This window comes from Procambarus clarkii, chromosome 21, assembly GCF_040958095.1.
Source record: "Procambarus clarkii isolate CNS0578487 chromosome 21, FALCON_Pclarkii_2.0, whole genome shotgun sequence".
NCBI classification, from domain to species: Eukaryota; Metazoa; Arthropoda; class Malacostraca; order Decapoda; family Cambaridae; genus Procambarus; species Procambarus clarkii.
In genome coordinates, this window is record NC_091170.1 from 45,285,384 (window position 1) to 45,429,562 (window position 144,179).

At 42.3% G+C, this 144,179-nt stretch overlaps 1 protein-coding gene across 1 annotated transcript; it reads right to left on the reverse strand.

The window, feature by feature from the left end:
- Nucleotides 1–11,475: 11,475 nt before the first annotated feature.
- LOC123760681 (uncharacterized) lies at nt 11,476–93,701 on the reverse strand. Its single transcript, XM_069328752.1, has 4 exons — nt 93,273–93,701; nt 91,186–91,338; nt 55,760–56,080; nt 11,476–12,060 (listed from the first exon to the last, which is right to left on the reverse strand). Exons 1-4 carry the CDS (start codon nt 93,699–93,701, stop codon nt 11,476–11,478), a joined length of 1,488 nt encoding a protein of 495 aa, XP_069184853.1.
- Nucleotides 93,702–144,179: the final 50,478 nt, after the last annotated feature.

Consider the following 144,179-nt stretch of genomic DNA (forward strand, 5'->3'; position numbering starts at 1 on the left):
GGATCCTCTGCAGCTCCTCCAGGCTGCTACCATGAAGTTTCCTTGAGCAACTACGGTGCTTCACCCTTCTGCTAGGTTCCTCCACAGCTCTCTTGGCTGCTACACCATGAAGTTTCCTCGAGCAACTATGGTGCTTCTCCACCTCTACAGAAGCACGTGACACTCCTCTACACTGCTTCTCACAGCTCGAGGTCCTCGCCTCCACTACCTTGGAGTCTCATCAACTACTTCATCTGTGCTGGCTTCGAAGTTCTCAGCAACTTCTTCCCCAAAGACAAACCTGCAACCCATCGACACTCCAATAAAATGTTTCCCCTTTAACACATAAATATAATCACACAATATGTTTGCCTCAAACCTCTATCTGTCCTCTACATGCAGTGAGAGTGGACTCCCCCGTTTTGGGCGGGTCCATACTCCACCTCGCCCTGCGGCGGTCCTCACTCACGCTGGGAGGGTCCTTCGCCGTCAGGAGCCGGGCTCCCTCAGTTGCCTGCCAGCGCTCAGAGGGGACGGACGTCGCTCCGTGTTCCTCCCTCTCCACTCTCTTATTTTAGGCTTTCTGCCTCATCAAAACATGTCTGACTTATAAATAAACATCGCTACTGTTGCTGGGCACACGACCAACTACAAGCAATCACTATGAACTGGCTTAAATCTTGCTTACCACAGATTGTCTAGTCGAGGGCGCTATCCCTCTGACAAAGCTTGGTCAGGGCGCTTCCACGGCCCACAATAATGCCTCTGGGCGGTTTAATAAACACTTCTCATCGCCCGGGACTTGAGACCACACGTTCCCAGCTCGATTCCACAGCTGGTACGTCTGCACACTTCTCTTCTCTTCGAGATATATCACTAGGGGTTCCCTTCTCACGGGAGCTCTACGGAGCGCGGCTTTCCCCCTGCGATGTCTGGCCTCAAGTGAGGTCAAAGCCCCTCCAGAAGCGAGCCTCACGCCTCCAGCAAAACGTCCACATCTCCTAGCCAGTCATTTATCTGTTTTCTTCTTCACTGCCCATAATCTCAAATTGTTTATCATATCCAACCAGCTATTTTACATATGTGTTATCACCTCAATATTTGCTAGACCTTCTAATCAGGTCAGGCTTGATGAATAACTCTCAAGGAGGGAGACTCGTTTCTCCTGCAGGTTGAGATCATAACACCCCTCTGTTAAATAGCCTGTCTTTATCTACCCTATCAATTCCTTGAGAATCATGAATGTGGTGATCATGTCCCCCCTAACTCTTCTGTCTTCCAACGAAGTGAGGTTTAATTCCCGTAGTCTCTCCTCGTAGCTCATTCCTCTCAGCTTGGGTACTAGTCTGGTGGCAAACCTTTGAACCTTTTCCAATTTAGTCTTATGCTTGATTAGATATGGACTCCATGCAGGGGTTGCATACTCCAGAATTGGCCTGACATATGTGGTATACAAAGTTCTGAATGATTCCTTGCACAAGTTTCTGAATGCCGTTCTTATGTTGGCCAGCCTGGCATATGCCGCTGATGTTATCCTCTTGATATGGGTTGCAGGGGACAGGTCTGGCGTAATGTCAACCCCCAAGTCTTTTTCTCTCTCTGACTCTTAAAGAACTTCATCTCCCAGATGATACCTAGTATCTGGCCTCCTGCCGTCTACCCCTATCTTCATTACATTGCATTTGCTTGGGTTAAACTCTAACAACCATTTGTTCGACCATTCCTTCAGCTTGTCTAGGTCTTCTTAAAGCCTCAAGCGGTCCTCCTCTGTCTTAATCCTTTTCATAATTTAGGCATCGTCAGAAAACATTGAGAGAAATTAATCTATACCCTCCTGGAGATCATTTACATATATCAGAAACAAGGTAGGACCGAGTACAGAGCCCTGTGGGACTCCACTGGTGACTTCACGTCAATCTGAGGTCTCACCCCTCACCGTAACTCTCTGCTTCCTATTGCTTAGGTACTCCCTTATCCACTGGAGCACCTTACCAGCTACACCTGCCTGTCTCTCCAGCTTATGTACCAGCCTCTTATGCGATACTGTGTCAAAGGCTTTCCGACAATCCAAGAAAATGCAGTCCGCCCAGCCTTCTCTTTCTTGCTTGATCTTTGTCACCTGGTCGTAGAATTCTGTTCAGCTAGTAAGGCAAGATTTACCCTCCCTGAACCCATGTTGGCGATTTGTCACGAAGTCCCTTCTCTCCAGATGTGTTGCTAGATTTTTTCTCACTATCTTCTCCATCAGCTTGCATGGTATACAAGCCAAGGACACTGGCCTGTAGTTCAGTGCCTGTTGCCTGTCGCTCTTTTTGTATATTGGGACCACATTCGCCATCTTCCATATTTCTGGTAGGTCACCCATCTCCAGTGACCTACTATACACTATGGAGAATGGCAAGCAAAGTGCCTCTGCACACTCTTTCAGTACCGATGGTGAGATCTAGTCTGGACCAACAGCCTTTCTAACATCCAAATCTAGCAGGTGTCTCTTGACCTCCTCTCTCGTAATTTCGAACCCTTCCAAGGCCTCCTATTTTACTTCCCTTTTTCCTAGCACAGTGACGTTACCTTCTTCTCTTGTGAAGACCTCCTGGAAACTCTTGTTGAGTTCTTCACACACCTCTTTGTCATTCTCTGTATAACTGTCTTCGCCTGTTCTAAGTTTCATTACCTGTTCTTACACTGTTGTTTTCCTCCTGATGTGACTGTGGAGTAGCTTTGGTTCGGTCTTGGCTTTGTTTGCTATATCATTTTCTTCTGGTATCTTCTGGTATTCTGGTTCTCTGGTATCTCTCTCTGCTTTCTGGTGTTCTGTTATTCCGGAAGTTCCTCCACGCCCTTTTGTTCAGTCCCTTTGCTTCCATACATGCCCTATTATATCATGGATTCTTCTTTAGCTTCTCGGATTTTTCCCTTTGGGCCGGGATGAACCTGTTTACTGCCTCCTGACACTTTTGGGTGACATAGTCCATCATATCTTGTACAGACTTAGCTCTGAAATCTGTGTCCCAAGGTATTTCCCTTAGGAAACGTCTCATCTCCTCATAGTTCCCCTTTCGGTATGCCAGCCTTTTGTTTCCTAGTTCTTTTTTGGGGGAGATAATTCCTAGCTCTACCAGATACTCAAATTTCAATACACTGTGGTCACTCATTCCGAAGGGTGCTTCCATCCTAACCTCTCATTTAGGGTAAATGATCGAGCATGGCTGGTTCATCTTCTCCTCTCATTCTTGTTGGTTGCTTGATGTGCTGGCTTAGGAGGTGTCTTGTTGCCACGTCCAGCAGCTTAGCTCTCCATGTTTCTGGTCCTCCATGCGGATCTCTGTTCCTTCAATCTATCTTCGCATGGTTGAAGTCTCCCATGATTAGTAGTCCAGTTCCATTCCTGCTAGCAACAGAAGCTGCTCTCTCTATTATGTTAATGGTGACCATGCTGTTTTTATCATATTTCTGTCTGGGTCTTCTGTCATCTGGTGGTGGATTATATATGACTATGATTATAAATTTTTGTCCTCCAGTTGTTATGGTACCTGTTATGTAATCACTGAAACCTTCGCAGCCCTGAATAACCATCTCCTCAAAATCGCAGCCTTTTCTTACCAGCAGAGCTACACCACCACCTCTTCCTTCTCTCTCTTTCCTCATAACATAATAGCCCTGTGGGAATACTGCATTTGTTATGGTTTTCATTAGCTTTGTTTCTGTGAGTGCTATTATGTCTGGGTTTTCTTCTAGTACCCATTCTCCAAGCTCATTTGCTTTATTTGTAATTCCATCTATGTTAGTGAACATTGCCTTGAGGCTCACTTTCTTCTGTCCCTTCTTAAATCACCTCCTTGGTGAGTGTTCTGCTGGTGAGGAAAGCTGTTCCGTGGGTGGGAGGAATTTGTGAGGTGGATAACAGGGTCTCAGAGTATACTGGAGTGAGAGGTAGGTGGTCAAGTGAAGAGGGGGGGGGGGGACATTAAGGGTATGGGATGAAGGGGGAGGGAGGACAGGAAGGAAAAGGTTGGAGGGGGAACATGGCCGGAGCAGGGGAGGGGTAGAAGAGTGGGAATGTTTTTTTTTTATTATTATTATTTTCTACCACAGACGTGGTCACACATTTACAATGCTAATCAGCATATATACATTTTCTTCTGTCCTCCATGGACAGGGTTATAGATGTGCTAAACATATAGTTCAGGGGTTTATTCAACAATCAACCACAGAAGGTGATTCGGTGCTTTAAAAATGCTAAGCTAACCTACATACGTTTTTACATAGATACACAGATTTACGTATGCCCTACATAAAGTGTTTGATGTGTCTTTTACATAGTGTCATTAATGTGCATTTTCAAAGGTGAAATGTAATTTCACCCCTGGGAATGGGGTGTGGGGGAGGGAGATTTAGCTGAGCATTTGAGTGGGGGTAGGGAGAGTTTGGGGTAGGGGGTTTTCTATGCAGAGGAGGGTGGTGGGGTTGCCCTCCCCTCTGGTGTTACTGGGTGGCTGGTTGTGGGTTCCCTCCCCTCACTCCGGGATGTTATGTTGGAAGCTGTGATTTCCTGGTTTTCCCCTCTCGCTCTGCGCTTCTTCCTTGCTTCTGTCACCTTGGCTCTCTCCTCCTTCATCATGTCCCTCTGAAGGAATACTTTTTTTAATTCTCCCACATATTGCAGTTGGCTCTTCCTTGTTACAATCATCTCCTTTGTGTTCTCGTTTGCAAACACTATCTTTAACACACGGTATCAGTCTTTGTTGTACCAGCCTAGCCTGAAAACCTTCTCAATTTTATGCTCAGCCCCTTCCATGTCTAGTGCCTTCAGTATTTCATTCACTGCAGCATTGTCCTTATCGTTCCACTCTGCCCTATTGGAGTCTTCCAGCTCTTTAATACCCACAGCTTCCACTGATCTTTTTCTTTCCAGCAGCTGGCTAGTGGAGTGTGCCGCTTCCTGTGAGGTGACTGCTTTCATGGCCACCTCCATCATTGTGGACAGTATACTTCAGAGTTATTTCTTTTTAGCATTTCTGCAAATGTTGCTTTTATATTGGCATTCTCTTCCAGTATACTATTTCCACCTTCTCCCCGGATGATTATCTGAGTCTCAGCATCAACACTGTTCCGTTTGAGGATTCTAATCTACTCCTTTGCGGCTGTCAGCTCTCTTTTCAGGTTGCTTATTTCATTCTTCATTTCCTGCATCATTCCCTGCATTTCACTCTTAATATCCTACAAAAACTGGGCAAGCATTTCCTTCATTTCATCCCCTTGACTTTTCCCTGTTCCCCTTTTACCTCTGGCTATCATGCTTGCTTCTGTTCCTGTTATGCTGTGATAGGATTTGCAGGAGGAGGGCAAGTGGTGTGCGTGTGTGTAAGAGAGAGAGAGAGAGAGATAACGAGAGAGAGAGAGAGAGAGAGAGAGATTATGAGAGAGAGAGATAATGAGAGAGAGAGAGAGAGAGAGAGAGAGAGAGAGAGAGAGAGAGAGAGAGAGAGAGAGAGAGAGAGAGAGAGAGAGAGAGAGAGAGAGAGAGAGAGATAACGAGAGAGAGTGGGTGGGAGAGTGGGGTGAGAGAGTGGGGTGAGAGAATGGGGGTGAGAGAGAGGGGTAGTGGCGCCTTTGTCACAGAAGATTTTCGCCGATTTTCCATTAACATTTCCATCCACCACCTCAAGGGTCCAAGCTAGTGGATCCTTTCCAATGTTGGGATGTTCCTTACCACTTGAGCTCACACCTGCTATGTAACCTGGTTTCGGTTTTACCTTGCAATCAGTTGCACGATGACCTGGCTTACCACAGGTGTAGCACTTGTGCACATGCTTGTTGGAGGAGTTTCCCTGCTCCCCCGACACACCAGTCTTATGCTTAGCTCCCCTCGCCAGTACCTGTAGCATGATGCTTCTCGTGCAGCTTCACCCCTTTCACCTGTCTCCTGGCCCCAGCCCACAGATCAGCTTGTTTCGCCATAGACAGATTTGACACAACTTCCTGCTCTTTGAGTTTGACGCACAGAGACGATTCGCATGCTTCTAAAAATTGTTCACGAATCATCAGTTGATAGAACTCCATGCTCCCAGGAGCAGTCTCCATGAGTTTACAGTAACGGTTTAGACTCGATTCTAACCTCTGTACCATTAGCACATATGTCTCCCCTTTTTGCAATTGAGCCCTACGGAAATTCTCTAACATCCGGTCTGCAGTGATGCCAAAACCGTTCAGCAACGCTGTTGTCAATGCCTCGTAATCTCCGCGCTGGTGCGGACCCAGACTGTGGTAGATAGTTAGTGCCCTACCCTTTAACAACGCACTAAGAGCGAGTGCGCACTTTGATCTTTCCCACCCGCAATCAGCGGCGTGACCTTCGTAATGCTTGATGTATGCATCCATCGAGTCGCCTCTTTCATCAAAGTTAGCTAGTTTGGGTAGTTTGACAGTCTTACCTTGTTCAACGTTAGTCTCTGTTGAACGACCACTTGTCTGGTCATCCTGCCTCGCTTGTACCTGCATTAGAGCTATGCGTTCAGTACTCTCTCTGTTCTGCTGATCAGTCCAGAGTTTATTTTCTCTGTTCTGCTGATCAGTCCAGCGTTTCATAGCTTGCTCTGCTACATTATTCCCTTCGAATTTTAACTCCCTAACCTGGTTCCGGTATTCCTCTAAGGTGAATAATTGCGAGCCTGTAATACCAACTCTTTGAGCTGGCGTCGTCCACAAGGACCTTTTGGGCAGAGATTCTTCCCCGTAGAATCCCCCCAATGAAGTATTTAAGGGGCTAGATTCCCGCATGACTCCGTTTTCTCTCGCAGCATGCGTGATTCTAGTGACATCATTCTCAGTGATATCACCCACAGGGGTCTCCACCTCCAGGTTGTCTCTCACTGAGGTCTCTCCCACTGCGTTATCTCTCACCGGGGTCTCACCACCGATAGCCTCATCTAGTATGATGAGACTCGTGCACACCACATCAGCACTACCCTGCATGTGTGCTTGTAGCATCACATCTTCCGTGGCCCTCAAGTGCTGCTCCCCTTGTTCCCTGCACTCTTGCTCAGTAAGAGTGTCGTAGTCCTCGGGTCTACGAGCAGTCAAGGCCAAGCGAAGATACAGGTAGCACTGTTTGTACTCTACACACTCAGACATACTGGTTGTGTGTGTACCTAACAGAACGTTAAACGTCCTCTGAATACTGCTCGTCACTTTTGAATTTTCAGGGAAAATTTAAGTGCGAAATTTTACTGTACAACCTAGCTCATAAGTTCCAACTACGCCAATCACGTTGGGCGCCAGATGTGGGGGTTTTCTATTTTGCTTTCCCGACTTCAATGCGTACGTCGCCAATGTACATGTGGCAGACACTTCACGAAACTGTCGGAATCAGCAGAGAAAATACGAGAGCAACCGTACAGGGCCTGGGAGCAAGGTCGAGTTAGAGTCCTTGAGGGTCACTTCACAGACTAGCCTCACCTTGTCGTGGTCCACGTCGATCGTTAGAATCTCCTCAATGATTTAACACTTTAAGGGACTCCTAGGGTCATCATCATATTTATAGTTTAGTGAATAATAGGAAACTCGGTGTTGGAGACACCTGGAGCTGAAGGCTTGAGTAAATAGTTGGCAGTATTCAGAAGTGGTTCAACGGAAACACTGCATATAGCTTAACAGTAGTTTATTTACTAACGTAACCACTAATACAAAGGGTGCTTGATTTACTTTAGATTGGCGTCAGAAAGGCTATGGTTGCATTAGCAAGACTCTTGACGTCTGGCTAATCGATTCGGATCCACTCATGGAGAACCACCTAACTTAACACAATTGACAGCCAATCATTAACACGGCAAACCTAACTGCCGGTGTGCAAAGGGATCACAAGAATTTCAACTGGAGACTCAGGTAATGATGGGCAATGAATCTCAATGGCACTGTCAATGGGACAGGCAATAACATGCACAATAATAATATCACACAATAACTAAATGTGTGGTGTATGTGAAGCTCACATTCACAGACGAATGTAATGTCATGATAATACACAGATAAACACACACTGTTGGGTGTCTAGGTCTCCACCTATACCTGTGTCAGGTATAAGAAGGTGAGAACTGTGGTTGATCCCTCAGATCAACACAGACAGACACAATATAACAATGACAAGATCTTGTACTTACAGGTAGGCTACCTCTCTTATTCACTCACTCACTCACTCAGGCACATTTATGCAAGAACTCGTAGGTGGCCTGACAGCTAGGCGCTCGTTCTGACGTGAGACCATTGGCGACAGGCTTTCCCACAAACTGTACTTGACACGGAGGGTACTCGCAGGAGGGTGCACTGTATGTCTAACAGACACACGCGCACACTTGATGGCACTGGCGGTGAGTAAGGTGGTGACGTCACATAGTACCGTGAGGCAGAGCAGGTGGCGGCTTTAGGCTACCCACACACTCTGGACCGAGTGGCGGATGGCGGCTGAATATATGATACCATGCAGGTACACTGTGGTAAAAGTCACACACAGATTACTTAGGCAGCGGCACTCCTTAGTTCACTCTAGGTCACTCACAACGATCTCAACTTGTCACCAGTCCTGGGTTACCTGATACCAGTCTGTTTCGCTCTGGTGATTTGTCACTAGACTTCTAAACAACATAGTCATGATCACGATTCCGGGCGAGTGTTGGTATATCGAAAAGACGCTGAGTTTTAACTTGACGATGAGGAATGGACGGTGTTCAGTCCATTGGCCGATAGACAGAACAGGACACGTCCTCTGGCTATGAACTCCCTCACGAGAATACCCTTGCAAGAGAATGCCCGGGGCTCCTCGTGGGGCACAAACACAAGGGGTTACAATTGACCAATGGCGTTTCAGCAAAAGAGCGGGAACCAGTCATATTGATCGTTCCATGATCAGTAGCAGAGGTGACGTCATGAACACATCACGACCACGTCACAGTTGTTATTCTCCATCGCGCCGGTTGAGGCTGACCCCAGAGGTCAGATCTGTCGCCTCGCTGGCGTCTCCTCTCTCTCTCACGCCTGGCACCTCCTATGTACTCACTGACCTTGTTGCAAGTATGCTTAACTTCCCCGTATCTAATTCACCCTTTGACATACGGCAGCCTCCGTATTATAAACGTGTTCCTGGTTAAGTGGGCATCCTGGAGATACCCAACATGACAGTTTACTATCCAGAGTTAACAGAGATAGGGCTTGTGCACGAGATCGGTGCACTGTGCACTGCAATGAGCCATTCAAGTCAGCTGTGGGATAATCTTGAGAGATCATCCTCTCACAGTCACTCATATTAAAATGATGAGACTACATGATGTATATACAGATGAAAGCATACAGCACTTCCTTCCTCCCTGGCAAATAGTACCTTTTGACATCCTGACGCCTGCATACCCCACCAAGAAATTAATCACAAACAACCCGCATGCTCAGCTTGCTGCTAAATTAAGCACCATAAAACGCATTCACAATATACAAACTGAAAACAACATGACAAAGACCATATACACTGACGGATCACTCATTACAGCTACAGTGAGGGCAGGAAGTGCTGTTACTGCTCATCAACCCGATGGAAACACAGTTCAAAGTAATAAAAGAGTTAGTAACTGGGCATGTCTCCGAAGCCAGACATAGATATATAGGCATACTTAATAATGGGGTAAATATCAAATGTTGTGTATTGCTTCTCATATTAACCTACAGGAACATGGCAAAGTTGACGCGATTGCTGAGGTTGCAATAAATAACGACAGTGTTGAACAGAATCTTGAGTTATTCAATAGGTCCCCTAAAAATGTTATTAGACGAGAACTCTTGGATGAATTTGAAGAAAGCAGAACAGTGCAAATTGGAAATACCAGGTCCATTGTTCATCACAATGAAATGTGTGACAAGTTAAAATGTGTATGGGGCAAGTAACAACATCAGCAGACTAACAGACGTTGTCACAGCTCGAATACCACTCGGCTACAGGTGTCTCTGGCAGTTGGCTTGTATAGGGATCAAGATGTAGTAAAGTGCAAAGTGTGTGGGCAAAAACAGGGAAACACACTTGAACATTATATCTTAGACTGTAATAAAATTGAGCCATGCAGAGATAAATCTAAACTCACGCTGTATGAAATGGCAAACCATCTTATTATTAAGAATAAAATAACTGAAATCCTTGCACTGTATCCATATTTCGCTTCCAGTAGATAAACGACATATGAGATTTAGAAGTAAGTAGTGACACACATAAATGACAATAGCATGATACATCAAATGAACAAATACACAAGGGCCGTGACGAGTGTTCCAGTCTACATCCGAGAGGATCGCAGACGATTAAGGCAGCGTCTGGGATCCTCTCTGCGAACCTCTCTCGGACGTAGGTTCGAACCCTCATCACTGCCATCGTGGATTTGTTCAAGTAGTGTATTGTACAGACTAAAAATAACAAACAGCAGTTCCCCTATGACCTTGTAATATCTCCATGGCTCAAACAATTATGTATTAGCGATAAGACCTACAATTAATGTATAATGATTGACTGTAAATATATAGCTATTGAAATAGAACATTCTTTGTAACCAGCTGACATTATAATTATAAGGTTTGAAGGATAGATGAAATTGTTAATGTAATAAACTCCGTTGAGGTCTGATAAAGACCTTTTATGCTCTCTGTAATCCTTTTTTACGCTACACAGGATACTGCTAGGTGAACAGTTGGATTAGGTGAAAGGAAATATGTCAAACTATTTCTGTCCTGCACGGGATTCGAACCCGAAATTCTCGATTGTGCGTTGAGAACGAACCTGACTGTACTACCGGAACACACATTAAGAAGAAACATTAAGAAAAAACATTAAAACAATCAATAAGAGAAAACATTAAGAGCTATATTAAGAGTAAACATTAATAGTAAACATTATGAATAAACATTATGAGTAAACATTAAGAGTAAACGTTAAGAGTAAACATTACGAAGAAACAATAAGCAAGGTTTTGGTCCTCTAGTTGGTTAGGAAGGCAGGAAATTCTCCTAAGGTTTCAAAACGTCATAAAAACCATTAATTTAAAGTTTCCTCTCCTAACCTAACCTAGTAAACCAGAGGCCCCAAAACAGAAAACAGGACAGTACGTCAATTTCCTGAGCTGATTTAATTTTCTATTATGACCATTTTTGGCCTTAGTGCGCATACAAGCGAAATGTGACGTAATTAGTAAGAGGACGGGTTGAGCAGAGAATTATTTGAGTAACAAAAAACTAACTTGACAATATTGAGTTTTATAACCAATCTACAGAATACTGTACAGACAGTACAGATAGAGGTATATATACTATATATATAGTATACTATATATAGTTTTGACACATTTCATAATAGCTTGCATTAGTACTTTCCATTTAGTCTGTGGCAGGTTTATCGAATTGGGCATTTCAAAAGATGAATGGGTAACTCTATTATTATTATTATTATTATTATTATTATTATTATTATTATTATTTTGGAATTAATGTAGCTGGATCACGCAAAGAATATTTTTTATGATAGTTTACGATCTCTTTCCACCAGACCGAGCGAGGGGCAAATTTCTCAAACCACACCACCTGGTGTCCGAGGACTCCCTTGTCTACTTCTGCACCACCGTAATAATCTTGGAAACCCAGCTGCTCTATGCCGGCCTGTCTGGCCAGAAGGCCGGTGATGTAGGCGTCGTCCACCCACAGGAATGGGACGACTTTGGAGGCCTCTAGAAGTCGTGGGATAAGGTTGGTCTGCAAGAACCAGGCACCACCAGAGCAGTAAAGTGGATAATCCTGGGATGGGTACTCTTTGTACCTCACTTTCCAGCGACCTTCTCTCAGAGCTGGTCCGTACATGTGACTACATATAAACTGTTTTTCGTTGACGTCGTCGAGCTCCTGAAGGGCCCTGTAGTAGAGGAAGATATCGATGTGAGTGTCGTCGTCAGCGTGAAGGGTCCAGGGAACGTGAGAGCAGTGCTTATTGATCCAGTAGAGGCTGGCCAGACCCTTGTAGGACAACAAGCGGTAGTGATCACCGTAGTCACCCTGTAAACCATAGAGTCACGTGAGAAAAGTGTAATGCATCAAATGAACAAATCCACAAGGTCCGTGATGAGGATTCCAACCTACGTCCGAGAACATCCCAGACGCTGCCTTAATCGATTGAGCTACGACATGGTCAAAAGAGTTGAAACCAGAATTTCATTTCAAAACCCTATTTAGATCAACTTGAAGTGATTGTGAGTCTTCTTCCGTGTTAATTTCACTCCCGATTTTTGTATCATCGGCAAATTTGCAAATGTTGCTACTCAAACCTGAATCTATATCATTTATATATATTATAAACAACAGAGGTCCCAATACAGAGCCTTGAGGCACTCCACTTACAACATTTTCCCACTCTGACTTAACCCCATTTATACTAACTCTGTTTCCTTTGGTATAGCCATGCCCTAATCCATCTTAATATAGCACCCCCAATACCATGAGCCTCTATCTTTTTAATCAGTCTTTCATGTGGCACTGTATCAAAAGCTTTGCTAAAGTCAAGGTACACAACATCGCAAACCTTACCACTATCAATTGCCTCAACTATGCTGAAATAAAAAGATAGAGTCACAGTGAGAGGTTGTGTTAGCTGGAGCTCCGATTCTAATAACATTATTCTTGCAATAATGGAAGGATTAGTAAAAGATTTGGTGAGTCTGGTTGGAGCTCTGAGATCAGAGATGGATTCCCTGCGGGAGGAGGTACGACGGCTACGACTTCGGGAGGAAACGAAGGAGGAGGCCAGTATTGACGGGACCTCATTAAGGAGGACTGACGGGACCAGTATTAAGAAGACCTCGTCTTGGCAAGTTGTGAAAGACAGGGGTCTTAAGAAGACCTTGGCAAAACCGACAACTAATAGCCTACACCTAAGGACTTTTAACGCATTTGACGTATTAGAGGACGAGTGCTGTGTTGAACCTGTTCAACGAGGTGGCAAAGACAAAGTAACGAAGAGCATCGAAGCGCAGGTCCCTCAAACTGCTCGAAAGGAAAAGGTAGAATCGAAGCGAATTTTGGTTGGGGAGATTCCCAGGTGAGGTATTTAGACAGAACGTTTTGTGCCAGAGATAGGGGGAACAGATTAAGGGTTTGCTATCCGGGAGCTGGAATTAGTGATATTGTTGGAAACATGAATGATATTATGACAGGAAATGGAAACAAACCCATTATTTGTATTAGTGCAGGGGGTAATGATGTTGGACGAGTTAGGAGTGAGGAACTAATACAGAGATTCAGGACAGCCATTGAATTAGTTAGGAGCAAGGGAGGAATCCCGATCATATGTGGCATTCTTCCAAGAAAGGGAGTAGGAAATGAATGGATATCGAGGGCACTTGGTGTCAATTGCCGGCTGGAAAGATATTGCAAATCAAATGCAATATCTTTCATAGACAACTGGGAACACTTCTATGGAAGAAATGAAATGTATGCTCGTGATGGGGTGCATCTATCGAGAGCTGGGGTTGTTGCTGTTGCGAACTCGTTGGAAGAAGTGGTTAGAGGTGTTTGTTTGGGTTTAAACTGTTAGTAGATAGAGGTATGGGAATTGATTTGGAAGAAGGAGGTAATAAAAGTTTGTGTTTGTGGGAGAAAGGAATTGGCAAAATGATCAGGGAAAGAGAAGGGCCTCAAAATAACAATTCACTTAGGATATATTACACTAACAGTAGAAGTCTAAGAAATAAAATTAACGAATTAAATGCCCTTGTCTGAACAGAAAAAATAGATATTATTGCACTTACCGAAACGTGGATGAATGTAGAAAATAGAGAACTATTAGCTGAATATCAAATAAATGGATTTAAACTATTTCACACAGATAGATATATTAGACGAGGAGGGGGAGTAGCCATATATGTTAGGGACAATTTGAAATGTAGTCTCAAAGAGGGAATCAAAACTGAGCCACACACAGAAACTATTTGGATAGAATTATACGAAAAAGCAAATAATATTATAATAGGAGTTATATATAGGCCACCAAATTTAGACAGAATGGAAGCAAAGCATCTATGGGATGAAATATCTAGGGCATCTAGATCTAACAGTATTTACGTCATGGGTGACTTTAATTTTAGTGGAATAAACAGGTTGAACAAAACAGGGAATAGTGAAGCAGAAGATTTTCTAGAATTAATTGACGATTGCTTTCTTACGCAACACATTAAGGAACCAACACGGGAAAATAAAATTTTAGATTTAGTGTTAACTAACAGGGAAACACAAATTAATGACATCGAAATAGGGAGTGAGCTAGGGAACAGTGATCACAAAGAAATCAGATTTAGCATAGAATGGAATAGACCTGTAGGAGAAAATTCTGTTAAAGTGCCAGATTTTCGAAAAGCTGATTTTAATAGCCTTAGAAATTTTTTGGGTCAAATTGATTGGAAAGTCTTGGGTATGGGGTGGGGGCCGGTCTTGGAGCGTGACATGAACCCAGCGATAGGTGACGTAAATGGGGATTTCGATGTGGATTCAATATATAACTTATTTAAGAATATTCTAAACAAAGCACAGGAACGTAGTATACCATACAAATTGAATAGATCGAATACCAATGACTCAAAGTGGATAACAAAGAATTTGAAGAACCTTATAGGTAAAAAGAGAGCTTGGTACAAAAGGATTAAAAATGGGGAGGTCACTTTAGAACAGGAATTCGTACAACTGGTTAGAAATGTTAAAAAAGAGATAAGGAAAGCAAAAAGAAACTATGAAGTTCGCATAGCAGGGCAAGCAAAGACAAATCCTAAAGGGTTTTTTCAGTTATATCGTACTAAGACTAGGGAAAGGATAGGTCCATTAAAAACTGAGACAGGTCAAATAACAGATAGTGATGAAGAGATGAGTAGTATTTTTAATAAATATTTTGTATCTGTATTTACTAAAGAGGAACTTAACAATATGCCTTCAGCGGAAGAAGTCTATGTGGGTGGGGACGAGGACAGGTTGACGAGTTTAACAGTTACCAGGGAAGATGTTCTTAAACAAATAGTAAAACTCAAACCAAACAAATCCCCAGGGCCGGATGAAGTGTTTGCCAGGGTGCTTAAAGAATGCAAAGAGGAGCTTTGTGACCCACTGTCAACCATATTTAATAAATCAATAGAGTCAGGCAGAGTGCCTGAGTTTTGGAAAGTTGCTAATGTGATACCAGTTTTTAAGAAAGGAGATAGATCACTTGCGTCTAACTATCGACCAATTAGCCTAACGTCTATTGTGGGAAAGTTACTCGAATCTATAATAGCAAATAAAATTCATCTTCATCTTGAAAAACATAAATTAATAATTGAGTCGCAATATGGTTTTATAAATGGCCGTTCATGTTTAACAAATTTGTTATCTTTTTATTCTAGCATTGTTGAGGCAGTTGATAGTGGTAAGGATTGCGATGTTGTGTACCTTGACTTTAGCAAAGCTTTTGATACTGTGCCACATGAAAGACTGATTAAAAAGTTAGAGTCTCATGGTATTGGGGGTGCTATATTAAGCTGGATTAGGGCATGGCTATACCAAAGGAAACAGAGAGTTAGTATAAATGGAGTCAAGTCAGAGTGGGAAAATGTTGTAAGTGGAGTGCCTCAAGGCTCGGTACTGGCACCTCTGTTGTTTATAATATATATAAATGATTTAGATTCAGGTTTGAGTAGCAACATTTGCAAATTTGCCGATGATACGAAAATCGATAGGGAAATTAATTCGGAGGAGGACTCACTATCACTTCAAGTTGATCTAGATAGGGTTTTGAAATGGTCGAAGGATTGGCAGATGCAGTTTAATGCTGATAAATGTAAAGTTCTGAGGTTAGGTAATGATGATAGGGTTACAAGATACAAGCTAGATGGTGTTGAGATTGCGAAGTCGAATTGCGAAAGGGATCTGGGAGTTATGATTAGTAAGAATTTAAAACAAAAGGATCAATGCATAAATGTTCGTAATAAGGCAAATCGGACACTTGGATTTATTAATCACAGCGTTAGTAACAAGACACCTGGTGTGGTTCTCAAGCTATATCTTGCTCTAGTTAGGCCCCATTTTGATTATGCAGTTCAGTTTTGGTCGCCATATTATAGAATGGATATAAATTCACTTGAACGTGTCCAGCGTAGGATGACTAAGTTAATTCCCCAAATTAGAAATCTTTCATATGAAGAAAGATTAACAAAGCTTAAGTTGCATTCACTGGAAAGGCGAAGAGTTAGGGGTGACAAGATAGAGGTTTACAAGTGGGTGAATGGACATAACAAAGGGGATATTAATAGGGTATTAAAAGTATCAACACAAGACAGAACACGAAACACGAAACACGAAACACGAAACACGATCTCAATGTTGAGATCTAACAGTATTTATGTCATGGGTGACTTTAATTTTAGCGGAATAAACTGGTTGAACAAAACAGGGAATAGTGAAGCAGAAGATTTTCTAGAATTAATTGACGATTGCTTTCTTACGCAACACATTAAGGAACCAACACGGGAAAATAATATTTTAGATTTAGTGTTAACTAACAGGGAAACGCAAATTAATGACATCGAAATAGGGAGTGAGCTAGGGAGCAGTGATCACAAAGAAATCAGATTTAGCATAGAATGGAATAGACCAGTAGGAGAAAATTCTGTTAAAGTGCCAGATTTTCGAAAAGCTGATTTTAATAGCCTAAGAAATTTTTTGGGTCAAATTGATTGGAAAGGCTTGGGTATGGGGTGTGGGCCGGTCTTGGAGCGAGACATGAACCCAGCGATAGGTGACTTAAATGGGGATTTCGATGTGGATTCAATATATAACTTATTTAAGAATATTCTAAACAAAGCACAGGAACGTAGTATACCATACAAATTGAATAGATCGTATACTAATGACCCAAAGTGGATAACAAAGAATTTGAAGAACCTTATAGGTAAAAAGAGAGCTTGGTACAAAAGGATTAAAAATGGAGAGGTCACTTTAGAACAGGAATTCGTACAACTGGTTAGAAATGTTAAAAAAGAGATAAGGAAAGCAAAAAGAAACTATGAAGTTCGCATAGCAGGGCAAGCAAAGACAAATCCTAAAGGGTTTTTTCAGTTATATCGTACTAAGACTAGGGAAAGGATAGGTCCATTAAAAACTGAGACAGGTCGAAAGACAGGGGCCTTAAGAAGACTTTGATAAAGCCGCCTTCAAACGCCATAGCAACTTCAAATTCATTTGACGTTTTGGAGGACGAGTGCTGTGGAGAGACTGTGGATCGCGCAAAAGGGAAAGCAACGAAGAGAAAGGAAGCGCAGGCCCCTCAGAAAGTAAAGGAAGTACCTAAGCAAACATTAGTTGTGGGAGATTCCCAGATAAGGTATTTGGATAGAACGTTTTGTGCTAGAGATAGGGGGAACAGGTTAAGGGTTTGCTATCCCGGAGCTGGCATTGGTGATATTATAAACAACATGAATGATATTATGGCTGGTAATGGGAACAATCCCATTATTTGCATTAGCGTGGGAGGAAATGATGTTGGTCGAGTCAGGAGTGAGGAACTGATTCAGAGGTATAAAACAGCCATAGAGTTAGTTAGGAGCAAGGGAGGAATCCCGATCATATGTGGCATTCTTCCAAGAAAGGGAGTGGGAAATGAATGGATATCGAGGGCACTTGGTGTCAATTGCCGGCTGGAAAGATATTGCAAATCAAATGCAATATCTTTCATAGACAACTGGGAACACTTCTATGGAAGAAATGAAATGTATGCTCGTGATGGGGTGCATCTATCGAGAGCTGGGGTTGTTGCTGTTGCGAACTCGCTAGAAGAAGTGGTTAGAGGTGTTTGTTTGGGTTTAAACTGTTAGTAGATAGAGGTATGGGAATTGATTTGGAGGAAGGAGGTAATAAAAGTATGTGTTTGTGGGAGAAAGGAATTGGCAAAACGATCAGGGAAAGAGAAGGTCCGCAAAATAACAATTCACTTAGGGTATATTACACTAACAGTAGAAGTCTAAGAAATAAAATTAACGAATTAAATGCTCTTGTCTGCACAGAAAAAATAGATATTATTGCACTTACCGAAACGTGGATGAATGTAGAAAATAGAGAACTATTAGCTGAATATCAAATATATGGATTTAAACTATTTCACACAGATAGATATATTAGACGAGGAGGTGGAGTAGCCATATATGTTAGGGACAATTTGAAATGTAGTCTCAAAGAGGGAATCAAAACAGAGCCACACACAGAAACTATTTGGATTGAATTAAACGAAAAAGCTAATAATATTATAATAGGAGTAATATATAGGCCACCAAATTTAGACAGAATGGAAGCAAAGCATCTATGGGATGAAATATCTAGAGCATCTAGATCTAACAGTATTTATGTCATGGGTGACTTTAATTTTAGCGGAATAAACTGGTTGAACAAAACAGGGAATAGTGAAGCAGAAGATTTTCTAGAATTAATTGACGATTGCTTTCTTACGCAACACATTAAGGAACCAACACGGGAAAATAATATTTTAGATTTAGTGTTAACTAACAGGGAAACGCAAATTAATGACATCGAAATAGGGAGTGAGCTAGGGAGCAGTGATCACAAAGAAATCAGATTTAGCATAGAATGGAATAGACCAGTAGGAGAAAATTCTGTTAAAGTGCCAGATTTTCGAAAAGCTGATTTTAATAGCCTAAGAAATTTTTTGGGTCAAATTGATTGGAAAGGCTTGGGTATGGGGTGTGGGCCGGTCTTGGAGCGAGACATGAACCCAGCGATAGGTGACTTAAATGGGGATTTCGATGTGGATTCAATATATAACTTATTTAAGAATATTCTAAACAAAGCACAGGAACGTAGTATACCATACAAATTGAATAGATCGTATACTAATGACCCAAAGTGGATAACAAAGAATTTGAAGAACCTTATAGGTAAAAAGAGAGCTTGGTACAAAAGGATTAAAAATGGGGAGGTCACTTTAGAACAGGAATTCGTACAACTGGTTAGAAATGTTAAAAAAGAGATAAGGAAAGCAAAAAGAAACTATGAAGTTCGCATAGCAGGGCAAGCAAAGACAAATCCTAAAGGGTTTTTTCAGTTATATCGTACTAAGACTATCGTATTAATAGGGTATTAAAAGTATCAACACAAGACAGAACACGAAACAATGGGTATAAATTGGATAAGTTTAGATTTAGGAAAGACTTGGGTAAATACTGGTTCAGTAACAGGGTTGTTGATTTGTGGAACCAATTGCCGCGTAACATTGTGGAGGTGGGGTCCCTCGATTGTTTCAAGCATGTGTTGGACATGTATATGAGTGGGATTGGGTGGTTATAAATAGGAGCTGCCTCGTATGGGCCAATAGGCCTTCTGCAGTTGCCTTTGTTCTTATGTTCTTATGTTCTTAAGACTAGGGAAAGGATAGGTCCATTAAAAACTGAGACAGGTCAAATAACAGATAGTGATGAAGAGATGAGTAGTATTTTTAATAAATATTTTGTATCTGTATTTACTAAAGAGGAACTTAACAATATGCCTTCAGCCGAACAAGTCTATGTGGGTGGGGACGAGGACATGTTGACGAGTTTAGCAGTTACCAGGGAGGATGTTCTTAAACAAATAGTAAAACTCAAACCAAACAAATCCCCAGGGCCAGATGAAGTGTTTGCTAGGGTGCTTAAAGAATGCAAAGAGGAGCTTTGTGACCCACTGTCAACCATATTTAATAAGAACATAAGAACATAAGAACAAAGGTAACTGCAGAAGGCCTATTGGCCCATACGAGGCAGCTCCTATTCTATAACCACCCAATCCCACTCATATACTTGTCCAACCCGTGCTTGAAACAATCGAGGGACCCCACCTCCACAATGTTATGCGGCAATTGGTTCCACAAATCTACAACCCTGTTACTGAACCAGTATTTACCCAAGTCTTTCCTAAATCTAAACTTATCCAATTTATACCCATTGTTTCGTGTTCTGTCCTGTGTTGATACTTTTAATACCCTATTAATATCCCCCTTGTTATGTCCATTCACCCACTTATAAACCTCTATCATGTCGCCCCTAACTCTTCGCCTTTCCAGTGAATGCAACTTAAGCTTTGTTAATCTTTCTTCATATGAAAGATTTCTAATTTGGGGAATTAACTTAGTCATCCTACGCTGGACACGTTCAAGTGAATTTATATCCATTCTATAATATGGCGACCAAAACTGAACTGCATAATCTAAATGGGGCCTAACTAGAGCAAGATATAGCTTGAGAACCACACCAGGTGTCTTGTTACTAACGCTGCGATTAATAAATCCAAGTGTCCGATTTGCCTTATTACGAACATTTATGCATTGATCCTTTTGTTTTAAATTCTTACTAATCATAACTCCCAGATCCCTTCCGCAATCCGACTTCGCAATCACAACACCATCTAGCTCGTATCTTGTAACTCTATCATCATTACCTAACCTCAGAACTTTACATTTATCAGCATTAAACTGCATCTGCCAATCCTTTGACCATTTCAAAACCCTATCTAGATCAACTTGAAGTGATAGTGAGTCCTCCTCCGAATTAATTTCCCTACCGATTTTCGTATCATCGGCAAATTTGCAAATGTTGCTACTCAAACCTGAATCTAAATCATTTATATATATTATAAACAACAGAGGTCCCAGGACAGAACCTTGAGGCACTCCACTTACAACATTTTCCCACTCTGACTTGATTCCATTTATACTAACTCTCTGTTTCCTTTGGTATAGCCATGCCCTAATCCAGCTTAATATAGCACCCCCAATACCATGAGACTCTATTTTTTTAATCAGTCTTTCATGTGGCACTGTATCAAAAGCTTTGCTAAAGTCAAGGTATACAACATCGCAATCCTTACCACTATCAACTGCCTCAACAATGCTAGAATAAAAAGATAACAAATTTGTTAAACATGAACGGCCATTTATAAAACCATGTTGCGACTCAATTATTAATTTATGTTTTTCAAGATGAAGACGAATTTTATTTGCTATTATAGATTCGAGTAACTTTCCCACAATAGACGTTAGGCTAATTGGTCGATAGTTAGACGCAAGTGATCTATCTCCTTTCTTAAAAACTGGTATCACATTAGCAACTTTCCAAAACTCTGGCACTCTGCCTGACTCTATTGATTTATTAAATATGGTTGACAGTGGGTCACAAAGCTCCTCTTTGCATTCTTTAAGCACCCTAGCAAACACTTCATCCGGCCCTGGGGATTTGTTTGGTTTGAGTTTTACTATTTGTTTAAGAACATCCTCCCTGGTAACTGCTAAACTCGTCAACCTGTCCTCGTCCCCACCCACATAGACTTGTTCGGCTGAAGGCATATTGTTAAGTTCCTCTTTAGTAAATACAGATACAAAATATTTATTAAAAATACTACTCATCTCTTCATCACTATCTGTTATTTGACCTGTCTCAGTTTTTAATGGACCTATCCTTTCCCTAGTCTTAGTACGATATAACTGAAAAAAACCTTTAGGATTTGTCTTTGCTTGCCCTGCTATGCGAACTTCATAGTTTCTTTTTGCTTTCCTTATCTCTTTTTTAACATTTCTAACCAGTTGTACGAATTCCTGTTCTAAAGTGACCTCCCCATTTTTAATCCTTTTGTACCAAGCTCTCTTTTTACCTATAAGGTTCTTCAAATTCTTTGTTATCCACTTTGGGTCATTAGTATACGATCTATTCAATTTGTATGGTATACTACGTTCCTGTGCTTTGTTTAGAATATTCTTAAATAAGTTATATATTGAATAGAATTAATAAATCAATAGAGTCAGGCAGAGTGCCAGAGTTTTGGAAAGTTGCTAATGTGATACCAGTTTTTAAGAAAGGAGATAGATCACTTGCGTCTAACTATCGACCAATTAGCCTAACGTCTATTGTGGGAAAGTTACTCGAATCTATAATAGCAAATAAAATTCGTCTTCATCTTGAAAAACATAAATTAATAATTGAGTCGCAACATGGTTTTATAAATGGCCGTTCATGTTTAACAAATTTGTTATCTTTTTATTCTAGCATTGTTGAGGCAGTTGATAGTGGTAAGGATTGCGATGTTGTATACCTTGACTTTAGCAAAGCTTTTGATACAGTGCCACATGAAAGACTGATTAAAAAAATAGAGTCTCATGGTATTGGGGGTGCTATATTAAGCTGGATTAGGGCATGGCTATACCAAAGGAAACAGAGAGTTAGTTTAAATGGAATCAAGTCAGAGTGGGAAAATGTTGTAAGTGGAGTGCCTCAAGGCTCTGTCCTGGGACCTCTGTTGTTTATAATATATATAAATGATTTAGATTCAGGTTTGAGTAGCAACATTTGCAAATTTGCCGATGATACGAAAATCGGTAGGGAAATTAATTCGGAGGAGGACTCACTATCACTTCAAGTTGATCTAGATAGGGGTTTGAAATGGTCAAAGGATTGGCAGATGCAGTTTAATGCTGATAAATGTAAAGTTCTGAGGTTAGGTAATGATGATAGAGTTACAAGATACGAGCTAGATGGTGTTGTGATTGCGAAGTCGGATTGCGAAAGGGATCTGGGAGTTATGATTAGTAAGAATTTAAAACAAAAGGATCAATGCATAAATGTTCGTAATAAGGCAAATCGGACACTTGGATTTATTAATCGCAGCGTTAGTAACAAGACACCTGGTGTGGTTCTCAAGCTATATCTTGCTCTAGTTAGGCCCCATTTAGATTATGCAGTTCAGTTTTGGTCGCCATATTATAGAATGGATATAAATTCACTTGAACGTGTCCAGCGTAGGATGACTAAGTTAATTCCCCAAATTAGAAATCTTTCATATGAAGAAAGATTAACAAAGCTTAAGTTGCATTCACTGGAAAGGCGAAGAGTTAGGGGCGACATGATAGAGGTTTACAAGTGGGTGAATGGACATAACAAGGGGGATATTAATAGGGTATTAAAAGTATCAACACAGGACAGAACACGAAACAATGGGTATAAATTGGATAAGTTTAGATTTAGGAAAGACTTGGGTAAATACTGGTTCAGTAACAGGGTTGTAGATTTGTGGAACCAATTGCCGCGTAACGTGGTGGAGGTGGGGTCCCTCGATTGTTTCAAGCGCGGGTTGGACAAGTATATGAGTGGGATTGGGTGGTTATAGAATAGGAGCTGCCTCGTATGGGCCAATAGGCCTTCTGCAGTTACCGTTGTTCTTATGTTCTTATGTTCTTAGGTCAAATAACAGATAGTGATGAAGAGATGAGTAGTATTTTTAATAAATATTTTGTATCTGTATTTACTAAAGAGGAACTTAACAATATGCCTTCAGCCGAACAAGTCTATGTGGGTGGGGACGAGGACAGGTTGACGAGTTTAGCAGTTACCAGGGAGGATGTTCTTAAACAAATAGTAAAACTCAAACCAAACAAATCCCCAGGGCCGGATGAAGTGTTTGCTAGGGTGCTTAAAGAATGCAAAGAGGAGCTTTGTGACCCACTGTCAACCATATTTAATAAATCAATAGAGTCAGGCAGAGTGCCAGAGTTTTGGAAAGTTGCTAATGTGATACCAGTTTTTAAGAAAGGAGATAGATCACTTGCGTCTAACTATCGACCAATTAGCCTAACGTCTATTGTGGGAAAGTTACTCGAATCTATAATAGCAAATAAAATTCGTCTTCATCTTGAAAAACATAAATTAATAATTGAGTCGCAACATGGTTTTATAAATGGCCGTTCATGTTTAACAAATTTGTTATCTTTTTATTCTAGCATTGTTGAGGCAGTTGATAGTGGTAAGGATTGCGATGTTGTATACCTTGACTTTAGCAAAGCTTTTGATACAGTGCCACATGAAAGACTGATTAAAAAAATAGAGTCTCATGGTATTGGGGGTGCTATATTAAGCTGGATTAGGGCATGGCTATACCAAAGGAAACAGAGAGTTAGTATAAATGGAATCAAGTCAGAGTGGGAAAATGTTGTAAGTGGAGTGCCTCAAGGCTCTGTCCTGGGACCTCTGTTGTTTATAATATATATAAATGATTTAGATTCAGGTTTGAGTAGCAACATTTGCAAATTTGCCGATGATACGAAAATCGGTAGGGAAATTAATTCGGAGGAGGACTCACTATCACTTCAAGTTGATCTAGATAGGGTTTTGAAATGGTCAAAGGATTGGCAGATGCAGTTTAATGCTGATAAATGTAAAGTTCTGAGGTTAGGTAATAAGAACATAAGAACATAAGAACAAAGGTAACTGCAGAAGGCCTATTGGCCCATACGAGGCAGCTCCTATTCTATAACCACCCAATCCCACTCACACACCCGCCCAACCCGCGCCCGAAACAATCGAGGGACCCCACCTCCACCACTCTACGCGGCAATTGGCTCCACAAATCCACAACCCCGCCACCGAACCAGTACCCACCCAAGTCCCTCCCAAACCCAAACCCATCCAATCTACACCCACCGCCTCGTGCTCCGTCCCGTGTTGATACTTCCAATACCCCACCAATATCCCCCCTGTTATGTCCATTCACCCACCCGTAAACCTCCACCATGTCGCCCCCAACTCTTCGCCTTTCCAGTGAATGCAACTCAAGCTTTGTTAATCTTTCCCCACATGAAAGATCTCTAATTTGGGGAACCAACCCAGCCATCCCACGCTGGACACGTTCAAGCGAATTCACATCCACTCCACAACATGGCGACCAAAACCGAACTGCACAATCTAAATGGGGCCTAACTAGAGCAAGATATAGCTTGAGAACCACACCAGGTGTCTTGTTACTAACGCTGCGATTAATAAATCCAAGTGTCCGATTTGCCTTATTACGAACATTTATGCATTGATCCTTTTGTTTTAAATTCTTACTAATCATAACTCCCAGATCCCTTTCGCAATCCGACTTCGCAACCACAACACCATCTAGCTCGTATCTTGTAACTCTATCATCATTACCTAACCTTAGAACTTTACATTTATCAGCATTAAACTGCATCTGCCAATCCTTTGACCATTTCAAAACCCTATCTAGATCAACTTGAAGTGATCTAGATAGGGTTAATGATGATAGAGTTACAAGATACGAGCTAGATGGTGTTGTGATTGCGAAGTCGGATTGCGAAAGGGATCTGGGAGTTATGATTAGTAAGAATTTAAAACAAAAGGATCAATGCATAAATGTTCGTAATAAGGCAAATCGGACACTTGGATTTATTAATCGCAGCGTTAGTAACAAGACACCTGGTGTGGTTCTCAAGCTATATCTTGCTCTAGTTAGGCCCCATTTAGATTATGCAGTTCAGTTTTGGTCGCCATATTATAGAATGGATATAAATTCACTTACATAAGAACATAAGAACAAAGGTAACTGCAGAAGGCCTATTGCCCATACGAGGCAGCTCCTATTCTATAACCACCCAATCCCACTCATATACTTGTCCAACCCGTGCTTGAAACAATCGAGGGACCCCACCTCCACAATGTTACGCGGCAATTGGTTCCACAAATCAACAACCCTGTTACTGAACCAGTATTTACCCAAGTCTTTCCTAAATCTAAACTTATCCAATTTATATCCATTGTTTCGTGTTCTGTCCTGTGTTGATACTTTTAATACCCTATTAATATCCCCCCGGTTATGTCCATTCATCCACTTGTAAACCTCTATCATGTCACCCCTAACTCTTCGCCTTTCCAGTGAATGCAACTTAAGCTTTGTTAATCTTTCTTCATATGAAAGATTTCTAATTTGGGGAATTAACTTAGTCATCCTACGCTGGACACGTTCAAGTGAATTTATATCCATTCTATAATATGGCGACCAAAACTGAACTGCATAATCTAAATGGGGCCTAACTAGAGCAAGATATAGCTTGAGAACCACACCAGGTGTCTTGTTACTAACGCTGCGATTAATAAATCCAAGTGTCCGATTTGCCTTATTACGAACATTTATGCATTAATCCTTTTGTTTTAAATTCTTACTAATCATAACTCCCAGATCCCTTTCGCAATCCGACTTCGCAATCACAACACCATCTAGCTCGTATCTTGTAACTCTATCATCATTACCTAACCTCAGAACTTTACATTTATCAGCATTAAACTGCATCTGCCAATCCTTTGACCATTTCAAAACCCTATCTAGATCAACTTGAAGTGATAGTGAGTCCTCCTCCGAATTAATTTCCCTACCGATTTTCGTATCTTCGGCAAATTTGCAAATGTTGCTACTCAAACCTGAATCTAAATCATTTATATATATTATAAACAACAGAGGTCCCAGGACAGAGCCTTGAGGCACTCCACTTACAACATTTTCCCACTCTGACTTGATTCCATTTATACTAACTCTCTGTTTCCTTTGGTATAGCCATGCCCTAATCCAGCTTAATATAGCACCCCCAATACCATGAGACTCTATTTTTTTAATCAGTCTTTCATGTGGCACTGTATCAAAAGCTTTGCTAAAGTCAAGGTATACAACATCGCAATCCTTACCACTATCAACTGCCTCAACAATGCTAGAATAAAAAGATAACAAATTTGTTAAACATGAACGGCCATTTATAAAACCATGTTGCGACTCAATTATTAATTTATGTTTTTCAAGATGAAGACGAATTTTATTTGCTATTATAGATTCGAGTAACTTTCCAACAATAGACGTTAGGCTAATTGGTCGATAGTTAGACGCAAGTGATCTATCTCCTTTCTTAAAAACTGGTATCACATTAGCAACTTTCCAAAACTCTGGCACTCTGCCTGACTCTATTGATTTATTAAATATGGTTGACAGTGGGTCACAAAGCTCCTCTTTGCATTCTTTAAGCACCCTAGCAAACACTTCATCCGGCCCTGGGGATTTGTTTGGTTTGAGTTTTACTATTTGTTTAAGAACATCCTCCCTGGTAACTGCTAAACTCGTCAACCTGTCCTCGTCCCCACCCACATAGACTTGTTCGGCTGAAGGCATATTGTTAAGTTCCTCTTTAGTAAATACAGATACAAAATATTTATTAAAAATACTACTCATCTCTTCATCACTATCTGTTATTTGACCTGTCTCAGTTTTTAATGGACCTATCCTTTCCCTAGTCTTAGTACGATATAACTGAAAAAACCCTTTAGGATTTGTCTTTGCTTGCCCTGCTATGCGAACTTCATAGTTTCTTTTTGCTTTCCTTATCTCTTTTTTAACATTTCTAACCAGTTGTACGAATTCCTGTTCTAAAGTGACCTCCCCATTTTTAATCCTTTTGTACCAAGCTCTCTTTTTACCTATAAGGTTCTTCAAATTCTTTGTTATCCACTTTGGGTCATTAGTATACGATCTATTCAATTTGTATGGTATACTACGTTCCTGTGCTTTGTTTAGAATATTCTTAAATAAGTTATATATTGAATCCACATCGAAATCCCCATTTAAGTCACCTATCGCTGGGTTCATGTCTCGCTCCAAGACCGGCCCACACCCCATACCCAAGCCTTTCCAATCAATTTGACCCAAAAAATTTCTTAGGCTATTAAAATCAGCTTTTCGAAAATCTGGCACTTTAACAGAATTTTCTCCTACTGGTCTATTCCATTCTATGCTAAATCTGATTTCTTTGTGATCACTGCTCCCTAGCTCACTCCCTATTTCGATGTCATTAATTTGCGTTTCCCTGTTAGTTAACACTAAATCTAAAATATTATTTCCCGTGTTGGTTCCTTAATGTGTTGCGTAAGAAAGCAATCGTCAATTAATTCTAGAAAATCTTCTGCTTCACTATTCCCTGTTTTGTTCAACCAGTTTATTCCGCTAAAATTAAAGTCACCCATGACATAAATACTGTTAGATCTAGATGCTCTAGATATTTCATCCCATAGATGCTTTGCTTCCATTCTGTCTAAATTTGGTGGCCTATATATTACTCCTATTATAATATTATTAGCTTTTTTGTTTAATTCAATCCAAATAGTTTCTGTGTGTGGCTCTGTTTTGATTCCCTCTTTGAGACTACATTTCAAATTGTCCCTAACATATATGGCTACTCCACCTCCTCGTCTAATATATCTATCTGTGTGAAATAGTTTAAATCCATATATTTGATATTCAGCTAATAGTTCTCTATTTTCTACATTCATCCACGTTTCGGTAAGTGCAATAATATCTATTTTTTCTGTGCAGACAAGAGCATTTAATTCGTTAATTTTATTTCTTAGACTTCTACTGTTAGTGTAATATACCCTAAGTGAATTGTTATTTTGCGGACCTTCTCTTTCCCTGATCGTTTTGCCAATTCCTTTCTCCCACAAACACATACTTTTATTACCTCCTTCCTCCAAATCAATTCCCATACCTCTATCTACTAGCAGTTTAAACCCAAACAAACACCTCTAACCACTTCTTCTAGCGAGTTCGCAACAGCAACAACCCCAGCTCTCGATAGATGCACCCCATCACGAGCATACATTTCATTTCTTCCATAGAAGTGTTCCCAGTTGTCTATGAAAGATATTGCATTTGATTTGCAATATCTTTCCAGCCGGCAATTGACACCAAGTGCCCTCGATATCCATTCATTTCCCACTCCCTTTCTTGGAAGAATGCCACATATGATCGGGATTCCTCCCTTGCTCCTAACTAACTCTATGGCTGTTTTATACCTCTGAATCAGTTCCTCACTCCTGACTCGACCAACATCATTTTCTCCCACGCTAATGCAAATAATGGGATTGTTCCCATTACCAGCCATAATATCATTCATGTTGTTTATAATATCACCAATGCCAGCTCCGGGATAGCAAACCCTTAACCTGTTCCCCCTATCTCTAGCACAAAACGTTCTATCCAAATACCTTATCTGGGAATCTCCCACAACTAATGTTTGCTTAGGTACTTCCTTTACTTTCTGAGGGGCCTGCGCTTCCTTTCTCTTCGTTGCTTTCCCTTTTGCGCGATCCACAGTCTCTCCACAGCACTCGTCCTCCAAAACGTCAAATGAATTTGAAGTTGCTATGGCGTTTGAAGGCGGCTTTATCAAAGTCTTCTTAAGAACATAAGAACATAAGAACAAAGGTAACTGCAGAAGGCCTATTGGCCCATACGAGGCAGCTCCTATTCTATAACCACCCAATCCCACTCATATACTTGTCCAACCCGTGCTTGAAACAATCGAGGGACCCCACCTCCACAATGTTACGCGGCAATTGGTTCCACAAATCAACAACCCTGTTACTGAACCAGTATTTACCCAAGTCTTTCCTAAATCTAAACTTATCCAATTTATATCCATTGTTTCGTGTTCTGTCCTGTGTTGATACTTTTAATACCCTATTAATATCCCCCCGGTTATGTCCATTCATCCACTTGTAAACCTCTATCATGTCACCCCTAACTCTTCGCCTTTCCAGTGAATGCAACTTAAGCTTTGTTAATCTTTCTTCATATGAAAGATTTCTAATTTGGGGAATTAACTTAGTCATCCTACGCTGGACACGTTCAAGTGAATTTATATCCATTCTATAATATGGCGACCAAAACTGAACTGCATAATCTAAATGGGGCCTAACTAGAGCAAGATATAGCTTGAGAACCACACCAGGTGTCTTGTTACTAACGCTGCGATTAATAAATCCAAGTGTCCGATTTGCCTTATTACGAACATTTATGCATTGATCCTTTTGTTTTAAATTCTTACTAATCATAACTCCCAGATCCCTTTCGCAATCCGACTTCGCAATCACAACACCATCTAGCTCGTATCTTGTAACTCTATCATCATTACCTAACCTCAGAACTTTACATTTATCAGCATTAAACTGCATCTGCCAATCCTTTGACCATTTCAAAACCCTATCTAGATCAACTTGAAGTGATAGTGAGTCCTCCTCCGAATTAATTTCCCTACCGATTTTCGTATCATCGGCAAATTTGCAAATGTTGCTACTCAAACCTGAATCTAAATCATTTATATATATTATAAACAACAGAGGTCCCAGGACAGAGCCTTGAGGCACTCCACTTACAACATTTTCCCACTCTGACTTGATTCCATTTATACTAACTCTCTGTTTCCTTTGGCATAGCCATGCCCTAATCCAGCTTAATATAGCACCCCCAATACCATGAGACTCTATTTTTTTAATCAGTCTTTCATGTGGCACTGTATCAAAAGCTTTGCTAAAGTCAAGGTATACAACATCGCAATCCTTACCACTATCAACTGCCTCAACAATGCTAGAATAAAAAGATAACAAATTTGTTAAACATGAACGGCCATTTATAAAACCATGTTGCGACTCAATTATTAATTTATGTTTTTCAAGATGAAGACGAATTTTATTTGCTATTATAGATTCGAGTAACTTTCCCACAATAGACGTTAGGCTAATTGGTCGATAGTTAGACGCAAGTGATCTATCTCCTTTCTTAAAAACTGGTATCACATTAGCAACTTTCCAAAACTCTGGCACTCTGCCTGACTCTATTGATTTATTAAATATGGTTGACAGTGGGTCACAAAGCTCCTCTTTGCATTCTTTAAGCACCCTAGCAAACACTTCATCCGGCCCTGGGGATTTGTTTGGTTTGAGTTTTACTATTTGTTTAAGAACATCCTCCCTGGTAACTGCTAAACTCGTCAACCTGTCCTCGTCCCCACCCACATAGACTTGTTCGGCTGAAGGCATATTGTTAAGTTCCTCTTTAGTAAATACAGATACAAAATATTTATTAAAAATACTACTCATCTCTTCATCACTATCTGTTATTTGACCTGTCTCAGTTTTTAATGGACCTATCCTTTCCCTAGTCTTAGTACGATATAACTGAAAAAACCCTTTAGGATTTGTCTTTGCTTGCCCTGCTATGCGAACTTCATAGTTTCTTTTTGCTTTCCTTATCTCTTTTTTAACATTTCTAACCAGTTGTACGAATTCCTGTTCTAAAGTGACCTCCCCATTTTTAATCCTTTTGTACCAAGCTCTCTTTTTACCTATAAGGTTCTTCAAATTCTTTGTTATCCACTTTGGGTCATTAGTATACGATCTATTCAATTTGTATGGTATACTACGTTCCTGTGCTTTGTTTAGAATATTCTTAAATAAGTTATATATTGAATCCACATCGAAATCCCCATTTAAGTCACCTATCGCTGGGTTCATGTCTCGCTCCAAGACCGGCCCACACCCCATACCCAAGCCTTTCCAATCAATTTGACCCAAAAAATTTCTTAGGCTATTAAAATCAGCTTTTCGAAAATCTGGCACTTTAACAGAATTTTCTCCTACTGGTCTATTCCATTCTATGCTAAATCTGATTTCTTTGTGATCACTGCTCCCTAGCTCACTCCCTATTTCGATGTCATTATTTGCGTTTCCCTGTTAGTTAACACTAAATCTAAAATATTATTTTCCCGTGTTGGTTCCTTAATGTGTTGCGTAAGAAAGCAATCGTCAATTAATTCTAGAAAATCTTCTGCTTCACTATTCCCTGTTTTGTTCAACCAGTTTATTCCGCTAAAATTAAAGTCACCCATGACATAAATACTGTTAGATCTAGATGCTCTAGATATTTCATCCCATAATGAAATATCTAGCTCGTATCTTGTAATCACCATCTAGCTCGTATCTTGTAACTCTATCATCATTACCTAGCCTAAGAACTTTACATTTATCAGCATTAAACTGCATCTGCCAATCCTTTGACCATTTCAAAACCCTATCTAGATCAACTTGAAGTGATAGTGAGTCCTCCTCCGAATTAATTTCCCTATCGATTTTCGTATCATCGGCAAATTTGCAAATGTTGCTACTCAAACCTGAATCTAAATCATTTATATATATTATAAACAACAGAGGTGCCAGTACCGAGCCTTGAGGCACTCCACTTACAACATTTTCCCACTCTGACTTGACTCCATTTATACTAACTCTCTGTTTCCTTTGGTATAGCCATGCCCTAATCCAGATTAATATAGCACCTGCAATACCATGAGCCTCTATCTTTTTAATCAGTCTTTCATGTGGCACTGTATCAAAAGCTTTGCTAAAGTCAAGGTACACAACATCACAATCCTTACCACTATCAACTGCCTCAACTATGCTAGAATAAAAAGATAAATTTGTTAAACATGAACGGCCATTTATAAAACCATGTTGCGACTCAATTATTAATTTATGTTTTTCAAGATGGAGACGAATTTTATTTGCAATTATAGCCCCCTCCCCGCTCAGCTCGTTGTTGCCGTGTGGGGGCTTAGTGGGCGGCTGCCGGAGTGTGATGCTCCTTGGGACAGTCCTCTGTCCTTTTCTAGCCTTGTGCTCCTGCTGCCGTCCTCTCCAATTCTGCTGGGCACCTTTTCCTTTTCCTTCTGTTTCGTTTCTCTCCCCCCCCCTCTTCTCCTATCTGCTTGCCGTTTCCTGCTGACCTTTTGCTTGTTCTAGTTCTTCCCTTGGACTTCTTCTATTTTGACGCCCGGGTGCTTGAGGAGGCATACTCTTGCACCCGTAGAACTATAGTACCCGACGTCGAGAGCGAGGGGAACCTTTTATTGTCAATCCCCCTTTCGTCACTGAACCCGATCTCGACGGACTGTCGGTTTCTTAAGGTGGCGTTTGTGGGGCGTATACTCACGACGCACCCCTAGGAGGCCCCGGCAAGATCGGTGATAGCTTCTTGTTGGGTGTCCTGCCTCTAATTGTGGCTCCATGGTGGGTGTGGGGGCACATTCGTGAATGAATTTTTCTTTTCGTAATGATGATGACCCCTGTTTCGGCTGTTTCTGGTTTACCTTCTCAGGCTCGTGGGGTGGGCGACCAAGCCCCCGAGTCAGTCCGTGTTGGAAGACCGGGTTCTGTAGCCTCCGCTGCATTGGGCCCCGACCTTGCTCCTCCTTTGGCCTTTCTGACTCCTTCCCCTGGCTCCCCTCCCTCCTCTGTGGTTGGGTCGAGCCCCTAGACCCCAGTGGTGACTACCTCGTCCCCTGGCGCGGCTCCTTCTCTAGTTGTAACTACTGCGCCTTTTAACCCCTCTCTCTCTGGGGGTTCTCACCGTCGTCCTCGTCACGGCCGCCCTCACTCGATTCCTTCCAGTTCTGCTACCTATCAAGCCTTGTTTGGTCCCGCTTCGTGGGCCAAATATTTTGATCTCCTCCCTCTTGATTCTGCGCCTCCTGACGATTTCTCCCTCCATCGACATCTCGTTGATTCCGTGGATGCCTCCATTACTTTCAACCCCACTCGTCTCGGTACACGTGTCGTTTCTGCTCCTTCTCAGGATGCTGCTTCCCGCTTGGCTGCCTTATCCTGCCTTCACGAGACCCCTGTTCGGGTCTCGAAGAACGCTCAGTTGAATGCCAGTGTTGGCACTATTCTGCTCCCGTCCCATGTTGCGACCGGTGTTCGGGACCTGCGCGACTGCCACGACGATATTCGACATATCCTTGCTGCCCAGGGCCATTCTATTCTCCAGGTGGACACGTTTACTCGTCCCCCTCGTGGTAGTCGCCGTCAACCCCTCCGGGTTGTGAAGATTACCTTTGATGGTAGGACCCTTCCACCCTCTGTCATTCTTGCTGGTGCCAGGTGCTCTGTCCAGGAGTACATTCCTTCTCCTCGGCTCTGCAACAAGTGCTGGAGGTTTGGGCATGGGGCCCTCCGCTGCTCCGGGACTGTCTCTCTCTGTCCTTTGTGTGGTGGCGAAGGTCACTCTAAGTCGGAGTGCACTTCTCCCTAGGCTCGTTGCCTCAACTGCGGTGAGGCCCATCCTACCTTCTCCCGTGCGTGTGACCATTACAAGCTTGAGGCAGCCGTCCTCAACTTGAAGCACCGGGAGCGTTTATCTTTTCCTGAGGCGAGACGCCAGGTTCTCCGGCTCCCGCCTTATGCTAATATCTCTTATGCTCGCGTGTTGCGCTCTTCCTCTCCTCGTCCTTCCCGTCTTCCTCAGACTCACAACCGTTTCCGGGCCTTGGACCCTGATACGCACACTGCCCCCTCCTCTGTTCCTTTGGGTTCTCTCCCGAAGGATCCACCTCCTGGTCCTCTGTCTGGGGTTCCCCTTCTTTCTACCCGGTCTGTCGTGTCTCCTGTGTCTTCTTCCTCGTCTCCCTCCGTTCCTCCTTCCCATCCTCCGTCTCTTGACTCTCTCCGCCGCCTGTCGGTGCGGGCTGATGTCCATCGCTCTCCAAACGGCCGTCATGTGTGCTCTCGTTCAGCTTCTCCTGTTGAGACGCTAGAATCCGTTGCCCAGTACGTGTTTGCTGGGACACCTGTCTCTTTACGTCAGAAGCGTAAACCTGGCTTCTCTCCTTCCTCCTCCCCGGCGGGTAAGAAGGTTTCGCTTTCTTCCTCGGCCCTACTTCTGCCTCTCTCGCTCTTTCCCCTCCCATTTCGGTGGTTGCGCCCCCTGTTCCTGCTATGGAGGTTTCTTTAGCCCCCGCTTCCCTCTCGGTTGCTGCCCATGCTGAGGTACGCTCCCCTCTTTCTACCCCTCCTCTTCCTGCTGCTGTCCTTGACTGCTCCTCTCCATTGTCTCCTCCTCTTCCTCCTCCTCCTCCTCTTCCTCCTTCTCCTCCGCCTCCTCTCCGTTGTCTCCTCCTCCGCCTCCTCTCCGTTGTCTCCTCCTCCTCCTCCTCCTCCTCCGGACTCCGCCCGCCCACCTCTGATCTGTTCTCCCGTTTCCTTCCCTCCGTCTTTGCTCAGTTTACCCATGCCCCCTAACCCTGACTTTGCTGACCCTGATATTCTTTAACATGCTCTGTTGCTCTTTCACCTTTGTTTCTTCCTTGTTCTCTGTTTTTGTCCTTTCTCTTCTCATCGTTGTCCATTCTTCAATGGAACGTTCGAGGTTATTACGCCAATTTCCTCGAACTCCAACTTCTGATTTCGCGGTTTTCGCCCCTTTGTGTCTGTCTCCAGGAGCCGATGCTTGGTGCTCGTCCTGGTCATTTTCGTGGCTATTCCTTTCTCTCCCCCCCCCCAGCCGTTGCTGGGGCTTCTAATTCTTCTGCTCTTTTGATTCATGCTGATGTTCCCTTTGTTCCTTTACTTTTTCCTTCACCTCTGCATTGTTCTGCTGCTCGTATCTTTGTGGGGAAATGGTACACAGTTTGTTCCATTTATCTCCCCCTGAGTGTCCCGCTTTCTCTTCCTGATTTGAAACACCTCCTAGACTCCTTGCCGGAGCCTGTGCTCCTGCTGGGTGACTTCAATTGTCGTCATTCTCTTTGGGGTGACGTTCTGACGAATACCCGGGGTCGCCTTCTTGAGCCGTTTCTCCTCTCTTCTTCCCTGTCTCTTCTGAATTCTGGTGAACCCACTCATTTGGACTCTCGGACTCGCACCCTTTCTTGTCTTGATCTTTCTCTCTGCTCTTCTTCTCTTTACTTAGATTTCACATGGCAGGTTCTTGATGACCTCCATGGAAGTGATCATTTCCCCATCCTTGTTTCCTTTTTCTCTTTTCGACCTTCCCTCTCTTTCCCTAGGTGGCAGTTTGCTAAGGCGGACTGGACCCTATTTACCCTCAGTGCTACTCTCTCTGACCTCTCCCTTCTGCCTCTCTCTCGCGCTCTCCTCCTTTTTCATGACACTGTCTTCAACGCTGCCCTCCGCTCTATCCCTCGCTCTTCCTCTCGCTGTCCACGGAAGTGCGTTCCCTGGTGGAATGCGGACTGTGCTTGGGCTGTCCACTGTAAGCATGCAGCCTGGAAGAGGCACCGCCGTAGGCAGACGACCGATTCTTGTCTTTTCTTTCGGAAAGCGAGTGCGGTGGCCCGTAGGGCCATCCGTACGGCTAAACGTGAATGTTGGGCATCTTGTGTCTCAACAATTACGTCCGAAACTCCTCTGGCCCAGATCTGGAAGCGTATCCACAAGATAGCGGGTAAATTCGTTCCCGATGTTTCACCGGTCCTTCACCTCCATGATACTCTTGTGGCGGACCCGTTACAGGTCGCTTCCGTACTGGGTTCCCACTTTTCTTGTGTTAGCTCTGGTCTTCATCTTCCCCAATCTTTTCTTCTTCGTAAACCTGTCCTTGAGTCTCGTCCTTTAGATTTCTGCACTCGTCTTCAACTTCCCTATAATGATCCCTTCTCTCTCTCTCTGAACTTCGTTCTGCTCTGGCTCTCTGCGGTTCTACGGCGGCGGGCTCCGATGGTATTCATTATGAGATGCTTCGCCATCTCCCTCCGTGCACGTCTCAGTATTTTCTTAGTCTGTATAATTGGATCTGGGAGTCGTTGTCAGTCCCTGAGGACTGGCTCGATGCCGTTGTCCTTCCTGTTCGCAAACCGGGGTCTGGTACTTCCCCTAAGGACTTTCGCCCTATTGCTCTAACAAGTTGTGTCTGCAAACTCTTTGAACGTATGGTTAACGTTCGTCTGATGTGGTTCCTGGAACACCATCACCTCCTCTCTCCTTCTCAATTTGGTTTCCGCAAGTGCCGCAGCACAACAGATGTCCTGGTGAACTTGGAGGTCTATATTCGTACAGCTTTTGCTACGAAGACTTCCGTTGTTGCCGTCCTTTTTGACCTGGAAAAGGCTTACGACACCACTTGGCGTTATCATATTCTATCTCAACTTCATTCTTTTGGCCTTTGTGGTCATCTCCCTCTCTTTCTCCGCAGCTTCCTCTCTCGTCGTTCCTTTCGGGTGCGCCTTGATACCGCGCTCTCTGCCTCTTTTCAGCAATACGAAGGTGTGCCCCAGGGTAGTGTTCTGAGCACTACTCTTTTTCTGGTTGCCCTCAATGGTCTTCTTTCCTCTCTTCCTTCTGGTGTCTTCTCCGCTCTCTATGTCGATGATCTTACCCTTTGCTGTCAGGGTGATGATTCGCCTCTCCTTCAGCGCCGGCTTCAACTTGCAATTGATGCCGTGTCGTCTTGGGCCACCGATCATGGCTTCAAGTTTTCTACTTGTAAGACTTGTGCCATGACTTTTACGCGGAAACGGGTTGTTCTTCGTCCCTCTTTGTCACTTTATGGTCATCCCCTTGAATACAAAGATTCCGCGAAGCTTTTGGGGTTATTCCTTGACACTCGTTTGTCTTGGTCTCCCCATATCTCTTACCTCCGTGTTGAGTGCTCTAAGGCCCTTACCCTCCTTCGGGTCTTGTTCCATACTTCTTGGGGAGCAGATAGGCGCACTCTCCTTGCTTTACATTCCTCTCTTGTCCTGTCTAAACTCGATTATGGTTGCCCTGCTTACTCGTCTGCTTCTCCTTCTACTCTTCGCCGTCTTGATGCTTTACACCATACTGGGTTGGGCTTCAGTTCTGGTGCCTTTCGTTTGACTCCCGTCCTTAGCTTGTATGTTGACACTGGCTTCCTGTCTCTCCAGGACCGCCGTGATCGCTACTGTCTTCGCTATCTTGCGCGGTCCTTACAACATCCTTCCTCTCGCCTCTGTCGTGCTTTAACTTTTACCCCTCCTGCGGTTCCTGTTCCTCTTCACCACCTCCCTCTTTCTGTCCAGTTATCTCGCCTCCAGGATTCTCTTTCCGTTCGTATTTCTAATGTTTCTCCTCGTGTTGTTCCTTCTTTGCCCCCGTGGAGAGTCATTCTTCCGCGGTTTTGTACTTCCTTGTCCCGTATCACTAAAGCTTTTACCCCTCCTACCGTTCTAAAACGCCTTTTCCTTGAGCACTTTTCTTCTCACTCCCGCTCCGTTTCTGTCTTCACCGATGGGTCTAAGTCGGCGGACGGTGTTGGCAACTCTGTTGTTTTTCCTGATCGTACTTATATGTGTCGCTTACCTCCGGAGACTAGCATCTTTACAGCGGAACTTTATGCTATTCTCTATGCTCTTCGTCTCCTGCTTTCTCGTTGTCAGTCTTCCTTTGTAGTTGTTGTTGACTCTCGTAGTGCCCTCATGGCTCTCGGGTCCTTTAATCCGGTCCATCCAGTAGTTGTCGAGATCCAGCATTGGCTGTTTCTTGTTCACAGTAAATTTAAGTCGGTTGAGTTTTGTTGGGTTCCCAGCCATATTGGTGTGTCTTTAAATGAGCGTGTGGATGCTGCCGCCAAGGAAGCTATCCGCTCTTGTCCCATCTCTCGTAAAGGCATTCCGTATTCCGGCTTTTACCCGGTTATCCATTCCTCAGTCCTTACCCGTTGGCAGGCTTCTTGGTTGTCTGTTACTGGTAACAAGCTACGTACTCTTAAATGTTGTTTTCCTCGTGGCCGTCCTCCTTCCACCGTAACCGGCAGTGGGAAACAGCTCTGGCGAGGTTGCGTATTGGCCATACTCGCTTAACCCATGGTCACTTGATGGAGCGCCGCCCTGCTCCTTATTGTCCTAGTTGCATTGTCCCTCTTATGGTTGTGCATGTCCTTCTTGAATGTCCTGACTTCCAGGACGAGCGTGTGTCTTGCTTTCCGAATTCTTGGTGACACGGATACTTTTGATATCGTTCGCCTTATGCGTTTTTGTTCTCGTATTGGTATCCTTGGTGATATTTAGCGCCCCTCTGATTATTTTGCGCATTTGATGGTGCTACATAGCCTTCCCGGTTTGGTGCCTTCTTTTGATAATTACTTACTTACTTATGCGTTTTTGTTCTCGTATTGGCATCCTTGGTGATATTTAGCGCCCTCTGATTATTTTGCGCATTTGATGGTGCTACATAGCCTTCCCAGTTTGGTGCCTTCTTTTGATAATTACATACTTGCAATTATAGATTCGAGTAACTTTCCCACAATAGACGTTTGGCTAATTGGTCGATAGTTAGACGCAAGTGATCTATCTCCTTTCTTAAAAACTGGTATCACATTAGCAACTTTCCATAACTCTGGCACTCTGCCTGACTCTATTGATTTATTAAATATGGTAGACAGTGGGTCGCAAAGCTCCTCTTTTCATTCTTTAAGCACCCTGGCAAACACTTCATCCGGCCCTGGGGATTTGTTTGGTTTGAGTTTTATTATTTGTTTAAGAACATCCTCCCTGGTAACTGCTAAACTCGTCAACCTGTCCTCGTCCCTACCCACATAGACTTGTTCGGCTGAAGGCATATTGTTAAGTTCGTCTTTAGTAAATACAGATACAAAATATTTATTAAAAATACTACTCATCTCTTCATCACTATCTGTTATTTGACCTGTCTCAGTTATGACCAGTATTTGACCTGTCTTTGAAATGTAGAATTTCGCAACATAAATACTCTGTAAGACATGGCCAATTGTCTAATGCTTTGTTTGTTCATCTGTCAGAAGATACTCACCAAATTGATTGGGAGATGGCTTCTTCAATAACGAATTGTAAAAGCACCTATAACAGAAACATAATTGAATCTGCTTTGATACAGATCACAAAAGAAAGTAATTTGAACATTAGCAGTGGTCTATATAACTTAGATCCATTTTTAATAGATCAATTAAAGGGCGATTTAAGTAGGATCATTGGAACACATTTGTCTCACTAATTCATTGTAAATATTTACTATTTTATGCTATAATTATCCATGTGTGGGCCGGTGTGTGGTTGCTGCATCGGATGGGCCAATAGGCCTTCTGCAGTGTCCACGTATTGTACCTCACCTCACTCCACCATTCTCTCCTCCCTATTTATGTCCAGTACTCGACCTGTAAAACCACTCCTTCTGCAACCCGTTCTCGCAAATTCGTAAAGTCAATATTGACTTATTAACTACGTGCATAGGTGATATACTTAACATAATAGATACCCTTAAAAAGATTCATAGAAAACACCGACCTTACCTAACCTTGTTAGTATCTTAAGATAAGCATCTTATTGCTTCGTAATTACAATTATTACTTAACCTATACCTATTATAGGTTAGGTAATAATTGTAATTACGAAGCAATAAGATGCTTATCTTAAGATACTAAGAAGGTTAGGTAAGGTCGGTGTTTTCTATGAATCTTTTTAAGGGTATCTATTATGTTAAGTATGTCACCTATGCACATATTTAATAAGTCAATATTGACTTATTAAATTTGCGAGAACGGGTTGCCTTCTGAAGATGTATTAATATATGAAAGTACTTAAAGAAATTCCTGTTTCAATTTTCCTCTGTGGTCACATTTTTAATCACGTGTTTATTTTCGTGATATACACACACATTTTGGGTGAGTCACCTCACCCAAAGTTTTGGGTGAGGTGACAGAACACGAGACAATGGGTATAAACTGGATAAGAAAACATAAGAATGGAAGTTACAGAAGGCCTATTGGCCCATATTTTCTCTTGCTGCTTCTATGTTGGTTCGGGGTCTTGAAGTGGGTAGAACATAGTTATGCATTAATTGGCTGTTGATTGCTGGTGTTGACTTTTTGATGTGTAGTGCCTCGATGATGTCGAGTGTCCTGCTATTGCTGTCCTGCTCTCGATGATTTCTGTGTTGTTTGTTAAGATTTCTCTGGTGATGGTCTGGTTGTGAGAAAAGATTATATGTTCCTTGATGGAGCCCTGTTGTGTGTACATTGTTAATCGTCTAGAAAGAGACGTTGTTGTCTTGCCTATATGCTGAGTTCTTTGGGGCTTACAGTCCCCGAGTGGGCATGTGAAGGCATAGACGACGTTGGTTTCCTTCAAGGCGTTCTGTTTGGTGTCTAGGGAGTTTTTCATGAGTAGCTTGGCCGTTTTTTTGTTTTTGTAGTAAATTGTCAATTGTATTTTCTGATTTTTGTCTGTAGGGATAGCATTCCTATTAATAATATCTTTCAGGACACTTTCCTCCATTTTATGAGCCATCGAAAAGAAGTCCCTGTAAAACAGTCTAATAGGGGGTACAAGTGTTGTGGTAGTTGACTCTTCAGAGGTTGCATGGCATTTCACCTTTCTTTTTATGAGATCTTCAACATAACCGTTAGAGAAGCCATTGTTGACTAGCACCTGCCTTACCCTACAGAGTTCTTCATCGACTTGCTTCCTTGCTGAGCTGTGGCTGAGAGCACAGTCAACATAAGCGTTGACAACACTCCTCTTGTACCTGTCTGGGCAGTCACTATTGGCATTGAGGCACATGTTTGTTTCCTTTGTTTGTTTCCTTAATGTAGACTGCAGTGTGGAAGCCCCCGTTCCTTTCTGTGACTGTTACATCTAGATATTGAGAAGATTCGTGTTAGAATTATTAATCTTACCCTTTCGGTCACATTCAACAACATATGCTATATACATATATGTATATATGTGTATATATATATATATATATATATATATGTGTATATATATATATATATATATATATATATATATATATATATATATATATATATATATATAAGAACATAAGAACAAAGGTAACTGCAGAAGGCCTATTGGCCCATACGAGGCAGCTCCTATTCTATAACCACCCAATCCCACTCATATACTTGTCCAACCCGTGCTTGAAACAATCGAGGGACCCCACCTCCACAATGTTACGCGGCAATTGGTTCCACAAATCAACAACCCTGTTACTGAACCAGTATTTACCCAAGTCTTTCCTAAATCTAAACTTATCCAATTTATATCCATTGTTTCGTGTTCTGTCCTGTGTTGATACTTTTAATACCCTATTAATATCCCCCCGGTTATGTCCATTCATCCACTTGTAAACCTCTATCATGTCACCCCTAACTCTTCGCCTTTCCAGTGAATGCAACTTAAGCTTTGTTAATCTTTCTTCATATGAAAGATTTCTAATTTGGGGAATTAACTTAGTCATCCTAAGCTGGACACGTTCAAGTGAATTTATATCCATTCTATAATATGGCGACCAAAACTGAACTGCATAATCTAAATGGGGCCTAACTAGAGCAAGATATAGCTTGAGAACCACACCAGGTGTCTTGTTACTAACGCTGCGATTAATAAATCCAAGTGTCCGATTTGCCTTATTACGAACATTTATGCATTGATCCTTTTGTTTTAAATTCTTACTAATCATAACTCCCAGATCCCTTTCGCAATCCGACTTCGCAATCACAACACCATCTAGTATATATATATATATATGTCGTACCTAGTAGCCAGAACTCACTTCTCAGCCTACTATGCGAGGCCCGATTTGCCTAATAAGCCAAGTTTTACTGAATTAATATATTTTCTCTAATTTTTTTCTTATGAAATGATAAAGCTACCCATTTCATTATGTATGAGGTCAATTTTTTTTTATTGGAGTTAAAATTAACGTAGATATATGACCGAACCTAACCAACCCTACCTAACCTAACCTAACCTATCTTTATAGGTTAGGTTAGGTTAGGTTAGGTAGCCGAAAACGTTAGGTTAGGTAGGTTAGGTTGTCGAAAAAACATTAATTCATGAAAACTAGGCTTATTAGGCAAATCAGGCCTTGCATAGTAGGCTGAGAAGTGAGTTCTGGCTACTAGGTACGACATATATATATATATATATATATATATATATATATATATATATATATATATATATATATATATATATATATATATATATATATATATATATATATATATGTCGTACCTAGTAGTCAGAACGCACTTTTCAACCTACTATGCAAGGCCCGATTTGCCTAATAAGCCAAGTTTTCATGAATTAATGTTTTTTCGAGTACCTAACCTAACATAAGAACATAAGAACAAAGGTAACTGCAGAAGGCCTATTGGCCCATACGAGGCAGCTCCTATTCTATAACCACCCAATCCCACTCATATACTTGTCCAACCCGCGCTTGAAACAATCGAGGGACACCACCTCCACCACGTTACGCGGCAATTGGTTCCACAAATCAACAACCCTGTTACTGAACCAGTATTTACCCAAGTCTTTCCTAAATCTAAACTTATCCAATTTATACCCATTGTTTCGTGTTCTGTCTTGTGTTGATATTTTTAATACCCTATTAATATCCCCCCTGTTATGTCCATTCATCCACTTGTAAACCTCTATCATGTCACCCCTAACTCTTCGCCTTTCCAGTGAATACAAGATTTGTTAATCTTTCTTCATATGAAAGATTTCTAATTTGGGGAATTAACTTAGTCATCCTACGTTGGACACGTTCAAGTGAATTTATATCCATTCTATAATACGGCGACCAAAACTGAACTGCATAATCTAAATGGGGCCTAACCAGAGCAAGATATAGCTTAAGAACCACACCAGGTGTCTTGTTACTAACGCTTCGATTAATAAATCCAAGTGTCCTATTCGCTTTATTACGAACATTCATGCATTGATCCTTTTGTTTTAAATTCTTACTAATCATAACTCCCAGATCCCTTTCACAATCCGACTTCGCAATCTCAACACCATCTAGCTCGTATCTTTAACTCTATCATCATTACCTAGCCTCAGAACTTTACATTTATCAGCATTAAACTGCATTTGCCAATCATTTGACCATTTCAAAACCCTATCTAGATCAACTTGAAGTGATAGTGAGTCCGCCTCCGAATTAATTTCCCTACCGATTTTCGTATCATAAGAACATAAGAACATAAGAACAAAGGTAACTGCAGAAGGCCTATTGGCCCATACGAGGCAGCTCCTATTCTATAACCACCCAATCCCACTCATATACTTGTCCAACCCGTGCTTGAAACAATCGAGGGACCCCACCTCCACAATGTTACGCGGCAATTGGTTCCACAAATCAACAACCCTGTTACTGAACCAGTATTTACCCAAGTCTTTCCTAAATCTAAACTTATCCAATTTATATCCATTGTTTCGTGTTCTGTCCTGTGTTGATACTTTTAATACCCTATTAATATCCCCCCGGTTATGTCCATTCATCCACTTGTAAACCTCTATCATGTCACCCCTAACTCTTCGCCTTTCCAGTGAATGCAACTTAAGCTTTGTTAATCTTTCTTCATATGAAAGATTTCTAATTTGGGGAATTAACTTAGTCATCCTAAGCTGGACACGTTCAAGTGAATTTATATCCATTCTATAATATGGCGACCAAAACTGAACTGCATAATCTAAATGGGGCCTAACTAGAGCAAGATATAGCTTGAGAACCACACCAGGTGTCTTGTTACTAACGCTGCGATTAATAAATCCAAGTGTCCGATTTGCCTTATTACGAACATTTATGCATTGATCCTTTTGTTTTAAATTCTTACTAATCATAACTCCCAGATCCCTTTCGCAATCCGACTTCGCAATCACAACACCATCTAGCTCGTATCTTGTAACTCTATCATCATTACCTAACCTCAGAACTTTACATTTATCAGCATTAAACTGCATCTGCCAATCCTTTGACCATTTCAAAACCCTATCTAGATCAACTTGAAGTGATAGTGAGTCCTCCTCCGAATTAATTTCCCTACCGATTTTCGTATCATCGGCAAATTTGCAAATGTTGCTACTCAAACCTGAATCTAAATCATTTATATATATTATAAACAACAGAGGTCCCAGGACAGAGCCTTGAGGCACTCCACTTACAACATTTTCCCACTCTGACTTGATTCCATTTATACTAACTCTCTGTTTCCTTTGGTATAGCCATGCCCTAATCCAGCTTAATATAGCACCCCCAATACCATGAGACTCTATTTTTTTAATCAGTCTTTCATGTGGCACTGTATCAAAAGCTTTGCTAAAGTCAAGGTATACAACATCGCAATCCTTACCACTATCAACTGCCTCAACAATGCTAGAATAAAAAGATAACAAATTTGTTAAACATGAACGGCCATTTATAAAACCATGTTGCGACTCAATTATTAATTTATGTTTTTCAAGATGAAGACGAATTTTATTTGCTATTATAGATTCGAGTAACTTTCCCACAATAGACGTTAGGCTAATTGGTCGATAGTTAGACGCAAGTGATCTATCTCCTTTCTTAAAAACTGGTATCACATTAGCAACTTTCCAAAACTCTGGCACTCTGCCTGACTCTATTGATTTATTAAATATGGTTGACAGTGGGTCACAAAGCTCCTCTTTGCATTCTTTAAGCACCCTAGCAAACACTTCATCCGGCCCTGGGGATTTGTTTGGTTTGAGTTTTACTATTTGTTTAAGAACATCCTCCCTGGTAACTGCTAAACTCGTCAACCTGTCCTCGTCCCCACCCACATAGACTTGTTCGGCTGAAGGCATATTGTTAAGTTCCTCTTTAGTAAATACAGATACAAAATATTTATTAAAAATACTACTCATCTCTTCATCACTATCTGTTATTTGACCTGTCTCAGTTTTTAATGGACCTATCCTTTCCCTAGTCTTAGTACGATATAACTGAAAAAACCCTTTAGGATTTGTCTTTGCTTGCCCTGCTATGCGAACTTCATAGTTTCTTTTTGCTTTCCTTATCTCTTTTTTAACATTTCTAACCAGTTGTACGAATTCCTGTTCTAAAGTGACCTCCCCATTTTTAATCCTTTTGTACCAAGCTCTCTTTTTACCTATAAGGTTCTTCAAATTCTTTGTTATCCACTTTGGGTCATTAGTATACGATCTATTCAATTTGTATGGTATAAGAACATAAGAACTATTTGGATTGAATTAAACGAAAAAGCTAATAATATTATAATAGGAGTAATATATAGGCCACCAAATTTAGACAGAATGGAAGCAAAGCATCTATGGGATGAAATATCTAGAGCATCTAGATCTAACAGTATTTATGTCATGGGTGACTTTAATTTTAGCGGAATAAACTGGTTGAACAAAACAGGGAATAGTGAAGCAGAAGATTTTCTAGAATTAATTGACGATTGCTTTCTTACGCAACACATTAAGGAACCAACACGGGAAAATAATATTTTAGATTTAGTGTTAACTAACAGGGAAACGCAAATTAATGACATCGAAATAGGGAGTGAGCTAGGGAGCAGTGATCACAAAGAAATCAGATTTAGCATAGAATGGAATAGACCAGTAGGAGAAAATTCTGTTAAAGTGCCAGATTTTCGTAAAGCTGATTTTAATAGCCTAAGAAATTTTTTGGGTCAAATTGATTGGAAAGTCTTGGGTATGGGGTGTGGGCCGGTCTTGGAGCGAGACATGAACCCAGCGATAGGTGACTTAAATGGGGATTTCGATGTGGATTCAATATATAACTTATTTAAGAATATTCTAAACAAAGCACAGGAACGTAGTATACCATACAAATTGAATAGATCGAATACTAATGACCCAAAGTGGATAACAAAGAATTTGAAGAACCTTATAGGTAAAAAGAGAGCTTGGTACAAAAGGATTAAAAATGGGGAGGTCACTTTAGAACAGGAATTCGTACAACTGGTTAGAAATGTTAAAAAAGAGATAAGGAAAGCAAAAAGAAACTATGAAGTTCGCATAGCAGGGCAAGCAAAGACAAATCCTAAAGGGTTTTTTCAGTTATATCGTACTAAGACTAGGGAAAGGATAGGTCCATTAAAAACTGAGACAGGTCAAATAACAGATAGTGATGAAGAGATGAGTAGTATTTTTAATAAATATTTTGTATCTGTATTTACTAAAGAGGAACTTAACAATATGCCTTCAGCCGAACAAGTCTATGTGGGTGGGGACGAGGACAGGTTGACGAGTTTAACAGTTACCAGGGAGGATGTTCTTAAACAAATAGTAAAACTCAAACCAAACAAATCCCCAGGGCCGGATGAAGTGTTTGCCAGGGTGCTTAAAGAATGCAAAGAGGAGCTTTGTGACCCACTGTCAACCATATTTAATAAATCATTAGAGTCAGGCAGAGTGCCAGAGTTTTGGAAAGTTGCTAATGTGATACCAGTTTTTAAGAAAGGAGATAGATCACTTGCTTCTAACTATCGACCAATTAGCCTAACGTCTATTGTGGGAAAGTTACTCGAATCTATAATAGCAAATAAAATTCGTCTTCATCTTGAAAAACATAAATTAATAATTGAGTCGCAACATGGTTTTATAAATGGCCGTTCATGTTTAACAAATTTGTTATCTTTTTATTCTAGCATTGTTGAGGCAGTTGATAGTGGTAAGGATTGCGATGTTGTATACCTTGACTTTAGCAAAGCTTTTGATACAGTGCCACATGAAAGACTGATTAAAAAGATAGAGTCTCATGGTATTGGGGGTGCTATATTAAGCTGGATTAGGGCATGGCTATACCAAAGGAAACAGAGAGTTAGTATAAATGGAATCAAGTCAGAGTGGGAAAATGTTGTAAGTGGAGTGCCTCAAGGCTCTGTCCTGGGACCTCTGTTGTTTATAATATATATAAATGATTTAGATTCAGGTTTGAGTAGCAACATTTGCAAATTTGCCGATGATACGAAAATCGGTAGGGAAATTAATTCGGAGGAGGACTCACTATCACTTCAAGTTGATCTAGATAGGGTTTTGAAATGGTCAAAGGATTGGCAGATGCAGTTTAATGCTGATAAATGTAAAGTTCTGAGGTTAGGTAATGATGATAGAGTTACAAGATACGAGCTAGATGGTGTTGTGATTGCGAAGTCGGATTGCGAAAGGGATCTGGGAGTTATGATTAGTAAGAATTTAAAACAAAAGGATCAATGCATAAATGTTCGTAATAAGGCAAATCGGACACTTGGATTTATTAATCGCAGCGTTAGTAACAAGACACCTGGTGTGGTTCTCAAGCTATATCTTGCTCTAGTTAGGCCCCATTTAGATTATGCAGTTCAGTTTTGGTCGCCATATTATAGAATGGATATAAATTCACTTGAACGTGTCCAGCGTAGGATGACTAAGTTAATTCCCCAAATTAGAAATCTTTCATATGAAGAAAGATTAACAAAGCTTAAGTTGCATTCACTGGAAAGGCGAAGAGTTAGGGGTGACATGATAGAGGTTTACAAGTGGATGAATGGACATAACCGGGGGGATATTAATAGGGTATTAAAAGTATCAACACAGGACAGAACACGAAACAATGGGTATAAATTGGATAAGTTTAGATTTAGGAAAGACTTGGGTAAATACTGGTTCAGTAACAGGGTTGTTGATTTGTGGAACCAATTGCCGCGTAACATTGTGGAGGTGGGGTCCCTCGATTGTTTCAAGCACGGGTTGGACAAGTATATGAGTGGGATTGGGTGGTTATAGAATAGGAGCTGCCTCGTATGGGCCAATAGGCCTTCTGCAGTTACCTTTGTTCTTATGTTCTTATGTTCTTAAGAACATAAGAACAAAGGTAACTGCAGAAGGCCTATTGGCCCATACGAGGCAGCTCCTATTCTATAACCACCCAATCCCACTCATATACTTGTCCAACCCGTGCTTGAAACAATCGAGGGACCCCACCTCCACAATGTTACGCGGCAATTGGTTCCACAAATCAACAACCCTGTTACTGAACCAGTATTTACCCAAGTCTTTCCTAAATCTAAACTTATCCAATTTATATCCATTGTTTCGTGTTCTGTCCTGTGTTGATACTTTTAATACCCTATTAATATCCCCCCGGTTATGTCCATTCATCCACTTGTAAACCTCTATCATGTCACCCCTAACTCTTCGCCTTTCCAGTGAATGCAACTTAAGCTTTGTTAATCTTTCTTCATATGAAAGATTTCTAATTTGGGGAATTAACTTAGTCATCCTACGCTGGACACGTTCAAGTGAATTTATATCCATTCTATAATATGGCGACCAAAACTGAACTGCATAATCTAAATGGGGCCTAACTAGAGCAAGATATAGCTTGAGAACCACACCAGGTGTCTTGTTACTAACGCTGCGATTAATAAATCCAAGTGTCCGATTTGCCTTATTACGAACATTTATGCATTGATCCTTTTGTTTTAAATTCTTACTAATCATAACTCCCAGATCCCTTTCGCAATCCGACTTCGCAATCACAACACCATCTAGCTCGTATCTTGTAACTCTATCATCATTACCTAACCTCAGAACTTTACATTTATCAGCATTAAACTGCATCTTCCAATCCTTTGACCATTTCAAAACCCTATCTAGATCAACTTGAAGTGATAGTGAGTCCTCCTCCGAATTAATTTCCCTACCGATTTTCGTATCATCGGCAAATTTGCAAATGTTGCTACTCAAACCTGAATCTAAATCATTTATATATATTATAAACAACAGAGGTCCCAGGACAGAGCCTTGAGGCACTCCACTTACAACATTTTCCCACTCTGACTTGATTCCATTTATACTAACTCTCTGTTTCCTTTGGTATAGCCATGCCCTAATCCAGCTTAATATAGCACCCCCAATACCATGAGACTCTATTTTTTTAATCAGTCTTTCATGTGGCACTGTATCAAAAGCTTTGCTAAAGTCAAGGTATACAACATCGCAATCCTTACCACTATCAACTGCCTCAACAATGCTAGAATAAAAAGATAACAAATTTGTTAAACATGAACGGCCATTTATAAAACCATGTTGCGACTCAATTATTAATTTATGTTTTTCAAGATGAAGACGAATTTTATTTGCTATTATAGATTCGAGTAAATCTAAAATATTATTTTCCCGTGTTGGTTCCTTAATGTGTTGCGTAAGAAAGCAATCGTCAATTAATTCGTTTAATTCAATCCAAATAGTTTCTGTGTGTGGCTCTGTTTTGATTCCCTCTTTGAGACTACATTTCAAATTGTCCCTAACATATATGGCTACTCCACCGTATACTACGTTCCTGTGCTTTGTTTAGAATATTCTTAAATAAGTTATATATTGAATCCACATCGAAATCCCCATTTAAGTCACCTATCGCTGGGTTCATGTCTCGCTCCAAGACCGGCCCACACCCCATACCCAAGCCATTCCAATCAATTTGACCCAAAAAATTTCTAAGGCTATTAAAATCAGCTTTTCGAAAATCTGGCACTTTAACAGAATTTTCTCCTACTGGTCTATTCCATTCTATGCTAAATCTGATTTCTTTGTGATCACTGCTCCCTAGCTCACTCCCTATTTCGATGTCATTAATTTGCGTTTCCCTGTTAGTTAACACTAAATCTAAAATATTATTTTCCCGTGTTGGTTCCTTAATGTGTTGCGTAAGAAAGCAATCGTCAATTAATTCTAGAAAATCTTCTGCTTCACTATTCCCTGTTTTGTTCAACCAGTTTATTCCGCTAAAATTAAAGTCACCCATGACATAAATACTGTTAGATCTAGATGCTCTAGATATTTCATCCCATAGATGCTTTGCTTCCATTCTGTCTAAATTTGGTGGCCTATATATTACTCCTATTATAATATTATTAGCTTTTTCGTTTAATTCAATCCAAATAGTTTCTGTGTGTGGCTCTGTTTTGATTCCCTCTTTGAGACTACATTTCAAATTGTCCCTAACATATATGGCTACTCCACCTCCTCGTCTAATATATCTATCTGTGTGAAATAGTTTAAATCCATTTATCTGATATTCAGCTAATAGTTCTCTATTTTCTACATTCATCCACGTTTCGGTAAGTGCAATAATATCTATTTTTTCTGTGCAGACAAGAGCATTTAATTCGTTAATTTTATTTCTTAGACTTCTACTGTTAGTGTAATATATCCTAAGTGAATTGTTATTTTGAGGCCCTTTTCTTTCCCTGATCGTTTTGCCAATTCTTTTCTCCCACGAACACATACTTTTATTACCTCCTTCCTCCAAATCAATTCCCACACCACTATCTACTAACAGTTTAAACCCAAACAAACACCTCTAACCACTGGTTCCAACGAGTTCGCAACAGCAACAACCCCAGCCCTCGATAGATGCACCCCATCAGGAGCATACATTTCATTTCTTCCATAGAAGCGTTCCCAGTTGTCTATGAAAGATATTGCATTTGATTTGCAATATCTTTCCAGCCGGCAATTGACACCAAGTGCCCTCGACATCCATTCATTTCCCACTCCCTTTCTTGGAAGAATGCCACATATGATTGGGATTCCTCCCTTGCTTCTAACTAATTCAATGGCTGTCCTAAATCCCTGTATTAGTTCCTCACTCCTAACTCGACCAACATCAATACCCCCTGCACTAATACAAATAATGGGTTTGTTCCCATTTCCCGTCATAATATCATTCATGTTTTCAACAATATCACCAATTCCAGCTCCCGGATAGCAAACCCTTAATCTGTTCCCCCTATCTCTGGCACAAAACGTTCTGTCTAAATACCTCACCTGGGAATCTCCCACAACCAAAATTCGCTTCGTTACCGCCTTAACTTTCTGAGCAACCTGAGGGGCCTGTGCTCCGCCGTTCCTCGCTGATTTCCTCGCTGCAGGCGCACTACAGCACTCGTCCTCCAACACGGCAAATGAATTTGCCGTCCTTAGGGCATCTGTAGGCGGCCTTGTCAAGGTCTTCTTAAGACCCCTGTCTTTCACTACTCTCCACGATGAGGTCTCGTCAACACTGGTCTCCTCCTTCGTTTCCTCTCGAAGTCTCAGCCGTCGTACCTCCTCCCGCAGGGAATCCATCTCTGCTCTCAGAGCTCCAACCAAACTCACCAAATCATTTACTAACCTAACTTTTTCGGCTACCTAACCAAACCTAACCTATAAAGATAGGTTAGGTTAGGTAGGGTTGGTTTGGTTCGGTCATATATCTACGTTAATTTTAACTCCAATAAAAAAAAAATTGACCTCAAACATAATGAAATGGGTAGCTTTATCATTTCATAAGAAAAAAATTAGAGAAAATAAATTAATTCAGGAAAACTTGGCTTATTATGCAAATCGGGCCTTGCATAGTAGGCTGAGAAGTGCGTTCTGGCTACTAGGTATGACATATATATATATATATATATATATATATATATATATATATATATATATATATATATATATATATATATATATATATATATATATATTTTGGTAGCAGTCTTTCTTGTAAACATATGTTGTTGAATATGACCGAAAAGATAAGATTAATAATTCTAACACGAATCTTCTCAATATTTCTTATGTTTTTCTTCACTGTCGGTGATAATAAAAATAACAATTCTCCGAAATTCATTTTTTAATTGTCTGACGCCTGAACGAATTATGAAACGCGTTCAGGCGTCAGACAATTAAAACATGAAGCTACAAGTGCTCAGGGGGTGACGTAGTGTGAAGCTTACATGAAGCTACGGGTGCCCCGTTGGTGATGTAGTGTGAAGCTTACATGAAGCTACGAGCGCTCTGGGTGCCACGTGGTGTGAAGCTAACTTGAAGCTACGAGATCTCTGGGGCAAACGTAATGTGAACTTACATGAAGTTACGAGTGTTACGGTGATGACGTAGTGTGAACCTTACATAAAGCTGTGATTGCTCCAGGGATGACATAGTTTGAAGCTTACATGAAGCTACAAGTTCCCAGGGGAGAGACTTAGAGTGAAGTTACGAGTGCTCCAATGGTGACGTATTGTGAAGCCTACACGAAGCTACGAGTGCCGTGAGGGTGACGTGTTGTGAAGCATACATGAAGCTACAAGTGCTCAGGAGGTGACATAGTGTGAAGCTTACATGAAGCTACAAGTGCTCAGGAGGTGACGTAGTGTGAAGCTTACATGAAGCTACGAGTGCTCTGGGGGTGACAGGGTGTGACGCTTCAGCCCGTCCTCCGAAAATGGGGATGTAAATGCAAAAAGACAAATCAGTGCAATTATGTACTATTCATAGCAGTTAGGAATTGTACTTATTTTCACTTAGTATTAAATCGTATTGTTAAATATATTGTGAATATTTGAGTTTACCTGAAAAACTGAATAGAAAACCACAACTTCACCTAACTGTCTTAGTTTTTGAAGATAATAATTTTATTGCTTCTTAATTACAATTAGTACTTAGTCTATAGCTATACTGATATTACAGTTTTATAAAACTAATAAAACAAAACTAAAATATATCAATAAATTGTAAAGTAACTCAGGATATTTTAAAATTTTGTATAAAATCTATATTGTTTAATAAACCCGAAAAAGAAATTCGTGATATTTAAAACTTGTATATAGCAAATTGAAATTGAAAACTTCATTCTTAAATTCTGAGTGTCTTGATAAAAAAACGATGAGATTTAAATCGGGGGAAAGAGTTGTGTAAATGTAATAGCCCCGTAAGTACAATTATGCACTGTTTATGACAGAAAGGAAATGTACTAATTACACTTAGTATTAAATCGAACTGTCAGTTCGGAGGATGGGTTGCACGCTTACATGAAGCCGCGAGTTCTCTGGGGGTGACGTAGTGTGAAGCCTAAACGAGGCTACGAGTGCCCTGAGGGTGACGTGTTGTGAAGCTTACATGAATCTTTGAATGCCCCGGGGTTAACATGGTGTGAAGCCCATATGAAACTACGAGTGCCCCAGGGATGACGTAGTGTGAAGCCACGAGTGCGCGGGGGGGGGGGGTGACGTAGTGTGAAGCCACGAGTGCGCGGGGGAGTGACGTAGTGTGAAGATACGAATGCTCCGGGGTAGATGTAGTGTGAAGCTTACATGAAGTTACGAGTGCCCCGGGGGTGACGTAGTGTGAAGCTATGAGTGCCCCTATGGTGACGTAATGTGAAGCTACGAATGCCGTTTGTGTGAAGCTATGATTGCTACAGGGATGACATAGTTTGAAGCTTAAATTGAAGTTGCTCCAGGGATGAAATAGTTTGAAGCTACGAGGTCCCAGCAGGTGATGTAGTGTGAAGTTACGAGTGCTCCTTGGGTGACGTAGTGTGAAGCCTACATGAAGCACCGAGTGCCCTGAGAGTGACGTGTTGTGAATCTTACATGAAGCTATGAATGCCCGGGGTTAACACAATGTGAAGCCCATATGAAACTACGAGTTCCCAAGGGATGACGTAGTGTGAAGCTTACATGAAGCTACGAGTGCGCCGGTGGAGACCTAGTGTGAAGCTTACATGAAGCTACGAGTGCCCCGGGGGTGACGTAGTGTGAAGCTTACAGGAAGCTACGAGTGCCCCGGGGGTGACGTAGTGTGAAGCTTCGAGTGCCCCGGGGGTGACGTAGTGTGAAGTTTAAAGAAGCTACGAGTGCCCCGGGGGTGACGTAGTGTGAAGCTTACAAGAAGCTTCGAGTGCCCCGGGGGTGACGTAGTGTGAAGCTTACAAGAAGCTTCGAGTGCCCCGGGGGTGACGTAGTGTGAAGCTTACAAGAAGCTACGAGTGCCCCGGGGGTGACTTAGGATGACGCAGTGTTCTCAGAGATTTCAGTGTCCGTCAACAGGTTGTTGACTCGCTGCTCGGAACATGACCACCATGAAGGCAATAAGAAAAAAAAATCGTAAATTCTTCTATAACTGCTTGGTGTATCCGGCCCCTGGTGAGCAGGTGAGAGTTCATGCAGATATATGTGCTTGGTGTATCCGGCCCCTGGTGAGCAGTGAGAGTTCATGCAGATATATGTGCTTGGTGTATCCGGCCCCTGGTGAGCAGTGAGAGTTCATGCAGATATATGTGCTTGGTGTATCCGGCCCCTGGTGAGCAGGTGAGAGTTCATGCAGATATAACTACTTGGTGTATCCGGCCCCTGGTGAGCAGGTGAGAGATAATGTATGCCACAAGTGTGGCCTGCAAGACACAGCTGTTCGAGCAAGAGGGTTATCACCTGTGTTGAGTCACCCTTAGTAAGGGCCTGACAGCTGAGTGGACAGCCCTTCGGAATCATAGTCCTGAGGTTCCGGGTTTGATCCCCGGTAGAGGCGGAAACAATGGGCAGAGTTTCTTTCACCCTGATGCGCCTGTTACCTAGCAGTAAATAGGTACCTGGGAGTTAGACAGCTGCTACTGGCTGCTTCCTGGGGGTGCGTAACAAAGAACAGGCCAGGTCGAGGACAGCGGGGACGCTAAGCCTTGAAATCATCTCAAGATAACCTCCAGAAGATAACCCTTTTTTATTGTTTCGTCGGGCTTTTCCTCCCCAGTGGGGAAGAATAATCCCCTACTCCCTCCCGAATGGGGAAGGATAATCCCCCTACTCCCTCCCCAATGGGAAAGGATAATCCCCCTACTCCCTCTCCAGTGGGGAAAAATAATCCCCCTACTCCCTCCCCAATGGGAAAGGATAATCCCCCTACTCCCTCTCCAGTGGGGAAAAATAATCCCCTACTCCCTCCCCAGTGGGGAAGAATAATCCCCTACTCCCTCCCCCAGTGGGGAAGAATAATCCCCTACTCCCTCCCCAGTGGGGAAGAATAATCCCCTACTCCCTCCCCAGTGGGGAAGAATAATCCCCTACTCCCTCCCCAGTGGAGAAGAATAATCCCCTACTCCCTCTCCAGTGGGGAAGAATAATCCCCTACTCCCTCTCCAGTGGGGAAGGATAATCCCCTACTCCCTCTCCAGTGGGGAAGGATAATCCCCTACTCCCTCCCCAACTCAACAACATTTCTCTGAAGTAAAATGTTGCATAGACTGAGATCCGTTCTATGTAATGGTTGCTTTATTTTCAGGTTGTTTGCTCTCTATAGTCTACTCTGTGCAATTGTTGTGAAGCTGTATTATGTTGCATATTCATGGAAGTGTGACAAAGAGTACACAGAGAATGGTCAGGGAAATTGTGCATATTAATTCTCTCCACATTGTTATTTCCAAAACTTAGTGAAGGAATATTGTTAGAGATGCATGGAATATTTTGTCATGAGAGAGCCAAATAGCCAACCTGATGTTGACAACCTGTTGAAACTCATGAGTTTCCAGGCGTCTCTGTCAAAGTCTTTATTGTGATTAGTGCTAAATGGAGAGGTGAACCGCATGTATGCCACCAGAACAAGCACTTCTGCAGAGTAATAACTTTCATGGACAATAACGTGTTGGTGTTAGACTCAGTGAACAATTTTATAGCAGTGCTATCTCACCTGGACAATGTCATGGTAGCGATGACTTTCCACTTGAATAATGTGTCGCTCCAAGGCGTTCTTGGCTCGTCCCACCATGAAGACAACGCCCACCTTGACGGTAACGTCGCCCAGGTCGTAGTTCGAAGCGTTGCCCCAGGTGACGCGGACATCCCTCCTGTTTTTAACATTAGTGATGGCGGAATGCACATAGGCGATGACTTGAAGGTCGGGCCGCTTCTGGCAGTAGTCCGCCTCTTCGATTAAGAATCGCTTGGGTATACTTGCTGGCTGCCCCGCTGGAGACGAGTCCGGCAGGTCAGGGATGAACTCAGGCGGCTCCTGTCAGGATGGTATTGATTTTAGCAACTGTGGCTTTACTTGACTGTGGAGCTCTAGCCGCTGTCAACCACTCCGATGATGTCTAGCGTCTCCTTCACACCTAGCACAGTATGCAGAGTGACCTGTGTTAAACCTTAAGCTGCGATTAGTGCCTGTGACCACCTTCAATAGGTTAGGCTTCGTGTACTGCAAGAAACTGTGATAAAGATAATTTCTTGTTTACTTCTTGAGATCAAGTCAGCTGACGTATGGGAGTGCTGACCATCTGAGGTCTCTGGCAAGAGGTAATGGTAAACAAAATTAACCAGGCAATCAGTGCTGAAACAACCAATTTAATAAGGACTATATGACCCTTGCTTCTGCCCCTTCACATCACCAGGCGCGGGGTGAGGTGGGGAGCAAGGTGAGGGGTGGGGTGAGGTGGGCGGCCAGGTGAGGGGTGGGGTGAGGTGGGCGGCAAGGTGAGGGGTGGGGTGAGGTGGGCGGCAAGGTGAGGGGTGGGGTGAGGTGGGCGGCAAGGTGAGGGATGGGGTGAGGTGGGCGGCAAGGTGAGGGGTGGGGTGAAGTGGGCGGCAAGGTGAGGGATGGGGTGAGGTGGGCGGCAAGGTGAGGGGTGGGGTGAGGTGGGCGGCAAGGTGAGGGATGGGGGTGTGGTGGGCGGCAAAGTGAGGGGTGGGGTGAGGTGGGCGGCAAGGTGAGGGGTGGGGTGAGGTGGGCGGCAAGATGAGGGTTGGGGTGAGGTGGGCGGCAAGGTATGGGATGGGGTGAGGTGGGCGGCAAGGTGAGGGGTGGGGTGAGGTGGGCGGCAAGGTGAGGGATGGGGGTGTGGTGGGCGGCAAGGTGAGGGGTGGGGTGAGGTGGGCGGCAAGGTGAGGGGTGGGGTGAGGTGGGCGGCAAGGTGAGGGGTGAGGTGGGCGGCAAGGTGAGGGGTGGGGTGAGGTGGGCGGCAAGGTGAGGGATGGGGTGTGGTGGGCGGCAAGGTGAGGGATGGGGTGAGGTGGGCGGCAAGGTGAGGGGTGGGGTGAGGTGGGCGGCAAGGTGAGGGGTGGGGTGAGGTGGGCGGCAAGGTGAGGGGTGGAGGGCAAGGTGAGGGGTGGGGTGAGGTGGGCGGCAAGGTGAGGGATGGGATGTGGTGGGCGGCAAAGTGAGGGGTGGGGTGAGGTGGGCGGCAAGGTGAGGGATGGGGTGAGGTGGGCGGCAAGGGGAGGGGTGGGTTGAGACATCACCCACCAGACACTGCACATCACCCACCAGACACTGCACATCACCCACCAGACACTGCACATCACCCACCAGACACTGCACATCATCCACAATACACTGCACATCACCCACCACACACCACCCACCAGACACTGCACATCACCCACAATACACTGCACATCACCCACCAGACACTGCACATCACCCACCACACACGGCGCGGGTTCAATTCCCGCACGAGGCAGAAACAAATGGGCAAAGTTTCTTTCACCCTAAGTGCCCCTGTTACCTAGCAGTAAATAGGTACCTGGGAGTTAGTCAGCTGTCACGGGCTGCTTCCTGGGGTGTGTGTGTGTGTGCGGTGTGGAAGAAAAAAAAAAGTAGTTAGTAAACAGTTGATTGACAGTTGAGAGGCGGGCCGAAGGAGCAAAGCTCAACCCCCGCAAAAACACAACTAGTAAACACACAACTAGTAAACACACTGCTCATCACCCACCACACACTGCACATCACCCATAATACACTGCACATCACCCACCACACACTGCACATCACCCATAATACACTGCACATCACCCACCACACACTGCACATCACCCACCCAACACTGCACATCACCCATAATACACTGCACATCACCCACCCAACACTGCACATCACCCACCACACACTGCACATCACCCATAATACACTGTACATCACCCACCACACACTGCACATCACCCATAATACACTGTACATCACCCACCACACACTGCACATCACCCATAATACACTGTACATCACCCACCACACACTGCACATCGCCCATAATACACTGCACATTTGTGGGACATTTGGGGCTTGACTCTATTTATATAATTATTAAAGTAATGAAATCAATTACGAAGGACCACCCGCTTTTATAGTAAAGAGGGAAACTAATAAAATGTGATCATTAGAAATTCCTGTAAGAACCAGTGACTATGGATAAATATCTGGAAAGATAATCACTTGAGTAATTAATGGGCTGTATAAATAATTTACTTGAACCAAAGCCTCAAACACCTACATTTGGGGGTTATTGCTAGAACTTCATATATGTCTAGGAACTAGTGTGGTTCGTACACCAGTTCATTGTGTAATAACCTAATCTTATGACCAATTAGAGAATCAATAGTAAATTTGTCACCAATAAGAATATAGATCATAAATATCAGAAATTGATAATTATAATAAACACGTATTATTTCCAGTGCACAGTACTCAATAAATGACAATTAAAATACTGATAATTTGAATAATCAAAGAAATACGAAAAGTCTTAGCTTGAAGACGTTTTCAAAGACATCAGTTACGAATCATCCTCGGGATCTCCGGAATTCCTCGTAGAACACTGGGAGATGAATAACACGGGTAGAGTAACAGCTCGTGGAATTCCTCACACGCGAGCTGTAAATTAAGGGATGTTACGTAGCAATGTACTAGGCTACTAAATATCTATATTCAAGAAATTGGGAATAAAGTTAATTTAGAATACTAACATGTGGTTTATTTATGTCGCTCGACGTGACGACAAGCTACCCTGCTATATACAATCTCTAATGATGCATCAAAAGTGAGTTATATAAGTACTTAGCTAATAGGGCACTGTATAAGTTGAAGCTTGCCGAAACTCGCGTCCCAGGCTCTAGCGTCACAATGGCGAACACGTGGTGGCTAGCTTGGCTTGGATGTCGACGCGCTTATTTGGCCGGTCACGATGGATCACGTAGAACAAATTTACTAGTTCCGGGCTGAATGTCAGGTTAAATCTTGCTGACAATTCACCACAACGTATCCTAGACTCTGACACCAAACGAGTTGCTCAATTCCGCAACAAGTCTTCACGCCGCACACAGGCGACTTCTCCTCGAGCTGGCGTCTACCACAACAATGGCGTCTCCCTCTCCCCGGCGTCTAGCATTCGCCACATAAATTATTTATCACGAATAATATTACTTCGCGCAGTTGTGGCTAAAATGCTTTGATAAAGACTGGGTTATAATTCTAGGGAGCTAAATATTATTACTTTCTCGTCTTATGATGGTAAACGAGAAATGGAGATGATTTTAGTTCTCTCCATGGCATTCACGCGTGACGTTAAATTTATAACCTGATAACAGTTGTAACTAGAAACTCTCGATTTGGCATTATTTGGGAGTTATGTTATCTGTAAATAATTATCACACGGAATACTGCTGATTTTAGAGAATCACACTCAATTCTCTAACACACTGGATATAAATGTGTTTATTTTGGTAGAATCTGACACAATACTGGCGTTTGGTTACGTAAGAATTCCAGCATTATTGTACAGATACAATTATTAGTTCAAATAAACACTACTGTTAGTTAATTTTAGTTACTACAGTAATTAGTAGATTTTAGTAATAATTAATAATAATATAACAGTATTGTATTAGTGTTGGAAATTTCCAACATAACTCCGGGGGGAGATTTATCGGGTCGCAGTGTAATGTTGAGTACTGACATACCCATCCCGAAGTTAATATTAATATTAGTATGTTAGTATGTTAGTACACACATAACGGATGTCCCGTATTTGTCAAGGACATACAAGAAACTTAAGTCTTGCTGATTTCATGTTAAATGGAACATGCTATTATGAATTACCTAAAGCTAATAACTAAGAAAGCTTACAATAAACTCTGTGACTGGTGTCGCTATGATATGTAATGTTTATGTTACTAAGTCTCAAAGTCTAGTAAACTCTCAGATACTCTAGACAAAATGATGTTATTAATAGCCTATACAACAATTAAGAATTAAATCATACAATTTTAATAACTGAGAATCTACTGTGATGTGAATGTTCTGGGTCATTGTGACTTGTAACTGTTTTGTTACTTGACATCACAACACAGTATCATCATGATTACTTAAATTGGATGGGAAGGTATTTGCTCTTGGTCAGAGCTATAATAGGTTTGTAGTTTCCGCTTGCATTGTTGAACAACTGCTCTATTGGAAACATGTATTAAATATTGAAACATTAAATGATTAAGTTATCGGTAATCAGGACCTCTCTAAAGCTTACAATAAACTCAACAACTAGGGTCGCAGTGACATGTAATGGTGTATTACGTTGTTGCTGAATCGTAGGCAAACTCAGAAAAAGTTACTAAGAACTGATAACACTATTGTATAAGTTGTATTTTACATTATTATACAGTAAAGTATTATTGGGTCATTTAAGATCAAGGAGACTATGACACTACAGTAAGGTCACTGTCTAGGGTCGCTGTGACTTGTAACTATTTGAGTTACTAGACAATAACATCACGCAGCATCATGATCACCCCAAAATCAAATGAGGAAATTGAATTTAATGTGCACTGCCGTGCAGTAGTCATTCTGACTGATGGTACAACTAATTTGCTAACTAGCTAAAATAGTGGAAAATTAGAGAACTGAAAAGGTTTATTCATTAAATCAAGGAAAATTCTGAGTCGACAGTGAGATTAGTAGCCTAGTCATTCTGACTTATGACCCAATTGAATAGCAGCTCATAGGCTTGACACTGTAAACTCATTAATACAAAATCCACCTTTACATGAAATTGAGTTTATTAAATCAGTCTCTATAAGTATAGTCAACTGTAATTAATTGTGAGTACAGACTAGGCTAGTACTCAGTTGACACTAACTAAAGTCCCTAAACCTACCTAAATAAATGGTTTAAATTTCTAACCTACGTAAGTAAGGGACTAAGCTAATTGTGAGCAAAAATGTACTCGAATTAACATTGGGAGCTGTATTGAGCTCATTAACAGGTTGAGCTATATTGAGCTCATTAACAGTTAACAGAGTGAGCTATATTGAGCTCGTTAACAGTTAACAGGGCGAGCTATATTGAACTCGTGAACATGGTGACCTTTTGAGCTCGTTAACAGAGTTAACAGGGTGAGCTTTATTGAGCTCGTTAACATGGGGAGCTATATTGAGCTCGGTAAGCATGTTAACAGGGTGAGCTGTATTGAACTCGTTAACATGGGGAGCTATATTGAGCTCGGTAAGCATGTTAACAGGGTGAGTTATATTGAACTCGTTAACAGTGTTAACAGGGTGAGCTATATTGAGCTCGTTAACATGGGGAGCTATATTGAGCTCGGTAAGCATGTTAACAGGGTGAGTTATATTGAACTCGTTAACAGTGTTAACAGGGTGAGCTATATTGAGCTCGTTAATATGGGGAGCTATATTGAGCTCGGTAAGAATGTTAACAGGGTGAGTTATATTGAACTCGAATTAACGAGGTAGAGTATTGTATCGTTCATTTATCATGGCGAGCAGTGCTCGTGGCATGGGGAACATCAAAGCGATCAATTGTCATGGTGAGCAATATTAAGCTCGTATTCGCATGGGGGACAATAAGCACTCAATTGTTACGTTAATTCTAAGGTGAGCTATATTGAGCTCATGAAGCACGTTAATTAACAATGCTGATGTTTAACGATAATGCATTAAACAAAGGGAAACCTAAGATTGCTGGAAATTAAATTACTGCTACGACTAATTCTATTCAAGATAATTTGTAACATTTTCCCAACCTAAACGTTTCACGGGTTATTAGTTCTCTGTAGATTCACTTACGTATTGGTAAGTTTGCAAGTTTGTTCGTGCTGCGCTTCTACATTAATTAAGCAGAAACGAAAGAAAAACAACTCAAACAAAATTGATGCAAGTATTTATCACTAACTCTTAGTGCAGAAAACATTGTATTAAGAAGGTTTTCTTGGCAAACCTCAAGCGCAAGTATTGTGGACCAGTGGTCCTAGTGAATTTATAATTACAGAAGTTGCTTGATGACTTCATAGTATTACTAAATTCAGGAAATGCCAGTGGCATTGAGTGCTGATTCTCTAGCCTAATATTATTAATTACCTAGGGAGTGCTAGATTCTCTAGCCTAATATTATTAATTACCTAGGGAGTGCTAGATTCTCTAGCCTAACATTATAATTTACCTAGGAAGACTGAGTGTGGTCAATTATTACTTGTCGAGAATAATTCTAGTTCTGCAGTGGATTCAATGGCTTGGTCGCTGTGACTTGTACTTGTTTGAGTACGGACCACTGGTTTTCCACTGAGAGCTATGAAACATCTCGGCGAGTACTAATTGTACTACATTCAATCTGAGTTTATTACTCAGCTGTGTTTCTCATTTTAGCTTGCTGCTGGAGAATTGATTTATTGCTGACTAATTTATTATTGTTGGCAGGCATAGGCTTGTTCACATTCAGAACTTTACCAGTAAGTAAGTAGCCACCTGCAGATTGGAGCATATTCATTCCCAATCGTTTAACATGTCCAGTTATGAACTGGTAATAGTAGTCTGCTCCTATTAGTACATTTACATTGTTAAGGCGGTCAGACGTTAACTTGTTGTCAGCCAAATTAATTTCACGTTCCTGCAGGAAGTGGGCTGTGTACCCCAGACCCTTAATATTTAAGTCTAAAGTTATTTGATCTACAACAATGGCTTGGACAGCCTTGGCATGACTACCTAGTCGTACAAGCGGTTGAACTACTGAGTATTCATGGGTTCCTCGATTTATCATGAACCCTGACAAGTTTAATTTTACCTGTCCTATTGGTTGTAAATTAAGTGCCTCTGCTGTCCTTTGAGTAATGAAAGTTCTCTGGGAACCTTGATCAAATAGTCCACGTGTGGTGATCTTGGATCCTCTGTTCTTCACTTGAAGTTGGGCAGTAGGCAAAGCAGCATCCACTTGAGATGCTTGTGAAGTTACGCTGTATACATCTCGCACCTTGCAGCACTGTACTGGTGTAGATTCTCTACGTCCTATTCTAGGATTGACATAATTTGTCCTAACTAATTTGCACAGTGCAGCATGATGTTTGCCCCTTCTACACCTATTGCAGGTGTTCAGTGGGGTTTCACAGCTGTTAACATTATGTGGTTTGAGACACCTAGTACATTTGTGTAACTGTTTGAGTCGTCTGACTCTTGTGTCTCTATTAGGATAATTAGTACATTTGTACAGAGAATGTTTTTGATTGCAAAACAAGCACATTCCCCATCCTACAGTTCGTTTAGGAGTTACCGGTTTAGGTAAAACAGTACTTGCAGGTTGTGATGGTTTTGCTGCTTGCATTTGCTTGTTATTTATTCTCTTGTGAGTACTTGGTGTACTCTGGGGAACCATTAATAGGCTCTTGGGAGTGCTCTTTGGACTATTAGGTCTCTTAGGAGCACCTGTGGAGTTATTAGGAGTGCTCTTTGGACTATTAGGTCTCTTAGGAGCACCTGTGGGGCTCTTAGGCCTCACTGATGAATCAGTGTTTGACTGATTGTTGTTACATTGATTATTAGCACCCTTGTTACCTAGTGACAGTGTCACTTTAGGAGTTTCAGGTAAGGAAACTGATGTAGGTACAGTTTTGGTGCATTCAGATTTAGCATTAATTGCCTGGTATGCTGTATGATTGCTCATATTGCGCAAACCTGTAAATATATCCTGCATTGACAGGGTATTACCATTCTAGTATACATATAATTTATTAAGTGTGTCACCAGACAATTTTCTCTGGATGATAATTTTAGTCATCCACTGAGTAGTTGGGTGATCCACCTCTTTACTGAAAGAATTTATCAGTGACTCAAGCTGGAAACTAAAAGCTTGTAAAGAGTCAACTGATTGTTCTGGTGAAGATAAATTTAATAATTGGTGCACAAGGTTTATAATAGTCTTCTCATTGTTAGCACTTACTTTAGAAGGCTGTTGTGAGCAATTGTGACCATTACTTGTGTTGCTTAAGGCTTCTTGCTTAGCCTCAGCTTTAATTATAGCTTCAACTGCTGCTGCAGCATTAGCTTTATCATTTTTTGGTTCAGATCCACTGATTATTGCAGCTTCACTTGTTCCATCTGCAGCTTCACTTGTTTCTCTGGGTTCTAGTGATAAGCTAGTTAATTCAGTAGCCTTATGTATTGAACTTATAGAATCCAGGGAACATTGAGAAGATTGGTCTGAAAATTGGTCAGACTCTGTAAACAAATCATCACATGAAGCTGTATTAGATGAGAGGTTAGAAAATGAAGGTTGAACTTCAGTTGTGGATCCTGTGTAGTGATCAGTATTGATTAGAGGATTCTCCTCGTCTTGAGGTAGTTCAGGTATTTCATCTGAACTGAGTGTTGACTTGGGTGTAGGTCTATTAATGATCGGCTCTATCCACTCGGGAATATCTTGTCTCGCAAGCACCTCCTTATATCGGTCTAACCTGGTTTGAACGTAATGTTCATAGTTATCAAGATCAGATTCTGTTAGACGTAAGTGGTCTGAGACAGTATGACCGACTTGGAGTAAATTCCTGTGGGACTCGATTACAGTCTTTACATGATCATATTTTTGGATGGCGTTCCTTATGGAACTTGCTAGTCTGTAGACGTCACCTGGGTCAGTTTCTACACAGAGATGACATCTGATAAGCAGTTCTCCTAGGCGAATTTGAAGAGCTGTCAAGAATCTTGCATTCCTTTCTAAAGGATTCATTCTTGTGGTAAATTGAGCCTGATAGGGCTTATGTAGCTATTTGTATAGCTATGGTATCTGCTCCTTGATGTAGAGCAGGTATAAGTATTGACAGCCTGGTATTTTCTTGAGGCTGGTTGTAATTTACCTCATTTAGAGGTTAGCTACCTACCTAATAATAAGCAACTAAGAACTGAGTGGTACCTTGGTCTCACTACAGGTGTTCCTCAGCTTAGCTCTTCAAAATCAGCCTTGGATGGGTAGTGAACTTACAGTAACACTCAAAGATGTACATAGAAATATGCAATAAAATATAATTACACAATAAATGGTTAATCCCACCCTTGATAGGGTCAGCACAAAAATGAATAATATATATATCACTAACTAGCTCAAGTCTAGCCGTGAGAATTTCTACTTAAGAAACTACAAATTTATTTAGTCTGTGTTTGTGCCAAATTCAGCACAATCACAGCCTAATAAAGGTTGGCAAAGATTATTGTGGTGCAGTAATGTGCAAATAATTGTGCTGTAATTTTTTTTTTTTTTTGATTTTATAGTTTATAATATATACACTGGTAGAATTATGTGTATAAGAAATTAAATGAACACAAGAGAATTAATTGTGTTTGGCAAGTATTCTACTGTCGTAAATAATATCTAACTCCTGAATGTACTCCTAATTGTGGAATAAAATGTTATCAGGGTTAGTAATGATTAATTAGTATGGGATCAGCAATTTGTATTAACGTACTGGATCCTAAAATGTTAATGATCCACTGCCTTGAGTGAATCAGTAATTATGGAATGAATTCAGGCTATAATGGACAGTCTGCTGACAGCCGTATATTGAAATATTTGTATAGCCCAAATAGTTAACACATAATTGGTGTTAGTGAGGAATTAATATACAATTTATGAGCTGTTGCTCCTGGTGACCTAAAGATTCTTACTTCAGTATGAAGTGTAGCTCTAAGTGTTGTGGGTAATTAACTGTGTCCCACGAGTGCTACCTTATACATAAGGTATAAGTAGCAATGAATTGGTGTGACTTAGGCTAACCTATGTGTTACGCTGTTGGTAGACACAATTAATTAAAATGGTTAGTCTAGACTACTTCACACGGAGATTAGTTATTACTAATTAGTATTTATATTTTATGTTTATCCGGTTCGAAGGACCATAATGTGGGACATTTGGGGCTTGACTCTATTTATATAATTATTAAAGTAATGAAATCAATTACGAAGGACCACCCGCTTTTATAGTAAAGAGGGAAACTAATAAAATGTGATCATTAGAAATTCCTGTAAGAACCAGTGACTATGGATAAATATCAGGAAAGATAATCACTTGAGTAATTAATGGGCTGTATAAATAATTTACTTGAACCAAAGCCTCAAACACCTACATTGGGGGGTTATTGCTAGAACTTCATATATGTCTAGGAACTAGTGTGGTTCGTACACCAGTTCATTGTGTAATAACCTAATCTTATGACCAATTAGAGAATCAATAGTAAATTTGTCACCAATAAGAATATAGATCATAAATATCAGAAATTGATAATTATAATAAACACGTATTATTTCCAGTGCACAGTACTCAATAAATGACAATTAAAATACTGATAATTTGAATAATCAAAGAAATACGAAAAGTCTTAGCTTGAAGACGTTTTCAAAGACATCAGTTACGAATCATCCTCGGGATCTCCGGAATTCCTCGTAGAACACTGGGAGATGAATAACACGGGTAGAGTAACAGCTCGTGGAATTCCTCACACGCGAGCTGTAAATTAAGGGATGTTACGTAGCAATGTACTAGGCTACTAAATATCTATATTCAAGAAATTGGGAATAAAGTTAATTTAGAATACTAACATGTGGTTTATTTATGTCGCTCGACGTGACGACAAGCTACCCTGCTATATACAATCTCTAATGATGCATCAAAAGTGAGTTATATAAGTACTTAGCTAATAGGGCACTGTATAAGTTGAAGCTTGCCGAAACTCGCGTCCCAGGCTCTAGCGTCACAATGGCGAACACGTGGTGGCTAGCTTGGCTTGGATGTCGACGCGCTTATTTGGCCGGTCACGATGGATCACGTAGAACAAATTTACTAGTTCCGGGCTGAATGTCAGGTTAAATCTTGCTGACAATTCACCACAACGTATCCTAGACTCTGACACCAAACGAGTTGCTCAATTAAGCAACAAGTCTTCACGCCGCACACAGGCGACTTCTCCTCGAGCTGGCGTCTACCACAACAATGGCGTCTCCCTCTCCCCGGCGTCTAGCATTCGCCACATAAATTATTTATCACGAATAATATTACTTCGCGCAGTTGTGGCTAAAATGCTTTGATAAAGACTGGGTTATAATTCTAGGGAGCTAAATATTATTACTTTCTCGTCTTACGATGGTAAACGAGAAATGGAGATGATTTTAGTTCTCTCCATGGCATTCACGCGTGACGTTAAATTTATAACCTGATAACAGTTGTAACTAGAAACTCTCGATTTGGCATTATTTGGGAGTTATGTTATCTGTAAATAATTATCACACGGAATACTGCTGATTTTAGAGAATCACACTCAATTCTCTAACACACTGGATATAAATGTGTTTATTTTGGTAGAATCTGACACAATACTGGCGTTTGGTTACGTAAGAATTCCAGCATTATTGTACAGATACAATTATTAGTTCAAATAAACACTACTGTTAGTTAATTTTAGTTACTACAGTAATTAGTAGATTTTAGTAATAATTAATAATAATATAACAGTATTGTATTAGTGTTGGAAATTTCCAACATAACTCCGGGGGGAGATTTATCGGGTCGCAGTGTAATGTTGAGTACTGACATACCCATCCCGAAGTTAATATTAATATTAGTATGTTAGTATGTTAGTACACACATAACGGATGTCCCGTATTTGTCAAGGACATACAAGAAACTTAAGTCTTGCTGATTTCATGTTAAATGGAACATGCTATTATGAATTACCTAAATCTAATAACTAAGAAAGCTTACAATAAACTCTGTGACTGGTGTCGCTATGATATGTAATGTTTATGTTACTAAGTCTCAAAGTCTAGTAAACTCTCAGATACTCTAGACAAAATGATGTTATTAATAGCCTATACAACAATTAAGAATTAAATCATACAATTTTAATAACTGAGAATCTACTGTGATGTGAATGTTCTGGGTCATTGTGACTTGTAACTGTTTTGTTACTTGACATCACAACACAGTATCATCATGATTACTTAAATTGGATGGGAAGGTATTTGCTCTTGGTCAGAGCTATAATAGGTTTGTAGTTTCCGCTTGCATTGTTGAACAACTGCTCTATTGGAAACATGTATTAAATATTGAAACATTAAATGATTAAGTTATCGGTAATCAGGACCTCTCTAAAGCTTACAATAAACTCAACAACTAGGGTCGCAGTGACATGTAATGGTGTATTACGTTGTTGCTGAATCGTAGGCAAACTCAGAAAAAGTTACTAAGAACTGATAACACTATTGTATAAGTTGTATTTTACATTATTATACAGTAAAGTATTATTGGGTCATTTAAGATCAAGGAGACTATGACACTACAGTAAGGTCACTGTCTAGGGTCGCTGTGACTTGTAACTATTTGAGTTACTAGACAATAACATCACGCAGCATCATGATCACCCCAAAATCAAATGAGGAAATTGAATTTAATGTGCACTGCCGTGCAGTAGTCATTCTGACTGATGGTACAACTAATTTGCTAACTAGCTAAAATAGTGGAAAATTAGAGAACTGAAAAGGTTTATTCATTAAATCAAGGAAAATTCTGAGTCGACAGTGAGATTAGTAGCCTAGTCATTCTGACTTATGACCCAATTGAATAGCAGCTCATAGGCTTGACACTGTAAACTCATTAATACAAAATCCACCTTTACATGAAATTGAGTTTATTAAATCAGTCTCTATAAGTATAGTCAACTGTAATTAATTGTGAGTACAGACTAGGCTAGTACTCAGTTGACACTAACTAAAGTCCCTAAACCTACCTAAATAAATGGTTTAAATTTCTAACCTACGTAAGTAAGGGACTAAGCTAATTGTGAGCAAAAATGTACTCGAATTAACATTGGGAGCTGTATTGAGCTCATTAACAGGTTGAGCTATATTGAGCTCATTAACAGTTAACAGAGTGAGCTATATTGAGCTCGTTAACAGTTAACAGGGCGAGCTATATTGAACTCGTGAACATGGTGACCTTTTGAGCTCGTTAACAGAGTTAACAGGGTGAGCTTTATTGAGCTCGTTAACATGGGGAGCTATATTGAGCTCGGTAAGCATGTTAACAGGGTGAGCTGTATTGAACTCGTTAACATGGGGAGCTATATTGAGCTCGGTAAGCATGTTAACAGGGTGAGTTATATTGAACTCGTTAACAGTGTTAACAGGGTGAGCTATATTGAGCTCGTTAATATGGGGAGCTATATTGAGCTCGGTAAGCATGTTAACAGGGTGAGTTATATTGAACTCGTTAACAGTGTTAACAGGGTGAGCTATATTGAGCTCGTTAATATGGGGAGCTATATTGAGCTCGGTAAGAATGTTAACAGGGTGAGTTATATTGAACTCGAATTAACGAGGTAGAGTATTGTATCGTTCATTTATCATGGCGAGCAGTGCTCGTGGCATGGGGAACATCAAAGCGATCAATTGTCATGGTGAGCAATATTAAGCTCGTATTCGCATGGGGGACAATAAGCACTCAATTGTTACGTTAATTCTAAGGTGAGCTATATTGAGCTCATGAAGCACGTTAATTAACAATGCTGATGTTTAACGATAATGCATTAAACAAAGGGAAACCTAAGATTGCTGGAAATTAAATTACTGCTACGACTAATTCTATTCAAGATAATTTGTAACATTTTCCCAACCTAAACGTTTCACGGGTTATTAGTTCTCTGTAGATTCACTTACGTATTGGTAAGTTTGCAAGTTTGTTCGTGCTGCGCTTCTACATTAATTAAGCAGAAACGAAAGAAAAACAACTCAAACAAAATTGATGCAAGTATTTATCACTAACTCTTAGTGCAGAAAACATTGTATTAAGAAGGTTTTCTTGGCAAACCTCAAGCGCAAGTATTGTGGACCAGTGGTCCTAGTGAATTTATAATTACAGAAGTTGCTTGATGACTTCATAGTATTACTAAATTCAGGAAATGCCAGTGGCATTGAGTGCTGATTCTCTAGCCTAATATTATTAATTACCTAGGGAGTGCTAGATTCTCTAGCCTAATATTATTAATTACCTAGGGAGTGCTAGATTCTCTAGCCTAACATTATAATTTACCTAGGAAGACTGAGTGTGGTCAATTATTACTTGTCGAGAATAATTCTAGTTCTGCAGTGGATTCAATGGCTTGGTCGCTGTGACTTGTACTTGTTTGAGTACGGACCACTGGTTTTCCACTGAGAGCTATGAAACATCTCGGCGAGTACTAATTGTACTACATTCAATCTGAGTTTATTACTCAGCTGTGTTTCTCATTTTAGCTTGCTGCTGGAGAATTGATTTATTGCTGACTAATTTATTATTGTTGGCAGGCATAGGCTTGTTCACATTCAGAACTTTACCAGTAAGTAAGTAGCCACCTGCAGATTGGAGCATATTCATTCCCAATCGTTTAACATGTCCAGTTATGAACTGGTAATAGTAGTCTGCTCCTATTAGTACATTTACATTGTTAAGGCGGTCAGACGTTAACTTGTTGTCAGCCAAATTAATTTCACGTTCCTGCAGGAAGTGGGCTGTGTACCCCAGACCCTTAATATTTAAGTCTAAAGTTATTTGATCTACAACAATGGCTTGGACAGCCTTGGCATGACTACCTAGTCGTACAAGCGGTTGAACTACTGAGTATTCATGGGTTCCTCGATTTATCATGAACCCTGACAAGTTTAATTTTACCTGTCCTATTGGTTGTAAATTAAGTGCCTCTGCTGTCCTTTGAGTAATGAAAGTTCTCTGGGAACCTTGATCAAATAGTCCACGTGTGGTGATCTTGGATCCTCTGTTCTTCACTTGAAGTTGGGCAGTAGGCAAAGCAGCATCCACTTGAGATGCTTGTGAAGTTACGCTGTATACATCTCGCACCTTGCAGCACTGTACTGGTGTAGATTCTCTACGTCCTATTCTAGGATTGACATAATTTGTCCTAACTAATTTGCACAGTGCAGCATGATGTTTGCCCCTTCTACACCTATTGCAGGTGTTCAGTGGGGTTTCACAGCTGTTAACATTATGTGGTTTGAGACACCTAGTACATTTGTGTAACTGTTTGAGTCGTCTGACTCTTGTGTCTCTATTAGGATAATTAGTACATTTGTACAGAGAATGTTTTTGATTGCAAAACAAGCACATTCCCCATCCTACAGTTCGTTTAGGAGTTACCGGTTTAGGTAAAACAGTACTTGCAGGTTGTGATGGTTTTGCTGCTTGCATTTGCTTGTTATTTATTCTCTTGTGAGTACTTGGTGTACTCTGGGGAACCATTAATAGGCTCTTGGGAGTGCTCTTTGGACTATTAGGTCTCTTAGGAGCACCTGTGGAGTTATTAGGAGTGCTCTTTGGACTATTAGGTCTCTTAGGAGCACCTGTGGGGCTCTTAGGCCTCACTGATGAATCAGTGTTTGACTGATTGTTGTTACATTGATTATTAGCACCCTTGTTACCTAGTGACAGTGTCACTTTAGGAGTTTCAGGTAAGGAAACTGATGTAGGTACAGTTTTGGTGCATTCAGATTTAGCATTAATTGCCTGGTATGCTGTATGATTGCTCATATTGCGCAAACCTGTAAATATATCCTGCATTGACAGGGTATTACCATTCTAGTATACATATAATTTATTAAGTGTGTCACCAGACAATTTTCTCTGGATGATAATTTTAGTCATCCACTGAGTAGTTGGGTGATCCACCTCTTTACTGAAAGAATTTATCAGTGACTCAAGCTGGAAACTAAAAGCTTGTAAAGAGTCAACTGATTGTTCTGGTGAAGATAAATTTAATAATTGGTGCACAAGGTTTATAATAGTCTTCTCATTGTTAGCACTTACTTTAGAAGGCTGTTGTGAGCAATTGTGACCATTACTTGTGTTGCTTAAGGCTTCTTGCTTAGCCTCAGCTTTAATTATAGCTTCAACTGCTGCTGCAGCATTAGCTTTATCATTTTTTGGTTCAGATCCACTGATTATTGCAGCTTCACTTGTTCCATCTGCAGCTTCACTTGTTTCTCTGGGTTCTAGTGATAAGCTAGTTAATTCAGTAGCCTTATGTATTGAACTTATAGAATCCAGGGAACATTGAGAAGATTGGTCTGAAAATTGGTCAGACTCTGTAAACAAATCATCACATGAAGCTGTATTAGATGAGAGGTTAGAAAATGAAGGTTGAACTTCAGTTGTGGATCCTGTGTAGTGATCAGTATTGATTAGAGGATTCTCCTCGTCTTGAGGTAGTTCAGGTATTTCATCTGAACTGAGTGTTGACTTGGGTGTAGGTCTATTAATGATCGGCTCTATCCACTCGGGAATATCTTGTCTCGCAAGCACCTCCTTATATCGGTCTAACCTGGTTTGAACGTAATGTTCATAGTTATCAAGATCAGATTCTGTTAGACGTAAGTGGTCTGAGACAGTATGACCGACTTGGAGTAAATTCCTGTGGGACTCGATTACAGTCTTTACATGATCATATTTTTGGATGGCGTTCCTTATGGAACTTGCTAGTCTGTAGACGTCACCTGGGTCAGTTTCTACACAGAGATGACATCTGATAAGCAGTTCTCCTAGGCGAATTTGAAGAGCTGTCAAGAATCTTGCATTCCTTTCTAAAGGATTCATTCTTGTGGTAAATTGAGCCTGATAGGGCTTATGTAGCTATTTGTATAGCTATGGTATCTGCTCCTTGATGTAGAGCAGGTATAAGTATTGACAGCCTGGTATTTTCTTGAGGCTGGTTGTAATTTACCTCATTTAGAGGTTAGCTACCTACCTAATAATAAGCAACTAAGAACTGAGTGGTACCTTGGTCTCACTACAGGTGTTCCTCAGCTTAGCTCTTCAAAATCAGCCTTGGATGGGTAGTGAACTTACAGTAACACTCAAAGATGTACATAGAAATATGCAATAAAATATAATTACACAATAAATGGTTAATCCCACCCTTGATAGGGTCAGCACAAAAATGAATAATATATATATCACTAACTAGCTCAAGTCTAGCCGTGAGAATTTCTACTTAAGAAACTACAAATTTATTTAGTCTGTGTTTGTGCCAAATTCAGCACAATCACAGCCTAATAAAGGTTGGCAAAGATTATTGTGGTGCAGTAATGTGCAAATAATTGTGCTGTAATTTTTTTTTTTTTTTGATTTTATAGTTTATAATATATACACTGGTAGAATTATGTGTATAAGAAATTAAATGAACACAAGAGAATTAATTGTGTTTGGCAAGTATTCTACTGTCGTAAATAATATCTAACTCCTGAATGTACTCCTAATTGTGGAATAAAATGTTATCAGGGTTAGTAATGATTAATTAGTATGGGATCAGCAATTTGTATTAACGTACTGGATCCTAAAATGTTAATGATCCACTGCCTTGAGTGAATCAGTAATTATGGAATGAATTCAGGCTATAATGGACAGTCTGCTGACAGCCGTATATTGAAATATTTGTATAGCCCAAATAGTTAACACATAATTGGTGTTAGTGAGGAATTAATATACAATTTATGAGCTGTTGCTCCTGGTGACCTAAAGATTCTTACTTCAGTATGAAGTGTAGCTCTAAGTGTTGTGGGTAATTAACTGTGTCCCACGAGTGCTACCTTATACATAAGGTATAAGTAGCAATGAATTGGTGTGACTTAGGCTAACCTATGTGTTACGCTGTTGGTAGACACAATTAATTAAAATGGTTAGTCTAGACTACTTCACACGGAGATTAGTTATTACTAATTAGTATTTATATTTTATGTTTATCCGGTTCGAAGGACCATAATGTGGGACATTTGGGGCTTGACTCTATTTATATAATTATTAAAGTAATGAAATCAATTACGAAGGACCACCCGCTTTTATAGTAAAGAGGGAAACTAATAAAATGTGATCATTAAAAATTCCTGTAAGAACCAGTGACTATGGATAAATATCAGGAAAGATAATCACTTGAGTAATTAATGGGCTGTATAAATAATTTACTTGAACCAAAGCCTCAAACACCTACATTGGGGGGTTATTGCTAGAACTTCATATATGTCTAGGAACTAGTGTGGTTCGTACACCAGTTCATTGTGTAATAACCTAATCTTATGACCAATTAGAGAATCAATAGTAAATTTGTCACCAATAAGAATATAGATCATAAATATCAGAAATTGATAATTATAATAAACACGTATTATTTCCAGTGCACAGTACTCAATAAATGACAATTAAAATACTGATAATTTGAATAATCAAAGAAATACGAAAAGTCTTAGCTTGAAGACGTTTTCAAAGACATCAGTTACGAATCATCCTCGGGATCTCCGGAATTCCTCGTAGAACACTGGGAGATGAATAACACGGGTAGAGTAACAGCTCGTGGAATTCCTCACACGCGAGCTGTAAATTAAGGGATGTTACGTAGCAATGTACTAGGCTACTAAATATCTATATTCAAGAAATTGGGAATAAAGTTAATTTAGAATACTAACATGTGGTTTATTTATGTCGCTCGACGTGACGACAAGCTACCCTGCTATATACAATCTCTAATGATGCATCAAAAGTGAGTTATATAAGTACTTAGCTAATAGGGCACTGTATAAGTTGAAGCTTGCCGAAACTCGCGTCCCAGGCTCTAGCGTCACAATGGCGAACACGTGGTGGCTAGCTTGGCTTGGATGTCGACGCGCTTATTTGGCCGGTCACGATGGATCACGTAGAACAAATTTACTAGTTCTGGGCTGAATGTCAGGTTAAATCTTGCTGACAATTCACCACAACGTATCCTAGACTCTGACACCAAACGAGTTGCTCAATTCCGCAACAAGTCTTCACGCCGCACACAGGCGACTTCTCCTCGAGCTGGCGTCTACCACAACAATGGCGTCTCCCTCTCCCCGGCGTCTAGCATTCGCCACATAAATTATTTATCACGAATAATATTACTTCGCGCAGTTGTGGCTAAAATGCTTTGATAAAGACTGGGTTATAATTCTAGGGAGCTAAATATTATTACTTTCTCGTCTTACGATGGTAAACGAGAAATGGAGATGATTTTAGTTCTCTCCATGGCATTCACGCGTGACGTTAAATTTATAACCTGATAACAGTTGTAACTAGAAACTCTCGATTTGGCATTATTTGGGAGTTATGTTATCTGTAAATAATTATCACACGGAATACTGCTGATTTTAGAGAATCACACTCAATTCTCTAACACACTGGATATAAATGTGTTTATTTTGGTAGAATCTGACACAATACTGGCGTTTGGTTACGTAAGAATTCCAGCATTATTGTACAGATACAATTATTAGTTCAAATAAACACTACTGTTAGTTAATTTTAGTTACTACAGTAATTAGTAGATTTTAGTAATAATTAATAATAATATAACAGTATTGTATTAGTGTTGGAAATTTCCAACATAACTCCGGGGGGAGATTTATCGGGTCGCAGTGTAATGTTGAGTACTGACATACCCATCCCGAAGTTAATATTAATATTAGTATGTTAGTATGTTAGTACACACATAACGGATGTCCCGTATTTGTCAAGGACATACAAGAAACTTAAGTCTTGCTGATTTCATGTTAAATGGAACATGCTATTATGAATTACCTAAATCTAATAACTAAGAAAGCTTACAATAAACTCTGTGACTGGTGTCGCTATGATATGTAATGTTTATGTTACTAAGTCTCAAAGTCTAGTAAACTCTCAGATACTCTAGACAAAATGATGTTATTAATAGCCTATACAACAATTAAGAATTAAATCATACAATTTTAATAACTGAGAATCTACTGTGATGTGAATGTTCTGGGTCATTGTGACTTGTAACTGTTTTGTTACTTGACATCACAACACAGTATCATCATGATTACTTAAATTGGATGGGAAGGTATTTGCTCTTGGTCAGAGCTATAATAGGTTTGTAGTTTCTGCTTGCATTGTTGAACAACTGCTCTATTGGAAACATGTATTAAATATTGAAACATTAAATGATTAAGTTATCGGTAATCAGGACCTCTCTAAAGCTTACAATAAACTCAACAACTAGGGTCGCAGTGACATGTAATGGTGTATTACGTTGTTGCTGAATCGTAGGCAAACTCAGAAAAAGTTACTAAGAACTGATAACACTATTGTATAAGTTGTATTTTACATTATTATACAGTAAAGTATTATTGGGTCATTTAAGATCAAGGAGACTATGACACTACAGTAAGGTCACTGTCTAGGGTCGCTGTGACTTGTAACTATTTGAGTTACTAGACAATAACATCACGCAGCATCATGATCACCCCAAAATCAAATGAGGAAATTGAATTTAATGTGCACTGCCGTGCAGTAGTCATTCTGACTGATGGTACAACTAATTTGCTAACTAGCTAAAATAGTGGAAAATTAGAGAACTGAAAAGGTTTATTCATTAAATCAAGGAAAATTCTGAGTCGACAGTGAGATTAGTAGCCTAGTCATTCTGACTTATGACCCAATTGAATAGCAGCTCATAGGCTTGACACTGTAAACTCATTAATACAAAATCCACCTTTACATGAAATTGAGTTTATTAAATCAGTCTCTATAAGTATAGTCAACTGTAATTAATTGTGAGTACAGACTAGGCTAGTACTCAGTTGACACTAACTAAAGTCCCTAAACCTACCTAAATAAATGGTTTAAATTTCTAACCTACGTAAGTAAGGGACTAAGCTAATTGTGAGCAAAAATGTACTCGAATTAACATTGGGAGCTGTATTGAGCTCATTAACAGGTTGAGCTATATTGAGCTCATTAACAGTTAACAGAGTGAGCTATATTGAGCTCGTTAACAGTTAACAGGGCGAGCTATATTGAACTCGTGAACATGGTGACCTATATTGAGCTCGTTAACAGAGTTAACAGGGTGAGCTTTATTGAGCTCGTTAACAGAGTTAACAGGGTGAGCTTTATTGAGCTCGTTAACATGGGGAGCTATATTGAGCTCGGTAAGCATGTTAACAGGGTGAGCTGTATTGAACTCGTTAACATGGGGAGCTATATTGAGCTCGGTAAGCATGTTAACAGGGTGAGTTATATTGAACTCGTTAACAGTGTTAACAGGGTGAGCTATATTGAGCTCGTTAATATGGGGAGCTATATTGAGCTCGGTAAGCATGTTAACAGGGTGAGTTATATTGAACTCGTTAACAGTGTTAACAGGGTGAGCTATATTGAGCTCGTTAATATGGGGAGCTATATTGAGCTCGGTAAGAATGTTAACAGGGTGAGTTATATTGAACTCGAATTAACGAGGTAGAGTATTGTATCGTTCATTTATCATGGCGAGCAGTGCTCGTGGCATGGGGAACATCAAAGCGATCAATTGTCATGGTGAGCAATATTAAGCTCGTATTCGCATGGGGGACAATAAGCACTCAATTGTTACGTTAATTCTAAGGTGAGCTATATTGAGCTCATGAAGCACGTTAATTAACAATGCTGATGTTTAACGATAATGCATTAAACAAAGGGAAACCTAAGATTGCTGGAAATTAAATTACTGCTACGACTAATTCTATTCAAGATAATTTGTAACATTTTCCCAACCTAAACGTTTCACGGGTTATTAGTTCTCTGTAGATTCACTTACGTATTGGTAAGTTTGCAAGTTTGTTCGTGCTGCGCTTCTACATTAATTAAGCAGAAACGAAAGAAAAACAACTCAAACAAAATTGATGCAAGTATTTATCACTAACTCTTAGTGCAGAAAACATTGTATTAAGAAGGTTTTCTTGGCAAACCTCAAGCGCAAGTATTGTGGACCAGTGGTCCTAGTGAATTTATAATTACAGAAGTTGCTTGATGACTTCATAGTATTACTAAATTCAGGAAATGCCAGTGGCATTGAGTGCTGATTCTCTAGCCTAATATTATTAATTACCTAGGGAGTGCTAGATTCTCTAGCCTAATATTATTAATTACCTAGGGAGTGCTAGATTCTCTAGCCTAACATTATAATTTACCTAGGAAGACTGAGTGTGGTCAATTATTACTTGTCGAGAATAATTCTAGTTCTGCAGTGGATTCAATGGCTTGGTCGCTGTGACTTGTACTTGTTTGAGTACGGACCACTGGTTTTCCACTGAGAGCTATGAAACATCTCGGCGAGTACTAATTGTACTACATTCAATCTGAGTTTATTACTCAGCTGTGTTTCTCATTTTAGCTTGCTGCTGGAGAATTGATTTATTGCTGACTAATTTATTATTGTTGGCAGGCATAGGCTTGTTCACATTCAGAACTTTACCAGTAAGTAAGTAGCCACCTGCAGATTGGAGCATATTCATTCCCAATCGTTTAACATGTCCAGTTATGAACTGGTAATAGTAGTCTGCTCCTATTAGTACATTTACATTGTTAAGGCGGTCAGACGTTAACTTGTTGTCAGCCAAATTAATTTCACGTTCCTGCAGGAAGTGGGCTGTGTACCCCAGACCCTTAATATTTAAGTCTAAAGTTATTTGATCTACAACAATGGCTTGGACAGCCTTGGCATGACTACCTAGTCGTACAAGCGGTTGAACTACTGAGTATTCATGGGTTCCTCGATTTATCATGAACCCTGACAAGTTTAATTTTACCTGTCCTATTGGTTGTAAATTAAGTGCCTCTGCTGTCCTTTGAGTAATGAAAGTTCTCTGGGAACCTTGATCAAATAGTCCACGTGTGGTGATCTTGGATCCTCTGTTCTTCACTTGAAGTTGGGCAGTAGGCAAAGCAGCATCCACTTGAGATGCTTGTGAAGTTACGCTGTATACATCTCGCACCTTGCAGCACTGTACTGGTGTAGATTCTCTACGTCCTATTCTAGGATTGACATAATTTGTCCTAACTAATTTGCACAGTGCAGCATGATGTTTGCCCCTTCTACACCTATTGCAGGTGTTCAGTGGGGTTTCACAGCTGTTAACATTATGTGGTTTGAGACACCTAGTACATTTGTGTAACTGTTTGAGTCGTCTGACTCTTGTGTCTCTATTAGGATAATTAGTACATTTGTACAGAGAATGTTTTTGATTGCAAAACAAGCACATTCCCCATCCTACAGTTCGTTTAGGAGTTACCGGTTTAGGTAAAACAGTACTTGCAGGTTGTGATGGTTTTGCTGCTTGCATTTGCTTGTTATTTATTCTCTTGTGAGTACTTGGTGTACTCTGGGGAACCATTAATAGGCTCTTGGGAGTGCTCTTTGGACTATTAGGTCTCTTAGGAGCACCTGTGGAGTTATTAGGAGTGCTCTTTGGACTATTAGGTCTCTTAGGAGCACCTGTGGGGCTCTTAGGCCTCACTGATGAATCAGTGTTTGACTGATTGTTGTTACATTGATTATTAGCACCCTTGTTACCTAGTGACAGTGTCACTTTAGGAGTTTCAGGTAAGGAAACTGATGTAGGTACAGTTTTGGTGCATTCAGATTTAGCATTAATTGCCTGGTATGCTGTATGATTGCTCATATTGCGCAAACCTGTAAATATATCCTGCATTGACAGGGTATTACCATTCTAGTATACATATAATTTATTAAGTGTGTCACCAGACAATTTTCTCTGGATGATAATTTTAGTCATCCACTGAGTAGTTGGGTGATCCACCTCTTTACTGAAAGAATTTATCAGTGACTCAAGCTGGAAACTAAAAGCTTGTAAAGAGTCAACTGATTGTTCTGGTGAAGATAAATTTAATAATTGGTGCACAAGGTTTATAATAGTCTTCTCATTGTTAGCACTTACTTTAGAAGGCTGTTGTGAGCAATTGTGACCATTACTTGTGTTGCTTAAGGCTTCTTGCTTAGCCTCAGCTTTAATTATAGCTTCAACTGCTGCTGCAGCATTAGCTTTATCATTTTTTGGTTCAGATCCACTGATTATTGCAGCTTCACTTGTTCCATCTGCAGCTTCACTTGTTTCTCTGGGTTCTAGTGATAAGCTAGTTAATTCAGTAGCCTTATGTATTGAACTTATAGAATCCAGGGAACATTGAGAAGATTGGTCTGAAAATTGGTCAGACTCTGTAAACAAATCATCACATGAAGCTGTATTAGATGAGAGGTTAGAAAATGAAGGTTGAACTTCAGTTGTGGATCCTGTGTAGTGATCAGTATTGATTAGAGGATTCTCCTCGTCTTGAGGTAGTTCAGGTATTTCATCTGAACTGAGTGTTGACTTGGGTGTAGGTCTATTAATGATCGGCTCTATCCACTCGGGAATATCTTGTCTCGCAAGCACCTCCTTATATCGGTCTAACCTGGTTTGAACGTAATGTTCATAGTTATCAAGATCAGATTCTGTTAGACGTAAGTGGTCTGAGACAGTATGACCGACTTGGAGTAAATTCCTGTGGGACTCGATTACAGTCTTTACATGATCATATTTTTGGATGGCGTTCCTTATGGAACTTGCTAGTCTGTAGACGTCACCTGGGTCAGTTTCTACACAGAGATGACATCTGATAAGCAGTTCTCCTAGGCGAATTTGAAGAGCTGTCAAGAATCTTGCATTCCTTTCTAAAGGATTCATTCTTGTGGTAAATTGAGCCTGATAGGGCTTATGTAGCTATTTGTATAGCTATGGTATCTGCTCCTTGATGTAGAGCAGGTATAAGTATTGACAGCCTGGTATTTTCTTGAGGCTGGTTGTAATTTACCTCATTTAGAGGTTAGCTACCTACCTAATAATAAGCAACTAAGAACTGAGTGGTACCTTGGTCTCACTACAGGTGTTCCTCAGCTTAGCTCTTCAAAATCAGCCTTGGATGGGTAGTGAACTTACAGTAACACTCAAAGATGTACATAGAAATATGCAATAAAATATAATTACACAATAAATGGTTAATCCCACCCTTGATAGGGTCAGCACAAAAATGAATAATATATATATCACTAACTAGCTCAAGTCTAGCCGTGAGAATTTCTACTTAAGAAACTACAAATTTATTTAGTCTGTGTTTGTGCCAAATTCAGCACAATCACAGCCTAATAAAGGTTGGCAAAGATTATTGTGGTGCAGTAATGTGCAAATAATTGTGCTGTAATTTTTTTTTTTTTTTTGATTTTATAGTTTATAATATATACACTGGTAGAATTATGTGTATAAGAAATTAAATGAACACAAGAGAATTAATTGTGTTTGGCAAGTATTCTACTGTCGTAAATAATATCTAACTCCTGAATGTACTCCTAATTGTGGAATAAAATGTTATCAGGGTTAGTAATGATTAATTAGTATGGGATCAGCAATTTGTATTAACGTACTGGATCCTAAAATGTTAATGATCCACTGCCTTGAGTGAATCAGTAATTATGGAATGAATTCAGGCTATAATGGACAGTCTGCTGACAGCCGTATATTGAAATATTTGTATAGCCCAAATAGTTAACACATAATTGGTGTTAGTGAGGAATTAATATACAATTTATGAGCTGTTGCTCCTGGTGACCTAAAGATTCTTACTTCAGTATGAAGTGTAGCTCTAAGTGTTGTGGGTAATTAACTGTGTCCCACGAGTGCTACCTTATACATAAGGTATAAGTAGCAATGAATTGGTGTGACTTAGGCTAACCTATGTGTTACGCTGTTGGTAGACACAATTAATTAAAATGGTTAGTCTAGACTACTTCACACGGAGATTAGTTATTACTAATTAGTATTTATATTTTATGTTTATCCGGTTCGAAGGACCATAATGTGGGACATTTGGGGCTTGACTCTATTTATATAATTATTAAAGTAATGAAATCAATTACGAAGGACCACCCGCTTTTATAGTAAAGAGGGAAACTAATAAAATGTGATCATTAGAAATTCCTGTAAGAACCAGTGACTATGGATAAATATCAGGAAAGATAATCACTTGAGTAATTAATGGGCTGTATAAATAATTTACTTGAACCAAAGCCTCAAACACCTACATTGGGGGGTTATTGCTAGAACTTCATATATGTCTAGGAACTAGTGTGGTTCGTACACCAGTTCATTGTGTAATAACCTAATCTTATGACCAATTAGAGAATCAATAGTAAATTTGTCACCAATAAGAATATAGATCATAAATATCAGAAATTGATAATTATAATAAACACGTATTATTTCCAGTGCACAGTACTCAATAAATGACAATTAAAATACTGATAATTTGAATAATCAAAGAAATACGAAAAGTCTTAGCTTGAAGATGTTTTCAAAGACATCAGTTACGAATCATCCTCGGGATCTCCGGAATTCCTCGTAGAACACTGGGAGATGAATAACACGGGTAGAGTAACAGCTCGTGGAATTCCTCACACGCGAGCTGTAAATTAAGGGATGTTACGTAGCAATGTACTAGGCTACTAAATATCTATATTCAAGAAATTGGGAATAAAGTTAATTTAGAATACTAACATGTGGTTTATTTATGTCGCTCGACGTGACGACAAGCTACCTTGCTATATACAATCTCTAATGATGCATCAAAAGGGAGTTATATAAGTACTTAGCTAATAGGGCACTGTTTAAGTTGAAGCTTGCCAAAACTCCCCCCTCCCCGCTCAGCTCGTTGTCGCCGTGTGGGGGCTTAGTGGGCGGCTGCCGGAGTGTGATGCTCCTTGGGACGGTCCTCTGTCCTTTTCTAGCCTTGTGCTCCTGCTGCCGTCCTCTCCAATTCTGCTGGGCATCTTTTCCTTTTCCTTCTGTTTCGTTTTTCTCCCCCCTCTTCTCCTATCTGCTTGCCGTTTCCTGCCGACCTTTTGCTCGTTCTGGTTCTTCCCTTGGACTTCTTCTATTTTGACGCCCGGGTGCTTGAGGAGGCATACTCTTGCACCCGTAGAACTGCAGTACCCGACGTCAGGAACGAGGGGAACCTTTTATTGTCAATCCCCACTTCGTCACTGAACCCGATCTCGACGGACTGTCGGTTTCTTAAGGTGGCGTTTGTGGGGCGTATACTCACGACGCACCCCTAGGAGGCCCCGACAAGATCGGTGATAGCTTCTTGTTGGGTGTCCTGCCTCTAATTGTGGCTCCATGGTGGGTGTGGGGGCACATTCGTGAGTGAATTCTTCTTTCGTCAAGATGATTACCCCTGCTTCGGCTTCTTCTGGTTTACCTTCTCAGGCTCGTGGGGTGGGCGACCAAGCCCCCGAGTCGGTCCGTATTGGAAGACCGGGCTCTGTAGCCTCCGCTGCATTGGGCCCCGACCTTGCTCCTCCTTTGGCCTCTCTGACTCCTTCCTCTGGCTCCCCTCCCTCCTCTGTGGTTGGGTCGAGCCCCAAGCCCCCAGTGGTGACTACCTCGTCCCCTGGCGCGGCTCCTTCTCTGGTTGTCACTACTGCACCTTTTAACCCCTCTCTCTCTGGGGGTTCTCACCGCCGTCCTCGTCACGGCCGCCCTCGCTCGATTCCTTCCAGTTCTGCTACCTATCAAGCCTTGTTTGGTCCCGCTTCGTGGGCCAAATATTTTGATCTCCTCCCTCTTGATTCTGCGCCTCCTGACGATTTCTCCCTCCATCGACATCTCATTGATTCCGTGGATGCCTCCATTACTTTCAACCCCACTCGTCTCGGTACACGTGTCGTTGCTGCTCCTTCTCAGGATGCTGCTTCCCGCTTGGCTGCCTTATCCTGCCTTGGCGAGACCCCCGTTCGGGTCTCGAAGAACGCTCAGTTGAATGCCAGTGTTGGCACTATTTTGCTCCCGCCCCATGTTGCGACCGGTGTTCGGGACCTGCGCGACTGCCACGACGATATTCGCCATATCCTCGCTGCCCAGGGCCATTCTATTCTCCAGGTGGACATGTTTACTCGTCCCCCTCGTGGTAGTCGCCGTCAACCCCTCCGGGTTGTGAAGATTACCTTTGATGGTAGGACCCTTCCACCCTCTGTCATTCTTGCTGGTGCCAGGTGCTCTGTCCAGGAGTACATTCCTTCTCCTCGGCTCTGCAACAAGTGCTGGAGGTTTGGGCATGGTGCCCTCCGCTGCTCCGGGACTGTCTCTCTCTGTCCTTTGTGTGGTGACGAAGGTCACTCTAAGTCGGAGTGCGCTTCTCCCCAGGCTCGTTGCCTCAACTGCGCTGAGGCCCATCCTACCTTCTCCCGTGCGTGTGTCCATTACAAGCTTGAGGCAGCTGTCCTCAACTTGAAGCACCGGGAGCGTTTATCTTTTCCTGAGGCAAGGCGCCAGGTTCGCCGGCTCCCGCCTTATGCTAATATCTCTTATGCTCGCGTGTTGCGCTCTTCCTCTCCTCGTCCTTCCCGCCTTCCTCAGACTCACAACCGTTTCCGGGCCTTGGACCCTGATGCGCCCACTGCCCCCTCCTCTGTCCCTTTGGGTTCTCTCCCGAAGGATCCTCCTCCTGGTCCTCTGTCTGGGGTTCCCCTTCCTTCTACCCGGTCTGTCGTGTCTTCTGTGTCTTCTTCCTCGTCCCCCTCCGATCCTCCTTCCCATCCTCTTCCTCCATCTATCGGCTCTCCCCACTGCCTGTCGGTGCGGGCGGATGTCCATCGCTCTCCTAACGGCCGTCGTGTGTGCTCTCGTTCGGCTTCTCCTGTTGAGACACTGGAATCCGTTGCCCGGTACGTAGTTGCTGGGACACCGGTCTCTTTAAGTCAGAAGCGTAAGCCTGGCTCCTCTCCTTCCTCTTCCCCGGCGGGTAAGAAGGCTTCGCTTTCTTCCTCAGCTCCTCCTTCTAGCTCTGTTGCTCCTTCCCCTCCCGTTTCAGTGCTTGCGCCCCCTGTTCCTGCTATGGAGGTTTCTTTGGCCCCTGCTTCCCTTTCGGTTGCTGCTCTTGCTGGGGTGCGCTCCCCTCTTTCTACTCCCCCTCTTCCTGCTGCTGTCCTTGACTGCTCCTCTCCGTTGTCTCCTCCTCTTCCTCCTCCTCCTCCTCCTCCTCCGGACCCTGCCCGCCCACCTCTGATCTGTTCTCCCGTTTCCTTCCCTCCGTCTTTGCTCAGTTTACCCATGCCCCCTAACCCTGACTTTGCTGACCCTGATCCCGACCCTGATATTTTTTAACGTGCTCTGTTGCTCTTTCGCCTTTGTTTCTTCCTTGTTCTCTGTTTTTGTCCTTTCTCTTCTCGTCGTTGTCCATTCTTCAATGGAACGTTCGAGGTTATTACGCCAATTTCCTCGAACTCCAACTTCTGATTTCGCGGTTTTCGCCCCTTTGTGTCTGTCTCCAGGAGCCAATGCTTGGTGGTCGTCCTGGTCGTTTTCGTGGCTATTCCTTTCTCTCCCCCCCCCCCAGCCATTGCTGGGGCTTCTAATTCTTCTGCTCTCTTGATTCGGGCTGATGTTCCCTTTGTTCCTTTACTTTTTCCTTCGCCTCTCCATTGTTCTGCTGCTCGTATCTTTGTGGGGAAATGGTACACAGTTTGTTCCATTTATCTCCCCCCGAGTGTCCCGCTCTCTCTTCCTGATTTGAAACACCTCCTAGACTCCTTGCCGGAGCCTGTGCTCCTGCTGGGTGACTTTAATTGTCGTAATTCTCTTTGGGGTGACGTTCTGACGAATACCCGGGGTCGCCTCCTTGAGCTGTTTCTCCTCTCTTCTTCCCTGTCTCTTCTGAATTCTGGTGAGCCCACTCATTTGGACTCTCGAACTCGCACCCTTTCTTGTCTAGATCTTTCTCTCTGCTCTTCTTCTCTTTACTTAGATTTCACGTGGCAGGTTCTTGATGACCTCCATGGAAGTGATCATTTCCCCATCCTTGTTTCCTTTTTCTCTTTTCGCCCTTCCCTCTCTTTCCCTAGGTGGCAGTTTGCTAAGGCGGACTGGACCCTATTTTCCCTCAGTGCTACTCTCTCTGACCTCTCCCTTCTACCCCTCTCTCGCGCTCTCCTCCTTTTTCATGACACTGTCTTCAACGCTGCCCTCCGCTCTATTCCTCGCTCTTCCTCTCGGGGTCCACGGAAGTGCGTTCCCTGGTGGAATGCGGACTGTGCTCGGGCTGTCCGCTGTAAGCGTGCAGCCTGGAAGAGGCACCGCCGTAGGCAGACGACCGATTCTTTTCTTTTCTTTCGGAAAGCGAGTGCGGTGGCCCGTAGGGCCATCCGTACGGCTAAACGTGAATGTTGGGCATCTTATGTCTCAACAATTACGTTCGAAACCCCTCTGGCCCAGATCTGGAAGCGTATCCGCAAGATAGCGGGTAAGTTCGTTCCCGATGTTTCTCCGGTCCTTCACCTCCATGATACTCTTGTGGCGGACCCGTTGCAGGTCGCTTCCGAACTGGGTTCCCACTTTTCTTCTGTTAGCTCTGGTCTTCATCTTCCCCAATCTTTCCTTCTTCGTAAACCTGTCCTTGAGTCTCGTCCTTTAGATTTCTGCACTCATCTTCAGCTTCCCTATAATGATCCCTTCTCTCTCTCTGAACTTCGTTCTGCCCTGGCCCTCTGCGGTTCTACGGCGGCGGGCTCCGATGGTATTCATTATGAGATGCTTCGCCATCTCCCTCCGAGCACGTCTCAGTATTTACTGAGTCTGTATAATCGGATCTGGGAGTCGTCGTCAGTCCCTGAGGACTGGCTCGATGCCGTTGTCCTCCCTGTTCGCAAACCGGGGTCTCTGGGTACTTCCCCTAAGGACTTTCGCCCTATTGCTCTCACAAGTTGTGTCTGCAAACTCTTTGAACGTATGGTTAACGTTCGTCTGATGTGGTTCCTGGAACACCATCACCTCCTCTCCCCTTCTCAATTTGGTTTCCGCAAGTGCCGCAGCACGACAGATGTCCTGGTGAACTTGGAGGTCTATATTCGTACTGCTTTTGCTGCGAAGACCTCCGTTGTTGCCGTCCTTTTTGACCTAGAAAAGGCTTATGACACCACTTGGCGTTATCATATCCTATCTCAACTTCATTCTTTTGGCCTTCGTGGTCATCTCCCTCTCTTTCTCCGCAGCTTCCTCTCTCATCGTTCCTTTCGGGTGCGCCTTGGTACCGCTCTCTCTCCCTCTTTTCAGCAATACGAAGGTGTGCCCCAGGGTAGTGTTCTGAGCACTACTCTTTTTCTGGTTGCCCTCAATGGTCTTCTTTCCTCTCTTCCTTCTGGTGTCTCCTCCGCTCTCTATGTCGATGATCTTACCCTTTGTTGTCAGGGTGATGATTCGCCTCTCCTTCAACGCCGGCTTCAACTTGCCATTGATGCCGTGTCGTCTTGGGCCACAGGTCATGGCTTCAAGTTCTCTACTTCTAAGACTTGTGCCATGACTTTTACGCGGAAACGGGTTGTTCTTCGTCCCTCTTTGTCACTTTATGGTCATCCCCTTGAATACAAAGATTCCGCGAAGCTTTTGGGGTTATTTCTTGACACTCGTTTGTCTTGGTCTCCCCATATCTCTTACCTCCGTGTTGAGTGCTCTAAGGCCCTTACCCTCCTTCGGGTCTTGTCCCATACTTCTTGGGGGGCAGATAGGCGCACTCTCCTTGCTTTACATTCCTCTCTCGTCCTGTCTAAGCTCGATTATGGTTGCCCTGCTTACTCGTCTGCTTCTCCTTCTACTCTTCGCCGTCTTGATGCTTTGCACCATACTGGGTTGCGTCTCAGTTCTGGTGCCTTTCGTTCGACTCCCATCCTTAGCTTGTATGTTGACACTGGCTTCCTGTCTCTCCAGGACCGCCGTGATCACTACTGTCTTCGCTATCTTGCGCGGTCCTTACAACATCCTTCCTCTCGCCTCTGTCGTGCTTTAACTTTTACCCCTCCTGCGGTTCCTGTTCCTCTTCACCACCTCCCTCTTTCTGTCCGGTTATCTCGCCTACAGGATTCTCTTTCCGTTCGTATTTCTGATGTTTCTCCTCGTGTTGTTCCTTCTTTGCCCCCGTGGAGGGTCCCTCTTCCGCGGTTTTGTACATCCTTGACCCGTATCACTAAAGCTTTTACCCCTCCTACGGTTCTCAAACGCCTTTTCCTCGAGCACTTTTCTTCTCACTCCCGCTCCGTTTCTGTCTTCACCGATGGGTCTAAGTCAGCGGACGGTGTTGGCTACTCTGTTGTTTTTCCTGATCGCACTTATATGTGTCGCTTGCCTCCGGAGACTAGCATCTTTACAGCGGAACTTTATGCTATTCTCTATGCTCTTCGTCTCCTGCTTTCTCGTTGTCAGTCTTCCTTTGTGGTTGTTGTTGACTCTCGTAGTGCCCTCATGGCTCTCGGGTCCTTTAATCCGGTTCATCCAGTAGTTGTCGAGATCCAGCATTGGCTGTTTCTCGTTCACAGTAAATTTAAGTCGGTTGAGTTTTGTTGGGTTCCCAGCCATATTGGTGTGTCTTTAAATGAGCGTGCGGATGCTGCTGCCAAGGAAGCTGTCCGCTCTTGTCCCATCTCTCGCAAAGGCATTCCGTATTCCGACTTTTACCCGGTTATCCATTCCTCAGTCCTTACCCGTTGGCAGGCTTCTTGGTTGTCTGTTACTGGTAACAAGCTACGTACTCTTAAATGTTGTGTTTCCTCGTGGCCGTCCTCCTTCCACCGTAACCGGCGGTGGGAAACAGCTCTGGCGAGGTTGCGTATTGGCCATACTCGCTTAACCCATGGTCACTTGATGGAGCGCCGCCCTGCTCCTTATTGTCCTAGTTGCATCGTCCCTCTTACGGTCGTGCATGTCCTTCTTGAATGTCCTGACTTCCAGGACGAGCGTGTGTCTTGCTTTCCGACCTCCCCTCGCGGTCACCTGTCCCTCGATAGAATTCTTGGTGACTCGGATACTTTTGATATCGTTCGCCTTATGCGTTTTTGTTCTCGTATTGGCATCCTTGGTGATATTTAGCGCCCTCTGATTATTTTGCGTACTTGATGGTGTTACATAGCCTTCCCGGTTTGGTGCCTTCTTTTGATAATTACTTACTTACTTACTTGCCAAAACTCGCGTCACAATGGCGAACACGTGGTGGCTAGCTTGGCTTGGATGTCGACGCGCTTATTTGGCCGGTCACGATGGATCACGTAGATCAAATTAACTAGTTCCGGGCTGAATGTCATGTTAAATCTTGCTGATAATTCACCACAACGTATCCTAGACTCTGACACCAAACGAGTTGCTCAATTCCGCAACAAATGCCTCCCAACACCTCAAACCAATTCTATTTGCTGACGACACAACCTTCATTTACTCCAGTCCTGACCCCCTTGCTCTAAATGCCACAGTAAATACTGAGCTAAATAAAGTCCATCTTTGGCTAACTGCCAACAAACTCACCCTTAACATTGACAAAACTTTCTATATTCTGTTTGGCAATAAATCCTCTAATCAAATAAATCTCAAAATAAACAATACCCAAATTTGTAACAAATTAGATAGCAAATTCCTTGGCATTCTCATTGACCACAAGCTGAATTTCCAGGGGCACATTCTAAATATATCAAAAAAAGTTTCAAAAACTGTGGGCATTCTTTCTAAGATCAGATATTATGTACCACGCCCTGCCCTGGTGACTCTCTATTACTCCCTTATCTATCCATATCTCAACTATGGTATTTGTGCTTGGGGGTCTACTACCCAAAATCACTTACGTCCTCTAATTACTCAACACAAAGCTGCTATTAGGACAATATCCAACTCTGGCCCCAGACATCACTCAGTACCCCTACTCAAATCTCTGAATATGTTAGACATTAAGTCACTGCACATTCTCTCATGTGTATTATACATATATAAAACGCTAAACTATAATGCCAATCCTGATCTCAAAAGCTTCATAGAAGGTTGTAACAGAACCCATGAGCACTACACCAGAAATAAATACAGTTTTGATATTCCTAGAGTACGACTTAATCAAGCTAGAAATGCTCTACAAATCAAGGGGCCCAGAATGTGGAATGACCTTCCCAACCATGTTAAAGACTGTACCTCTCTCAACCAGTTTAAGATAAAAACGAAGCTATACCTAATAAATTCCCTGTAACCTACCTTACCCTTCTATTGTCAACCAATGTCTGTTTTTTTTTAAAGAGCGCTGTTTGTCGACATAATTGTATTTGTGCTGCTTTTTCAGCTATGTTTTCATTTATTAGTATTAAGCTTGTCATTTAAGTTTTTCATGCCCGAAACGCTTTGCGTAATAGTGGCTTTAGGCATTGTATGTACTAGCTCTACCTATAAGTCAACCAATCTTTGTAAAAATTTATTGTATGTATGTACCTTACCTAAATAAACATTTATTTATTTATTTATTTATTTTTATTTATTTAACAAGTCTTCACGCCGCACACAGGCGACTTTTCCTCGAGCTGGCGTCTACCACAACAATGGCGTCTCCCTCTCCCCAGCGTCTAGCATTCGCCACAGAAATTATTTATCACGAATAATATTACTTCGCGCAGTTGTGGCTAAAATGCTTTGATAAAGACTGGGTTATAATTCTAGGGAGCTAAATATTATTACTTTCTCGTCTTACGATGGTAAACGAGAAATGGAGATGATTTTAGTTCTCTCCATGGCATTCACGCGTGACGTTAAATTTATTTCCTGATAACAGTTGTAACTAGAAACTCTCGATTTGGCATTATTTGGGAGTTATGTTATCTGTAAATAGTTATCACACGGAATACTGCTGATTTTAGAGAATCACACTCAATTCTCTAACACACTGGATATAAATGTGTTTATTTTGGTAGAATCTGACGCAATACTGGCGTTTGGTTACGTAAGAATTCCAGCATTATTGTACAGATACAATTATTAGTTCAAATAAACACTACTGTTAGTTAATTTTAGTTACTACAGTAATTAGTAGATTTTAGTAATAATTAATAATAATACAACAGTATTGTATTAGTGTTGGAAATTTCCAACAACATCACCTATAATACACTGCACATCACCCACCACACATTGCACATCACCCACCACACTCTGCACATCACCCATAATACACTGCACATCACCCACCACACACTGCACATCACCCATAATACACTGCACATCACCCACCACACACTGCACATCACCCACCACACACCAACCACAATACACTGCACATCACCCACAATACACTGCACATCATCCACAATACACTGCACATCACCCACAATACATACACTGCACATCACCCACAATACACTGCACATCACCCACAATACACTGCACATCATCCACAATACACTGCACATCACCCACCACACACTGCACATCACCCACAATACACTGCACATCATCCACAATACACTGCACATCATCCACAATACACTGCACATCATCCACAATACACTGCACATCATCCACAATACACTGCACATCATCCACAATACACTGCACATCACTCACCACACACTAGATGTCAGACCAATCCTGGAGTATGCGGCTCCAGCATGGAGTCCATATCTAGTCATGCATAAGACTAAGCTGGAAAAGATTTAAAGGTTTGCCACCTGACTAGTACCCGAAATGAGGGGTATGAGCTACGAGGAGAGACTACGGGAATTAGACCTCACGTCACTGGGAGACAGAAGAGTTAGAGGGGACATGATCACCACATACAAGTTTCTCGGAGGAATTGATATGGTAGATTACGACAGACTATTTAACACAAGGGGCACACGCACTAGGAGACACAGGTGGAAACTGAGTGACCAAATGAGCCATAGAGACATTAGAAAGATTTTTTCAGTGTCAGAGAAGTAGACAAATGGAATGCATTAGGAAGTGATGTGGTGGAGGCTGACTCCATACACAGTTTCAAGTGTAGATATGATAGAGCCCAGTAGGCTCAGGAACCTGTGCACCAGTTGATTGACAGTTGAGAGGCGGGATCAAAGAGCCAGAACTTAACCCCCGGAAGCTCAACTAGATAAGTACAAATAGATAAGTACACTTCCCATCATCCACCTTATAGTCTTAACCTTACATATATAGTTAAAACTGTTGTGCCTATATCGTACTTCTCAGTCATATTACTGTCTTATGGTGTATTACCCTTAGTCGTTTGCTGGCAGTGTTTCATTACGGGCTATTCATGCCCGTGTTCCCTCTTGGGTGGGTTAATCTTCATCAAACATCACCTGGCAGCGTATACAAGACATCTAAATAGAAAAACTTGTTAATTCGATGATTTCCAAACGTGTATAATTACATAAGATTTATAGAGCACCATAGATCTACTGGCTCAGAATTTTCCTGAATCCGGTCAGCTCAGCTTGGCTCTATGGGCTGTTGCTGTTTGAATGTTTGTGTCAGCTTTTATAACCCGCGAGTTCCCGTCGGTGATGATGCTTTACCGCGCTACTTGATTCCTTGGGCCTGGTTGATACCTGGTTGATGGGGTTCTGGGAGTTCTTCTACTCCCCAAGCCTGGCCCGAGGCCAGGCTTGACTTGTGAGAATTTGGTCCAGTAGGCTGTTGCTTGGAGCGGCCCGCAGGCCCACATATCCACCACAGCCCGGTTGGTCCGGCACTCCTTGGAGGAATAAATCTAGTTTCCTCTTGAAGATGTCCACGGTTGTTCCGGCAATATTTCTTATGCTTGCTGGGAGGACGTTGAACAACCGTGGACCTCTGATGTTTATACAGTGTTCTCTGATTGTGCCTATGTTACCTCTGCTCTTCACTGGTTCTATTCTGCATTTTCTTCCATATCGTTCACTCCAGTACGTTGTTATTTTACTGTGTAGATTTGGTACTTGGCCCTCCAGTATCTTCGAGGTGTATATTATTTGATATCTCTCTCGTCTTCTTTCTAGTGAGTACATTTGGAGGGCTTTGAGACGATCCCAATAATTTAGATGCTTTATTGCATCTATGCGTGCCGTATATGTTCTCTGTATTCCCTCTATTTCAGCAATCTCTCCTGCTCTGAAGTGATTGAATCGATTGTACATAAGCTGGAGAGACGGACAGGAGTAGCGGGTAAGGTGCTCCAGTGGATAAGGGAGTACCTAAGCAATAGGAAGCAGAGAGTTACGGTGAGGGGTGAGACCTCCGATTGGCGTGATCTCAGATCAACTACACCATCACACTCACCACACCAACTACACCACACCACCACACTCACCACACCAACTACACCACCACACTCACCACACCAACTACACCACCACACTCACCACACCAACTACACCACCACACTCACCACACTCACCACACCACCACACTCACCACACCAACTACACCACCACACTCACCACCAGGTACTGCAGATGACTCACCAGAGCATGGCTGGGGTGTGTAGTGTGAGGCCAAGTATCGTCCTGCCCGACATGGTCGGCTGCAGCAGTGCTGACGTGATCATCACGAGGTGTCGCGGTCTCTTGGGTCCAGCCACCTTCCCTCTTCACCTCACTGTAAATCACGATGCCGTCTGCGTAATTGTTCTTCACGTCCCTGTCTTCCTCGTCATGACCAGTAGTTTCGTCTCCTGCGCGTGCGTAACTACTGAACACATTTGTTCCCTTATTGTCACCTGTGACAGTATCACTTTTGTGAGCGTGATGGCCGAGGGGCACCTCACCGTCTGCTGCTTCATGTCGGTGGCTGTGGCTGAAGGGACGCTGGTAGGAGGGAGAGGGAAAGGTGCAGACGAAGTAGACAAGGGACGCCCCCAGCGACGCCCGCAGGAGCAGCTGCATCACCTTCATTGTGTAACGTTCAGTTACTGATGAAAAAAGAAACTGTGTTGCTTACAGCTTTTATAGAAGGATGGGAGGTTTTAACTCCTGAATAAGTAATCACTGGATGGGGCATACTTTAGTATTAGAGTCAATGGAAGTCACTAAGGATTGCTTCCCAAGCTGGATATAACATCAAGATAAGGGAGAGATTTTAGGGAAAATTCATTATAATGAAATCAGTGCCGACTATATTGTACATGAGAAAACCCTGACACGGTCCCATATATTTATATGGCATATTTGAGAGATTACAGCAGGACGTAATGCATATAGACTGTACGACCTGTATGTAGAATGTGGACTGTTATGAGGAAGGGAACTATCAGCAGAAAGCGCCAAACCATTACAACTATATAGAACTTGGAAGAGATCAGGATAAGGATTTGCGATTGGATGGAGGGGGGAGGAGAAGGAATGATGCCCAATCACTTGGACAGTCGGGGAATCAACGCCGACCTGTATGAAGCGAGACTGTCGGTCTACCGTCCAGTCCAAGTGGTTAGGCAACACTTATGGGGAGAAATGATGATTCCAACTGAAGGTGTTACTGGAAAGGATTTTCAAGTTTACTTTTAAACTAATAATGGTTGGAACTCCAAACAAGATTCCCAAAAGATGTTATAGCTAGACCACATATTATCATATGAGACTCTGTGAATGATTTCAATTCTACCTAAATCAACATTGGTGTTCCACAGGGGCCTGGCTGCTGAGGGAACAGCGCTCAGGATTCGTAATCCTAAGGTCCGGGGATCGATCCTTTGCAATACCGGAAACAAATGGGCAGAGTTTCTTTCACCCTGAGGCCTCTGTTCGCCTAGCAGTAAATGGGTACCTGGGAGTCAGACAGCTGCTACAGGCTGCTTCCTGTGTGTGTGTGGAAAAAAATTGATTTACAGTTGAGAGGCGGGTTGAAAGAGCGGTGCTCAACCCCCGCAAGCACAACTAGGTGAACTATGTGAGTTCAGGGCAGTGTACTTGGCCCTCTGCTCCTTTGAATGACCTTCCAAATGCCTCTCAACATCTCAAACCAATTTTTTCGCTAATGGCACAACTTTAATTTCCTCTGGTCCCAACCCTCTCATTCTGAATGACACAGTGAATACTGAACTAAATCAAGTCCATCTTTGGCTAGCTGCTAACAAACTCACCCTTAACATTGATAAAACCTTCTACATTTTGTTTGGTAATAAATCCGCAGATCAAATTAATCTAAGAATTAACAATAAATTAGTAACAAGGTAGATGGTAAATTCCTTGGTGTTCTCATTTAGAGGGACACATTCAAAATATAGCAAAACAAATTCTAAAACAGTTGGCATTCTTTCTAAAATCAGATATTATGTACCTCGGTCTGCCCTGTAATGCTCTATTAATCTCTCATCTATCCTTCTCTAAATTATGGTATCTGTGTTGGTGTTCTACTACCCAAAATAGTCCATGTTCTCTAATTACTCAACATAAGGCAGTTATTATAACAATAACAAACTCTGGCCCCAGACAGCACTCGGCTCCATTATTTAAATCTTTGAATATGTTAGATATTAAGTCACTGCACATCCTCTCAAGTGTACTACTATATATAACTCTGAACTATAAACCAATCCAGACCTTAAATGCTTCCAAGCTATATAACAGAGCCCAAATGCTTCCAAGCCATATAACAGAGCCCACTAGAAATGTCCTTCAAATCAATGATCCCAAAATGTGGAATGACTTTACCAATCACGTCAAAGGCTGTCCCTCTCTCTGCCAGTTTAAGTGAAAAACTTAGCTACCTAATGTCACGTGGGGGTGGGTGGTCCGGGGCTCTGCTAACACTCGGCTGCTAGGGGCTCAAAAGGCCCAAATACTCAGCCCCTCCGACTCCCGGGATTCACCGGAGCCTCCCTGGTCACACAGGAGAGGACCAACAATGCCCACCTCCGCAGGTCTTTGCTTCCACCACAAAAGGGGTGCCACTGATTCACCCTGGAAGCCCTTCAGTCGAACACGGGGAAACTGCTGTTAACAGTTCTGGCCTAGACCCGTGGGGGAGTGAAGGAAGACTCAGGCTTACCTTATAACCATAACCTCCCTGAGTCTTGCCTGCCAGACAAAAAAAGGTTGCAGGAACTCCTTTCCCGCCTGTCTTCTCTATCTTCTTAGCAAGGTCGCCAGCTGGGTTATTATATCTGCACCCCAGCAATGCAGTTCAGTGGGTGTATTATATATTGTTTGTAGCCAGAAGATTGCTACTCCCATAGATCTGCTACTAGACTGTTGGCCCAGGGTACTCTCCCAGGAAGGTCTGTGTGGCTTTACCTCTCTCTAGCCACTACATTAATAGTTACCACCATTCAGGCACCGATACTGATTGGATGGCTAAGGGTACACTCTTATGTAAGTCTGTGCTGTCTTTACCACCCTCCAGGCAATAAGAACTTCTATAGAGAACGTTGTGTCCCCTAGGTGGTACTATGATAACCTTCGTGTATGCTCATAGAGAATTATCATAAATGGAGGCACACTTAAACACAGTGATAAAATGTGTGAATTTACTGATGCAAATTACATGAACACACACACAATTACAAGTAATACATGAATATGGAAATATGGATAATGAGTCTGGAGATCGTCAGCCTCTTCTTCCACGACCTCCAACACTCCTTCAACTGGGCAGAAAGACAGGAGTCTCACACTCTCACAGGAGGGCCTCTTCACCACGTCGGCGCCTCTTCTTCACTGTCCTGCCATCCATACACACTGTCCTCTCTGACAGTCCTGGACACAAGCTGCCTTGCAGCCTACTCTACTACTGAAGTATTAATGTCCTGTTGCCACATACATAAGTAACTATTGTGGCCTAACTAGCCTACTCATACAAGGGGTAATGGGAGGGAAAATGATCTACCTTACATTCCTGGCTCACGACGCCTGTCCCTCGATGGTGTGAGGTTCCCACGCTTCCTTGGGTCGATCCTTGACGATCCAGGACGTTCCACAGGTCCTCAGGTGTCGTGAAGCCTTCGCGTCGTCGCCGTTCCAATCCCTGAGATTCAGCTGCCCCAATCCTGGTTCATCGATGGGCGCTGAGCTAATCACTATTTTCCCCACACTCGCCTCTCCCACAAGGCGTTGCTCCTTGTCCTAGGCACGGTGTCGTCCTTCCAAGATTCTCAGTGGATGTGACCCGGTCACAGCTAGGCCTGCCCGCTGCACCTTCCAGACCTCACGTCCAGCGGCGCCGCCCCAGCGTCGTCGCCGACTATTTTCCAAGTTTGGCACTTCTCTGCTCAATGAACTTGGTTCCTTATTTGCTTCCCAGAAGCGCAGGGTCTCCAATAACTGATGGTGGGCTGCGATGGCTAGTCAATCCACTGAATAAGGCTTGTAGAGCCTCTAATCCTTGAGAGCAGACCGAGGCGCGTCCTGTCGCTTCCAAGGTCAGATCAACTCTGACGTTGGCGCCGCCCGGGGCACTCGGTGACGTCATGGCAGGCCCTGATTGGTCGCCCGCGACCCACGTCGGCCAATCCGCGTTCGGCTAATGTTCCTTCCAAAAGGTCATATCTGCCGTAGGGGATACTGTTTCATTTTATATCAGGGCGCCATTTCCCTTTATTTACAACTTATAATGTAACTTCCCTCCCTTTACTGGCAGTCGGTCTGGTCGCCACATATATCATTAGACCCCCTGTACCTCAGAGAATCAGTAGGGAGAGCTGATATGACTCTTAAAGCAGGTAAACGAAAGAGATAGGAGAGGGCACCGTAACATACCCCTCCCCTTAAAATAAGAGTCATATCGGTTAGTAAATCCGGGAGAGGGCATCTGCCACCACATTCTCCCTTCCTTTAATGTGCCTGATTTTTAGCCAGTACTCTTGGAACAGTAGGGCCCATCTTGTCAGCCTTTGGTTCGTGTTCTTTATCCTGTGCACGAACGTCAAGGGGTTATGATTGGTGAACACTTGCACCGGTCTAGTACCTCCACCCACATAGATGTCAAAATGCTTCAGTGCCAGGATCAGGGCCAAGGCTTCCTTTTCCACTGTACTATAAGCCCTCTGGTACTTTTCGAATTTCTTCAAGTAGAATGCCACTGGACGGTGGACTCCGTCCTTCTCTTGAGCTAACATGGCTCCAATCCCCACGTCGCTAGCGTCGACGTATAAGATAAAGTCTGACTCAAAGTCAGGCGAAATCAGCACTGGCGCTTCAGTCAACAACTTCTTAGTCTTCTCAAAGGACTCCTGGCATGCTTTCCCCCACTTCCATCTAACGTTCTTAGATAGCAATTCAGTCAGAGGGTGTGCCACTGTCGAGAAGTTATTGCAAAATCCTCTATAGTATCCAACCATCCCTAAATATCGTAACAATTCCTTTCTCGTCCTGGGATTCGGATATTCTTTGATTGCCATCACTTTCTGGTCTACTGGAGTCACTTCCCCTTGACCCACGACGAAACCTAAGTATTCTAATCGGGCCTTTTCCGAATTCGCTCTTGGCCAGATTAACGGTCAGGTTCGCTTCTTCCAACCGTTGGAATAACTCCGTCAGTCGATTCATGTGTTGTTTCCAGCTATCGGCGTACACCACTATATCATCTATATACACGGCGCAGCCTTCCATCCCTCTTAGCACTTCGTTCATCATCCTCTGAAAGCAACTTCCGCTGTTCTTCATACCAAACGGAAGCACTTTGTACTGGTACAATCTGTCTGGAGTAGCAAACGCTGAGATCTTTCTCGCACTCGGAGACAAAGGGATTTGATAATACCCTTTCAGCAGGTCGACCTTGGTGACAAACCTTGCATTTCCTACTTGGTCGACGCAATCACTTATTCGGGGCATCGGGTGAGAATCTGACACGGTTATGGCATTCACTTTACGATAGTCAGTGCAAAAACGATATGATCCATCACTCTTCTTGACCAGCACACAGGGCGAGCTCCAATCACCGTTGCTGGGCTCAGCGAGATCATTCGCTGGCAGATATTCCACCTCCTGTCGCATGATCTTCCTCTTCTCGGGACTCACCCAATAAGCACTCTGCTTGATTGGCTTTCCTCCGCACACGTCCACCTCGTGCACCACACTCTTGTGCCATCGGGGCACATCCGTGGAAAGCGACTTGTTCCTTCTTATCAGGGTCACTAGTTCTCTCCTTTTCTCTTTATCCAGATGACGCAGCCTGTCTTCTAGGTGTGTCAAACTCTCTGTATTCGACAGGCGCGTACCATTGGCACGGGCCCACTTTCTCTCCTCTGCTGGTAACACTTGGTCCATCTCCATACACAGAACCAATTTTCCCTCTCGCGACTGTGTTGCTCCCTTCACTCCCGCACTCTCTTGCTCCTCTGGGAAGTATGGCTTTAAACGATTCATATGACACACCTGTGTCTTGTTAGGGCGATTCGGCTTGCTGATCTCATAATTTACAGGACCCACACGCCGAACAACCGAGTATGGACCACCAAAGCGTGATTCCATCACTCTACCCCTCCCAGGTATCAACATCATCACTCTGGCTCCTGATGTGGGAAATTTTTACCCACCATATCTAATAATCATCTAAGAAATGTATAATTTCTATATCATATCAAAATCATATCAAAATCATATCTAAATCGTATCAAAATCATATTAGAATCATTATAGATTCATTATATAGCTTGATCCTGGATGACAATGGCACCATGAACACGTACGCAACAGGGGCCCTTTTGATGCCTACGTGACTTTGTACATGATTTCTCAAGGATCCAGAAGCTTCTAGAAGGACTTCTTAATTAAAAAACTATTGGAACATTGATTCAACATCCGGTAGGATTAAAAATCGAATCCTTAATAAGAATCAGTGGTACTTTCAAATACTACTTATAATCTTTAAATCTTATATCTAATTATATTATAATCACATCTTATCTTAATCATAAGTCTAGACTGTAAAAATAATCAATCAATATTCATTGAAGGCTACCGTGCTCAGAGAGCATGGCAGGGCGATGGGGGGAGTGAAGCGCCCACCAACAAAGCCCAGCGGCACTCCGCGTTTGTTTACAAATGAGTGAACAAGTGACTGATCCTTAGCGAACATTACCAGCTCAAGGACACCTTATTTAACATTTTTATCGCCAGTGAATACTCTCTAGAACTGGGGGAGTACCTGGACAATATCTACAAGGAAAATCCGTGAACATTCACATAAAATAGAGTGTATAGTGGAGATCAGTGACACGGTTTCCTCCACCTTCATTCATAAACTTTTATCTCGAATCATTCTTCTGCAACTGCAGGATAATCACGTAGCAACGCTACCAGATCATCATACAGCAACGCTGTAGCAAAATATCGTGCCTAAACTCAACAAGAGAGAGTTAATCAGTCTGGCAAACTTGTCAGACAGGCACCCCGACTGGCAGAGAAGTATATTGAAGGTTATTTGGTATATGATTGGCCAATTGTATGCTTGTGTAGCTTTAATATCCTATAAATCTGTCTGTTGGTTAAAAAGCGAGGCAAAGCCTCATTCATCGGTACGTTTATTAAAATTGTAGTGTAGCTGTGAATCTTATCCAAGCACTGAACCTCATGAGTGTCCATTCTGTCAGAAAAGAATTCAGCCTCAATAAGTAAAAACCTCACAAGTGTCCATAGTTGGAAAAGATTCAGTCAAGCTAACTGTATAAACTGAATATGTCTGCATATATATTTGAATATATAAATTAAGTTATCAATTGTTTGCTTAGTTAATTTTTAAGTTATCATATAAGTTCATTTAATTGAATATAATTTCTAGTACTTGACAGTATTTAGACTACATTTAAGGTCATTTATTATACTTTTACAATTTAATTTGTTGTTTATAGTATAAGTACATATTGGCTGTTAAGTTATGGTGCTAAGTTAGACTATGTATGTTTAAATCCCTGATTTAAACAGAGCCAGTGTTCAGTCAGATAACTGAATTTATCAAATCTTATCCTTGTATAAAATACAAGCTGATGTGAGATCCCTGTCTACAGGTGGATTGGAACTTCTATCAACTAAGTCATTCACCCCACCTGTCCCTTACAGCCCACAGTTTGTCATTAGGAAAAGAGGATCTAGGATTTACAACCCTAGCTAGAGATTTTAGTTGAATTAATTTGCAGACAGTAAATTTTTAATTTAGTTCAGTACAAGTCCCTGGTAGTCTCCTCTTATATCAATCCCAGCAGGTTTTTCCCACATTAATGGTCCTTCGAACCGGGTAATAATGGTCCTTTATACCTAGATATTTATGATCATTCGTTTACCGAATATTTCAGTGCCAAATAGATAAGAAACTTCTTGATTTTGCATTGGAATAATTCTTACATATTCTAGCCTAACCTAGCTATCAGCCAATATTTATCATAGCTATATATCTAAGTAAACAAATAGTTTGCAGTGGCTTAAGCCACCGTATCCATTAACTAGTAAGCATTCATAGCATACTAATATTGGTTTGTGTTAAGAAACCACAGTACTTAAGTATATCAGTGTGACAGACACTGCACTGCATCTTAATCATAAATTACCAATTATCTACCTCATTGTGGTAACATTACATATATATTTAAGTGTATTATCTTGCATTATCTCTAATCTACTGATTTTCAGAGCTGCTCATTACATAATATTCTTTAAAAAAGTGTTATCATCACTGTAAGAGCATTCATTACAATCTATCTATAATCAACTATATCATACCCTATATTACAGGTAAAACCAGTAGACATTCTACTGTATTTTATCTAACTACTATTATGGTAACAGATTTTGTAATGACTTTGCAAAAATAGTGCCATTTACTATTTTTAAAAAATTATTACAAGATTTACCAACTTGGTGCATTCGTGCATTCGGGTCACAAATCAAATTATTACAATACTTTTGATAATTGAACACCTGCTACAACCAGATTCCAGGGAGGAAATGAAGGACGATCTTTGGAATCATTACCTAAGTAGACAGGAAAGCTCATTTATCAAAATACATTAACATCAAACATATTCATCAGAAAAAAGAGAAAAATCTCGGAATCTCCGAAACTCGGAAAAGGTCAAAATGGCTAACAGTATTCCACCAGCAGCTGAAACAGGAAATAGGAGGACACTTAATGGTCTGCAAAATCACCTAACTCAACTGATTGACAAATGTCAAAAGTTGGCTAGACAACCATCTCCTGATTTAATAATTCTGAATACCAGAGTAAAAGCAGCTGTGGATAAGTATGAACAAATCAAACGCCATGCAGAGATTTATCTAACAGAAATGGCTAATGCAGATTTAACCCGAAAGGAACTTCAGGAAATTGTCGTTGAAATGACAATGTATGAAGATAAAATCCAAGATCAACTTGATCCTTTAATCAAACAAATATCTCAAGCAGGAACCCAATCCAATGTGAGCTCATCCACTCAACAGAGCAATGCAACTATAACACATATAGCCGCAGAGCTCCCAAAGGTACAATTACCATATTTTGAGGGCAAGGATGAAGACGATTGGGATACCTTCTGGAGACACTTTGATTCTATAATAAACTCCAAGCCCTCTCTCAAAAAGGCGACAAAGTTTCAATATTTGCAAGGCCAGTTACGGGGAGAGGCAAGGCAGGTCATTGCTAATTTGTCATTAACGGATGATGATTACGACCATGCCTTACAGTTGTTACAAGATAACTACAGTGATAAGGAGACTGCAATTGCACGTCTCACGTACAAATTATTGGATTTACCCTCTCCAAATAAAAGTTATGAGTCACTACAATCATTTCGATTGTCTATAGAATCAATCATCAAAGCCCTCAGTACAAAAGTACCTGTAGGTGATGCAGAGTGGCTTATAAAGTTAATCATTCAAAGGAAACTTCCAAATGAGGTCATAGACAGCCTATGCACTCATTATAACACCAACATCTTATCACAAAGCCAAATCATTGATGGACTTCGAGCTTACGTACAAAGATTACGAAGCCGAGGAAAACTTAGATCTCAAGAAAAAATCCCCAAAGGTGAATCCACGGACAAAAGCAAAAATGTCCAGAATGGCAGTCAAAAATCAAGGCAACAAAACTCTTCTGCAAAGTGGAAACAGAATAATGTTGGCTCTTATGCTGTATCCCCCACAGTTAACAGAACTGTAGGAAATCAAGCTCCTAAGACAGATAAGACAAAAGGAGCTGCAAGTGCCCCAAAATGTTTATTCTGTCAAGAAGCACATACCATTTATCAATGCACAGTATATGTAGGCCGTGCCAGTCGAATCGATCGACTGAAATCTCTGAACAGGTGCATCCGTTGTCTACGGAAGCACGATACTAGTGAGTGTATCACTCAATTGCAGAACTGCCAATATTGTCATAAAAGTGTACATCACACAGCACTCTGTGGTGATATTAACACTCAATCCAGATCACAGACTTCCAATAATCAACCTGCATCTCAGGCAAAGCCCAAAGATGATAATACCACAACAGCCGTACAATTCTGTACAGTAATGAGCAATGTCAACGACTTGGATACAGAAATTGTTACAGCAGCCATATTGCCTACTGCACAGCTAGAACTATGCAATCAAGGAATTTGTATTCCAACTAGAGGCTTTTTTGATCAAGGGTCACAGAAAACCTTTATCAGTAAAAAGATGGCAGAAGATTTACAACTTAAATCTTCAAAGCAAGTATCTACCTCCATATCAGGGTTTTTTACTAATTCTGGTCGTAGAACCTTTCCAGTAGTAAAACTCAATGTCTGTCTAGGTACATCCCAAAGGACAGTAGAAGCCATAGTAGTTGATAAAATTCCTACTGAAATGGAAGTGACTGGTCTGACAGCAACAATTAAATTCCTAAAAGAAAAAGGAATCCAATTAGCAGATCCTCTACTTGATTCTGACTACATAGGGGATATCGGAATCCTGATTGGAGCTGACTACTATCATCGATTCATTCTGGGATCAGAAGAATCTATGGGTATGAATATACTCAAATCAGCAGGAGGCATATTGATGACAGGACCTATACTAGATCTTGAACCTTCAACTCCTGAAAAATCACATCATACAGAAACTGTAATAGTGGCATGACTAGGCAAAGAACAGTCACCACTTAAAATCCCCCACATGATTGATGATGGATTAGAATCTGTACCTCAATTGTGGGAACTTGATGCCATAGGAATAATTCCTGAACAACCAAGTCCTGATGATGTCTGTGCATATAATCAATACTTAGAAACTGTACAGTACTATGATGGACAGTACTGGGTAAGGCTACCATGGAAAATCAACCATAAAACCTTACCTACCAATTATCACATGGCTTATAGTCAATTTAAATCGCAACTAGCAAAGCTAAGAAAAAGGCCTGAGCATTTAAAACTCTATCATGAGATTATTGCTCAACAATTAAAGAATAAATTCATCGAAGTCGTGAAACATGACAATAAGCAAACAGGCCATTTTCTACCACACATGGCTGTAAAGAGAGAATCAAAAACAACTCCTTTACGGATAGTTTTTAATTGTAGCTCTAAATCTGGACCCCAAGGAACCAGTCTAAATGATTGTTTGCAAACAGGTCCTAGTCTAACTCAGAAATTGTATGACATACTGTTGAAGTTTAGACTTAACAAATATGCGTATTCAGCAGATATAAGTAAGGCCTTTCTCAGAGTTGGCTTGCAGGAAGAAGATAGAGACTTCACTAAGTTTCTATGGGTAGAGAACCCAGAAGATGTCAATAGTCCTGTAGTGACTTTCAGATTCTCTTCAGTTCTTTTCGGCGCGACAAGCAGTCCATTTCTGTTGCAAGCAACTCTAGATACTCATCTGAAGAAATCATCAAGTCCCTGTAAGACTGAAATCAGTCAAAATCTATATGTAGATAATTTTCAAGGGACAGTTAACAGTACTACTGAACTGTTACAGTTATATCAAGAGGCCAACAAGGAGCTACAAGGTGCCAACATGCCACTACAATCTTGGGCCTCTAATAATGCAACATTGAATAATCAAATAGCAAGAGATTACCCTGAATATCACGTACCAGAATCACAAAAGGTGTTAGGTATGGATTGGGATTTAATCTCGGACACAATATCGATCAAATCCGTGCCAGTAAATTACAACATCACTACAAAAAGGGATTTGCTTTCACAAGTTAGCAAAGTATTCGACCCACTGGGTCTACTAAATCCTTTGACTATCAAGTGGCGTTTATTGGTGCAACAAGCATGGAAAGCTAAGGTTGGTTGGGATGATCCACTACCAATCCAGTTACAAAAAGCTTGGATGGAAGTGGCTCAAGAACAAACTTTAGTTGAAAAGATAATGTTTCCGAGACACATAGTCGAGGAAAATGAAGAAGTATCACTACATGTATTCGCAGACTCGTCAGCCAAAGCTTTTGGAGCTTGTGCTTACTTAGTGACTTCTAATCAATCATATCTTATCACCTCTAAGGCCAGAGTCGCTCCATTAAAAAAGAGGACTTTGCCTCAGATGGAACTAACAGCACTGCTAACTGGTACACGCTTAGCTGTGCATATCAAACAAGTCTTGTCTACCATGAACATCAAAGATGTCATTATATGGTCTGACAATGAAGCTGTCTTACAATGGGTACGAAACGACAACTGTCCAACTCCATATGTAAAAAATCGCGTCTCGGAAATTAAAGAAATTTCCGCAGGCTTTCAATTGTTGCATGTACCAACAAAGGATAATCCAGCTGATCTCTTATCAAGAGGTATGACATTTAAACAGTTTGCAAAGGCAGATATTTGGTTTCATGGGCCTCGATGGTTAGTGAATGGTAGTTGGCCTGAACAAAAGCCACACGTCATTACGACACAAACCATAACTACCACCAGGCAGCAAGCTCAAATATCAGTCTTGGATTGTACTCGTTACTCCTCGCTCATCAAATTAATCAATGTAACACAGAACGTGTTTCATTATCTCAGGAAAAAAGGTATAAAATACACTTTTCCTGATGCACTTATCTATTGGGTAAGACAAGCCCAGAGAGAAACTTATGGGAATAACTATGAAAATCTTCCGCATAAGTTAAAACACAATCTCGGTCTGTGGATAGACCAAGAAAATCACAACATTCTGCGTTGTGGAGGGAGACTTAAACACGCAGATATCAATCTAGATACCGTGCATCCATGGCTTTTACCAAAAAATCATTGGATCACAAGGTTGATTGTGTTGCATACACATCAACAAATCATCAAACATGGAGGAGTGTTAGACACACTCACACAAATCAGACAGCAGTACTGGATTCCTCAGGGAAGACAGTCAGTCAAATCAATCTTGAAGAATTGCATGATATGCCGAAGGTACGATGCAAGAACTTGCTCTTATCCAGGGCCACCACCCCTACCAAAGGAACGAGTGGTCCATCTACAACCTTTCGAAACGACAGGAGTAGATTATACAGGAGCAATATATCTAACAGGGACTGCAGATAAGGAACCTATCAAGGCATACATCTGTCTGTTCACCTGTGCTACCACCAGGGCAGTACATCTAGAGGTAACACCCGATATGACTGCTCAATCATTTATTCAAGCTTTCCGCAGATTCGCAGCACGCTGATCATGCCCTAAGCTGATGATTTCAGATAATGGAGCAAACTTGGTAGCTGGAGAAGCATGTCTACGGGAAATCTGTTCCCATCCTGCAGTTACTTCCACACTGGAACAGCGTCATTGCAGATGGAAATTTATCCCTCCGAGAGCCCCATGGCACGGAGGATTTTATGAACGGTTAATAGGAACTGTAAAAAGATCCTTGAGAAAATCTCTACACCGTCAGAAAATCAATCTTCAAGAGCTCCAGACAGTAATCACGGAAATAGAATCAAGGGTGAATAACCGGCCGTTGACTTACTTGTCTGAGGATCCTACTCAACATGAGCCATTAAGTCCTGCCCACCTAATGTATGGAAGACTTCTGACTCCAGTACCATCTCTAGTGGATGATGAGATCAGAGATCCCTCATATGTGGGTCAGAGCGAGTTGGTTCAGGGGTATAAGCATCTGTCCAGCATAATCCAAAAATGGAATGATGTTTGGACAAAAGAATATCTTACATCTCTACGAGAACATCACTATGGGGCCAATGTCCCACATAATATAGCTAATCTCCAACCTGGCGATATTGTCTTGGTAGACAGTGATGGCCCTAGGGCTGACTGGCCATTAGGTAAAGTTGTCTCAGTCCATCCAGATAGTCAGGGGATTTTGAGAATAGTCAAAATCCTGTCTAAAGGAACAACTTCCCTGAAGACATTGGACAAACTCATCCACATGGAATCAGTGAGCCAGCTGCAGTTAGATCCTGACAGACCTCAAGAAACTCTAACTCCACAAGACCCACAGACTCCTAACAGACACAATCGTCCACAACGGACAGCAGCACAAAAGTGCAAGCAAAATTTGCACTTGTATTATCAATCCAATGGAGAGTAAATAAATACATATGGTTACTATTGTCCTAAGTATTGGACTCTGTGCCAGTTCTCTCCCTCTGGAAGATGTGGGAAATTTTTACCCACCATATCTAATAATCATCTAAGAAATGTATAATTTCTATATCATATCAAAATCATATCAAAATCATATCTAAATCGTATCAAAATCATATTAGAATCATTATAGATTCATTATATAGCTTGATCCTGGATGACAATGGCACCATGAACACGTACGCAACAGGGGCCCTTTTGATGCCTACGTGACTTTGTACATGATTTCTCAAGGATCCAGAAGCTTCTAGAAGGACTTCTTAATTAAAAAACTATTGGAACATTGATTCAACATCCGGTAGGATTAAAAATCGAATCCTTAATAAGAATCAGTGGTACTTTCAAATACTACTTATAATCTTTAAATCTTATATCTAATTATATTATAATCACATCTTATCTTAATCATAAGTCTAGACTGTAAAAATAATCAATCAATATTCATTGAAGGCTACCGTGCTCAGAGAGCATGGCAGGGCGATGGGGGGAGTGAAGCGCCCACCAACAAAGCCCAGCGGCACTCCGCGTTTGTTTACAAATGAGTGAACAAGTGACTGATCCTTAGCGAACATTACCAGCTCAAGGACACCTTATTTAACATTTTTATCGCCAGTGAATACTCTCTAGAACTGGGGGAGTACCTGGACAATATCTACAAGGAAAATCCGTGAACATTCACATAAAATAGAGTGTATAGTGGAGATCAGTGACACGGTTTCCTCCACCTTCATTCATAAACTTTTATCTCGAATCATTCTTCTGCAACTGCAGGATAATCACGTAGCAACGCTACCAGATCATCATACAGCAACGCTGTAGCAAAATATCGTGCCTAAACTCAACAAGAGAGAGTTAATCAGTCTGGCAAACTTGTCAGACAGGCACCCCGACTGGCAGAGAAGTATATTGAAGGTTATTTGGTATATGATTGGCCAATTGTATGCTTGTGTAGCTTTAATATCCTATAAATCTGTCTGTTGGTTAAAAAGCGAGGCAAAGCCTCATTCATCGGTACGTTTATTAAAATTGTAGTGTAGCTGTGAATCTTATCCAAGCACTGAACCTCATGAGTGTCCATTCTGTCAGAAAAGAATTCAGCCTCAATAAGTAAAAACCTCACAAGTGTCCATAGTTGGAAAAGATTCAGTCAAGCTAACTGTATAAACTGAATATGTCTGCATATATATTTGAATATATAAATTAAGTTATCAATTGTTTGCTTAGTTAATTTTTAAGTTATCATATAAGTTCATTTAATTGAATATAATTTCTAGTACTTGACAGTATTTAGACTACATTTAAGGTCATTTATTATACTTTTACAATTTAATTTGTTGTTTATAGTATAAGTACATATTGGCTGTTAAGTTATGGTGCTAAGTTAGACTATGTATGTTTAAATCCCTGATTTAAACAGAGCCAGTGTTCAGTCAGATAACTGAATTTATCAAATCTTATCCTTGTATAAAATACAAGCTGATGTGAGATCCCTGTCTACAGGTGGATTGGAACTTCTATCAACTAAGTCATTCACCCCACCTGTCCCTTACAGCCCACAGTTTGTCATTAGGAAAAGAGGATCTAGGATTTACAACCCTAGCTAGAGATTTTAGTTGAATTAATTTGCAGACAGTAAATTTTTAATTTAGTTCAGTACAAGTCCCTGGTAGTCTCCTCTTATATCAATCCCAGCAGGTTTTTCCCACACCTGCCTCGAACTCCCTTGGGACAGCCTTCTTGTCGTACCAGATCGACATCTTCTCTTGCGCTGTCTTCAAGTGATCAGCAGCCAGCTCCTTCGCCGTTTTCAATCGTTCATGGAATCTTCGCACATACTCTTCCACTGTCACTAATATCTTCTCCGCCGTCATCCGCTCCTTCAGCATCAATAACGGGCTCCTTACTTCGTGCCCAAACACTAGCTGGAATGGAGAGAATCCCAGAGACTCAACTATAGCATCTCGGATCGCGAACAGGGCTGGACAGACAGCCTCATCCCATTCCGCTCCCTGTTCAGCACAATACACTCTTAAGATAGTCTTCAGAGTTGAATGAAACCTCTCAATCGCTCCCTGCGATTGAGGTCTATAAGGAGACGATCGTAGTTGGGCTATTCCCCAGCTCGCAATAGCCTGCCTAAACCACCTCGACTGGAAAACACTTCCACAGTCGGACTGGATCTCCTTGGGCACAACTACCCAAGCAAAGAACCGCTAAAGGTGTCCCATGACGCATTTCGATGTCACCTTCCGCACTGGGATCGCCTCTGGAAATCTCGTCGAAGCACACATGATAGTCAATAAGTAATTGTTCCCTTTTCTTGTCTTGGGTAGTGGCCCCACGACGTCGATTATTAGGCGCTCAAACGCCTGGCCAAATGCTGGAACTGGAACTAAAGGTGCTTTCGGGATGGCAGGGACGTTCTTCCCCGCTCTCTGGCACGGGAAACACGTCTTGCAAATTCTTCTTACATCCGCGTCCATGCCCGGCCAATAAAAATGTTCCCGAAGCCTGCCTAAGGTCTTGGTTACTCCCAAGTGACCCGCGGGATCCACTGTGTGTGCAAGCTTTAGCACCGCGCATCTGTACTGAGCTGGCACCACCACCTGATGCCTCACTCTCAGCATATCATCGCCCGCTTCTTCCCTAACCGGCCTCCACTGCCTCATTAGCACTCCCTTCTCCATGAAGAAATGAGTCGGTGACTTGGGTCCAGCGAGACCTCCTTCCGCCTCCCGTACCAACTCAGGAAACTCTTCCTTTTGCAGCTCACCTAGACGGGTGCGGTCAATACCTAAAGGACTGGTGAGAGTAACTTGGACACTCTTATCCGACGCTTCCTCACCTGTCGCTTGTCCTCCGGCCTCCTCTTGGAACAAATGATCGAGCCCCAGGTCACCCGGCATGTTCTCTTCGGCATGACTGGATCCGCTCACATCACTTTCATTGACGTCTCGTCCTGACGTCACTGCGCATACCGGAAATGCCACTCTCGCAATTTCCATTTCGCCACTACTGGCGCCCATCTTGCTGCTCTGTCGATAGGGCTCTACACACTCCTCACCCTTAATCAAATTCGGGAGAACACATCCCCCACAGGAGTCATTCCCTAGGATCACCTGAGCGTCCATCCTCGGCAGTAAAGCACAGACCCCTGCCAAGAGAGTCTGACAACCATAGTCTGAATTAAGAGTCACCCTATGGAGGGGCATCCTCACTTGTCCCCCCAACGTCCTTATCAGGGCCTCCCCTGTACTGGAACTTCTATAGTCCTCGGGGAAGAGGGATTCACTAACAAGGGTGAAGTCGGACCCAGTGTCCCTCAGTATCCTCGCTGGCACAGGATCAGCTCCCCTTATCTTCACCATCCCCTCACACACAAAGGGGTGGATCCTCTTCTCCCTCATCACCGGCATATCACCTGAATAATCGTTGGCTTCTCCGCTTTCCATCCTCGCAAAAGCCACGTTTCCACTTTGCCTGGGGCGACCGCACTCCCTTGCAAGGTGTCCTCGTCCCCCACAGTTGTAACACCGACCGCCTCTCCTAGGCGATCCTCTACCAGTCCTCCTGGTAGCACCAATGGTAGAGGTTCCCTGAGTCCTCCTAGGACTCTCTGTCGTCGGTTCCCGGGCAGCAGCACTCGCTCCCGAGCTAGGTCCACAGCTCACAGGTTGGGGCTTCCTCCCCGCGTCCCTTGAGCTCTTGAACTGGATTACCTCATTGGGTACACTACTCTTGGGAGAGTCCCCACCCATGCTCGCTCCTCCTGAACTCCTAAGGTTCCCTCCCGACCTGGGGTAAGGTGAGTGTCTGGGCGGCCCCTCCCTCCTGAGAGGTAGTGCCTCCTCCAGCATGTCGGCTCGGTCCGCTGCAGCCTTCAGGTCCTTAATACCTGCTTCTCTCAACCTTACTCGCTACTCAGGATGGAGCACTGACATAAACTTCTCCATCACTATAAGTCGTTTGATATCATCCACCGACTCTGCTTCCTCCGCCTTCAACCATCGTAGGAATTTCCGTTCCATATCCCTGGCGGTCTCGGCGTAAGTCTTTCCCGACGCTCTTGTATACTCTCTGAACCGCTTCCGGTACATCTCCGGAGTCAGCCGGAATGAGTGGAGCACCGCATTCTTAATCGCGTCGTAACTAGTACACTCCTCTAGGTCCAGCATGTTATAGGCTTCCCGGGCCTCACCAGTCAACCTGCCCTGGACCAGAGCAGCCCAATCATCTTCTGGCCACTCCTTCAGAGTTGCTATCCGTTCAAAGTGTTCGAAGAACGCCTCAGCTTCCTGTGGTTCGAACGTAGGTAAGTCACGTTCCCTTACCTTGAGGTCATCTCGCCGTGCAGGTAGTGAGGGCAGACCACGCTCAACGCGACGCAATTCGACTTCTTTCTATGCCTTTATCTCCTCCAGTCGCAGTTGTCTCTCTCCTTCTTCCCGCTGCAGCCGAGCTTCTCTCTCACGCTCCTCTCGCTGCAGCCGTGCTTCTCGCTCACGCTCCTCTCGCTGCAGCCGTGCCTCTCGCTCACGCTCCTCTCGCTGCATTTGCGCTTCTCTCTCCTCTCTTCGCAGCTGGGCTTCCAGTTGCATCTTCATTATTTCCAGTTGCAGGCTCCTCTTACTACAGCTGGACCTTCCACTGCTCCCATGTTCACTGTGAATTCTCTCCACACTGGTAGGCGCTTGGGGTGGCTCTAGTCGGGACGGTTCACCTTGCGACGGCTCTCCTCGGGACGGCTCCTCTTGAGATGGCTCCTCTCCCGTCGCCTCCTCTCGAGCTGTGAGCTGTGCCATGATCTCTATCCTTCGCTCCGCTACCTTAGTCGTCCTCAACCTGATCCCAAAGTGGTTTGCCACTTGTTGGAGCTGGGCCTTGGTACACTCCTCCAAAATTCTCTCGTCCCTTGTGTCAATAAATTTCTTTACTTTGTCCTCCTCCATCTCTATATCATTGAGCATACACGACAGCACAGACAAGTTAGTAGGCACTAATTTCACCGTTTCAGTCCCTTAGCCGGTTGAGTAACAGTACTACTGAATTCACTGGCCACACTGTATTAGTACCCTGGCAACACTTGTCTTGAAATGTGGGCCACACTGTAGCTTGATCCGTGCTTCCTGGCGAAGTTCCCAGTTCTTGGCTACCGGGGTTCGAATCCTGCCACGGTCGCCAGTTCTCTGTCACGTGGGGGTGGGTGGTCCGGGGCTCTGCTAACACTCGGCTGCTAGGGGCTCAAAAGGCCCAAATACTCAGCCCCTCCGACTCCCGGGATTCACCGGAGCCTCCCTGGTCACACAGGAGAGGACCAACAATGCCCACCTCCGCAGGTCTTTGCTTCCACCACAAAAGGGGTGCCACTGATTCACCCTGGAAGCCCTTCAGTCGAACACGGGAAAACTGCTGTTAACAGTTCCGGCCTAGACCCGTGGGGGAGTGAAGGAAGACTCAGGCTTACCTTATAACCATAACCTCCCTGAGTCTTGCCTGCCAGACAAAAAAAGGTTGCAGGAACTCCTTTCCCGCCTGTCTTCTCTATCTTCTTAGCAAGGTCGCCAGCTGGGTTATTATATTTGCACCCCAGCAATGCAGTTCAGTGGGTGTATTATATATTGTTTGTAGCCAGAAGATTGCTACTCCCATAGATCTGCTACTAGACTGTTGGCCCAGGGTACTCTCCCAGGAAGGTCTGTGTGGCTTTACCTCTCTCTAGCCACTACGTTAATAGTTACCACCATTCAGGCACCGATACTGATCGGATGGCTAAGGGTACACTCTTATGTAAGTCTGTGCTGTCTTTACCACCCTCCAGGCAATAAGAACTTCTATAGAGAACGTTGTGTCCCCTAGGTGGTACTATGATAACCTTCGTGTATGCTCATAGAGAATTATCATAAATGGAGGCACACTTAAACACAGTGATAAAATGTGTGAATTTACTGATGCAAATTACATGAACACACACACAATTACAAGTAATACATGAATATGGAAATATGGATAATGAGTCTGGAGATCGTCAGCCTCTTCTTCCACGACCTCCAACACTCCTTCAACTGGGCAGAAAGACAGGAGTCTCACACTCTCACAGGAGGGCCTCTTCACCACGTCGGCGCCTCTTCTTCACTGTCCTGCCATCCATACACACTGTCCTCTCTGACAGTCCTGGACACAAGCTGCCTTGCAGCCTACTCTACTACTGAAGTATTAATGTCCTGTTGCCACATACATAAGTAACTATTGTGGCCTAACTAGCCTACTCATACAAGGGGTAATGGGAGGGAAAATGATCTACCTTACATTCCTGGCTCACGACGCCTGTCCCTCGATGGTGTGAGGTTCCCACGCTTCCTTGGGTCGATCCTTGACGATCCAGGACGTTCCACAGGTCCTCAGGTGTCGTGAAGCCTTCGCGTCGTCGCCGTTCCAATCCCTGAGATTCAGCTGCCCCAATCCTGGTTCATCGATGGGCGCTGAGCTAATCACTATTTTCCCCACACTCGCCTCTCCCACAAGGCGTTGCTCCTTGTCCTAGGCACGGTGTCGTCCTTCCAAGATTCTCAGTGGATGTGACCCGGTCACAGCTAGGCCTGCCCGCCGCACCTTCCAGACCTCACGTCCAGCGGCGCCGCCCCAGCGTCGTCGCCGACTATTTTCCAAGTTTGGCACTTCTCTGCTCAATGAACTTGGTTCCTTATTTGCTTCCCAGAAGCGCAGGGTCTCCAATAACTGATGGTGGACTGCGATGGCTAGTCAATCCACTGAATAAGGCTTGTAGAGCCTCTAATCCTTGAGAGCAGACCGAGGCGCGTCCTGTCGCTTCCAAGGTCAGATCAACTCTGACGTTGGCGCCGCCCGGGGCACTCGGTGACGTCATGGCGGGCCCTGATTGGTCGCCCGCGACCCACGTTGGCCAATCCACGATCTGCTAATGTCCCTTCCAAAAGGTCATATCTGCCGTAGGGGATACTGTTTCATTTTATATCAGGGCGCCATTTCCCTTTATTTACAACTTATAATGTAACTTCCCTCCCTTTACTGGCAGTCGGTCTGGTCGCCACATATATCATTAGACCCCCTGAACCTCTGAGAATCAGTAGGGAGAGCTGATATGACTCTTAAAGCAGGCAAACGAAAGAGATAGGAGAGGGCACCGTAACACTAATCAACTCCATGTAGCCTTCCTTATCTCCTAAATGTCAACCTATTTTTAATTTTGCCTCGAGGGCGAGTTTATTGGACAGCGCCACTCATCCTGTGAGTGGACTCACCGCCATAGCAGCATGTACAGCACTCCCCAATATGAAGAAAACCTGCAGGGTTGTTCATCCTGTCACTTGTGTATGTGTATGTGTCCCATCCTGTGTACCCAGACACAGCTGGGACTTGCTTAACTGTCTCAAGTGAACAGCTTCTCAAACAAGAAGATTAACATTTGTCAATCCTTAAAATGTTACGTTATCTTTGCGGGTGCAAAATTGGGGAATCTTTTAAGAACTGAATCTATATATGACAAGTAGTAATTTCCTAATTAAAAAAATGTGAGGTTTATTATTCTACACATATTTCTAATGTCTCTTAGTTGTTCACAGTCTGGTAGATAATGATCTAGGCGGTGTCCATCACTCTCACCACAGATTCTGCAACTCTGCTCCTCACATAATGATTGGGATTTGCCAGCTGCAACTATGTTGTACAAGTGTACAGATTCAATGATTTGTTCTTCTATCCTCCTTTCCTCAGTTACTTTGTCACGGTGATATTGCCTGATGATACCTCTAATTTGTAGAGTCTTGTGAATGAAGTATTCAATATGGTCTCCCTCAGCGCCTTCAGCAGCCAGCACATCTGCTCGTTCATGTCCTCAGATTCCACCATGGGAGGGGATCCACAGATATTTGACGACTCTTTCCTGATTGGTTAGTACCCTCACAGCTCTCTTGATTTCAGCGACTATCGCAGGATTTTCTGCCCGATTTTTAGTAAGGATTTGTAGAGCTGCTTCTGAATCAGTGCAAATCACTGCGCCATTAGTGTTTCATTCAAGGAATCTTAACGACATAATAATGGCGGTTAACTCAGCTTGCGTTAAAGAGGCATAGTTCTCAATACGCTTTCCCTTCATTTCCGCATTGAAAAGCATTATTCCTAATTACACTGAATGCTGCACCAGCCCTGCCGTTGACAGGATTAGATGATCCGCCTCACTACAGTGGAGGAGCCCACGAACGCCTTAACCCAGTGAAGGAGCCCACGAACGCCTTGCCACGATGAAGGAGCCCACGAACGCTTTACGACAGTGGCGGAGCCCACGAACGACTTACCACAATGTAGGAGCCCACGAACGCCTTAATACAGTGGACGAGTCCACGAACGCCTTACCACAGTAAAGGAGCCCACGAACGCCTTTCCACAGTGGAGGAGCCCACGAATGCTTTACCTCAGTGGATAAGCCCCCACGAACGCCTTACTACAGTGGAGGAATCCACGAACGCCCTACAACAGTAGAGGAGCCCACAGACGCATTACAACAGTGGAAGAGCCCCACGAACGCCTTACCACGGTGAAGGAGCCCACGAACGCCTTACTTCAGTTGAGGAGGCCACAAATGCCTTCCCACAATAGAGGATTTCCACGAACGCTTTACCACAATGGAGATGCCCACGAACGTCTTACCAAAGTGGAGGAGCCCACGAACGCCTTACCACAGTGGAAGAGCCCGACGAACGCCTTACTACAGTAGAGGAGCCCACGAACTCCTTACCAAAGTGAAGGAGCCCACGGACGCCTTATCGCAGTGGAAGAGCCCCAGGAACGCCTTACTACAGTGGAGGAGCCCACGAACGCATTACCCCAGTGAAGGAGCCCAAGAACGTCTTACCACAGTGGAGAAGCCCACGAACGCCTTACAACAGTAGAGGAGCCCACGAACGCCTAACCACAGTGGAAGAGCCCGACGAATGCCTTACTACAGTGAAAGAGCCTAAGAACATCGTACCACAGTGGAGGAGCCCACGAACGCCTTACCAGAGTAGAGGAGCCCACGAACACCTTACCACAGTGGATGAGCCCCACGAACACCTAACTACAGTGGAGGAGCCCACGAGGGCGTTACCCCAGTGAAGGAGCCCACGAACGCCTTACCCCAGTGAAGGAGCCCACGAACGCCTTACCACAGTGGAGGAGCCCAAGAACGCCTTACTATAGTTGAGGAGCCTACGAACTCCTTACCACAATGGAGTAGTCCCACGAACGCTCTAATACAATGGAGGAGCCCACGAACGCCTTACGAAAGTATAGGAGCCCACGAACGCCTTACGAAAGTATAGGAGCCCACGAACGCCTTACGAAAGTATAGGAGCCCACGAACGCCTTACGAAAGTATAGGAGCCCACGAACGCCTTACGAAAGTATAGGAGCCCACGAACGCCTTACGAAAGTATAGGAGCCCACGTGTCGGAAAATCCGACACCATTTAATAATATCATACAGGCAGATAATATTGCTGTGTTGTATAAACAAGTTAACCCATAGAAAATGTAACTTGTTGTGGAATTTCTGTCTATAGAAAACGGGATATCATTACCACATACTATTATAAATTCACCACCTATTATGGTGGAAATTATTCTTAAATACATTAGTCTTTGGACTTTACCATCATAAAAACATCTCATATAAATTAACTTAATTATCAGAATTAAAATAGAGTAAATGTGACCCTTCTATCACTTACTGTCATCTGGACAATGTAGGCCAGAAGCGTCAGTTGTTAGGGAGTGGTTGTTGTGGTCTGGTCAACAATGTTGTGGTCTGGTCAACATACTTCAGCCACGTTATTGTGACTCATTGCCTGCAGTGGTCAGCCATTGTTGTTGTACTTAGACCTCAGAGGCTCATGGGAGCAAATACGGCTCCTGTTAATTTTACTTGGACAAAGTGTTATGGAAACCAAAGGTGTACCATCATCAACACGCTGTCAACAAATACAAGTTAAGTGTTCTGCCGAAACCCATTTATCTATCATTTGTGGCCATTAATATCATTAGATAGGGGCGAGCCGGTTAGAATACGAACTGCCTCTTAATAAAAGGTAATTAAGCCTAGGTCTTTACGGTTCAATGTACACTGTTTTCTCTGATATAGCTGTCATATATTAGGATTCTGGCTTTATAGCTAGCGCCCTTTTGACAGGTCAAGACGAGGAAGCATGCTTTGTGTACCAGTTACTGGGTGATGGAAGCTACCTCAAAGAGGATAATTCGGTGTCTACATCCTAGTTATATCTGGTGGACTAAGGCCTGCTGTACAATAAGATAAGGAACCTCTTCAATGTTTAACAATATATGTAGTTTAATACTGTAGTTTGATTGGCTGCATATATATAAATTCAATATAAACCCCCCCTAATGTGTAGAGGATCGATTTGTGAGATTATTGCAGAAATACAGCCCACTTAACATCATACAAATTGCTATCGAAGTATACAAATTAACGTAAATATAAATTCTATATAAATTCATATAAATTAAATAAATATAAATCTCACAGGTCGGTTCCCACACCACGGACGCCTTACTATAGTATAGGAGCCTACGAACGCTTTACTACAATGTAGGAGCCCGCGAACACGTTACCACAGTGGAGGAGCTAACGAACGCTTTCTACAATGGAGGAGCCTACGAATGCCTTACCACACTGGAGAAGCCCACGAACGTCTTACTACTGTGGAGAAGCCCACGAACGCATTACTACAGTGGAGGAGCCCACGAACGCTTTACCACAATAGACGAGCCCACGAACGCCTTCCTAAAGTATAGGAGCCCACGAACGCCTTACAACAGTGGAGGAGCCCACGAACGCCTTACTACATTGGAGGAGCCCACGAACGATTTACCACAATGGAGGAGCTCACAAACGTCTTACTGCTGTGGAGAAGCCCACGAACACATTACTATAGTGGAGGAGCCCACGCACGCCTTACCACAGTGGAGGAACCCTCGAACGCCTTACTAAAGTGTAGGAGCTCACGAACGCCTTACTACAGTGGAGGAGCCCACGAACGCCTTACCACAGTGGAGGAGCCAACGAACGCCTTACCACAATGGAAGAGCCCCACGAACGCCTTACTACAGCGGAGTAGCCCACGAACACCTTACCACAATGGACTAGCCCAAGAATGCCTTACCACACTGGAGAAACCCACGAACACTTTACCACAATGGACTAGCCCACGAACACTTTACCACAATGGACGAGCCCACGAACGCCTAACTACTTTGGAGGAGCCCAAGAACGACTTACCACAATGGAGGAGCCCACGAACACCTTACGACTTTGGAGGAGCCCACGAACGACTTACCACAATGGAGGAGCCCACGAACGCCATACTAAAGTATAGGAGGCCACGATCGCCTTACTACAGCGGAGGAGCTTATGAACGCTTTACCACAGAAGAGGAGCCCAAGAGCGCCTAACTAGAGTGGAAGAGTCCACGAACGCCTTACCACAGTGGAGTAGCCCATGAAACCCTTACCACAATAGAAGAGCCCCCACGAACGCCTTACCACAGTGGAGTAGCCCATGAAACCCTTACCACAATAGAAGAGCCCCCACGAATGCCTTTCCACAGTTGAGGAGCCCACGAACGCCATACCACAGTGAAGGAGCCAACGAACGCCTTCCCACAATGGAGCAGTCCCACGAACGCTTTACCACAATGGAGGTGCCCACGAACGCCTTACCACAGTGGAGGAGCCCACGAACGCCTTAGCACCGTGGAGGAGCCCACGAGCGCCTTACCACAGTGGAGGAGCCACCGAACGCCTTTCCACAGTGGCGGAGCCCAGGAACGCCTCACCACAATGGAGGAGCCCACGAACGCCTCACTACAGTTGAGGAGCCCACGAACGCCTTACAATAATGGAGGAGCCAAGGAACGCCTTACCACAGTGGAGGAACCCACGAACGCCTTACTACAGTTGAAGAGTCCACGAACGGCTTTCCACGATGGAGGAGTCCCACGAACGCTCTACCACAATGGAGGAGCCCACGAACTCCTTACTAAAGTATAGGAGCCCACGAACTCCTTACTACTGTGGAGGAGCCAAGGAACGCCTTACCACAGTGGAGGAACCCACGAACGCCTTACTACAGTTGAAGAGTCCACGAACGGCTTTCCACGATGGAGGAGTCCCACGAACACTTTACGACAATGGAGGAGACCATGACCGCCTTACAACAGTGAAGGAGCCCACGAACGTTTTACTACAGTTAAGGAGCCCACGAACGCCTAACTACAGTGGGAGATGCCACGAATGCTTTACTACAATGTAGGAGCCCACGAACACCTTACCACAATGGACGAGCCCCCGAACGCCTTACTAAAGTATAGGACCTCACAAACGCTCTACCACAATGGAGTAGCCCACTAACGTGTTACTAAAGTATAGGAGGCCCACGAACGCTTTACTACAGTGGAGGAGCCCACGAACACCTTACCACAATGGAGGAGCCCACGAACGGTACACAGGAGCACTAACTTTAACAGGCACACCAGACAAGATTCCAGTGAAAGCCTACATTTGCCTGTTCGCCTGTGCTACCACACGTGGAGTACATTTAGAAGTCACTTCTGACATGAGTGCAGAAGCCTTTCTGCAAGCCTTTCGCAGATTTACTGCACGAAGGTCTTGCCCAAAATTAATGATCTCAGATAATAGATCTAACTTCGAGGCAGGAAAGGCTTGCTTACAAGAAATAAGTAACCATCCAGAAGTACACTCTGTGCTCAAACAGAGACAATGCTAGTGGAAATTTATCCCTCCAAGAGCACCATGGCACGGCGGTTTTTACGAAAGAATGGTGGGAACTGTTAAGAAATGCCTAAGAAAAGCTTTACACCGGCAGAAAATTAATCTCACCGAATTACAGACCCTTGTCGTGGAAATTGAAGCATGAGTCAACAACAGACCACTACCCTACTTACCAGAAGATTTCTCCCAAGGAGAACCCCTAAGTCCCTCTCATTTGATTCATGGTGGCCTTCTGAGCCCTCTAATATCTCTAGGAGGCGAGAAATATTCCATAGAGACCTCATTCCATAGAGAAATGGAATGAGGTCTGGACACGTGAATATTTAACTGATTTAAGAGAATATCACTATGGAGCTGCAAGCCCATACAACAAAGTTCAACTTAAACCAGCTGATCTTGTCCTAGTAGACCGTGATGGACCTAGGTCAGATTGGCCTATAGGGAAAATTGTTGATTTCCATCCTGATCACCATGGTATTTTACGAATTGTTAAAGTTCAGTGTCGAGGCACTACAACCTTGAAAACACTAGAAAAATTAGTACCTTTAGAGTTAGCAGAACACGAGTGTTCTACAGATGTACCTGTAACTCAAGTTTCAGAGAACAATGATTCTACTCAACCGAGCACAAGGCCATCTAGGGCCGCTGGTCAGAACTGCAAACAGAAACTTAAGCAATATTTTTATTCTATTTAAGTGTAGATAACTTATCATTTAAACTTGAGGTGACCATGCTGATGCAGTGATGAGTTGATGTCCAGTAATTAGATAGTTACAAGTCATAGTGACCCTGGACAGTAGCCTCAATGAATTGTTAAGGTCTCCTTGATCTTAAATGATCCAATTATTCATAATTTATTTTTGATAATATCATTCTGTTCTTTATAAGAGAGTTATTCAATAAATTACAATGTTTATTGACGTCCCCATGTTGACTTAGAGTCATCTACCACAAATTCGGGACATTCGTTAGGTGCGTACTAACCTACTAACCCATAAATATAACTTCAGGAGAGAGAAACAGGTGTACGTTAGTACTAAGACCTGAACTACGATCCGAGTTTTCTCCCCCCCCCCCCCCGGAGTTATGTTGGAAATAACCAACAGTTTCATACCTCTTTGTATTTTTATACAACCTTTGTATTAACAACAAGTAGTTACTAAAATTACTAATTTGTAGATTTAGTTATCATCATGATTTATATTAAACATGTTGCCATATTCTTCCTAGTCAGAGTGACGACACGAGGAATGACAGGCAGAAACATGAATTCTTTCCACATTTAGTTAGATTTATAACAGAGTCCAGTTTATCATTTCTTTTACGAAAAATAGTTACTTACTAATAAGTTTAATTTCGTAGCATACTACTGCTTACTGGAACTCCTTTATTTAGTTGATATTAAACATTCTAGAGGAAATTATTTTAATGCAAATGATTTCACTTTAATTTCCTCGATTAGCTGCATGACTTTAATAAACAAATTTATGTTGCGAGAAATTGTATTTTAACACAGAAGAATTAAATGTGACATTAATACTCGTCACGATCTCTTCTTTCCTTAGCTAATTACGAGATATATATATCCATTTACGTTCGAGATGTCTATCGACAGCCACACATGCGCAATAGGGAAGAGGAGAGAGATGGGAGAACGTCGCCAGCCACCACGCGACTCGGACGCCGTTAGCAACGTTCAACAGAGATCTACGTTTCGATCTTGCTAACAGTTTGTATTTCGCTCCCACGACTAACAAAGCGATGCCACGTCATTTGGCACATTTAGGCAGTGTCCTAGGAACCAATATTTACTTCAACCCACAAGTAACGTCTTATCACGGCAGCTGAGGACGAGGGATCTGGAATCGTTCCTACAACAATGGACACTCGGCCCGGCAACTAACTATTTCTGAATTATAATATTGTGCACATTTTTATATTTAGATTAGTTGTCGTTAAGCTGTCAATATAACAACAAAATCCCGTACGTTTATTCTCCAATTTAATTCCGCTTTGTTGGAATATACATTGCATAATTATTTACTCAAGATCTCTGCAATAATAATAACAATCTGTAGGAATATATTTCGTAATTCAGGATGTACTTGTAGTTATCATTAGTGGAATTCTGCAATGTAATTGCCTTCCAGCTCAAAGTCGACATCAACTGAGGTGTTAGGCTTCCCCACCTTCATGTGCAACAATTTGCCCTATGCAACACGTCGTCGGTGGAGCGTGGCAACTGATTACACCTCTCTAGTTTTACAGCTAAGCTGATCATGTTTATCCGTAGTAATAACTCTGTAGTTATAGTAGTGATCTCCCAAAGAGATCAATTACAATAACCCATTGATTTACCATATTTTACTATTCTATCCAGTAGTATATTGAGGTGCATTTACCTCTAATTAATATTATATAATCAACCTTATTTACTTTGGTGAAGAACCAGCACCAGAATAATGCTAGGGATGCATTAATCTTTTAGCATGTAACCCCCCAATTTTGTGCAGGTTAATTTGACTCCCTTTACATAAGAAATACAGTTTCACTAAGACCCATAGGACACTAGTTCTTGGTATCAGTTTATTCCATTGTCTCATTTTGTTTTCCACTTTTTCTCAAAAAGTGGTGGTCCTTCACAGCTATTGAATTATTTTATTTAATTACAAATTATTTGAGTCAGATTTTCTCCACAAGTAGGTCACTTTAATTATAGATTGAATTCTGTACCCCGCACCACCACAGGAATTCCACCTCAAGACATTTCGCGTGTGGCACGAGCAATATGATGGGACTGGATAGTTCATCACGACAATCACACCAGTTGATTGACAGTCGAGAGGCAGGACCAAAGTGCCGCAGCTCAACCAGAGCAAGCACAACTAAGTGAGTACACTCTAAGCGACAACACAGTTTGGTGAGTACTCTGGGTTGAGTCCCGACACTATTATGATAGGGAGCGATTTTCAAAGGCCTGTTGTTCTGAGTCTATTTCCTTTATCTCTTGATAACCTCTGTCAGCTGTCTGTCATAATCGCTGACACAGATTTGCCCATCTTGCGGACACGTGATACTTCACTAGAAATTATCAAAGCCAGAGAAATAATTAGACCTTACATTGCACGAACGACACAGTGACCTTGACAGCACAATCATCCCCAATATTGTGATACTGTAATGTGAAAGTCTCGGTTGAGACACATAAGACGTCCTCCTAATGGCAGATTCAGCTTGATGCACGAGAGGATAATTTTACAAACAATAAATATGCCAAATAAAACTCAAATTTCCACTCAGTCTCAGATCTTAATGCGTGGTGGGGAATGTTATTATACACGATGAGAAGTTTATCTTTCATCAGTACCTCTAACATGTCCCAGTAAACTGTGCTCCGCCAGAGCTCTAAGGAAGAATGCCAACCCGCACCTAGCCTCCAACGTGATACAGTACCTACACTGGCTATGGAAGGAAAATGCAAAATATTCAGTGTTTAGGCCAAAAAATGTCTGTTTAGTTGATGAACTAGACTGGAATACTAGAGAGTATAATACTAGAGAACATAATACTTGAGAACATAATACTTGAGAACATAATACTTGAGAACATAATACTAGAGAACATTATACTGGAGAACATAATACTAGAGAACATAATACTAGAGAACATTATACTGGAGAACATAATACTAGAGAACATTATACTGGAGAACATTATACTAGAGAACATAATACTAGAGAACATTATGCTGGAGAACATAATACTAGAGAACATAATACTAGAGAACATAATACTTGATAACATAATACTAGAGAACATAATACTAGAGAACATTATACTGGAGAACATTATACTGGAGAACATAATACTAGAGAACATTATACTGGAGAACATTATACTAGAGAACATAATACTAGAGAACATTATGCTGGAGAACATAATACTAGAGAACATAATACTTGATAACATAATACTAGAGAACATAATACTAGAGAACATAATACTAGAGAACATAATACTAGAGAACATAATACTAGAGAACATAATACTAGAGAACATAATACTAGAGAACATAATACTAGAGAACATAATACTAGAGAACATAATACTAGAGAACATAATACTAGAGAACATAATACTAGAGAACATAATACTAGAGAACATAATACTAGAGAACATAATACTAGAGAACATTATGCTGGAGAACATAATACTAGAGAACATAATACTAGAGAACATAATACTAGAGAACATAATACTAGAGAACATAATACTAGAGAACATAATACTAGAGAACATAATACTAGAGAACATAATACTAGAGAACATAATACTAGAGAACATAATACTAGAGAACATAATACTAGAGAACATAATACATGCGACAACAGCCTAACCATTAACCTCACCTGTCTTGTCCTAAACCTATATACATTCCCTGGATTAATATACAGAATTTTAGGATTACTATACGCAATCTCCGAGCTTAATTTAGTGCATATATGTACTATTTTTGTTCCACGAATATATAATTAAAATCAATATAGCTTACAGAATGAGTGAGACCAAATATATTGGTAAAATATAATGAATGAAGAAGGGCGAGCCTTGCAGAGTAAATATAACCTAAAATATTATTTTTGTGTATAAAGTCTGAACTACTTGGAACATAAAGCATAGAAAAATTATAGTAAAACATTAATATAAATGTGAGCTCTAGATCGACAACATTCCTTCCCCTTAGAGGCTGCTAGAAATAGTCGCCATCAGGTATCAATAGTTATTTTGCAAGTCCTGCCATGTCTACTGGTTTCATGTGACGTAATCTCCGTGTCCAAATCTGAACACGAAGATTACATCACGTGAAACAGTAGGCATAGCAGGATATGCCAAATAGCTCCATTGATAAGCTAATGTGCAATATGTATGCTGGGAGAGAACTCTATCAACATCAAGGGCCCAAAGTTGCTCAACTCCCGCTACACTTAAGGGGCATAACTGGCCGGCTTCTTATAGTCTTCAAGACAGATTTCGACAAACACCTCCAAAGAATACATGATCAACCAGGCTGTGATTCATACGTCAGGCTGCGAGCAGCTGTGTCTAACAGCCTGGTTAACCAGACCAACCCGAGGCCTGGTCGGAGACTGGGCCGCGAGGCCGTTGATCCCCGGATCCACCACTAGGTAGACAAGGTAAGGTAGGAATATACAGGAAAGAGTCACTTTGAAAATAAAGCTTACGTAACAAAGGTCTGACTTAAATAATATTTAAATTGCCGGCAACAAGGCATCTCTCTTAGTGATAATGATATAATAATAATATGAAGTATTGAGGTGGGGTGCCCTGATGACTAGCGTTGGCCTCTCCTCACTCATTCTGCTACAAGTCATTCATTTTAACTCCTATTTTGTTACTCTCGCTCATATTTATAACAAAGAGTGGCCGAGAATGGTTACAAATAGAGCATGGACCAGTAGACCTATTGTAAATTACCTGCCTCTCATGGGACAGCAGGCCTAATGTATTTTTTTTCAGGAGTTTATATGTAATCTAGGAAATATTTCAGAACAGATTACACTCTGAGGGCTACATTTCATAATAACTCACAGACGTTTTTGTAACCAGGTAGCCCAATGTATGGCGGATACAGAAACCTATAGTGAACTTCTGAACCGGCTTGTAATTCCTTGCTTGTGGCTGTCTCCTGATTTAGTGTGTCTTCAGTGACAATACTTCACCAGTATTAACAACTTATCCCCCCTATTTTGGATGGGAATTCAGATTTCTTTTCACAGTTAAAGAGCCACATGGAACGCGACTTTCAAACCTTCGAGAATTTTTCTATCATCAGTAAACAATTCGTTAAATGGCTCCAGCCTGTACAAATACAATCATGGCAACGACTCCAGCCTGTACAAATACAATCATGGTAACGACTCCAGCCTGTACAAATACAATCATGGTAACGACTCCAGCCTGTTCAAATACAATCATGGTAACGACTCCAGCCTGTACAAATACAATCATGGTAACGACTCCAGCCTGTACAAATACAATCATGGCAACGACTCCAGCCTGTACAAATACAATCATGGTAACGACTCCAGCCTGTACAAATACAATCATGGCAACGACTCCAGCCTGTACAAATACAATCATGGTAACGACTCCAGCCTGTACAAATACAATCATGGTAACGACTCCAGCCTGTTCAAATACAATCATGGTAACAACTCCAGCCTGTACAAATACAATCATGGTAACGACTCCAGCCTGTTCAAATACAATCATGGTAACGACTCCAGCCTGTACAAATACAATCATGGCAACGACTCCAGCCTGTTCAAATACAATCATGGTAACGACTCCAGCCTGTACAAATACAATCATGGTAACGACTCCAGCCTGTACAAATACAATCATGGTAACGACTCCAGCCTGTACAAATACAATCGTGGTAACGACTCCAGCCTGTACAAATACAATCGTGGTAACGACTCCAGCCTGTACAAATGCAATCATGGTAACGACTCCAGCCTGTACAAATACAATCGTGGTAACGACTCCAGCCTGTACAAATGCAATCATGGTAACGACTCCAGCCTGTACAAATACAATCATGGTAACGACTCCAGCCTGCACAAATACAATCATGGCTATCGGAAATTTCCGACACCCCAAATACTAACCCTTGGCACAGTAAGACAAAATTCGTTGTGTCAAGATAGTAATCTAACTAACCGTACTAATAAGCTGATAACTGAGAGTTTAGAAGTTCTAGAACATGCAAAGAGATGATTGCGTCAGCCACCACATGTTTGCGGTGACTATTCTTTTGTCTAACACTTAATAAAACTCCGTCTGTAATCTGCTTTCATTTGCGATTGCCATCTTAGATTGAGTTTAAATAATAACTAGATCGCATTCTTTGATTTCCTCTTTATAGTAAAATGTAAACCTGCTGTGAATAAATGTTCATGAAGAAAGAGGAATAATCATACTGGGAATTCTATCTTAATATAACTCTTCCAAGATTATTTAATTCTTTGCGGTAATCTATCAGAAATAGTATGAAACTGTTCATAATAATTGAAGATAATAAAAACACTGATAAATAAGCATCTACCTCCTCTCAAACGTAAATTTGCACCGAAAAGAGGTGTGGTGACTGTCAGCTGTGAGGGGGAGGTAGGACGCCGCGCACCAGGGAGTATCACTTTACCTTGAGGTTACCTTGAGGTGCTTCCGGGGCTTAGCGTCCCCGCGGCCCGGTCGTCGACCAGGCCTCCTGGTTGCCGGACTGATCAACCAGGCTGTTGGACGCGGCTGCTCGCAGCCTGACGTATGAGTCACAGCAAGGTTGATCAGGTATCCTTTGGAGGTGCTTATCCAGTTCTCTCTTGAACACTGTGAGGGGATTGCCAGTTATGCCCCTTATGTGTAGCGGAAGCGTGTTGAACAGTCTCGGGCCTCTGATGTTGATAGAGTTCTCTCTCAGAGTACCTGTTGCACCGCTGCTTTTCAACGGGGGTATTCTGCACATCCTGCCATGTCTTCTGGTCTCATGTGATGTTATTTCTGTGTGCAGGTTTGGGACCAACCCCTCTAATATTTTCCACGTGTAAATTATTATGTACCTCTCCCGCCTGCGCTCAAGGGAGTACAGTTTTAGGCTCTTTAGTCGGTCCCAATAGTTTAGATGCTTTACCGACTGGATTCTAGCAGTAAAGGATCTCTGCACGCTCTCCAGGTCAGCAATTTCTCCAGCTTTGAAAGGTGCTGTCATTGTGCAGCAGTACTCCACTCTAGAGAGCACAAGCGTTTTGAAAAGTATCATCATCGGTATAGCATCTCTAGTGTGAAAAGTTTTTGTTATTCAAACTTGTCATTTTTCTTGCAGTTGTTATGGCTACTTTATTGTGTTCTTTAAAGGTAAGGTCTTCCGACATGAGTACACCCAGATCCTTTACATTGCTTTGTCGTTCTATGTTATGATTTGCCTGAGTTTTGCACGTGGTTTCCGTTTTTATATTTTCATTTTTTCCGTAGCGCATGAGCTGGAACTTATCTTCATTAAACATCATATTATTTTCTGTAGCCCATAGAAAGACCTGATCTACATCTGACTGGAGGTTTGCCGTGTCCTCTATGTTGCCTACTCTCATGAAGATCCTAGTGTCATCTGCAAAGGATGATACAGTGCTATAGGTTGTGTTCTTGTCAATGTCCGATATGAGGATGAGAAAAAGTACTGGAGCAAGCACAGTACCCTGGGGGACTGAGCTCTTCACGGTTGATGGGCTGGATTTTATTTTGTTGACTATTACACATTGGGTTCTGTTGGTCAGGAAATTGTAGATACATCTGCCTATTTTTCCGGTAATTCCTTTTGAACGCATTTTATGTGCAATAACACCATGGTCACATTTATCAAAAGCTTTTGCGAAATCTGTGCAAATGACATCAGCGTTTTGTTTGTCTTCCATAGCATCTAATGCCATATCATAGTGGTCCAACAACTGCGACAGGCAAGAGCGCCCTGTTCTGAAACCATGTTGTCCGGGGTTATGGAGATGCTGTGATTCCATGTATTTTGTGATCTTACTTCTTAGCACTCAAAAATTTTTATAATGTGCGATGTTAGTGCTATCTGTCTGTAATTTTTTGCCTCTGCCTTATTTCCTCCTTTATGAAGTGGTGCTATCTCTGCTGTTTTTAGTATATCTGGAATAACGCCAGTATCTAGGCTTTGTCTCCACAGAATGTGGAGGGCCTGTGATAGTGTTTTTTACAGTTCTTTATGAAAATGGAGTTCCAAGAATCCGGGCCTGGTGCAGAGTGCATAGGCATACTGTTTATGGCTTCTTCAAAATCCAGTGAGGATAGGGTGACGTCTGATATATGATTTGATGTTGGTATCATATCCATGAAAAATTCATTTGGGTTATCAATCTTTAGTGTGTTTAATGGCTCGCTGAAAACAGAGTCGACCTGCTTCCTCAGTAGCTCGCTCATTTCTTTGTTGTCATCGGTGAAAGTTCCATCTCTCTTTCGCAGGGGCCCGATACAAGATATGGTCTTTGATCTTGATTTTGCATAGGAGAAAAAAATATTTCGGATTTCTCTCTATTTCACTGATGGCCATTTGCTCTCTGTGCCTCTCCTGGGTTTTGTATGATTTTTGTAGCTTCCGTTCAATTGTTTCTATTTCTCTACCTAACCTTCTTTGCCATTCTTGAGATAGAGTGCGACCCTCAAGTTGCTCCGCGATTCGTTTTCTTCGCCTATATAGGGAACGACGTTCCCGTTCCAATCTGCATCTCTTCCTCTTTTTTCTTAGGGGTATGCGGTTTGAACATATTTCTAGTGCTACTGAGCTTATTTTTTCCAGGCACTGATTCAGGTTTGCATTTTCTAGCTGTTCTTCCCAGTTTATTTCTGTGAAGTCCTGGTTTATTTGCTCCCAGTTTATCTGTTTATTATTGAAGTTGAATTTGCTGAAATCTCCTCCACCGGGAATCTGGACTGGTTTTGAAGGTCTACTCCCCATGGTTGTCATAACTTCAATTAAGTTGGTGATCTGAGTAACAGGTATTTGTAATCATTATGTTCCTGATCAATTCATTATTATTAGTGAAAATGAGGTCCAGCGTGTTCTCCTTCCTAGTTAGTTCTACTATTTGCTGGTTTAAGGCAAACCTGTAGCACATCCGAAGCAGGTCATTTGCATGTGCCTGTTCATTTAGGCTACTTCCTGGTATTCTTTCTGATATTACTGTATTAGCAGAGCACATGGCGTTGGTGACGGACAGACGGACGTACCACAATACTCTCACCTTTGACGCCATATTTGTGCTTATAAAAGAAGCGTGTCTCTGGGAGGTGCAAGTTGAGCAGCTGAGGAACGTCGTCTTGGTAAGAATTACCACGCATCTGACTGCCGCACTCTCCAAACACGAGAGAACGTCTCCCGGTTGTATACTTTGTTTCTTTTATTACGAGCTCAGTAAGATTAGAAATGCAACCGAGTTACGCTGCATGCTTAACAAAAAAATAATAAGCTTCTTTCAATTTCATTAGGTATCATTACCTCTGTTGTAATGTCAGTATATTAGGCTGTAGCAATTAGTATACTGTAAATTATTGGCAGATCTACAATGGCGACGTGAGAGGATACTACACCTGTTTCAATACGCGGGAGTACTGGACGCAGTGACCACGAGGTCGACGTTGTATGTTTGATAAAAGTTGTCTACTCCCGAGTCTGGGCTGGTCGAGGAAGGATTCGTCTTTCCAGCTAAACCTCAAAGTTCTCACCATTAACCCATAGAAGTGTAGCCTACTAACTAATTCATTTAACTAGTTTTATTTAATTTTCAAGTTTATTATTATAAAGTCAATCCCCCAATTTTGTGGAAGTGGAAACACATGACAAGAAACTAAATATTAATACAGTCCATTTATTTATGTAATAACAATACTAAGAAAAACTTGTTGGGGAAATTCCCACAATGGCAACGACTCCAGCCAGCACAAATACAATCATGGCAACGTCTCCAGTCTGTCCCAATATATTCAATGAAACGGAATATTAGATATACATAAAATACACATTAGTGTTAAGAAAAGAATATACCTTACATTTCATGTTTAACCAATTATTGTCGACCAGGTTCTTCTTCAGTTAATTCCTCCGCGAGTTGCACCTTCCCTGACACAACAGTTTATCTGAAAGTGAGAAGAAACTTTAAGAAGATATAGGCACCGCACTAAGGAACACAGTCATCAAAACATTAAATCTGTATTTGAGAAGGCGTAACCCATCCAGTTCTGGTCGTTCAGTTACTACTGGTGTGCTTTGTTGACAAGGACGAGCAGTTGTTCATAGGTGTGCGGGAGTGTTCACTACTGGTGCTGCTGTTCACAGGTGTGCGGGAGTGTTCACTACAGGTGCTGCTGTTCAGCAGGTGTACGGGAGTGTTCACAACTGGTGCAGGTGTTCACAGGTGTGCGGGAGTGTACACTACTGGTGCTGCTGTTCAACAGGTGTACGGGAGTGTTCACAACTGGTGCAGGTGTTCACAGGTGTGCGGGAGTGTTTACTACTGGTGCTGCTGCTCACAGGTGTGCGGGAGTGTTCACTACTGGTGCAGGTGTTCACAGGTGTGCGGGAGTGTTACATACAAAGATTAAATTAATCAGGTGCTGTCCACCCCAGGGACCCCGTCATAATCTTATTACCTGATAAATCTTTGTATGTGCTTCGTCCCCCATTTATCCCCTTGCATTTTCCTTTATTGTTTTATCACCTGACCCCATACTGGTATAAATTAACGAGTTCTGTAATTTCTTTTCACTTGAGAATGAACCATGGAAGTTCGAAACATCGTGAAAATTGTATAAATAAGTGTAATGCATTCTATAGTAATTCACTTTTTTTTCACCTTAAAATAACGAAAATGAGTTTTGGAGGACTCCTCTTTCAGCTAAGCCTGATGCTAGATAAATAGTTAGAGGGATATAAGCCCTAAATCAGAAGATAGTAAATACAGAATATGCGGTCATATGCAATGAGACATAATATATATATATATATATATATATATATATATATATATATATATATATATATATATATATATATATATATGTATATATATATTGGTGTATACTGGCAGCAGGTTTTCTTTCAAACATGTTTCATTGAATATGACCGCATATTCTGTATTTATTATTTTCTGGTTTAGGGCTTCTATCCCTCTAACTATTTTCTTAGCATCAGGGCTTAATTGAGTTCTCCAAAACTCATTTTCGTACTTTTAAGGTGAAGAAAAGAAATTATTTACTATAGAGTGTATTTACACTTATTTGTATAATTTGCACGACGTTTCGAACCTCCATGGTTCATTCTCAAGTGAACAGATCTTACAATACTAGTTGATTTTATACCCGCATTAGGTCAGGTGATAATACAATGAAGGTGAAAACATGGGGAGATACATAAGGGATTAACATAGGGGCTGCAGAAGGCTTATTGGCCCATACGAGGCATCTCCTATCTAAACACAAAGATTAATCCAGTGTAATTGGCCTGTTATGTTGGACATTGTCTTCTGTGTTGGCATCGATATGTTCTTGTCTTGTCCTTACTCTCATGGTGGGTAGAGTAAATAGTTCCGTGATTTGGGTGTTCATGGTAGGTCGCTCTATTCTTATGTGAATTGCCTCAAGAATTTGTAATCTTCTTGAATCTTGGGTTTTGTCTATTATGCAAGTATTCTTGTTCAACATTTCTCTTGTTAGAGTAATGTCATGGGCTTGTCTCATGTGATTCCTAGGGGCACCAGATTGAAGATGGCATGTCAAACGCCTCGTCAGCTTGGTCGACGTCATACCTATGTACTTACATTGAAGGTTACATCCTTCGTGGGGGCAAGTGTACATGTATACAACGCTTGACTGCTGTAGAGGGTTCTCCGTCGGCTTCGGGCTGTTTTTGATAATGAGTTCGGAAGTCTTCTTGGTTTTGTAGAATATTATCAGGTTTATGTTTTGGTTAGGAGTAGTGCTTTTTACTCCTTTACGGATTATTTCTTTCATTATTCTTTCCTCTTTTATATGTTCACTATAAAAACGTTGTTCGAAACGTTGTGCTAATTATATAAATAAGTGTAATACACTCTATAGTAAATCACTTCTTTTCTTCACCTTTAAAGTACGAAAATGAGTTTTGGAGAACTCCTATTTCAATTAAGCCCTGATGCTAAGAAAATAGTTAGAGGGATAGAAGCCCTAAACCAGAAAATAATAAATACAGAATATGTGGTCATATTCAATGAAACATATATATATATATATATATATATATATATATATATATATATATATATATATATATATATATATATATATATATATATATATATATATATATATATATATATATATTATTAAATATGACCGAAAAAGTAAGATTAATAATTCTAACACGAATTTTCTCAATCTTTCGTACATTACGCTTCACTGTTGGAGGTAAATCAAAAATCACTTCTCCAAAATTCATTTTTATTTCTAGTCTGACGCGACACGGGCGCGTTTCGTAAAACTTATTACATTTTCAAAGACTTCACAAATACACAACTGATTAGAACTTACGTCTCTCTGATATTATATCTACATTTGAGTGAGGTGGGAAGGATGATGTGGCATTAACACAAGACAGAACAGGGGATATTAATAGGGTATTAAAAGTATCAACACAAGACAGAACAGAAAACAATGGGTATTGAATAGAAGTGTTTGTAGAAAGCCTATTGGTCCATATTTCTTGATGCTTCTATATTGGAGCGGAGTCTTGAGGTGGGTAGAATATAGTTGTGCAATAATTGGCTGTTGATTGCTGGTGTTGACTTCTTGATGTGTAGTGCCTCGCAAACGTCAAGCCGCCTGCTATCGCTGTATCTATCGATGATTTCTGTGTTGTTTACTAGGATTTCTCTGGCGATGGTTTGGTTATGGGAAGAGATTATATGTTCCTTAATGGAGCCCTGTTGCTTATGCATCGTTAAACGCCTAGAAAGAGATGTTGTTGTCTTGCCTATATACTGGGTTTTTTGGAGCTTACAGTCCCCAAGTGGGCATTTGAAGGCATAGACGACGTTAGTCTCTTTTAAAGCGTTCTGTTTTGTGTCTGGAGAGTTTCTCATGAGTAGGCTGGCCGTTTTTCTGGTTTTATAGTAAATCGTCAGTTGTATCCTCTGATTTTTGTCTGTAGGGATAACGTTTCTATTAACAATATCTTTCAGGACCCTTTCCTCCGTTTTATGAGCTGTGGAAAAGAAGTTCCTGTAAAATAGTCTAATAGGGGGTATAGGTGTTGTGTTAGTTGTCTCTTCAGAGGTTGCATGGCTTTTCACTTTCCTTCTTATGATGTCTTCGATGAAACCATTGGAGAAGCCGTTATTGACTAGAACCTGCCTTACCCTACAGAGTTCTTCGTCGACTTGCTTCCATTCTGAGCTGTGGCTGAGAGCACGGTCGACGTATGCGTTAACAACACTCCTCTTGTACCTGTCGGGGCAGTCGCTGTTGGCATTTAGGCACATTCCTATGTTTGCTTCCTTAGTGTAGACTGCAGTGTGGAAACCTCCGCCCTTTTCCATGACTGTTACATCTAGAAAAGGCAGCTTCCCATCCTTTTCCGTCTCGTAAGTGAAACGCAGCACGGAACTCTGCTCAAATGCCTCCTTCAGCTCCTGCAGATGTCTGACATCAGGTACCTGTGTAAAAATGTCGTCAACATACCTGCAGTATATGGCCGGTTTCAAGTTCATGTCGACTAAGACTTTTTGCTCGATGGTACCCATGTAGAAGTTTGCAAACAGGACACCTAGGGGAGAACCCATGGCGACCCCATCTACTTGCTTATACATGTGCCCATCCGGGCTCAAGAAGGGTGCCTCTTTAGTACAAGCTTGGAGTAGTTTCCTCAGAATACTTTCTGGCATGTCAAGAGGAGTACAGGCTGGATCACGATACACTCTGTCGGCTATCATTCCGATTGTCTCGTCCACAGGTACGTTGGTAAACAGCGATTCTACGTCCAACGAGGCTCTTATCCCTGTGGCCCGTGTGCCCCGCAGTAAGTCCACAAATTCCTTTGGAGACTTCAGGCTGAAGGCGCAAGGAACATAAGGAGTCAGCAGGCCGTTGAGTCGCTTCGCCAGTCTGTACGTGGGTGTGGGTATCTGGCTAATGATTGGCCGAAGTGGGTTTCCAGGCTTGTGCGTCTTGACATTTCCATACGCATATCCAGGTTTATATTCTCCAATGATCTTTGGCAGGTGGAGTCCGGATTTCTTGGCGTTCACAGTTTCGATCAGTTTGTTGACCTTTGCTTTTAATTCGGCTGTAGTGTCCTTCGTTACCCTTTGGAACTTAGTTTGGTCAGAGAGTATGATGTTCATTTTCGCCAGATATTCGTCTTTTTTAAGAATGACATATATTGGCGACTTGTCACCTCTCCTGACAACTATCTCCTTGTTCTCACGAAGGCTTTTAGCTGCCGCTTTAAGCTCGGGGGACAGTATGGTGCTTCTGTAGTTGCCTCGATTCTTTCCTCCTTCTGCAATAAGTTCTGCTTGTAAGGTATCTTTGGTAGTGACCTTCTTTTGTGTCTTGAGGTCGAATATGTCGTCCAACAGAATTTCCAACTCTACTTTCCGGGCCATTTCACTCGGTCTGGACATAACATGACAGTTTATGCCCAGATTTAGGAGAGTGACTTGGTCCTCAGTGAGGTTAATTCCTGCAAGGTTCAGGAAGCCATCTCTTGGTCGTGGAATTGCCATAGGTCCTCCATATAATGTTGTTAGTTTCTTGATAATCCTTGTTTCAGTGCTGAGGTGATGTTGGGCTGTGAGGATGTCGAGGTGTTGTTCAATGCGGGTACGGATACTATGGTCGATGTTGCTATTTCTCCACTCGTTTGTAGCATGAAGTAGTTGCGTTTTGTTGTCTTTGATTTCATTCTCTGAATTGTATATCTGATCACGAATCAGATCCTGGCGATATTTTATCGTGAAGGCTTGATTCCTTGCTGCTGGGTCGTGCACTTTAATATTAGTATATTTTGGTAGCAGCCTGTACTCCTCTTGACATGCCAGAAAGTATTCTGAGGAAACTACTCCAAGCTTGTACTAAAGAGGCACCCTTCTTGAGCCCGGATGGGCACATGTATAAGCAAGTAGATGGGGTCGCCATGGGTTCTCCCCTAGGTGTCCTGTTTGCAAACTTCTACATGGGTACCATCGAGCAAAAAGTCTTAGTCGACATGAACTTGAAACCGGCCATATACTGCAGGTATGTTGACGACATTTTTACACAGGTACCTGATGTCAGACATCTGCAGGAGCTGAAGGAGGCATTTGAGCAGAGTTCCGTGCTGCGTTTCACTTACGAGACGGAAAAGGATGGGAAGCTGCCTTTTCTAGATGTAACAGTCATGGAAAAGGGCGGAGGTTTCCACACTGCAGTCTACACTAAGGAAACAAACATAGGAATGTGCCTAAATGCCAACAGCGACTGCCCCGACAGGTACAAGAGAAGTGTTGTTAACGCATACGTCGACCGTGCTCTCAGCCACAGCTCAGAATGGAAGCAAGTCGACGAAGAACTCTGTAGGGTAAGGCAGGTCCAAGTCAATAACGGCTTCTCCAATGGTTTCATCGAAGACATCATAAGAAGGAAAGTGAAAAGCCATGCAACCTCTGAAGAGACAACTAACACAACACCTATACCCCCTATTAGACTATTTTACAGGAACTTCTTTTCCACAGCTCATAAAACGGAGGAAAGGGTCCTGAAAGATATTGTTAATAGAAACGTTATCCCTACAGACAAAAATCAGAGGATACAACTGACGATTTACTATAAAACCAGAAAAACGGCCAGCCTACTCATGAGAAACTCTCCAGACACAAAACAGAACGCTTTAAAAGAGACTAACGTCGTCTATGCCTTCAAATGCCCACTTGGGGACTGTAAGCTCCAAAAAACCCAGTATATAGGCAAGACAACAACATCTCTTTCTAGGCGTTTAACGATGCATAAGCAACAGGGCTCCATTAAGGTACATATAATCTCTTCCCATAACCAAACCATCGCCAGAGAAATCCTAGTAAACAACACAGAAATCATCGATAGATACAGCGATAGCAGGCGGCTTGACGTTTGCGAGGCACTACACATCAAGAAGTCAACACCAGCAATCAACAGCCAATTATTGCACAACTATATTCTACCCACCTCAAGACTCCGCTCCAATATAGAAGCATCAAGAAATATGGACCAATAGGCTTTCTACAAACACTTCTATTCAATACCCATTGTTTCTGTTCTGTCTTGTGTTGATACTTTTAATACCCTATTAATATCCCCTCCTGTTCTGTCTTGTGTTAATGCCACATCACCCTTCCCACCTCACTCAAATGTAGATATAATATCAGAGAGACGTAAGTTCTAATCAGTTGTGTATTTGTGAAGTCTTTGAAAATGTAATAAGTTTTACGAAACGCGCCCGTGTCGCGTCAGACTAGAAATAAAAATGAATTTTGGAGAAGTGATTTTTGATTTACCTCCAACAGTGAAGCGTAATGTACGAAAGATTGAGAAAATTCGTGTTAGAATTATTAATCTTACTTTTTCGGTCATATTTAATAATATATGTCTACAGGAAAGACTGCTACCAAAATATACTAATATATATTATATATATATATTAGTATATATTATATATATTATATTAATATACTAATATAAATATATATATTAATGAGTATACATACAATGTGTTCCAACCAGGGAATCAGGGAGAGAATAGAGGGTGTCCTGCAAAATCCATATTGGATTTTGCAAACAGCACACTCCTTGGAGTCCCCACCCACTGGAGTTGAAAGCCATCGATGAGGTGCTTGATAAGAAAATCGCCGACCTTAATAGGATGGATGGGAGGATTGAGGATATTGATGCCCATAACGCACTTTACCTCATCACCAGATGTCTGTCCCTCCCCAGGAAAACCTACTTTCTGAAGTGGTTACCATCCTTCAGTAGCCAAAATCTAGGAGAGTATGACCTGTTACTGAAATCAATACTAGAAGAAGCCCTCATCCTCTCTCTCGATGACCTACAGTGGAAACAAGCCTCTCTTCCCCTAAGTACCCTAAGACTTGGGGGGCCTCGGTGTTCGAAAAGCAACGCAAATCGCTGTACCAGCCTTCCTCTCCTCTGTATCCGACGACCTTGTGAAGGAAATTCTACCTGCTTACTTACATCAGCTGTCAGGCGTACACGATCCCAATTTTATCCGCTGTGCCATCGAGTAGCCCTATCGTTCAGGCCCATCACCTCAGCCACCATCCTCAAAAGACTGCACAACAATCCAGCTGGTATGGCTCCATTGTAGACCAAGCTACTGCAGAGTGCCTGGGTGCTGCAACAACAGAAAATGACATTTCTCGCCTCACAGCAGTAGCAGCGCCACATGCAGGAGATTTCCTGTTAGCAACCCCAAAGTCGGCAACTGGCACACGTCTCACACCACACTCCCTCCGAATTGCTGTGGCACTCCGCCTTGCTGCCCCAATCCACACCAAATATAGGTTTATTTGCGGCGAGGTGGTGGCTGACAGGTACGGCCACCATGGCCTACTCTGCCAAAGCACAGGGGGATGGCACTCGAGGCACAGTGAAGTTAACGACATCATCAATAGGAGCCTCACCACAGCTGGATGCCCAGCTGAAAGAGAGCCCCGTTACCTAACTCCCCGTAACTCTGATGCTTTTATTGGTCGTCCAGATGGTATCACAGTGAACCCCTAGAAGAATGGCAAGCAGTTGGTATGGGTCTACATGTGCATGTGCACCCTAACTAACACCTGCATTGACTTCAGTGTTGCACAACTGGGTGGCACTGCCACTCACAGGGAATCAGCCAAATCCCATAAATACAGAGAACTGGATCACCACTATAATTTTGTCCCCATTGGTTCTGAGACACTCGGCGCCTGAGGTGAGAGTGCCACCAGTTTTTTGAATGAACTGGGTTCTAGGCTAATTGAAACAACAAAAGACCCTAGAGCTTCCAGCTTCCTTTTCCAGCACCTCAGCGTGGCGATACAGATGGGAAATGCACACTGCATTCAGGGTTCCTGCCCGCCATCTGAGGAGCTGGAGGAACTCTACAACTTATGATAATCATCTTTGTACCTTATATGTAACTCCTTTTTTGTAACCAAGTTTAAATAAAAGAAATATACATACCATTCACTATACTACTCCCGCTCCCTATACCATTCACCGTGCAAAGTTCGGTGAGACTAGCACCATACGTTTGGCCTCCAACATCATACAGACAGACAGAAAAACAAGCAAACATTATCTGTTACGGACAATATTAATTTATGAGCAGAAATTAAACACTTTCGCGCTCTCGGCGTTCAAAAAAAAATCATACCCCAGATGCTTTCGGCGCTTCGCGCGCCTACGCGGTAAGACCGAAAAAGTGTACACTCTTTTGACTGTCCTGACAATAATTGAAGGCGCACGTGTTTAAATTTGGTATCACTGTGTTCGCAATAAAATTGTCTATAAGAACATATCTACAAAATGCCGCCAAAGCATAAGGATTATCAACACCAAATAAAAAACTATTCAGATCACTAGCCAAGAGCGCCAAACAGCAACAAAATGTTTCCACTCTCTTAATGGTTGCGAAGCCTACAGTTGTCCTACATCGCTAATTGTGGTATCATTGGAATCGCAATAAAATTCTCTACACGGACATATGCATATAAATATAGATTCACTGTCGTAGCCCACCCAAAACAGTGTGGGAAGTGGCCGAAGTGTTACCCGCGGCGGCATATCGGCGAAACTCGCTTTGAAAAGTGTATATTCAATTCACTGTCCTGATATTATTTGTCGATGTATGTATTTCATTTTTGTACCAATATGCTCGCAATAGAATGTTCTATAAGAACATAAGTATTAAAGGTCACATAAGGATGCGTTCGACCGGCAACATATATAAGACACTCGCCTGGCGTTCCGCGAGCGCTATGTCATGGGTTCGTATCCTGGCCGGGGAGGATTTACTGGGCGCAATTCCTTAACTGTAGCCTCTGTTTAACGCAACAGTAAAATGTGTACTTGGATGAAAAAACGATTCTTCGCGGCAGGGGATCGTATTCCAGGGACCATAGGATTAAGGACTTGCCCGAAACGCTACGCGTACTAGTGGCTGTACAAGAATGTAACAACTCTTGTATATATCTCAAAAAAAAAAAAAAAAAAAAAAACTACGTCGATTATACTCGTCGTGTCAATAATACAATTGTCAATTGTTTTACCACGATGATTCACTGCCACGCCGTTCTCTTTAATAAGCTGTTCGGCTATTAGAGAAAACGTAAATTTCATGGCAAACATTTGTAAACTATTCCCAAGTTGATCGGATAATAAATGGATTTTATACAAATATTTTTTCTCGTGACTCCCGAGAGGGGCACGCGTGCGGTGTGATTAATAATATTGGTGACAACGACGGTCTGCTGGAAAGCGTGAAAGTGTTAAGTCACCTTCGTCACACACATGTGACACGTCGTCACACACACACACATAGCCTGGCCTCACACTCGTAGCCTGGTAGGGGGCCTCGTAGCATGGTGGATAGCGCGCAGGACTCGTAATTCTGTGGCGCGGGTTCGATTCCCGCACGAGGCAGAAACAAATGGGCAACGTTTCTTTCACCCTAAGTGCCCCTGTTACCTAGCAGTAAATAGGTACCTGGGAGTTAGTCAGCTGTCACGGGCTGCTTCCTGGGGTGTGTGTGTGTGGTGTGGAAAAAAAAAAGTAGTTGATTGACAGTTGAGAGGCGGGCCGAAAGAGCAAAGCTCAACCCCCGCAAAACACAACTAGTAAACACACATGTGACACGTCGCCACACACACACACATGTGACACGTCGCCATACACATGTGACACGTCGCCACACACACACACATGTGACACGTCGCCATACACATGTGACACGTCGCCACACACACACACATGTAACACGTCGTCACACACAAGTGCCACGTCATGACTTAAGGTGAAATTTAAGTCACGATGGGGACGGGTTACAGTGTCGACCATCCTCACACTAACCTGAGGTTTGGTTACAATGCCATCTTCAGACTATCCCCAAATTGTATATTTTCTAGGCTTATATAGCTTCTGTAAATGATCTTCAGAGTTCAACTGATTGCTACAGTTACTCTCGTAAGTTTTGATTTACTCTTTTATTGCCCAGTACTCTTGGTGACGCTTCATTACAGCTGTACTCTGTAGGTTACACTTTATAAGGCCTCAGAGACATCTCTATAATAAGACAACATTGACGGGGGAGTTATCGTTGATCTTGGAAGGGTTTGCAAAGCAAGTGAGGGAGGGAGGGACTCTGGGTGATCTGGATAGTGAATTGGAAAGGAAAATGTGAGAGAGTACAGTGAGGACGACCAATGACAGGCAGTGTATAGAATCTTTTAGAATCTAAAGATCTGCAACCGGACACGGATAATATTTTTAATTAATGGTATAAAAATTAGAAATGATTCCATAGTACTGGTGTATTGAAGAATGTTTTCCAAGCGAATGATCAAGCTATATAAAATACGAAACAGAAACTAATTTAACAAAATCACAAAAGTTATTCTTGGATTTTCTATGCTCCGCTCTACAGGTGTTCCTCATCTGCCAGTGTTGGCGCTTACTTAGGTCCAGACACACTATACGTTATCGGACCATTCTCACACTTCAGTAAGGTCCGTTAAATGTAAAAGTCGAGCGTGATCCCCCTTCAAGGAAGTCAGTCATGAGCATATTCCCCCATCAAAAACCTCACTCTGGAGCATCGCTGGGCCCGCCTCATGTCATAATTACAGCCAGGTGTGGCCACAGAGCCTCACACACACATTTACATTCAAATTAAATCAAATGACGCCGTGATATACCGAGGCGTCACTCTGAACAGGTGACCTCTACTCCGTACACATGCGACTCCATCCACTAATGGTTGATTAATTACTACCCTGGCAAAATGCCATGGCTATCTCGAAATATAATATTAATGTTTTGGCGATTTTGTTTTTTTAATATAGAGACTTTGCTCAAGAGGATGTTGCTCTGAAGGTTGGGATTTTGTAGACAAAGTTTTATAGAAAACGTTTTGTAGAAAAACTATCAAAAGTAACGGGATGATTTGTCCCCTCAGGACTTAATCTATCCTAACCTAATTTAACCAAGCTTAACCGAGCCTAACTTAGTCTAGTATAAACAAGCCTAGCCTAGTCTAACATAACCTGATGTAGCCTTGCTTAATAAGCATAACTTAACCTAGCCTAACCTAACTCATTCTAGTCAAGCCGAACCTAACCTAAAGCAGCCATACCTAGCGTAACTTAACGTAGCCTAACCTAGCCTTGCGTAACCTAACCTAACCATGCGTAACCTAACGTAGCTATGCGTAACCTAACCTAACCTAGCCTAATTTAACATAGTCGAGCCTAACATGTACCTACCATCCATTTCAGAATCTACCTTGTATACCAGGCATTATGTAGTGTTCACAAGCCCAGTGCACCAGCCTCCTGCCCTGTGCACCAGCCTCCTGCCCTGTGCACCAGCGTCCTGCCCTGTTCATCAGTCTCCTGTTCACCAGCCTCCTGCCCTGTTCACCAGTCTCCTGTTCACCAGCCTCCTGCCCTGTTCATCAGCCTCCTGGCCTGTTCACCAGCCTCCTGCCATGTTCACCAGCCTCCTGTCATGTTCACCAGCCTCCTGCCATGTTCACCAGCCTCCTGCCATGTTCACCAGTCTCCTGCCCTGTTTTCCAGCCTCCTGCCATGTTCACCAGTCTCCTGTCCTGTTCACCAGCCTCCTGCCCTGTTCACCAGATTCTTGTCCTGTTCACCAGCCTCCTGCCATGTTCACCAGCCTCCTGCGATGTTCACCAGCCTCCTGGCCTGTTCACCAGCCTCCTGCCATGTTCACCAGGCTCCTGCCCTGTTCACCAGCCTCCTGCCATGTTCACCAGTCTCCTGTCCTGTTCACCAGCCTCCTGCCATGTTCACCAGCCTCCTGCCCTGTTCACCAGCCTCCTGCCCTGTTCACCAGCCTCCTGCCCTGTTCACCAGCCCCCTGCCCTGTTCACCAGCCTTCTGCCCTGTTCATCAGCGTCCTGCACTGTTCACCAGCCTCCTGCCCTGTTCACGAGCCCCCTGCCCTGTTCACCAGCCTTCTGCCCTATTCACCAGCATCCTGCACTGTTCACCAGCACCCTGCACTGTTCACCAGCACCCTGCCCTGTTCACCAGCCTTCTGCCCTGTTCACCAGCATCCTGCACTGTTCACCAGCACCCTGCACTGTTCACCAGCCTCCTGCCCTGCTCACCAGCCCCCTGCCCTGTTCACCAGCCTTCTGCCCTGTTCACCAGCATCCTGCACTGTTCACCAGCACCCTGCACTGTTCACCAGCACCCTGCACTGTTCACCAGATCCCTGCACTGTTCACCAGCACCCTGCACTGTTCACCAGCATCCTGCTCTGTTCACCAGCATCCTGCTCTGTTCACCACCACCCTGCACTGTTCACCAGCATCCTGAACTGTTCACCACCACCCTGCACTGTTCACCAGCATCCTGCACTGTTCACCAGCACCCTGCACTGTTCACCAGCACCCTGCACTGTTCACCAGCATCCTGCACTGTTCACCAGCACCCTGCCTTGTTCACCAGCATCCTGCACTGTTCACCAGCACCCTGCACTGTTCACCAGCATCCTGCACTGTTCACCAGCACCCTGCACTGTTCACCAGCACCCTCCACTGTTCACCAGCATCCTGCACTGTTCACCAGCACCCTGCACTGTTCACCAGTGTCCTGCACTGTTCACCAGCATCCTGCACTGTTCACCAGCACCCTGCACTGTTCACCAGCACCCTGCACTGTTCACCAGCACCCTGCACTGTTCACCAGCATCCTGCTCTGTTCACCAGCATCCTGCTCTGTTCACCAGCATCCTGCACTGTTCACCAGCACCCTGCACTGTTCACCAGCATCCTGCTCTGTTCACCAGCATCCTGCACTGTTCACCAGCATCCTGCACTGTTCACCAGCACCCTGCACTGTTCACCAGCACCCTACACTGTTCACCAGCATCCTGCTCTGTTCACCAGCATCCTGCACTGTTCACCAGCATCCTGCTCTGTTCACCAGCATCCTGTACTGTTCACCAGCATCCTGCTCTGTTCACCAGCATTCTGCTCTGTTCACCAGCATCCTGCTCTGTTCACCAGCACCCTGCACTCTTCACCAGCACCCTGCACTGTTCACCACCATCCTGCACTGTTCACCAGCACCCTGCACTGTTCACCAGCACCCTGCACTGTTCACCACCATCCTGCTCTGTTCACCAGCATCCTGCTCTGTTCACCAGCACCCTGCACTGTTCACCAGCATCCTGCA

Coding starts and splice junctions, on each gene's coding strand:
- LOC123760681 (XM_069328752.1), bottom strand. CDS start 93,701: ATGAAGGTGATGCAGCTGCTCCTGCGGGCGTCGCTGGGGGCGTCCCTT. Junction 91,339..93,272: donor CACACCCCAGCCATGCTCTG/GTGAGTCATCTG, acceptor GATGATGTGCAG/TGTATTGTGGATGATGTGCA. Junction 12,061..55,759: donor GCTACCATGACATTGTCCAG/GTGAGATAGCAC, acceptor CTCACGTGACTC/TATGGTTTACAGGGTGACTA.